The sequence below is a fragment of the Phaethon aethereus genome, assembly GCF_964289735.1.
Source record: "Phaethon aethereus genome assembly, chromosome: 5".
Classification (NCBI taxonomy): Eukaryota; Metazoa; Chordata; class Aves; order Phaethontiformes; family Phaethontidae; genus Phaethon; species Phaethon aethereus.
Window position 1 is genome coordinate 70,687,662 of NC_138579.1, and position 135,465 is coordinate 70,823,126.

Genomic DNA, 135,465 nt, shown 5'->3' on the forward strand with positions numbered 1-135,465 from the left:
CAGGTGGCTGCCGGCCTCTTCACCGGGGCCGCGGCTGGGGACCAGGCGGTGCCGGAGGCTGGCACGGTGGGTGCCAGCGGCGCGCTGCCCGGCCAGGTGGGCGCGGGAAGGCCGCGGGTCCGGCTGCTGCTGCTGGCGGCGTGGGCGGTGGCAGCCGGTGGGCCCCGGGGTGGTGGGTGCTGCCTGGTGGGGGGCACAGGGGCTGCTCCGGCACCCCTAACCCAGACCCAGTCCTGTGCCCCATGGCCCTGCCCCTCGCCCCACACCCCTTCCCTTTCCCCTCTTCCCAGACCCTCCCCCCAACCTTCCTCCCCAAACGCCCCTTCCCAGACCCCTCTCCCGGGACCCTCTCCCTGACTCCCCTCTTCCCATACCCCCTTCCCCCCCCCCAATATCCCCTCCCCAAACCTTCTCCCCATTATCCCTCTCCCCGCTCTTGCCCTCTCTCATCCGCCCGCCCACTAGGGGGCGCCGCAACGCTCCCCTCACAGCCCCGCCCCTCCCCGTCACCCCTCGCGCCACCCTTCCCGTGATGCCCCGCGCGGGCGAAGCGGGAAGGCGGGCGGCAAGATGGCGGCGGGCCTGGCGGAGCGGAGCTGCTTGGAGCTGAGTGCGGCGGCTCGGGGTCCACCGCGACGGCCTCGGGAGGTGGTTTTTAGCCCACTGGGGACGGTTCCGCTCCCCGCCGGTCGCTACGGGGACAGCGCGGGTGGCTTCTGCTACCAGGAGAGCGCACAGCTTGCCGCCGCCACCAGGAACCGCTTCGTGCGGTGGTGAGTGCGGGCCCAGGGGCCCGTTTGATTCCCCGTCCCCCCGTGCCCGCCGTCCTCACGCCTCCCCCGGTCTCTTCCCTCAGGACTACATCGGGAGACACGGTGGAGCTGGTGGAGGAATCTCTGGACGTCAACTTGCTGAACAATGCCGTACGCCTCCGCATCCAGGGCTGCCCGTTTCTACCGGGCGGTGTGCACCTCTGTGAGGTTCAGAGCCACTTGGTCGTCCTGCTGATCACCGGGCAGACAGTGCATCGCCTGCTGCTGCCGCATCCCGCCCGCATGTACCGCAGCGTGAGTACCGGGGTTGCCTGTTCCCAGCCTCTGTCAGTCACCTGCCCCACTCCTGCCCATCAAGAGCCCTCAGCAAAGCCGTTAAGTGGAAAATAGCAAAGGGGATGGCCTGCTTCTCAGCATGGGCACAAAGTGCTGCTTCCCACCTGTACTGCTTTTGGCTTTGTAACAGAATTAATTTTGGCTGTGTAACAGGGTTAACTTTTGTCATAGTAGCTTGTGTGGTGCCATGTTTTGGATTTGTGACCAAAACAGTGTTGATAACTGATAGCTTTTACTGAGCAGTCTTTGTGCAGACTCAGGGCTGCCTCTGTTTCTCACTCTGCCCCTCCACCCCGTAAATAGATTTGGGGGTGTGCACTGGTTTGGGAGAGGACGTAACCAGGTGGATGACCCAAACTAACCAAAGGGATGTTCCTTCCCATATAACATTCTGCTCGGCGTTCAGAGGGCAAAGAGGGTTTTTGGAGGCTTAGCCATCTTTTGCTTGGGAACTGGTTGGGTGTCGGTCTATCCAGCTTTTGTGTCCCTTGTTTTCTTCTCTCTTCTTCTGCTTGTCCTTCACTTACTAAATAATTATCTTATTTTTTTCTCTTGACGCACAAGTTTTCGTGCTTTTATTCTTCCTTTCCTCTTCCCCCATCCCACTTGGAGGAAGGAGTGATCAAGCAGCCTTGTGCTGCTTTGCTGCCCACTGGGATGAACTCGCAACACTGCCCTGTCGTGGGGCTTCATGCAAACCCTGTCACCACTGTCGTGCCTGTGTCATGTGGGCTTGTTGTAGAAACACTGGAGGCAAGCTGGATACAAAGCTTGGCTTTTCCTGAGCCCTTTCCAGTTGGGCTGGATTTTTTTTTTGCTGCTGAGTAGACCGTATACTGGTTTCAGCTGGGATGGAGTTGGTTTTCTTCTCAGCAGCTCGTGTGGTAGTGCAGCGGATTTGTGAGCAAAGCAGAGCTGGGGACACACCACTGCTTGAGCTGTTGCTGAGCAGTGCGTGCACAGTGCCGGGGCCTTCTCTGTTTCTGACACTGCCCCCCAAATGAGCTGCCTGCAGTGGGCAGGAGGCTGGGAGGGGACAGTTCCTGTGCTGTGACAGTGTTCAGCGACACCGAGGGGAGGGAATTGGGGCAGGTGACCATGGCTGAGCATCAGGCTGCTTGGAGGAAGTGGTGAGGGATTGCCTCAGTATCGCTTGGTTTGGTTTTATTTTCTTCTCTCTCTTTCCTTTGCTTATTGAACCATCTTTATCTTGATCTGCAACTTTTTGCTGCTCCTATTCTCCCATGCCCAGCTGAGGCCCACAGCTGGTGATAGTTACCTGCCAGCAGGGTCAGTCCACCATGACCGATCTGTTTCATAGCTCCCTGGTGGGGATTTGTACCCCAGGCTGGAACCCTGTGGTGTTTCCGGATGCACGGAGCTGGAGCCTGTCAGCCTGTCTTGAGTTTTGTGGAAAACTCTGCACTGCAGTTTCTTACTCTCCAAACATTTCTAGTTAAATTTCTTTACAGATGTTATAAACCGCTAAACTCAGTCCTCTGATTCTTGGCCAGATATAGCAGGTGTGTTCATCAGTGCAGGGTAGTTCTCTATGTGGAAGTGAAAACTGCTGGGAAAAGCACTCGGAGAGGAAAAGCAAGCTGGAAACCTCTCACTTTGTTTGGAACTGAATGTACTCAGAGCGCATGCAGGGGAGGCAGAGGCCGTGGGCATCAGACTTGCAGCGTTTGCCCCCAAGCTGAGGGAGTGATTGTGAACTGGTCTTCGATTTCCATGAAAGCTGGTGTCATAACCTGGAATGAGGCCTGGAGGTTGGAGGTGGCTCTGTTTGCAGTCCTAGGGTCCGGCCTTTTGGCAATGGGGACAAAGTACCCTTTGGAGGTAGGGACTGAGTGCTTCAGAGGTAGGCCTGGCTGTGCTTGTAACTTGCCCGCTGTGTGCAGCAAGGTATTAAATCTTTATTTCATGTGGAAGATGGATCTTACACAAAACTTACATTGCATTTACCCATTTGCTGTGACTTTCTCCTCTCGTGTCTGCTTCTGGTGTGTCTTGTCAGGTCCATTTCCTCTCTTGGAGAGCTTATTTCTTGCTTTTAGAGTTCCAGACAGCTTTCCCGAGGGATGACACAGTGCTACTGCAGAGCTGCTCTTCACGGGACTTGTTACCAGCATTTTGCTATGAGGTGGACTGCAGAACCCCTTTGGGGGTGTTACAGTATATGAGGGAGAGAGCAAGAGAGTCTTCTGCTAGAAGATTGCTGGTTTTGAAATCCCTTTCATATCGCTCATAAAGAGCAGTGGTCGTGGGTTAACAGTAAAGGAAACAGGAGTGGTAGTGATGAGAGTTCTTACTGGAAAAATCCTTTTTAACAAGTAGCAGCATCGCAGTCACCGTTCCACAGGTGTCTGGTTGTTTTTTCTGTGCCTTGCATATGTGTGCTCAGGATTTGTACTCTCTGCTGTTTCCCTCCTCCAGGAGCTGATAACAGAGAGTCAAATGCAGTCCGTGTTTACAGATATCGGCAAAATAAACTTCAGAGATCCTTCAAATTACTACGTGATTCCCACTGTACCAGGCCTGGCATCTAATTCTGTCGCCTCAGCGGCGTGGCTTAGCAGCGAGGGGGAGGCTCTGTTCGCTCTGCCCTCTGCTTCGGGAGGGATCTTCGTCCTTAAGCTGCCTCCTCATGATGCGCCTGGTAAGAAGCGGGAACAGGCTGCCTCCTCACATCCGCCTCTGCAAAACACTGCTCAGTGTGGCATCCCCTCTCCTAGCCTTGAACTTTGCTTGAATTTGATTTTTGGTGTGTTGTACAAATCCACTCCACACGCAGAAAAGCTCTTTTACACCACGCCTGTGAAGCCCCTGGCTGGTGGCAGTAAATATTTTTTTTAATGAGTACTCTATGTATTTCTTAATATTGCTTTTATTTTGAAAGGAGTGGTTTCAGTTGTGGAATTGAAACAGAGCTCAGTGATGCAGCGTTTCCTTACCGGTTGGATGCCGACTGCCATCAGGTTAGTGCTTGGTGATGAATAAGTGGAAATAATTTTGTCTTTTCGATTCCCTCGCCTAGAGTTTCTAGCTGAAGTCAAAGGCAGGCAAGTCAGCATCTATAAGTACTCTGCCAAAAAAGTTAACTGGGTCACGGGACCTGTTGCGGTGCGGAAGTTGGGACTTGAATTCTGGATTAGTTCATCTTAATGGGGTCCTGCTGATTCTGTGTGTCTACGAATACGCTGTATCTAGTAATTGGCCTCCAAGGATTTGCCCAGGATATGGCTTGCAGCCAGCGCAGATTAAGGATTACAACAGTTGTATGTTCTTGCCCTTGTTCTGAAATGTCAGGCTTGTTCCTGACTGGCAGACATTACATGTGGATGACACAGATGCTCTGTGTGCAGACTGGGCTCGGTGTTGGATTGTAATTGTATCTTAGAGTGCACAACCAAATTCTAGGCCCTGTCACTTGGAAATGGGAGCGAGCCCCTTGACTCCCTGAATGACTTTAACCATCAGCGGTGCATTGCTTGGGGCTGGCCAGATCCTTGCTTCCCTCTGCATCCTTCACCCATGTTCCACAAGCACTAGGCTGGGGCTGGGGAAGCCAGGGTGTGCTTCGGCTCTGCCAAAACGGGTGAAGAATTGGACATTACTGGTGTGGTGGGCTCCTCTGCGCCTTGGATGCTGACCCGCAGAGTCCTGAAACGCTGCTCTCTCCTCCTGGTCTCACACCACTGACTTATTTGTTTTTAAACACAGTGTGATAGAAACCCTGTGCCTTGGATCTCTGCACTAGCCTTGATTTTCTTTTAAGCCGTTGAAATAAACTCTGTATTTTCAGAGGTGACTGTGGCCCATCGGACCTGCCTATCAGCCTCTCTGTTCACTGCCTAGATCACGATGCCTTTCTCTTTGCTCTCTGCCAGGACCATAAACTTCGGATGTGGTCCTACAAGGTGAGCGAGGCCTGCGCTCGGGGGAGTAGCATCTGCCATTGCTGCTTAGGTGATAGTTTGAGGCTTAAGAAATGAAGGCTGAGTTGTTGGCATAGATTTGATCTGCCGTTAAATTGTCACTGAGTCAACTTCTGCATGCTCAGTTTCAGGGCAATTTGTGAAAATTGTGGTGTGTTTGTGGGTGATGGGTCTTCTATGCGGCAAAGCCTTGTGCGTAGGGTAAGAGGCAGTAGCAGGTTATTTACAAATGTAGTGGAGTGTTCAGGAAGGCAGGCAGGAGCACTTCAAGGGCCGAGGAGGCACACCAAATGAATTCTCTACTGCTTTCGCAGTAATAAGAGCGTCTTTGTAACATGGCTCCTTGTCAACAAGAAGTTAATAAAAGCCTCTGCTCGCTGCATGCCACTTGCTCCAAATATCAGTGCCAAAGCTAATCGACCAGCACAACTGCTTTCACGGCTCATCTGCACTGGAATGTGTGTGTGTGTTTTGGGAGGGAGGGGAAGCTTTATTGTACATGCCTGGGCTCTGACAGCCTGTGTGCTCAGTGGGAGAGGGCACAGGTGAGATGGGGAAAGCTAAACAGTGGTTTGGGCATGTATATGGATGCTTTACTTGCATCCTTTAGGGCAAGATCTGTGCAAACTTTGGCCAAAAGGGGAGGGATGAGGGAGAAGGGCAGTTTTTCCTGTGCTACTTCTTGATACCTTTATTTTGCATAGGATCAAATGTGCCTGATGGTTGCAGATCTGCTGGAGTTCATGCCGGTCAGCAGGGACCTGCGACTTGCGGCTGGGACGGGGCACAAACTACGACTGGCCTTTTCTCAGTCCCTGGGGCTTTACCTCGGCGTGTACATGCATGCGCCTAAGCGAGGACAGGTACGAAGTGATGGGCCTTCCTCGCTGTGAGTGCACCTTTCTTGGGCTGCATGGAAAATACGTCGTTCTTTCTTGGATTTGGGTCTGTAAGGCAAGAAATAGGGAAAAGTTTCACGTCTGGCCCTCTGGAGAGAGCAGTACTTCCTGAATAAACAAACATTTTTATTCTCAAAGCACTGCAAAATACATGTGCTCTTGCCTTGGGGAGTGGAACTCCCTGTGTGACTAAGCTGAGCTGTGAGTGCTAGTTCACTTGTTCACCTCCTGTTCTGGTAGGATCCTGAAAGCACATATGTGCCGTGGGAAAAGGAAAGGTCCAAAAGGAGCTAAAAGCATGGAAATACTGGTAGTATATTTATGTCAGGCTCCTGGGAGCGTGCGGATGCATCGCTGCATTGCCAAACGTTGACTTCTGTAGAACTTCTGCTTCTTGCGGTGAATAATAAATTTAGCAAGACAGGAATGACGGTACAGAGTAGTCTCATCTGTTGGACAGCTTACCCTTTCCATTCTCCAGGGGATTCACATATGGAATAGAAGCATGTGTCGTGACTTCTGCTGTCCGTCTAGTGCTCTGCTTGCTCTGGTAAGAACACGCAGAGCTTGGTTTGCAGGAAGTGGCCTGAGGATTCAGGGCTTTTCCACCTTAGTGCCTTTACTTGCCTGCATCGTTGTCGCTAGCAGTGCCCAGCGGTGGTGTTTTTACCATTTTTACCATTTTTCTCGTTTAGCCTTTCAAAAGGCAACTAGAAATCCTTCAGGTTCAGGCAGAGACAAGTGTCCTTGCTGGGATGGCTGAAGTCAGCAATGTCAGTACATGGTGCAGAGGGTCAGCTTGGCAGGGTCTGTGGCTGGCAGTGCATGGTGCGCTCAGCATGGCCCACCTGCTCTTACCCTCAGCCCTTAGTGGTCTGGTGACTGTAGCATCAGGCAAGAAGAGGGACCAGAGAGCTAGTTATTGGCTTAGCCATCCTTTAACAAATGACTTATGGGATGTGTTTGTAGTTCTGTGTCTTCCAGCTGGTGAGCACTGAGAGCAACCGCTACAGCCTTGACCACATATCCTCCCTGTTCTGCTCACAGGTGAGTGCTGCGGCCTGTCTTCCCTGGAAGACACCGAGACAAGAGGGAGGGTTGCTCACTGAGAGGCCAGAGGCCTGGACTTTTGGGGATTGAACTGTGAAAGAATTCTTTCCAAAGCATATTTAAATGATACAAGGGAATGTTTTGCTGTTAACTACACACATCTCTGCTGTATTTGAATTTATGATAAGAAGGTAAATATGTGCTCTCTCTCCTAGGAGACTCTTGTTGACTTTGCTTTAACCTCGGCAGAGATCTGGGCACTGTGGCATAATGAAGAGAACCAAACTGTTGTGAAATACATCAATTTTGAGCAGTGAGTTTCTGCACTGAATCGCTAGCATTGGTAGCCGGGGGCGGGTAAATGCAGGAGCAGCTCCTAGATGTTGCTTGTTAAAAGCACCAGTCAAGCTCCTCGACTCTTCTTCTATCCTGCTTTGCTGTCTGAAGCGTGTGGAGATGCAGCAGTGCGTAGTTCTTATTGCGGTGTTTGTGCCACGTGCACAACTGTGTCTTCCTGCAGTAATCCATCAGATTACATGGATTTTTTTTTTTTGATCTGCTTTGTAATAAAGCAACAGCTCAGCTGCAGGAATGTGAAAAATGTAAAAAGTCGGGCAGCAAGCTCGCTGCAAGTGGAGTCCGCTGTGAGCATGTCACACGGAGGGCTGTATTTCACCAACAGCTCCTTCAAAACGTAACTGCCTGGTCTCTTCCAAGAAAGATCCTGTTTTGAGGAGACCAATGATGTGAAAGAATCACCCCTACTGATAAGGTAGCACAGAGGGCAAGTGTGGTGCATAACCAGACCAAGGAATTATATAGTGGGTGGAAAAAATGCTGTGAGTATGCAAGTTTATGCAGAGGAATCTACTGGTCAGTCTTGAGAAAGAGTCACTTGGTGAGCATGTGTGATGGGCAGAACATTGATATAAATGAAAGAATCCAACCTGTTCTTTTAGCTCAGGGCTGGGGATGTCCCACTTAATCTCTCCAGGCTAAATCTGTCACTTGTCACTAGTCAAAGCTCCTCTGTTACCAGATCCAAGGGGCCGCAGCTGCTGTAAAGTCTGTGATCACTGATGAAAGTGACAGGTTTGGTTCAGGTGGCAGCTCCTGCACGTGCTGTGTTGGAGCATTGCAATGCAAAGCTGATTCTGGTTTTGTTTTTTCTTCCAGAAATGTTGCGGGCCAGTGGAACCAGGTCTTTGTGCAGCCACTGCCTGAAGAGGAAGTGACGGTTCGACATGATCAGGACCCCAGGGTGAGCCGACTGTAAAATAGCAACAAGAAGTAATGAAGCTTCTCTGCCTAGGAGAACATTAAGACAGTTCAAGTGTACAAATTATATTGATACAGCCTTAAAATTACTCCAAATTAAAGGGGAAAAGCCTTAGCCTCTATTATCACAACATTAAAGCGCTAAGCATGGTTATGAAACCAGAAGTTGAGGGATGAGGAGAATTTCAAGTCAGTCGAGAGAGATCCTTGAGACAAGACATGTGAATAAACAAGATCTGGAGTGTGCGGGAAGCAATCGCGGGAACCGCTAAGGGGTTGCAAGGGATTGGAGCAGTGTGTGCATGTGAACTGAAGCTGGAAAGAAATACAGACCCAGGGGATGAGTTTTGAGAATGGGAGGAAAGACCAGAGGCAGCATCTCAAATGCTCTTCCCCTGATACGTGCGTTTCCTTAAATTGTGATCTTTTTCTCTTTGCAGGAAACCTACCTGGAGTATCTCTTCATGCCTGGCCGGTTCACAAATGCAGCTATCCAGAAGGCTTTACAGGTTAGTGTGAGGGCATTTGGTGCGTGCTCTGTTCAGCTTCTTCCTGGCCGTGAGGCAACAGGATTCCTTGGAGCTCTTGATGGGCATCAGTTTGCATTTGATAGTTTGTAGACCTGTCAGTAGTCACTGAAGCAAGTTAGCAGCTGTTGTGCCAGACTTCAGCTGGTGTGTGCCAACATCAGGAGGCAGAACGTGGTTCCCAGAAGATTTTTTTTTTTTTTCTTTTCCCCTTAGATGTCACAGTGGGTCGCTGAGCTTACTTTTTATTGCCTGCTGCTTTAGCCAGGTGAACAGAGACTCTCAGCCCACTGTGGTGCTGTTTCTCAGAATATATCCGCTCAGTTCTGGTTCCTCTAGGACTGTTAAGGGCAGAGCAAGGCAACACATGGTGCCTTTTCAGGAAAATGGAAAAGCCAAATTTCTGCTACTCTGACTATTTTGAATCTTTGTGCTGTGACCTTATGGAGGCCTATAGCAAGGTCCAAGAGAGAGCTGCTGTGAAGGTATGCGGTACCTCTTTCCCTACATCCCAGTGCACTGTCTGCTAGGAGGCTTCCTCCGTTTCCACAGGAAGAGTGAAGCTGCCTGTACATCCGTGTACCCCACGTTTAGCAGCCAGCCATGTTTTTTAATACTTTTGTTCCATGAAGCACTGGCTGATGCTCTCATGTTTGCTTTATGTCACTCAATGCTGCTTAAACCTCAGGAGATAGCTCTCTTGGTTTAAAGTGAAAGTTTACTGTGCTGCTTTTCAGATCTTTTCGCAAGGAACTGAGACACACGTGGATCTGACGTGGGACGAGTTAAAAAAAGAGGTCACCTTAGCTGTGGAAAGTGAGGTGAGGTTTTCTCCCCCCTCCATGATGTTTTGTTCTTACATCTGTTGTATGCAATATTGTGATGGTTCGGTGAAGTTAAATGAGGTGCAAAGTGACCTCAGGCTTTGTTTTGTCCTTTGTCTCTCCAAAGGAGTTATGTGACTTTTTAAAAAGGTACAAATCTTCATCCTTCCTGCATAGCTGGCTTTTCCGTTCCCTCTTGGTTTTTTGGAGTCCTTTCTTCTTTCTTGGTGTTCTGCTGTCTCTGCTACCTGGGTGCACTTTGCATGGAGTGCACTTTGCTGATGGATATAATTTGCACTTTTTTCTTGATATAATTGGTGCTTCTCTGTCTAAGGTTGTGTAGAAATGGTGCTTGTTGGCTTTGTTCCCCTTACTGTTTGCTGTGTGATTCGCTGCTGTAGGAAAAAAACTTCCATTTTGATGGTAAGGTAGTGGGGAAGAGAACCGTAACTGGCGTTTATAAACGTTAACAGTGTAAAGCTGTGACACTGGTCATGAGAGACAAGACAGCGGTCTGAAAACTGCAATTCCTCTCTCTGGTTCACTGCCTGTATTCATCTGAAGTCTTGTTTTGGTCCTGCTAGTTCCAGGGCAGCGTGACAGAATACGAGTGCTCGCTGGAGGAGTTCTGGCAGCTGCAGGTGGAGTTCTGGTCCAAGTTCTATGCTTGCTGCCTTCAGTACCAAGAAGCCCTCTCACGGCCCCTGGCCCTGCACTTGAATCCCTACACCAACATGGTGTGCCTGCTGAAGAAGGTGAGGCTGGGCAGCGGTGGCTCTTTGGCTGCTGCAGCCAACTGAAGCAGTGAGCTCCAGGGAAGAGTTTTTCTGACTGAGATGTGGATTTGGGGAGCTCAAAGAAGGGCTTTCTTCTCACCTTTCTAGGGCTCCCTGTCTTTCCTCGTGCCCTGCTCCTTGGTGGACCATCTCTATCTCCTCTCTAACGAGCACCTCCTGACTGAGGATGATGCTGCCATCTTTGATGGTAAGTGAGGAGACATGGAGCTCTTTCCTTGTTGGAGGCTGAAAAGCTGCATATCAGGGAAGTCCTAGGCAGAGGGATGCGGGGGTTTCCGTAGAGGCCTCTTGAAGTGCTCCTGACTCCATAATTATCTACATGGAGATAGTTTTCTTATTTTAGCATTTGTAGGGAGTTTTATTTTGTGAAACCTGCAATTGTACTCACACCAGGAATTAGAAAATGGTGTTAAGGCTGCAAATCTGTCATGACTCATTTCAGCTAACTTAAAAAGGAAGAATCTTAGATTTCAGGCTGCGTGTTGCTCAGCGACAAGGATCTGCACTGGTAGATCCTTTGCCCTTGTGGCCTTACAGACTACCTGTAGTGCTCTACTGGTGGTAGAGTGTGCCCTACTTGTGCTCGCTCTCTGTGGGGCGGATCTGCCAGGTTGGAGCTCCATAGTGTGCTGGCAGGTCCCCAGTCCTGGTGGGGAGAGCAGGATGCAGCTGCTTGTGTCTCTGATCATGGGAGTGACCCCCCCCATATCAACCCTGCTTAACGTTACCTCAGCTGTGTGCTTGCTGAGCTTTGCCATACCCACTGAGAGCCGCAAGACCTACTCTGACTCGATGCAAGCGATTCTCTTTGTAAAATTCCCCAATTTGTGTGTCCTGCTCATGGAGTAAACACCTTTCAGTTATTACAGATGAGAAGGAAACTTGTGATGCTCTAAGCACCCTGGTGCGCTGGGCTTAACCGCCCACTTCTGCAAACTTAGCTTTTTAGTGCCATGTTTTTGTATAAATGTTTTTATGTAAGCTGTGGAAAGGGACTGTGCTGTTTCTTGTGTCTGGGAAGTAAATGCTGGATTGTGCAAAACCTGTCGTTAATACTGTCGCCACAGTGCCCTCTATGCTTTGCTGGTCGTGGAATGACGTTTCACAAGAAAAAAGGCAATGGAAAATGTTACCTAAGCTCTGCTTTTATGCTCGAGTGATTTTTACATTTTTATAAAGAATCATCATCATCATCCATTTGGTTGAGCTATTTCTGGCTCTGATGGAAGGAAAGCTGGAGGCCTGGGCTGGGCTTGGGAGGCTAGCAGTTCCTGCCCTGTCTGTTTCAAACTTCTCAAAAAACGTGACTTAATTTTAAAAATGCATTCATAAAGGATTCCATTGCAAAGCAATGATTTAAACCCTCAGTACTGAATTTTCAGATCACTTCTAAGAGCGTGAAAATCCTCTGTCAGCTGGGAGAGGTAGAGCTGCAAATGGATAGCTGCTGTAATGAGAGTGTGTTCTGCTTGGCAGAACTAAGCTATCTGAGCCATTTGCGCTGGGGTTTTTTTGCTCTTATGCTGCACTAATTACTTCCTTTCAACCTGTGGCTGGAGAAAATACCTTGGAGGGAATTTCATTGTTTTATTGTTGCATCAATATTTTTTTACTTTCCAAATAATAAAGCCCAGATCTCTCCCTTGTCAACTCCTAAATTTTAATTTGGCCTTGTAGTCCATTTGACATGCGGGACTGAAACCAATCTACTGCTAGTAGTTTGCTGATAGGAGCTGAACTAACTGATTTTTGAATGGTCCTCCCACCTTCACTTTTAAATCTCGTGTAAATATACAGTTAGATTCTTTCATTACAGATTTGGAGATGTCTCGTGATGTTGTCTGTCTTGTCCAGTGCCTTCAACTGATCGGAGAATCAATTTCCATGGAAATGGCATTCATAATGGAAATGGCTTGCTCCCGCCTCCAGCCTCCAGAAAAGGCTGCAGAGCAGATCCTGGAGGACTTGATAGCTAATGACACGTAAGGAGATGTTTTTGCAGAAGCTCCCCTGCAGGGAGGCAGGGGTGGCTGAGCAGGGGTTGCCTGGAGCTGTCCCTGACTGGCATCAAAGTACATTTGGGATGTGCGGGCTCTCCCTGTGCTGCAGGAGACTTTTCCAGGTCCCCTCATAGATTCCTATTAGGTGATCATTGCAGCGTGGAAAGCAGGTGCCTGCAGACGTTAGGTAGAGGTCAGAGCCTTGGTGAAGCCACGTGGTTACTGTGCTGACCTCCTGAAATCATTCCCCTGTGGAATGCCAGCTATCCGACTGTTATTTCCTGGTAGCCTGGGGGAGTGGAATAAATAGACTGGTCCCTGCAGGTGCTGTAATAAAACTCCCAGCCAGAAGAGGATTCCCATCTAGAATGTCCAGGCTGATCAGATACGCTCCCTTTCAGGGAGGATCAGTAAGGGAGGAAAGGGAGCCCTCTTGAGTTTAAACCTCATGTTGCTGATTATTATTATTATTACCTTTTTCACTTTGCAGGGAAAATGTGATGGAGGATATACACAGCAAACTGCAGGAGATCAGAAACCCCATCCATGCCATCGGAGTACTCATCCGAGAAATGGACTATGAGACGGATGCTGACATGGAAAGAGGTGAAAGCTCTACAGCCATGCGTTTGGGCTGGGAAAGCAGCGGCTCAGCAAGTGTTCTTGTTGGTCTAGTTCCTCCCCTTATCTTAGTGATTTTATCTTCCAGCTCATCATCTAAATATGCGCATGAACCTCACCCAGCTCTATGGTAGTGGTACCGCTGTCAACGTGGTTTGCTGGGGCGTGTGTAAGATTGCCACAATCCGTTTCCTGATCTGTCGGGACCTGTTGATCCTTCAACAGCTGTTGCTGCGGCTTGGAGATCCTGTGAGTACAACCCTTGAAGCTACTGCTATGCTCTTTGAACTTTTGGATCTGGGGTTCTGCTGGTGCCAGACTGTGAGCTCTGTCTCTTCCCACAAAACACTGGAGGCTGTTTGAACTAGCCCCAGGCTTGGGCAAGCCCTGTTCTCTCCTCCAGCCGTTTTTGTCATCCTAAGCAAAGCAGCGCTGTGCTCACACCCTAACTCCCTCTTTCTGTGCTGGGGATCCAGGAAGCAGGAAGCAAAACGCTCTTTGTGGGAGGAGGGCATCATTTCCAGCTTCCCATCTGAAACAGCGCTGTTTCGCTGAGCACGTACAGTTCTCCGATCTACTCCTCATCTCTCCCGTGCCACTGCGCAGCCCAGCACGCACACGATCACAGCCTTGTCCTCTGGCAACACAAAGCGCAGCACCTTTGCGTCGCAGCAGCGGTGTTTACCCAGAGGCTGTGGTTTCAGCCTCTGTGAGGCTGCTCCAGCTGGTGCAAACAGCCGCCGTGATGGCAGCTGTGTTTGTGGTCATGAGGTGGCCTGGTCTGGGTCCGTCCTGTTGGCCATGTGGCTGATGGTTTGGGTGGACACAGGGGTGTGGGGCAAGTCCCAGACAAGGGGACCATTGTTTAAACCAATATTATTTACTTGGAAATGTTAATGCAGTAGTTCATTGGTTGAAAAGAAATCACCTTCTTCCTGGATAAGGTTGCCCTGGGAGGATTTAAAGCACGTTGCAAGGTGCCCTTCTGGAGCCAGGCTCTCACAAGGCATATGACCTGCTGCTTCCTTGATAAGGAACTGCTGTTTTGCCACCTTGACAGGCTTGTGTCCTTCACAAGCGTGAGTTGCTTTTCCTCCCATGTCACCCATCTGTGCTGCTCGTGGCTGGAGCATATAGGGATGCAATTGCCTGGGCGGCAGGGCTGGGCCCCAAGATGGTCTCTGCAGCAAAGCTGTAAGCTGTGATTTTACTCTTGGTGACACTGTTGCAGCAGTGCAAAACATGTTTTTGCTGGTGTCCATGGCATCAGCAGGTGCTGGTGTTTGCAGACTAGAGAAGCACTCAGTGTGCACGTAGCTTTGCTTGTTAAATGTTCCCCATGGGGTCTGGACCACCAGAATCGTTAACTCACCCCTTGGTCCTGAGACGACACTGCAATTTGTGACTGGATTATTCTGGCAGATGCAAGAGTCCTGCTGGTCTCCCGGGTGGGTTGAGTTAACTGCTGGGCTATTTGACTGCCTTGGTGTTTGCAGGAGGGATGCGCTGGGCCTGACACGAACCTCACTGATTGCCCTTGTCCTGTTGCGCTCTGGGCTTGGCCTCTCAGTGTGCCAACCTCTGTGGTTTGCTTGCAGATGGTTTTGGGAGGGGGACAACTGTTCCAGTCTCAGCAGGACCTGCTGCACCGCACCTCTCCCCTGCTGCTGTCCTACTACCTGATCAGGTGGGCAAGCCAGTGCCTGGCGTCGGATGTCCCTGTCGACACACTGTAAGTCTCTACTGTGCCCATTCTTTCTTTGATTGTAGGTTCCTGCTAAGTCTGCCTGATATCCCCTTCCTGGTATGAAAAGCTGGTGGTTGCTGTGGGAGTATCACTCCAGGAGTCAAGTTGTGCTGGGGATGTGGTGGTTTTTTTTTCCTTCCATGTTTTGAGCTGACTCTTTGCCTTGTGCTAGTTCTGCTGTGTGAGGTCTTGCTGTTCTGTGCTCTGTTGCCTTTTTTAGCAGTGGGAGTCATTTGAGTTGAACAATGAGCACAATTAAAGCAGGAGGCATTTTGTTGTCTCTTCACTGATAGCTTTTTCTTCTTTAGGGAATCTAATCTGCAGCATCTATCTGTGTTGGAGTTAGCAGACACCACTGCTCTAACACCCCATAAACTAGGTAAGATATCCACAGTTCATCAGCTCTTGGTTTCTGGTTTTTATACCTCTTGCACTCTGTGTCCCTGCCACCCGAGGGAAATGCTTCATGCAGTGAGTGTGTGTTGAATGACCCCACTTTACATGGAGATGTTTGTCATGCTGTCCACGAAAAACCAACAAAAACGAAGTATCTTGCAGCATTGGACTCGGACCAGAAATGTGAGTCTTGTTCCCAGACTGGGGAGGATGGGAAGGCCTTGCTCAGCCAAACATTACTAATTCTGGCCCCGGCAGTATCAGCCGTGCTCGCCTCTTGCTCCTGTACGTTACAGTGGCTGTAGTGGGTCAGACCAGGTCTGTCCTGCTCCCTAACCTTTATCCCACAGCGAGCAGGAGCAGCAAGGTAGTGAGAGAATGTAGAAATACTTCTCCAAAACGTGCTTGTGCTTCCAACACTTTGCAATTCAGACATGAGTGTTGCTCACAGCCAGTACCTCAAGGGGGAAATTGCAGCTGATAATTCATTCCATTTTAAAAGTCTTGCTGCAAAGACGTACGCTTTGGGTTACTGTCTTGGAGGAGAAATCCTAATGGGGGAGAACATAAGGCAACTTAATTAGGAGGATGCATACCTTGAAGTGGTTACAGAGGGAGGGAGGTAAGCAGGGTAGGGGAGAAAATGCACAGGTGAGAGCCTGCTGTAACTAGTCTGCATGGCACTTTGAGGCTGAGACGCTTCAGAGGGAGCTGAGAAAATCAGTGACAAACAGGCAGCAGTGCCACGTGTGAAGGGCTGTGAGCTGGGGAAGAATTTCCTCTGCTTGCTGACAGGCCTGGGGCATCTGTGCTCTTTGTAAGCAGGGCTGACATCTTCAGAGCCTGAACTCTCCCTGAATGAGAGTCTCTGCTCAGGAGGCAGTTGCCTCGACGTAAATGTCAGCGCATGAAAGCAAAATTGAAAACATCCTTTGTGTGTGCCAATGTCGTGGGTTATTTCTTGGCCCACTCATGAGGAAAGTCCTGTTTGGCTGCTGTGCTTCAGGAAAAATATGTGAAACGTAGGGAGGATAGAAAGGAGGTGGCAGCTTGGGGAGAGGCGTTGAGAACAGTTAACTTGGGGTGCTGGAATGAGGAGGGAGGCATTTGAACAGAGCCAGATAGCCAAATCAGCACTCCCTCAGCCCTGCCCTGCAAGACACTCGGTCGTGCTGGAAAGCTGCAGCTGGGTTGCGAATAGCGTAACTGGAGAGAGTACAGCCCTTTTTTTTTCATGTTATAATTGAGTTGTGGTTAATAAAAGTTGCAGTATGTGGCTCTTTGATCTCCTGCTACTCCCTCTGACTTAACCAGATGGCAAGCGAAATCCAAAACCAACAAGTTTGAGTATTGAACATGCTTATTGTTTTGCTCTGACTTAATCTGTGATGTTTGAGCTGATGAGCACAGCACGGTGTAGAAAGCCTGGGATCTCTGCTGCGGGCCCTCTTCTCAGTGTTTCTTTAACTTGTATTTTTAGTATCTGGCCCTCAAACAATTGTGGAGCTGTTCTTTCAGGAAGTGGCCAGAAAGCATATCATATCTCGACTCTTCTTGCAACCCAACACCTCTTTGGCTGAAACAAATTTGAACTGGCCCCATCTCATTACCGCAATAGTGGCTGACTTTCTGCCGCTCCTGTATCCTTGGCTGTAAACCCACTGCGAGGTGCTTGCTCTCGCCGGGCTGTAACCAGGAGGAGTTTGTACGGCACGGCAGTGCCGGAGCCCCTGCGTGAGTTGTGTGAGATTGCACGGAAGCCGCGTATTGCCTCCCAGTCGGTGGGTCTGTGGGAGGAGGGCTGGGGCTAGCAGAGGGGTTGGGGCGGTGGGCTGCAGGGTGCATGGGGCCTGTAGGTTGGCCATCTTTGCCAGAGCCTCGTGCAGTTCCCAAATCACTGTTTCGCACACCCAAATTTTGAAGACAAGTCTCCTGAACAAGCAACTGTTGTTAGTGTTAATGGGATTTGTGGGTATTTTAAGATTTCACAGAATCCATCCCGTTGAGGTACACAATAAAGGATTTGAGTTTTTGACTTTAAGCCCCTCAGCTCTATCAACTTGACTTGGCGAAGTGCGATGCTGGGAGATTTGGAAGGGTAATAAGTCGGGCAGTTGTGGATTAGATGTACTAGCGGTTTTGTTCTAATATGGATAAATCTTATTACAGAATAATGACTTTTATAAAGAGCAGCTTAATCTTCTCTCCTTTTCCCCCCCAAACTGAGCGTGAGAGGCATGCCTACTTTCAGACTAGTTCTGCGTGCTCTCTGGACTGGATTGTCCTCTGTTCCTTAACCTCCGCTCAGATGGCCCAGCAATCCCGGCTTCCTCTTCCCCGAGTGCCTGATGGGGAGCTGTCAGTACACGCAGCTGCAGGTGAGTGCTTCGTGCCGGCTCTCGCAGGAGTTGAAAGGGGAAGAGCAGGAGTGAGTGTCACAGTCTTTCCACACGTAGGTTTCTTTCAGCTCTACAATGTGAGCTCTGTGCACAGCTGCCTTACCTCTGCTTAGAAGCAGCTACCCAAAACATCATCTTTCCAGTCGCTGGAATTTGTTCTGCTTTCCTCTAGTTGCTGCTTCTCTGAGCTCAGATGTGAGCTGATCTTCCCAAACGTTCTGCTCTCATGTCTCCCTTTTAGAGATGATGGGCTGGAAGTTTATCCTGCAGATGAAACGTCCTGCAAGGAATGATTCTGTTGGAGAATTGTTAGAAATCTCTCTTGTGACTGTAAGGTAGCAAATATCTTCCATCTTCCTCATGCATCTGTCTTGTTCTCTGTAGTGTCCACCTCTGCTAACAGAAGGGCTTTCTGCTAAATATCTTGTACCTAGAAAATATCGCAGAGAGCTTGCTGGGGAATAATTTAAGGTGATCGTCTTATGCGTTTCCTCTTCCATCTGTTTTCAAGCAAATGGAGGCATAAGCGCTCAGGATTATTATATACCTTTTCGTGGAGGAGTTCAGTCTCCCAGGGCTTTTCTGACAGCATGATACTGTGCGCAAGAAACATCTTTGCGGAGCTTGTTTAAGTATCACAGCAAGCCCATATAATCCAATAGCTTGTTAGTGGCCGACGTACCCAAGGCCTATCCTGTGGTACCATTGCAAACAGATTGAACCCCAGGGGCCGAGGGGTTCAGAAGGCTGTCTTCAACCCAGCAGCAGAAGTACTGTTTCAGGAGGGCTTGTCTAGTTCTTAAATGTCTTTACTAGTAAAAACTGGTGTAATGAAACATCCTTCTTTCCATCCCTGGCTGCACTCTCAACATTTTGGTGACAGGGCCAAATGATCTACCTTTTTTTCAGGTGTCTCCATAGACTGCTGTATTTCAGGCCACTGTTTCTCCACCATCTCTGCCCGTGCTCTTCAGAGGCTTGGTAGTTGTAGCTGCTTGCGCTCTAGTTCTGAACTGCACGATTTCTTGACTGCAGCACCATGTGACAGATTTCATTCCCTGACTGATGGCAGTCCTTGAGGCACACAGAGCTAGGCAGGCCATTATTAATGAGATGTTTTTCCTGTGCTTAGCAGAACCTTTTATTCTCACAGTCCCTTACACCTGGGGGCTGAATTGCTTTCTTTTGTGTTCATGTTGCTGCCGAGAAGAATGTCAAATTTGCAGAGCTTTTGGGCCAGGAAATGCCAGGAAATGGTTTGGGCAGCATCATTCTGCCTCCTGGCATATATGTACTCTCGTGGCACGAGCATGCTTTGAATTTCCCTGCATTGCTTTCGCCTCACTTGTGTCCCGCCTTGAGGAGATACAAGACTTTTATCTCCGCAGGAGTGGGCTCTTCCTCCTCCCCGCTACCTTCTGTTACACTTACTGATCGCAGTCGGTCACGTAAACTTGGATTAAGTGCATTGACCTCGGGCAGCTAACACCGATTTGCTGTGAGCGTGAGCACAGTGACCCAAATAGAGGTGGAGATACAGGAAGCACCTTGTGAGTAACACGCAGGCACAGAGTAGATCTAGTGACCAAAGCACTGGCCTGGGATGAGGGCCAAACCTCTCCTTGTTGCTTATTCTGTATGAAAAGCTATTGAGCAAGTCTGGGGTGGGATTCATCTGTTGTAGCTGGCTAATCTGAGCAGTGAATCCAGGTTCAGAGGATGCGTTGCCACGTGGCTTTTAGTGGACCTGTGGCTGGGGCAGGTGAGGCCTGTGTGATGGTTTATGCATATGCAAAGATGCAGGTCAGCTGGTGAAACCTTGGCTTTACCACTGGGTCCTGGCTTCTCCTCCTCCTTTCCTGCTGAGTCCCAGAGCCCTGCTAGTGGAACATCGCTGCTTCTCCAAGTATGAAGAGCATACGCCACTCTCCCAGGCAGAAGGGATGCCAGCTTTTGAGTTTTCATTGTGCCTCCTAGCTGCTTTTTGATAGGTGATGACACTTTGCAGCCCTTATATTATCCTGACAGAGCAGGCACAGGGCCAGGTTGAGTTGTATCGTGCTGTAGTTTTGGCCAGCGGCCATGTTGTGGCTTTATTTACGGTGTGTCCTCGGTGCCGTCAGCGTTCCACCCCATGCCTGTCAGTTTGTTGCTGTAATTCATGGTCTCCCTTGGCTGCTCTCCCTCTCCTGCCCTGCTGCACAGACACCGCTCTTCTAATGCCTGCTTTGCCTGTTGTCTCGCTGCCTTCACACATGCGTGCTCCTGTCTATGCTCTGGGCACGCCAGGGTAATATTTCCTTTGCGGTTCCCTGCAGCAGGTTTGCAGGGGTTGTAGAGTGCCTCATGTCTGATTTTTGGGGATGTTGCTTGGGTGCTGTTTCTGAGGCGCTTCATACAGACACTGGAGCTTTTCAAAGCAGGTTGTTTCCTGGGAGCAGGTAGGGGATGTCTCTCCATCTGTGCATTGAGGGGACTTCGGAGCTGGGGAAAGCAGCCCTCGAGTTGGAAGAGTGGGATTTGTGTGAGCACTGCAGCTAAAGGGGCCACTGAAATAGCGCTTTAGTGTTAGAGGCCTAACTCTTCCTTTGGTATTGGGTTGCCGCAGGTCACGAGTGAGTGCTGACCTGAATCGAAACTCCCATTCCTCCTCTCCTGTAGGAATACATTCGCCTGCTGCAGCCATGGTGCCACGTGAACATGGGCTCCTGCTGCTTCATGATGGGCAGGTGCTACCTGGTCATGGGTGAGGGGCACAAGGTAAGGCCCTCATCTCCTTCTGGCACTGCCTTCCTCTGGGGTCTGGGACCTTTTTCCTTGGGAGGGTGGAAGTGTACCAGTAGGGTCAGGCTTGTTTCTGCTCTGCGACTCAGGAAACATCCGTCTTGAGGTCCTTTGGGCAGAGAGCGGGCCTGGAGGGGGAGAGTAGGATCAGCTCTTGGGGAAGTTCTCATCAGCTCAGGGCAGCAAGTCTCTTACACTGGAGCTGGAACAGGCAACGCTGTCCTGTCGCTGGTATAGCGGGCTGTATCAGTCCCCCAAGGGGCACACGCAAGCTGCTTTCTGGCCTGCTCCTAGGCTTTGGACTGTTTCTGCCAAGCTGCGTCAGAGGTGGGAAGAGAAGAGTTCTTGGACAGGCTGATCCAAGCTGAGGAGGGTGAGATGGTCTCCACTCCACGCCTGCAGTACTACAACAAGGTACGGTGAGCCGGCCCAGCCTACACGGTCCTGACTGAGAAATTGGCACCATGTTGTTCCACGCAGACGCTGCTGGGAGAGAGAATTTCTGCTCAGTCCCCAGCTTTCAGCGGAGTGACTTGAGACTCAGAAAAGATACTTTTTTGGGAGGTGAAACCTCAATGTAGTCTGTTTACTTTCTTTGGGGGGTGATGATGAGGTGACTGCAGTGTGAAAGCTAGGTACTTTCCACCTATTAGTTTCCTAATAGCAGAGGACTTTGTTATCCAGCAGAAGAAGGCAGGGTGAGATCCAGCTGGTGGAGGCAGAAGCCAGACATGTCCAGGCTAGATGTAAGATGCTGCTTAATGGGAAGGTTATTAAGCTTTGAGGCAAATTATAATTAATGTCTTTAAATTGAGATAGGATCTTCTTCCATACCACCATAGTTCAGACAGGCTGCAAGCTTGGACCTAGGCTCATTCCCTGACTTGAAAATCCAGAAAACACAAGGGTTGTCAGGTGCCCTTGGAGGGGAACTTCTCTAATATAGCTGTGTGCATGCTCAGGGACAGAATCGTTTACCTCTCTGTTGTGGGGGTTTGCTGGAACCATCAGTGCTAAAACGTTTCAGAAAACTCGTGTGCAGAGATGAATCCTCCAGAAAAGCCATAGCCTGGGCCTGTTGTGCTGGGATTTGGTTCAGATCTCTGCTACTTACCAAAGTATCTCCTTTTTCAGTCTAAGCACTTAGAAACATTGGCAGAATCTTTTGACTGCTTTTATGGTTAATAGGAACAGGAGTAGCTCTTAAAAAAACAAAACCAAAACAAAACAAAAAAAAACACTACCAACAAAAAACAACCCTTGCCAACACTGGAGTATTGTCTTCTCCAGGTTCTGCGCTTGTTGGACATGGTGGGCTTACCAGAGCTGGTCATCCAGCTGGCTACCCTTGCTATCATGGAATCACCGGATGACTGGAGAAGCCAGGTACAGGTCGCTCCTCTTGCATCAATATGTTTCTTCAGGCAGCTTACACAGGACTTTCTTTTTAGTTGTATAACTTGAAACGTTCTGGTTTGTGCTCTTTGGTGTTTTCAGGCTACTTTGAGGACTTGCATCTTCAAACATCACTTGGATTTGGGACACAACAGTGAAGCATATGTAGCCTTAACGCAAAACCCAGATCCGAGCAGGTAGGTGACAGTTTTGTGCCTTTATGCTCACTTGTCTCGGAGGTCCATGTACCAATTTTTCCAGCAAACTGAAAGGAAGGTGATGCTTTAGGGTAGGACATGGTTGCTGTGTTTAAGAAGTATGGTTTAGCATGTGTAAAGGTGTGTTTAAAAAGGCGTTAATTTTTGTAAGAACAGCTGGGATTGGCACTATCTCAAAGGAGGAAACTGGGGCGGGGGGGGGAGCTGATTTGGGGAAAAGCCGAAAGATTGGCTAAAGGATCACTTGTGGCATTGTAGTTTGAAAAGTTTTAGGAGTCCAGTCAATTTACCTTAATAAAGAAAAGACTTGGGGTTGAATTTTCAGCTTGAGTAGCATCTGGGAAGTGAACTTGATAGAGGAAGCTTCACACTAGCATATGAGAATATGATGAGCTGGAATGGGCGTTCAGAGGAGAAGTAGGAATGCATTTTAATTGAGGCTGAAGAAAATCTTCAAATAGAGCTGAGGGAGGGAGACTGCCCTCCTGAGAGACCTTTGCAGAGGATCTCAGCTGTCCAGGATCTCTGTTTCCAGCACAGAAGTGTCTGAAGGGACCTCTTGGTTCTAAGCTGGGGCGGGTAACCCAAAAAAACAAACTATGGATCTTGTCACAAAGCACCACATTCATGGCTCAATACCTGCACCCTGGAGGTGGGTTTGTTCCTGCCCTTCCAGAACAGTTGTGCTTCTCTCTGCAGGCAGCTGGACTGTCTGCGCCAGCTAGTGGTGGTTCTTTGTGAGCGCTCCCAGCTGCAGGACCTGGTGGAGTTCCCCTACGTGAACCTCCATAACGAGGTAATCGGCCTGCACTGGGAGGAAGGGGGGGCTCAACGGCTCTCTTTAAAGGGATTGTTGACCCATTGGAGCCTCTGTGCGCTGCAGGTGGTGGGGATCATCGAATCTCATGCTCGAGCAGTGGACCTGATGACCCACAATTACTACGAGCTGCTGTATGCCTTCCACATCTACCGCCACAACTACCGCAAGGGTAAGGCTCGGGGTGGGCACATTGCAATGGCCCAGCTGCTTGGGACACCGCTTCCCCTAGCCCTGCGGGGTGGCCTGTCCTGGGTCTTGGCTGATGTATTTCCCTTCTCTCCTCAGCTGGAACAGTGATGTTTGAATACGGCATGCGCTTGGGCAGGGAGGTGCGGACGCTCCGAGGGCTCCAGAAACAGGGAAACTGTTTCCTCGCTGCTATTAACTGCTTACGGTTGATCCGCCCAGAATACGCCTGGATAGTGCAGCCAGCTTCTGGAGCTGTGGTAGGAAACACTGAGCTTGCTATGAAGCCTCTGACCTGAGCTGTGGGGACACTTATACCTGTACATTTGGGAAGAAGCTTCCAAAATCCTTTTGGATGTGATGAACAGAGGTTTTGGCCTTCGCTAATCTGCTGCTCTCATCTTTTTGTCCAGCTTGTGCAGTGCTCTCTTGCCCTGCTCAGCAGAGATATCAGTCCTATCCATCACCCTTGTGTCTTTTGCTCCTTTTTGGAGCGGGGTGGAAGCAGGACAACTTTTGGGAGGGGGCTGGAGTATACATGTGGGAATATATCACCTTTTGTTGAAGACAAAGTAAATCTTTCTGCGGAGTCTGAACAGCTGAAATACCAGTCAGAAGGAGAATTACTGGAACATGGTTTGTGTTTCAGATCTGTTTGTGGTGATCGTAGCCTGATCGGCTAATGCTGTGTCATGTTTCTGATAACCAGAGATAGATGTAACTTGAACTGCCAAGTGGTTGTGTGGCTCTTCTGATTCAAATCAAGGCTTGGAATGGAGAGTTGGTGTTGCGGCTGTATCATATCAAGGCAGTTTGTCCTTTTTAAACCCTCTTTCTGCTTTTTCCTGCAAGTACGAACGCCCTGGAGCATCCCCAAAGAGAAGCCACGATGGGGAGTGCACGGCTGTTCCGGGTAAGTTCCCAGCCCTGTGTCTCTTGTGTTCCCACAGCTTCCCCTTTGGCCTGAGAGCTCTGCTGCTCCCTTGTGAGCTGGGAGATGGCTCAGGGCAGCTCTCACCTCTGTCAGGTCAATAATTTGGGGGCTTGTAAGCTAGTTAACTTTCCCAGTGTTAGTGTCTCCCTGTTTGCAATATGCTGCCATGTAACACCAATTCTCCAAGGAGCTTCCATGCAGTTTGATGTCTTGTCAGTGCTTTTGCTTTCAGTGGAAATAACTTGTAATTTAAAAAAAAAAAAAGCGCCTTTGTGAGGCAATTTCTAGTTGTTTGAGACTTTTGTTTTTTATGCTTTTGGAAACCCTGCTGACAAAATGAGTCTCTGCTCGTGAGGTCTCCCCTCTGCCTGTGTCTGTCAAAGTGCAGGATGGTGGGTCAGGTTAGACTGGTAATCCTCAGCATTATGGTAGAAAAATTTAAGGTCAGGTATTTTAAAAACAATTCTTTCTGAACGAGCTCTTTTGTAACATGTGCCTGGCTGTCAGAGGAGCAGCTGTTACCAACCATTAGATAACATCTCTAATAGAGGAGGAATGGGAGATAGGCACAGTTCAAGGTAGCAAGGAAGGGGCAGCAAAAGCCGACCCCTCCTTTGGTGCTTTCTGTGGTACGACGACTCCTTGGATGACAGAGGTGTGTAGACATTTTGCACAATGCCCGAGGAGCCCTTTTTAAAATGCTGAGAGCCCTGTGTGTCCATCTGTTACAGCAACTCGCCAAATCGAGATCCTGGAGCTGGAGGATTTGGAGAGGGAATGTGTGTTGTCCCGGATCCGGCTGACTCTGGTGCAGCATGACCTGTCAACAGCGGCTGTGGCAGGTAAGAGGGATGCAGCGTGGCCACCTCGCACTTCCCCTGGGGTTTGTGCTATTTTTAGCATTTCCAGTTGTAGCTCAGGTGAGGAAACAGCCATTTTGTTCTGACCCAGTGACAAACCCAGGAGCTGGTAGGGCGACCGTTCGATTCACCTCACTAGTCTGAAATCTTCCCACCAAGTTTAGCAGCTTTGGGGAGGCAGATCAGAAGAACCAATTTTAAGTTTTACACCATTTCTTGGCTTTGCCAAGCTTTAGTAGTGGTCTGCAGTGTGGAGGTGGGATTGAGCTCATGGTTTGGGACCAAAAAGCATCTTTTTATCTTGCTGGAAATTGCCCCCAGATGAAGCAGAATTAGAAAGGCCTAGAAAAAACACTTGCTGCGAGATTTTAATTATTGTCCTAGACAATCCTGCTTCATGATACCGTGTTAGCTTATCAAAGTTTTTCCTTGTTGGGGAGCAGAAAGCTGCAACTCTCCCACCCTGACCCTTTAAGTATGTTCTGCCACTCTCTGATACGAGTTACACAACATGTACACATTATTCCCCTTTTAAGTATCAGGAGGAGATGACTTCCTAGTAAGGGATTGCAGAGAAAACATTGTACAGCTGGTTTGAGGGGAAACTGGAGATGCAGGGAGCCAAGTGCCACAGTTTCATCTCACCTCCTGCCACTGCACTGGCAGAGCTGAGCTGATGCCTTGTTCACCGGGATACAGGCCTGCTATGCCAGTGACAAGGCTGTCCCCTCCCTACTCGCCTGAACAGCAGCAGCATTTGACTACGGGCCGTACCTTGCTTCCTGTGTCCCTCTCCAGCTGGTGCCTGATCAGGGACAGCTCCGTGGGTCACTGCTGCTTTGTGCAGTCCCTCCAGGGACGGCTCCTGGGCTCATGAGATGCTCCTGAAGCCAAGAAAGCCTCAAGCCATGTGATGAGAAGTACTTTGCAGGATGTTTTACTTTGGGCTGTTAGCACAGTGAACTCTGCCGCTGAATTGGGTGGGGTTAGGCCCCAGTAAGCACTAGGGTGTGACTGGGGGAGGCGCTTACCTAGTCCTCCTTCCCTGCAGGCAACTCTTCGCCCGAGGAAACGGTTGCTCTCCTGGTCCGGGCTGGCCTCTTTGACACCGCCATCACTCTGTGCCAAACGTTCAAGCTGCCCTTGACGCCGATCTTTGAGGGACTCACTTTCAAGTACGTAGTGAGCTTCTCCTCCCCGCCTCGGGTGAGGTGCGGCGGGAGAGACGTGCGCTGCATGATGCTTGGCAGGGCGCAGCTTGCAGCTCCCCAGGGTCAGAGCCAGCGCTGTCCTGACCTGTCTGCTCACCGTACCTGCTAACGCTGTGCACAGCCTCAGCAGCTGCTGGCATAGTGGTTTTGGGGTGGAACTTGCTTTTCATACCTGAAGAGGAAAAATAAGGGAGCCTTGCTGAGCAGGTAGTGAAGGGAAGAGATTTCTCCCTGGTCTCAGGGGAGAGATTTCTCCCGGGTCTCAGGGAAGAGAGCTGGCATCTGACAGTTGCAGGTGACCCCAACCTAGGCACAACCATCAGCTGGAGATCTTCCCAGTGAGCTGGCTCATGCCACGCTGCTGCTGATGCCTAGTGAGCTGCTTACAGAAGATTTGTTCAAGCTGTTGAGCAGCTCTGAAATAACGGTTGGCAGAGCACTTGCTCTTCTGTCTGATCTCTGCACTAGCTGTTTGCTCTCATGCCTTGTCTCTGACCCCAGGATTCCTCTTCTCCTTTGCTTCTCCACGCTTCCAGAAGATGCGTTGTGCCTGCAGAGTTGTTCAGGAGCTCTGCTGCGACCTGTTCCTGTGGCTGGATGCACAGAGGGCATCTCTTACCCAAGCTCAGGCCCTAAAGCTTGCTAAGATCAGTCTCGTTCTTAATTCCTGTCTGGCACTTAGAGCAGCTTAGAAATCACTCTAATAGCCTCCTTTTCCTGCCAAGCCAGCTAATTTGTAGCTGTTGCTTGGGAATAGCTCTGCAAGGGGTGGCTTTGGTGATGGCGGCTGTGGCAAGGCAGGGTGACAGGGCTGGGCTCTGAAGGCACTCACCTTTGCACTGCTCTGCCTTCCAGGTGCATCAAGGTGCAGCTGGGAGGGGAGGCAGCGCAGGCAGAGGCCTGGGACTGGCTAGCAGCAAACCATCTCTCCGCGCTGGTGACCACCAAGGAGTCCAGGTAGGCCCTTGTCTGCAGGGGAGAAAAGCGGAGCTGGTCTTTGTGAGAATGAGAGTCATTTCTGGAGGCAAAAGCCGTGCAGGAATCCCAAGGGTCACAGATTTATAAAACCCCCTTAAAGCAGACCTGTAGGACTGGGATTGTGGGAGAACCCTGCTTTGCTGGGCCTCGAGCACACACCTTGAACCCGGGACAGGTCCCTCTGGAGCACACCGTGGCCTCACAGGCAGTGGCAGGGGCTGCTGGCACGGGTTCCCAGGGGAAATATTGCCTTGCAGTGCCACAGATGAAGCTTGGAGGCTGCTGTCATCTTACTTGGAGCGTTACCCATCCCAGAACGGCCTGTACCATCGTTGCGTTATCAACAAGCTCTTGGCACACGGGATACCTCTGCCCAACTGGCTCATTAACAGCTACAAGGTGAGAAGAGGGAGAGGGTCACTGCTCAGCACGTACTGTCTGCTGGCCAAAAACCCCATCTGTCCCAGAGCTGCCAGATCGCCTTTGCTTCAACAGGCACCGCCTTGTTGCAAGCTTTGCCCCACCTTCCCGTTCCCAGCGCCGGGAACCTGTGCTAGATGCTTTGTGCCTGTTACTGAGGCTCCGAACAGGCTCCCCTTGGCATCGTGGCAGCTCCTGGGCGCGTTCCCTGGCTGACACCAGCCCCCTTTGGTTGCAGAAGGTGGATGCTGCCGAGCTGCTGCGTCTCTATCTGAATTACGATCTGCTGGAGGAGGCTGTGGATCTGGTCCTGGAATATGTAGACGCTGTGCTGGGCAAAGGGCACCAGTATTTTGGAATTGAGGTGAGCTCACCTGCAGTGTGGGATGTGGCAGATTCCGCTTGGGGTTTGGGTATTGAGCCCATGATTTGGGTGATGGTGCTGCTAGGAGAAATGGGAGTGGATAACCAACCCTAGAGAAAAGGGGACCCCTTAGTGGGACAAGCAGGGGTCAGGACATGGCGATTGGGAGTTCTTCCTTGCTGTGGCTGTGGGAGGAGCGTTTCTGCCAGGAGCACAACACAGCACAAGGATTTCTCTCCCCTCCAGTTCCCGCTGTCTGCCACAGCCCCCATGGTGTGGCTGCCCTACACTGCCATTGACCAGCTGCTCCAGGCGCTGCAGGAGAGCACTGGCAACCATTACAATGTCGTGGTAGGTACAGCCGCCCGGGGAAAAGGAAGGGTGCTTGCAAGCACCAAGAAGGGAAGTGGGAAGGGGGTGCAGGACAGGGTGGGGAGCGCTCATCTCTTGATGCCTGCTGTGCAGCTCTATCAGAAGCTGCATGACAAGATGGAGGACTACCAGCAGAAGGTCAGCGTGGCCACCCGGGATCACCTGTACCGCTGCAACTAGCGGCAACCCCATCGCCCGCCAGCCTCGGCCACCGCCACCAGGCCCTGGCTCTGTGCCCCAGGACAGCGCCTGCTCGAGGGGATGGCCCCAGGAGCTGATGCCATCCCACCCTGCGCTGGCTCAGGCCCTGGTGCTATTTTTCCTCATTTTTTTTCTGTAAGGGTCCAGTTTGAGGGGGCAGAGTGCACCTGCAGCATGTCACCTTGCTGTCCCTGTCCTCTGCGGGGAGAATGGTGATTAGCAGAGCTCTGGGGTGCAGCCAAGGCCAGGGCAGCCCCCTTGTTCTCATCCTGTACCATACGTGGTGGGTTTTGGCGTTTCTTTTATTTATTGTTGTGGTTTTGGATGAACTTTAATAAAAGCGAAGTGTTATTACAAGCCTGCCTGTTATTACAGGCACCCCTGGGAGCATAGCGGCGGTTTTGGGGAGTTGGAGGGTGAAGCAAGCATATGCCTACAGCCCTTCTGTGTAGGGAACTCTCTACAGGTCTGTACTATAGGGCAGGATGGAGCTATATGGCCCAGGGAAGGCACTGTGCCATACTGCAGGATGGAGCTATATGGCTATGGGGTGGTACTCTGCTGTAGGGCAAAGGGGCAGCACTGCTCTCTAGGGCCAGACAGAGCTGTGGGGCGGTAGTGTGCTGTAGGACAGGATGGAGCTATATGCACCAGTATGCACTATAGGCTCAAGGAGCACAGAGCTATAGGGAAGGTTCCACTAGGAGGTCATATTGAGCCCTTGGGCTAAGGGGCAGCACTGTGGCAGGATGGCCAGCATATACTAAAGCCTAGGAAGGCCCTGTAGGGCTGAGGGGCAGTATAGCACTGTAGTCTGAAGGCCCAGCACTTACATGTATATGTGTTATAGGGTAAGAAGGGGCCATAGCCCCTAGAAGCACCACTATGCTATGGGATGGGGTTACAGCCCTGGAGGACAGCAACCACGCTATAGGGTGCGATGCACCTATAGCCTACCGCAGCACCACCGTGCTATAGCGCAGGACGGGGCTATAGGCTCCAGGGGAGGGCGGGAGCTCTACGCCCGAGGGGCGGGGCGTAGGGGAACCCCCACCCCCCGCGCTGTGACGCATACGCACGGGCCCCACCCTCTCCCTCGCAGCGCGCAGGCGTGGCCGCAGCCCTGAGGCGCCGCTCCCGCCGCCTCCGGCCGCCGCCGCCATGGGGAAGAAGTCCCGCGTCGCACCGGGTCGTCGACCCATCCTCCAGCTCTCCCCTCCCGGTCCCCGCCGTGACGAGGCGGCGGTACCCCCGGCTGAAGGGGTCGACTCGGGTTCGGAGCCCGGTAATGGCGGAAGGAGATGGGGGGGGGGGGCGCTTTGTTGGCGGGGCGCGGCCTTGTGAGGCCTCGGCGCGGCCTGCTCGTAGCGCTGCGGCCTAGTCGTGGTACCGGAGGCGGGGGGCGGAGCTCCGCCCCGCGCCCCCCCCCCCCCGCCCCCCGCCTCATCCCCCCCCGTCCCGGTACTTAACGGCTCTTTCCTCACAGACGAACCCGAAGCGGTGGCGGAGCCCCCCCGCAGCGCGCCCAACCCGCCGCCCCCCGCGCCCGCCGCCGCCGTCAAGCCCACAGGTACGAGGTCCCTCGGGGAGTAGATGAGATCTAACCCCTCAAAAAGAAAAAGAAATATGACGTGTCCCCCCCTCCTTTTTTAAGGGAGGAGGGGTTTTTTTTCCCCTGGGGTGATTGTTTCTCCTTAAGTGCCTTTTTTTATATATATATATATATATATATATAGCCTTTAAGTGCTTCTTTGAGGGGGTGAGGTGATCCCCCCTCTCATTTTTTTTTAATTTGGCGGGAGGAGCAGGCTTATTGCCTCCATTTTACTGGGTTTGGGGTGGTGGTATGATGAAACACCCTCCCCCCCAAGTGTATTTTGATGGGGAGTTGATTTCTCGTCTTAAAAGTTTGGGTGAGGAGAGTTTATTCCACCCAGTGTATTTTTTGGGGGTGGGAAGAGGTGATTTTTTTCTGTCTATTTTTATTTTTACTTATTATTATTTCTTAAATAAATTCAATATCTATTTAATAATTAGTATTAAAATATTGGCGTTTTGGGGGAGTGGTGACTCCCCTCTCTGTGGTTTGCAGGCAGGATATGATATTCCCCCCTCCCCATCTTTTTTTTTTAGGGGTGGGGAGCTGTCTTTTCCTTCTAGTGGTGGTGGTTGATTTCTTTCTCCTGGGGAGGGTATTTCTCACTTCCACTGTGTTTGGGGGGCTGGTGTGTTGCCTCCCCACCCCAATTTTGGGGGTCAGAAGATGTCCCCATGGATGTTTTGAAGAGGTTGGGGTGTTGTTTATCCCCTGAATGCTCCTGGGAGAGGCGTCCCTGTCCCCCTAAACCGGCCGTGCCGCTCCTCCCTCAAAGGATTAGCAGGGTGGTGGTGGGACCACCCGAGTTGGGGGGGTCGGGTCTGCCGCTGGCGGCTCCGAGGTGGGCCGTGCCACGCTCTGGCCCCCCCCCTCACTGAGTGTCTGCTGTTCCCCCCGCCCTGGCTAGGAGGCTTGTGTCTGCTCGGTGCCTACGCAGACAGCGACGACGAGGAGGGCGAAACCCTGGAGAAATCGGCCCGTTCCGCAGGCGCAAATGGCAATAATTCGGCAGACATCGACAGCACGCTGGCAGACTTCCTGGCGGTTAGTGCAGCTCTGGGGAGCGCGAGGGGAATTTCTCCTTGTAAGGGGGCGGAAAGAGGGTGGTTTCACGCCCTGAGACGTTGCCCTCTGCCGATGAGTGCTTTTGGCTCTGCTTTTGCCTCCCCTGGGATTTCAAGTCTGCGTCGTGACGTTGTTTCTACAGGAGATCGATGCCATCACGGCTCCTCCGCAGCCAGCTGAGCCCTCCACCGCCTCCTCCGCACCACCCCCGACACCTCCCCGCCCAGAGCCTAAGGAGTCGGGCTCGGGCCAGTCCTCGGGCACTGCCAACGGCGCGAGCTCTGCGCCGGCCCCGGAGTGGCAGTATGACACCCAGTGCTCGCTGGCAGGAGGTGAGTGCGTCGCCTGTCCTGGGTAGGGGGCTGCTGTCCCCCACTTTGCTCACTAAAGGGACCCCGAGGGCAGTGACAAGCCAGGGAAAGGGGGTGACAACCACCTGGGGAACTGGTCCGGCTCTGCGTGTCCCATGGGTGATGGCCTGTCCTTGTCACCCTGGCAGTGGGGGAGCTGGAGATGGGCGACTGGCAGGAGGTGTGGGATGAGAACACGGGCTGCTACTATTACTGGAACACCCAGAGCAACGAGGTGACCTGGGAGCTGCCGCAGTACCTGGCAACGCAGGTCCAGGGCCTGCAGCACTACCAGCACAGGTGGGAGAGACCCCCAGCCCTGTGAGGGAGGCACTGGGATGTTGTCCCCAAACCCACTCTTCACTCCCTCCCCTCTTCCTTAGCAGCACCGTGGCAGGCGCCAACGGCAGCTTCGTAGTGGCTGCAGAGCTGTACCCCCAGGAGAAGGGGGCTGCCCCAGGCAGCATCAGCCGTGGGGCCAGCCTTGCCAAGCGGGAAGTAAAGAAGGTCAGTCAGACGGGCCCAGCACCGGGTTCTGGTTGCCACGGGGCTTGTAGGCGCCCCTTTGGGCTTTCTTGGCAGGGGGTGGGTTGCTCTGCTGCGCTCGCAGCCCGAAGAGGGGCCCTAGGAGCATGGGGCGACCCAGGCTCCTTCCTCTGTGGGCTGCGGTCTCCTCCGCTGCTTGGGGAAGGTGTAGAGGTGGGGTGAGGGGACAGGGAGCGGCGGCTGCTGCCGGAAAGCTCACATGGGGCTCGACCTGCAGGAAGTGAATGAAGGCGTGCAGGCGCTCTCCAACAGTGAGGAGGAGAAGAAGGGGGTGGCTGCAGCCCTCCTGGCACCGCTCTTGCCTGACGTGGTGAAGGAGGAAGAGGAGCGCTGGAGGAGAAAGGTGATCTGCAAAGAGGAGGTTGAGCCGCTCCCGGAAGAGGAGACGAAAGCGGAAGAGGTGGCGGCTGCCCCTGAAGAGCTGGAGCCTGGCAGGGATCCCCTGGAAGACACGCTGCAGGAGGATCTGTGCAGCGTGGTGCAGTCGGGGGAGAGCGCTGAGGAAGAGGAGGAGCAAGACACCCTCGAGCTGGAGATGGTGCTGGAGAGAAAGAAGGTAAGGGAGAAATTTTTGTCACCTAAACAAGACCATGGGTGCAGCCAAGGAATAGCTGGAAATAAACTGGGAGCAGCAGACATTTGTGTCTTTGTCATGCGTCCTTCAGGAGAGTGACCCCATGTTTCCCATGCTGCTCCTATATGGGCTTGGGCTCCTTATGATCTGGGTACGGATCAGCTGTGGCTTCATGTGGGCATTCTGCTGGCGAGTCAACAGCTGTCAGCCAGCTCTTGCTCCATCTTCGCTGCCATTAACACAGCGCCCTGATTAGAGCAGCCGTTTGCTCTTCTTTCACGGGTGACTTGTAACTGCAGCTGCTCTTCAGGTTAGGTCAGGTCCCTGAAATGCCGTTTGCTGTCATGTCTCGGCAGGCGGAGCTGCGCGCCTTGGAGGAAGGCGATGGCAGCGTTTCAGGCTCCAGCCCTCTCTCCGATGGGAGCCAGTCGGCCTCGCAGGATGCAACCCGCAGGCTGGCCTCCAAGCGAGGGAAATGGAAACTGTTTGTCGGAGCCACCAGCCCCGAATCAGCCAGTCGAGGCTCCAGCAAAACAGGCCGGGAGAGCCCGGAAGCGGGAGAAGCAGGTAATTGGGAAGGCTCCCTTCGGAGGGAGGAGCGGGTATTTGGAAAGGCCGCAGCCCCTCTCCCACCGGGGTCTTGTTTCCCCGAAGATGCGCGGGGTGCCTGGAGCCCGCAGAGCCCCACACGGCACGTAGAGGAGCCGGGACGGGTGGTGAGGTACGTGTGCCGGGCAGGGGACAGGCCCAGAGGGGTGGCTGTCACCAGAGTTACACAGCCGAGCTTGCAGCCGGCAGCACGAGTCTCACGAGCTCAGGGCAGCGTGGGGATAAGCTGATGCTCTGCCAGATTCTCTCCTTTATTCTATAATTAAAAAAAATAAACAGGAGAGCACCTACATTCAACACTGTATCAGGAAAATTAAATAGAGTGCCTGTACTCAATGCTGTTACCAGGAGAAGGGACACAGAAGCATGATTAACGGCTGCTTCACGTCCCACTGCCTTCCGCTTTCCTCCTGACATATAAATCCCAGCCGTGGTATGTGAGGAACTGTTACCTTCCTCTTTTCAAGTTGTGTGTCTTAAGTCATCTGGTAAGAGTCGCCAAATTTCAGACAACTGAGGTGTTCCCTCAGAGCCGCTCCGGCTCCGCACTCGCTGGCGTGTAGGGAACGTAAAGCAGGACCTCGCTTAGAGGAAGACCTGGCTGACATAAGGGTGGTTTGATACCGTGTGTGCATTGGATACAACACTTGAGCAACAACCACTCCTTAGCAGAGCTTGCCTTCCTGTTAGCGCTCTGCTTCCCCATGGTACGGCTGCAGTCTTTCAGAGACTGTTGGCAAATATATATTAAGAGCAGTTTGGCAGATGTTGCAGAGCATCATTATAAATCCATTGCCTTGGGGAAGTCCAGTGATTGCAGCTGTTAGTGCTCCGCTGCAGCCTGTGCTTCGCTGCGGGTACCAACCCTCCAGTCCTCCCCAGCCCCTCCAGAGTGGCGCTCCCCGAAACGCGCTGGCCGCAGCGTTTGAGAGAACAGCCTGTGCCTGGCAGCCCAACTCCCAGATGCCAGTCCCTTCCTGGTGCGAGGCTTCGGGCCAGCTGCCTGCCTTGTGGCAAAGAGGGAGGCAGCCCCTCTGGCGCAGAAGGCTGGCTGAATGAGAGACATCTGCTTTTCCCAGGAAAAACTGGTTATGAAAGTTCCCTGAGCAGGCTGCATCCTGCTGAAGTGGGAGACAGTGCCTGCCTCAAATGAGGGTTGATGTGGCCCTGACGTGTGTGCTTCAGGCAGAGGCGTGATCTGGGTGGCAGGGCTGGCATTAAGTCGGAGACTTTGTCCAGGGTGGCTCTGAGGGATGGTTTTACTGGAGGGCTTTTCCTTGTGCCTCACAGGCTCGTGAGCAGAATGCCCCTGGAGCCAGCTCCTTCCAGCGGTGCCTGTACTTAGCTGGGGAACAGGAAGCTGTTACTCTAAAATAACCTGTTTAAAGTTGAGCACCCTGCTGCTGGAGGGTGATTGAGGGAACTGCCCTGCCCTGCCCTTGAGCACCAGGACACACCAGGAATGTGGGTTTTTTTCCCCAGGGGCTTTTGGTAGGAGTCCCTCGAAAAACATCCCTCCCTGGAATTTGTCGCTTGGACAGTGAATTAGTCACTGCTGTCCTGTGATGTGGCAGAGACAAAACCTTATGGTCTTGACAACTTTTTGGGAGCTCTTTAGTCTTTGACAATTGTCTCAACTTATTTAATACCCGATACCTTTTCTTGACAAATTATTAAACTGCCGGAGTTTAACAATTGCCTGCCTGGCAGTTAGCTCTCTTCATGCTTCCTTGAAGACCTGTGCTCCAGGCTGTTCCTCCTTCTGGCCCATGCGCTGTAGCAGCTGTAATTCTTTGCTTCCCGTGCTGTCGTCCTCCTTCTGGAAGGACCTCCACCATCAAAATGCAGAGGCAGTGACTCTTTTCTCTTTAATTCCAGGCTCTTGTCACCAGCTCCTATAGGAAAGAGGTCCTGGCTCTTTCCCTGCCGTCTCCTGCAGCAGCTTTGGCTCCCCGGCACGGTGTCTCCAGCCTGCTGTTGGCAGCGCCGTGGCAGTAGTGGGAGAAGCGCTGACCTGTTGTTTCTTCCCCTGCAGCAGTGAGCACAGAAGCAGCTGATGCAAATTCAGACAAAGAGACGGAGTCTGAGGAGCCCCAGGAGAAAGCAAAAGCCCAGGTGGCACCAAAAATAGAAGAGGAGGAGCAGGACCTAAAGGTATGGAGATGCAGAGGTGTGTGTTGGTGAGATCTGTCCCAGCTCGCATAAGGGACATGGCTGGGCGCTCGGCAGCTCCCCCAGGCCCTGGCTAGTTCACTGCTCTCCCAGGGGCTCACCGTGCTGCCGGCAGTGCGGAGGGACGTGCTGGGGACACCTGAGCTTTGGGCTGTGGGTTTGGCCCGGTTGGAGAGACCTTGCCTGCATCCTGCGCTGCCGGTGGGGCAGCACCGTACCCCTGCTGAAGCTGTAAACCTCAGATCCCAGTACAGCTGCAAGAGCAGCTTGCCCTGGCCCTGTTAAAGCACAGCCCTGCAGGCTTGGGCCGGTGTCTCTGCAGCCCGGTGTCTTGTCTCCAGCAGGAGCCAGCAGCAAAGCCTCCCAAGTGTTATAAAAATAAAAATAAAGGGGGTGTGGGGGGGATGAAGACTGAGCCCTGGGTCTGGTTGTGAGAGAGAGCAAACACTTTTGTCTTGACTTTCTTTTCACCAATAACGATATTACAGTCCTTTGGCACCTGCCCGTTTCCAGGCTGAAGACTCCTCGTCCATAACCTCTCTGTGTCTGGAGGCTGCCGGTACCTCTCGCTCAGTCCTTCGCCCGGCATTGCTTTTTGAAGTTGTTAATGGCAAATTGGGGAAACCCTGGGGATTTCTGCAGCATCATGCTGCTACTTTCTCTTCCGAGCCTTGGTTTTGCTCTTTTTGGCTGCAGCTGAACGATTCCCAGAGCCCCTTCCTGAGCTGTAGTAGTGGCACGTGGAGCTACAGGCTCTGGGTGACAGTTACGCAGAGTGGTAGGGGAGATCTTGTTTATTTTTCCTTTTGATTCCCCAGTCGCTTGTTACCGTGTGATCTCCTGCAGCATTAAATTTGGCTCCCGAATAATTTCATTTTGTTAGCAGATGTTGTCACCTCCCTGTGCCAGATGGTTTACGGATCGGGAATTGCCGGCTCCTGGTAGAAGCCCTGTGGAAACCTGCAGCGAAAGCTGACCTCCGGTCCTGCCCTCATTTCCCACCACTTAATCATTTTTCTGGTGTGCGAGGGAAGGGCTTCGTTACTGTCCTTGTGACAGATTTAGCATCTCCCGTAAAAGAACTCTAGCAGAGTTTTGAGATGTGATGTTCCCTGTCCAAAGCCACTGAGCCCTCCCTCAGTATAGCATCTACATGAGGCTTGTCTGATGCCTAAATTGAATTTAAAATTAAAAAAAAAAAAAAAAAAAAGAAAAGAAAAAAAGCCTGCAGCGGGGCCACACTCCTTGGCTGCTGCACCCCAGGGGGCTGCCCAAAGCCTTTTAAGTTGTCACATTTGCTGTCCCCTTTTCTCCTGGTCCTGGCAGTGCTCTGTGACGGATTGAGTGCTGTAGCGTGGTGCTTTCCCATGCAGGATCCCTTTAGAGCTGTTGGAGGAATGCCGTCTCCTGGGGTAATTGGTACCGTTTGCTTTATCGGTTTGGGGTAATCTCTCTTCTGCTGGCTCTCTGGTTTGCAGGAGATCCACCGAGTCCTCCGCTGCGAAGTCACCCTCTACTGTGGGATCTTCCCTGGCTTCTACGTAGCTGCGTTAAGGCGGGAACTCATTTCCCTGCCTCGGGCTTCTCTAGCACTGCTTGTCTGTCTGGCCCGCCCCCCTCTCTAGAGACAGGCGCTGCGTTCTTGGCTTTGGGGACCTTCCAAAGCCCCTTGTGAAGAGTGAAGGAAAAAAGAAATTTTTAGAGCCCTCCTTAAAGCAATCGTGATGCCGCTTGCAGGCATCTGCCCCGTTTCTGCTCTTGATGGCTTTCTGGTTCGTAGCTGCTTTCACGCAGTCCCCTCGGTCAGAGGGATTGACACGGGGGATCCCTGTGTCCCCATGCAGTGCCCAAATTGGAGGTTTCGCTCCCATGGGACACTGGGGTTGAGTAATGGTGGTCGCTGCGGACTGGCCTGAATCTTAACGTAGATGATGCTCAGGAGTAAATCCAGAGCTGTTACCCCTATCCTGCTCTTTCCAGCTAGTTTCTCTGGAAAGTGGTGATGGATGAAGTCTGAAATTGTATCCTGGCCCATTCCTTTTGGGAAATGGTTGAAGTATTATACTTATAACACTTTCTGCGTTGGCGATTGCTCTGCCATAACTCCAGAGCCAGGGTGCCAAAGCAGAACAAGCCCGTACCTTCCTTCGGCTGGTGCCGAGTGGTGACCGTGCTGAGAAGCACCAGCGGCTGTGGCTGGGAGCAGGGAAGGGCCCGCACGGAGGAGTTAGGGTTCCCTGGCACCTCCCGTGGCAGCAGAGGAGGTCTCATCCTGCCACCCCACGCCAACCCCATCCCTGGGACGCAGGAGTTAGTGGGGCTTAAAGGAGGGGGTGACAGGCACACACGTTTTGGGGTGGCACATCCCAGTCCCACCAGGCTGAGGGGCTGCAGGCGGTCCCAAGTTCTGTTTGCCGGGGAAGGCCTCGAGCCACGGGGCTGCTACCCAAGGGCAGCTCTTTACTCTTCCCTTTCTCCCTGGCAGTTTCAGATCGGAGAGCTGGCAAATACTCTGACTAGTAAATTGGAGTTCCTGGGCATCAACAGACAATCTATCTCCAACTTCCACATGTTGCTGTTGCAGACAGAGGTAACCGAGCCTTCGCCCCTCGCTCCGGCCTTCTGTTCCGAAGCGGATCAAATACTGTCCGCCGCTCGAGCGCCGAGGGCCGGGTGCTGCGTGAACCTTGTGGCCGCGGCGGCGCCGCGCGCCCACCCACCTCCTGCAGGGCCCTTCCTCCGCGGGGGGAGAGCATGGCTTTGCGCGGAGGCGGTGTCTTCCTCCTGGCCCCCCGAGTCCCGTGCTGTAAGGGAGCCTCCCGGACCTCGAGTCCTGTCCCAAGGGCTGCTTGCGGCCTCCCTCAACGGCTTCCCCCGGTTCTTGCCCTCTAGACCCGCATTGCAGACTGGCGAGAAGGTGCTCTCAATGGAAACTACCTCAAACGCAAACTCCAAGATGCAGCCGAACAGCTAAAACAATACGAAATAAACGCCACCCCTAAAGGCTGGTCCTGCCACTGGGACAGGTACGCGCTCTCCTACCTTTCTCACCTTTCATCTCTGACATCTCAGACATGATATGTGACCATCACCACCCGACGACGTGGCGCCGTCCCTCTCGGAGACTGAGAGCAGCTTCTGTTAGCAATGCTGGGCAGGCAGAGAAACGTCCGGCACTCGCAGAGTTTGGGCCAGCCACCAAACTGGAGGATCCAAACGGAGTGCTCAGTGCTTTGAGACGGAGCTGATTCCCTGATCGGACAGAGCTGGTTTTCACTCTCACGAGTGTAAAGCGCTGTGGAGGGCGGGCCTGGGGGGTCGCGCATGCGAGAGCTCTGTGAACTTTGCAGGATCTCTGGATCACCTCTTCTGACCAACAGCTCTGACAAAGGACAAACTTCAACTCATCGACGGAATGAAGAACAAGATTTCTGTCTCCTGCCAGCAGGTCAGACCCAAACATTTCTTTGTCTATTTGGCTTTCTTGATTAATTTTCCTTTGTTTGAAATCTTTGCTCTTTTGTTTTTCAGCTCCCAGATCCGCTCCCTCTCTCTAGCATTCACTGTGTGTTTGACACCAAGAGTATCATAAAAGCGACCTCCGCGCACCACGGGGTAGGGGGGCAGCCGCTTCTCTCCATTGGGCTGTTCCCCGGTGCCTCTTCTTGGAGGGCGACTTTCAGCCAGGGTGGCGGCTGAAAGTCCCGGTGCTAGCGAGACGTCGCTCTGCTGCGTGCTGGCCTGCTTTCTCAGCCCTCCCCTCCCTCGGAGCGGGGGGCTCAGGGCGACGTTCACGCAGCCAGCAATGCAAATAGCTTTGAGCGAGCCGGCTCGGGCCTCTCCTGCCTCTGTCCTCAAAGTTGTTTGTTGCGTTTGGGAGAGCGGCAGCCCTGCTGCAGAGGGTCTTCCCTGCGAGAGCGCACCGCTGTCGTGGGCAGGCCCGCCTCGGAGTGTCGGTGGCGGGGGAGGGAATCTAAAGCCTCCTTCTCTTTCTTGTGATTTAGGGAGCATAGACGCTATTTCTATGTTAACGAGCGCTCAGGAGAGTCGCAATGGGAGTTCCCCGACGGGGAGGACGAAGAGGAGGGACAGCGGACCACCGACAGAAAAGCCGACGGTCCTCCTAAACCACCTCCAAAAGACAAAGGAGAGCGCACCGAGGACTCCGCTGAGCGCTCCACAGGTACAGCTGGGGGCGTGAAGAGGGTGGTCATTGCGGTTGGGGGGGTCCTGGCCCTGAAGTGGGGTGTTTTGGGGCCCCACGAAGTGCTAGAGCAGTACGTGGTGGCGCTGGCCTCCCTCCCTGGGTACCTCATGGTTGCTTTAGCGAAGCCGGGCCAAGCACTGCTCCCGTTGTCCAAGCTGTCCCCATCGGTTTTAGGTGGCGTGGCGGTGCCGGGGAAGGCGGCATGCGGCTCGGCGGTCGAGCCCATGGCCTGAGCTCTGCCTGCCCGCTCCCAGGCAGGGCCCTGGCAAGGAGGCAGCAGGCAGGAGCAGGCAGCGCAGTCCGTAGCGTGGGTTTTCAAGCCCGTGTCAATATGTATTCTTCAGGCTCCCTTTGTAAAGAATCCTTCTCAGGCCAAGTTCCTGCTACGTCTCTCATGCCGCTCACTCCATTTTGGACTCTGCTTCAGTCCTCTGTCCCGGTCCTCCAACCTCCTTTGCCTTTGGAAATGCCTCCGCCGCCTCCGCCTCCACCAGACTCGCCCCCGCCGCCGCCCCCGCCGCCCCCGCCTCCCGGAGAAGATGGTGAGATCCAGGAAGTGGAGATGGAAGATGAGGGGGGTGAGGAGCCGCCCGCCCCGGGAACGGAGGAAGACGCTCCCCTGAAGCCTCTCCTGCGCCCAGGTGCCAGCAGCAGCCAGGTGAGCAGTGCTGCCGGCAGCTGCGCAGAGCTGGGGCTCAGCCAGTCCCACCACCTCGGGGCCACAGCCCTCCCCGCTCGGCGCTCACAGCGGCATGCTCTCTTCCAGGGTGCCGCTGAACCCAGCCCGGCCCCGCTGCTCTCCGCCAAGCCTCAGAAGCGGAAAGCCGCAGAGATGACCCCGGGGCTGATGCAGCGAACGGCCACCATTGGCAGTTGCCCCGTCATCTACAGCCAGCCCCTAATGGCTGCTGGCAAGTACCAGCCTTCGGCCGTCCCCCTTGCCTCCCTGAGGCCGCGCCAGCGGCTGCAGGGCGAGATCCAGGGCCGCCCCAACCTCCGCATCACGCCGGGCCACGCCGGCCCTCAGCCCGCCGCACTGGGCCTGCAGTCTGGCTACCTGGGCGTGACAGCGCCCACTGCGCCTTCCGTCATGAGCTATTCGGAGTGCACTGCGCCCGTCAGCCTGGCTGCTGCTGCCGTGCAGCCGGCACCAGCACGAGGAGCTCTGCCCGCTGCCAGCACTGCTGACCAGCCACCACCCCCGCCGCCCCCTCAGACGCCCCCACCTCCCACTCCCAAGGCGCCACCACCACCGGAGAAAGAGAAGCCGAGGAAGGGGCGGAAGGACAAGGTAGGAGGGTGCTCTTGCGCCGGTCCCTCGCCGGCGTGCCAGGTGCCCTCTCCTCCCTTTCCAGTCACCTTCACCATGGCCTGTTGCATTTCTGGTGCAGGGCAAGAAGGGCAAGACGAAGATGCCATCGCTGGTGAAGAAGTGGCAGAGCATCCAGCGGGAGCTGGACGAGGAGGAGAACTCCAGCTCCAGCGAGGAGGACCGGGAGACCACCGCCCAGCGGCGCATTGAGGAGTGGAAGCAGCAGCAGCTGATGAGGTATGGGCTCCAGGAGGCTGCCCCGGCGCCGGCAGTGCTTCCCTGTGGCACGCTGCCTGGCTCAGCTCCTCTGGGGGGCTTGTTCCCTTGTCCCCTGTAAAGGCAAAGAGGGGATCTGCACCTCCAGCCTGAAGGGGGTGGTGGGGAGCGTCACCTGGCACCACCCGGGCACTGACCCCCTGCTTTGTCTCCACAGTGGTATGGCAGAGAGGAACGCCAACTTCGAGGCGCTGCCGGAGGACTGGCGAGCGCGGCTGAAGCGGAGGAAAACCGCATCAAGCACATGAGGCGTGCCGCGCTCTTTTTTTTCTTTTTTTCTTTTTTTTTTTTTTTACAGATGTACAGTTCAGAGCCCTTCACCACTTGACCGTTGTCCAATAAACTGTAGCAGTTTGGGACATGCTGTCTGGTTGGAGGCTGGGCTTGTCCCTGCCCCTGTTGTGGTGGCAGAAGCCCGGGGGGGGGGGTGTGCAGTTTGGGGCCAGGATGTGCGGTGGCCCTGGTTTGGGCTGGGGCCATGTGAGCCCTTTGTGGCCCCACTTTCCTGGGTGTCTGCTGGGATAACAAAATCCCCCTGGCTCCTTTCCCAGCTCCGCTCTGGAACCGCCCTGTTCCTCCCTGCTGCTGCTGCTGCTGGTCGCTCAGCGACCGCGTCCTGGCTCCCTGGCACAGCAGGGGCCAGAGAAGGGTGTTGCCAGGCCTCTCGCAGCCATGCAACCCTCGGGGCGCGCTGCTGCCCGGGTTGGGTCGGGGGGCCTGGCAGGATTTGGTGGAGGGCTGGTCCCGGAGCCCTATGACAGCTTCATGCGCAGCCACCTGTGCTACTATGGCTACTTCCGAGGTGAGCCCCGGCCGCAGGATGCGTCCCCTCGGTCCCCATCTCTTTGGGCTGCAGCAGCGCTCTCCCCCAGGCCAGAAGACAGGTGGGCAGAAGAGCCCTGTGTCCCCGGGGGACCCCACTGAGGCTCCCAGCATGGGCAGTGCTGACCCCGGCGGCCTGTGGGGCGGTGGGCAAGAGCTGAGCTGTGAGACCCTGTTGCTGCCTGGTACTGGGGCCGATGCTGCCCCAGGGCCTTGAGCTGCCTCCTGCCAGCACGGAGAGCTTGTGGAGGCGGGGGCGGGGGGGGGGGGGGTGGGGAGGGCTCTCTCCCTGTCCCTGCTTTGGAGGGTGGGTGGTTTTGGGGCTGTCCCCACCCCAACCCTTCCAGCCTGGGCTCCCCCTTCTGCTGGAGCTGTTCCATGGAGCCGGGAGTACACTGGAGGCTGCCGGCAGCTCCTGGTACTCTTGCAGCCCCTGGTGCACTGGAGCTGGGCCCCCGCCAGGGCAGGTGGGTCCACTCGGCGTGGCAGCGTGGGTCCCCCGGGGAGCCGCGGGCTCTCTTCGCTCTTCCCTCGGCACAGGGTCCCCTGCCCGCTCCCCGCTGGCCTGTCGAGTGTGAAGTCATTGAGGAGGCTATCGAGCACATTGGTGAGGGATTACTCTGGCTGTCCTTCCCTCGCCCCTGCACCAGACCCCCACTGTGCTCATGGTGCCTGTCTCTGTCCCTGTCCCCTCCCAGAGTGGGTCCCCCCTGAACCGGAGCCCTTCTGCCAGCCCACAGGTCACAAGTGGGCCCCGGCTGTCCTCAGCAAGGAGCAGGGCACCATCGTCTACCACCTCAGCCCAGGTAGCAAGGAGCAGGCAGCACCCCCAGGTGTCCCCTTGGTCTCCCCAGGCCCCCAACTCCCTCCCTCCATGCTTCCCCCTGCAGCACCCCAAGGCTCCTGCTTCACCCGTGCTCGGGTTGGGGGGTTCCCGGGCCCCCTCTCCTCGCCAGCAGCTCCCCTGGGTGGTCCCCAGGACACCACACTGCTCTTCGAATCCCGCTTTGAGAGCGGCAACCTCCAGAAAGCTGTCAAGGTGTAAGAGAGGGACTGGGGGCAGAGGGGGGGGTGGCAGTGGGGCCAGGAGCCGGAGCGTGGCCCGTCCTGTCGTGCAGGGGCCCCTATGAGTACGTGCTGATGCTGCGGCCAGACCTGTACACCGCCAAGCACACCCAGTGGTTCTACTTCCGCGTCCAAAACACCCGTCGAGACCCTCTCTACCGCTTCACCATCGCCAACCTGGCAAAGCCCAAGAGCCTCTACAGTGAGGGCATGCGCCCACTGCTCTACTCCCAGCGGGATGCCCAGAGCCGCGGCATCGGCTGGCGCCGGGTCGGGGCTGACATCCGGTACTACCGGGGCGGTGGTGGTGGGGAGGAGCCAGCTGCCTTCCACCTCTCCTGGACGGTGCGCTTCCCCCATGATGGTGACACCTGCTTCTTTGCCCACTCCTACCCCTACACCTACTCCGACCTGCAGCGCTACCTGGGGGCGCTGGCGGGTGACCCGGTGCGCTCACAGTACTGCACGGTGCGGTCGCTATGCCGCAGCCTGGCCGGGAACACCGTCTACCTGCTAACCATTACCAGCCCTGCCAGCATGGCGGCCAAGCGGGTGGTGGTGCTGAGCGCCCGCGCACACCCTGGGGAGAGCGGCGGCTCCTGGGCCATGCGGGGCTTCCTCGACTTCCTCCTCAGCGCCCATGCCGACGCCCGGCTCCTGCGCCAGCTCTTTGTCTTCAAGGTGGTGCCCATGCTCAACCCCGATGGGGTGGTGGTGGGCAACTCCCGTTGCTCCCTGGCAGGCCGGGACCCCAACAGGGCTTACGGGACAGCACTCCGCAGCTCCTTCCCCAGCGTCTGGCACCTGCGGGCCATGGTGGAGAGGTGAGGTGGGGGCACAGGGAGCTAGTGGGATGGTGTTGCTCCCATGGAGGTGTGTCAGTGACTGTATCCTGATGTGTGCAGGGTGCTGGCGGAGCGGGAGGTGGTGCTGTACTGTGACTTCCACGGGCACAGCCAGAAGAACAATGTCTTCATGTATGGCTGTGACACGGGCAGGGCCAGCATTGGGTCACGGCTGTGCCAGCGCATCTTCCCCCTGATGCTGAGCAAAAATGCCCCTGACAAGGTGGGATGCTCCGGAGCTGTCCTTGGAGCCAGGATATGGCATCCTCACCGAGCTTCATGGTGACACCAGATGGTGTCCCTGTGGGGCTGGGGAGGGGGGACACATCCCCCTGCTGTGCTGACCCCGGGGCCGGCCCCAGTTCTCTTTCCCCAGCTGCAAGTTCAAAGTGCAGAAGAGCAAAGCGGGGACAGGTAGGGTCGTCATGTGGCGCATGGGTGTGTCCAACAGCTACACCATGGAGGTGGCCTTCGGTGGCTCCACGCTGGGTGAGGGGCCACTGTGGGCTGGGGGTGACAGTGTTGGGTGTGTTGGTGAGCAGGTGGTCCCCAGGATGGGAAGCTGCCACTTGTTTCATTGTCCCCTGTCCCCTCTAGGCGGGAGGAGCTCACACTTCACCGTGGAGGACCTCAAGTCACTGGGCTACCACCTCTGCGACACCCTGCTCGACTTCTGCGACCCTGATCCTGCGAAGGTGGGCCAGCAGTCGCGGCTCAAACCATGGCATCCAGGCTGGTCCTGGTGCTGCAGTGGGTGCCACGGTGATGCTGGCTCTGTCCTGCAGTTCCAGCAGTGCCTGTCGGAGGTGGACGCGCTGCTGCGGCAGCGGCTGGGACGGGAGCTGGGCTCTGGCAGCAGCTGGAGCGATGTCTCTGCCTCAGAGCTCGAGTCCAGGTATGTCCCAGCCGTGCCACCCCACAGAGCCCCGGGGTGCCAGTGAGGGCTGCAGGTGGTCGTCTCCCCCACACAGCACCAGCGGCTCTGACAGCTCTGTGTCCGATGGGCCCCCGGCTCACCTCCATGGCCCAGCCCAGCCAGTGAATCCTCGGGTGCCGCCACTTTCACGATGGGAGGGACAAAGCGCCAGGGAGGCACGAGGGGTCACAGGGTGCCATCCAGTGCAGCTGGAGCAACTGAGAAAGAAGCGGCTGCGGAGCCACAGAGTGAGGAATGCCCTGCGCCAGACAAACACTGTCTGCCAGAGCCATGACAGCATGCTGGTGAGCCTGGGCCCACAAGCACGGTCCACCCGGTCCCAGAAGGGACAGTCCTGCAGCGACACTTGTCCCTAGTGCTGTCCCAGCATCATGGAGCTCCAAGTGGGTCTAACCCCTGTTCTGTGACCTCCCAGGCTAGACTGGGGCCCTCCAGCTCCTGCAGGCAGCTGGGTCTCCCCAGCATCCTGAGGGGAGGCAGCACAGCAGGAGAGGAGCCTAGAGCCAGCTCTGGTGTGGCCTTTTCCAGCGCAACTGGAGCAAGGGATGGCTGCCACACCACCACGGCGGGGGCTCAGCTGAACAGTGGCACGAGTGCAATGTCATGCTGTCGGCCGCTGCTGAGCGCCCACCACCCCGGTGTCACCAGTGATACCTCAGAGGATACACACCCAGAAGTCAAAACAGGGCTGTCCCAGCAGCAGGGCAGGCAGCGGCGTGGGCAGGTGGCTGCTGCCCGCAGGCGTAGGGCATGTTCCCGCCTCGTCATCCCCAGCAGGGCCTTGCCACCCGCTGTCCCACGCTGCTGTGCTTGTGCTCGGGATTAAAGGCAGTGCCATGGCTGTGCCTCTGGGTGGTGAGGCCTGTTTTCATTGCGCCGTCTCGTCAGAGCTCCCCCTTGGCTCCCCACCCTCACGCCTGTCCAGAGGCTGCCGGCACCCAGCTCCAGGCCCTGCCACTGCGACAGTGCCTCAGGCCCTGCAGGCTCCGTTGGTGCTGCAGGCCCCATCGCCATGGCTTTACCTCAGGCCCTGTCGCCAAGATGTCACCTCAGGCCTGGAGGCCGCGGCGAAGCCTCAGGCCCCATCGATGCTTCAGGCCCCGTTGCCATGGCGGTGCCTCAGGCCTGCAGGCCGCGCTGACGCCTCAGGCGCCGTCGCCAGGGTGACACTCCCTCGTTGCCGTGGCAACACGACGGGGCCCGCCCCACTAGCCGGAAGCGGTCGTCGGGCGCGCCGGAAGCGGAAGCGGCGGCAGTGGTGTCCTTCTGGGCCGTGACGCCGGGGCGGCACCATGGCGGACGCGGCCTCGCAGGTGCTGCTGGGCTCGGGGCTGACCGTGCTCTCGCAGCCCCTCATGTACGTGAAGGTGCTGGTGCAGGTAAGGGGTAGGCTGGTAACGGAGAGCTGGGGGGAGGGGGCGGCGGGGGCACCGGGCCTAGTACCGGCGGCGGCTGCAGGCGGCCTGTCCCCGCCGCAGGTGGGGTACGAGCCGCTGCCGCCCACCCTGGGGAGGAACGTCTTCGGGCGCCAGGTCTACCAGCTGCCCGGCCTCTTTGCTTATGGTGAGTCTGTCCCAGCGGCGCGGTTCCCCCGCGTCCCTCCAGCCCCCTGCGAGGCCGGTGGTTGTATGGGGGTCTCCCGTGGGGCTGTCCTGAGTGGCGTGACGAGTCCCCGCTGTCCCCAGCCAAGCACATCGTAAAGGTCGATGGAAGAGCAGGACTCTTCAAAGGCCTCGCCCCCCGCCTCTGCTCCAGCGCCATCGGCACCGTCGTGCACGGCAAAGTGCTGCAGGTACTGGGGAGGGGGGAAAGTCGCCGCCGGCAGCTGGGGATGCAGAGACCCCCCCCGGTCTCACCGCTTCGGCGTTGGTGCATCCCTGCAGCACTGGTGGGGCCTCCCCTGTGGCTGCGCTAACCCTGTCCTTCCTTCCCCAGCGGTACCAGGAGGCCGAGCAGGCTGAGGTAGGTGCGAGGCCGCTTCCCCTGCTGAATCCTCTGTCTGTCCCTCATCTCTCTGTCTCTCCCTCCTTCCCACCGGAGGCAGCCCGACATCGAGTGCTGTCCCCAGGGAAAAAGGCACAGGGCAGAGGGCCCTGGCAGGGCTGGGGGGCTACAGAGCCCATGCTCGGGCGGGACAGATCCTTTCAGGGGTGGTGTGGAGGGAGCCATGCCTTTCAGAGGGCTGTTCCCCATGTGATGCCTCTTCCTCTCTCCAGCCTGGAGCTAGCAAGAAGGAGCCCGTGTCCTCGCTGGAGCAGGTCCTCAAGGAGGTGAGGAGGAGGAGGGTGCTGGGTCCACTCGGGTATGAGAGGGGCTCGGTCCGGCACTGCTGGGCTCTCTCTGCTTGCTGCGTCCCTGTCACCCAGCCCCCTCCTCCTGACAGCCCGTTTCTCCCTAGACCTCCCGAGAGATGGTCGCTCGCTCTGCCGCCACGCTCATCACCCACCCCTTCCATGGTAGGTGCCACCCCCGCAGCCAGCATGCAGTTCCTGGTGACCTGGGTGATGAGCACCTGTCACCCCTGTGTCACCCCGGGATGTCCCTGTGCCCCCCACTGACTCCTGCACCGCTGTCTCTGCCCGCAGTGATCACCCTGCGCTGCATGGTGCAGTTCATCGGCCGGGAGACCAAGTACAGGTACGGGATGGGGGACTGGGGCTGCCGTGGGGGGGCTGCCTGCCCGCTGGGGCCCCCTCTGACCATGGCACTCTCTTATTCTTCCCTGGCCCAGCGGGACTCTAAGTGCTTTCGCCACGATTTACCGAGAAGAGGGTATCCTGGGCTTCTTTGCGTGAGTGCTGACAACAGGGGCCTTGGGGAAGGGGGGAAGTGGGGTCCCTCCCCAAAATCCTTGGGCGTTGCTCAGGTGTTGCTCCTTGCTCTGGCTGCTGCGCTGCAGCTCTGCCCTCCCGTCTCGCTCGAGAAGCGCTCTGCCTTCTCCTTGGCTACTGCTGGGGCATATGGTTTCCTGTTCTGCCCTCCCCAGGGGGCTTCCTGGCATGGATCTGGCAAGCCCCTGCCTCACAGCTGCCAGCCCTGGGTTGCGTGGGTGACATCTGGCATCTGGGGACATTAAAACGAAGCAAAAGTGTATTAAACCTTCCCCTGGGAGCACCAGCCTCCCACTCTTGGTGCCTGGGGGGTGTTTTGGGTCCCTTCAGCAGTTCCCCTCTGTGCCCATGTCCTCTCGGAACCGCTTGTCCGAGCATCCCTGCTCCCGTGATGGGAGTTCCCTCTTCACCGGCTGTCAGGTGAACGGCTGTCCCCTCTCGTTCCCAAGGGTCTATTCCCAGCACTCCCTGTGGCCAGGTCTGGGTCTGCTCACGTTCCCACTGCCTCTTCTCTTTCAGTGGCCTCATCCCCCGGCTCCTCGGGGACATCCTTTCACTGTGGCTCTGCAACATGCTGGCCTACCTCATCAACACGTACGCGCTGGAGAATGGGGTACGGGCTCTGTGCCCTGCCTGGGGGGGTCAGGGTGGGCTGGGGGTGGCACGGCGGCATTGCTGACAGCGGTGAGGGATGGAAGGGGCTCAGGGGACAGTCTGGGGCGGGCAGAGCCCCACTTTGGGGTGGCAGTGTGGCTCTGTGGGGGCTGAAGGTGCCTTTTCTCCAGGTCTCAACCGTGGCTGAGATGAAGAGCTACTCACAGGCAGTCACTGGAGTGAGTACAGCCCGTGGGCATGTGTACACCCACATGTGTGATGCTGCCTCCCTGCGGGGAGGGTGAAGAGAATTGAATCCTCTTTCCCTCTGGAAATGGTGTGTTCCTGTAATCCTGGCTGTCCTGCAGCCACTGGGCTGGGGAGCAGAGCCGGGCGCTGCCTGGCTCTCCAGAGGGATCAGCCCACAGGGGGAAGGAATGCTCCATGGAGGAGATGTGTGACCCTGCCTGCCCGTGGGCTCACGACCTTGGCCTTGCCTCCACGGAGCCTGGCCCTGCACGCAGCCTGCGGGAGAGGGCTCCCTCCGGGGGGGGGCAGTCCCTGGGGATCCTCTGGGACGTGTTCTTGCCATGTGGAGGGAAGTGGGGGGGATCCCTGTGGGGCCTGCATGCTGCTGCCAACCAGCCCTGCTCTCTGTTGCAGTTCTTTGCCAGCATGCTGACCTACCCCTTCGTGCTGGTCTCCAACCTGATGGCTGTTAATAACTGCGGGTGAGTCTGCCAGCAGCTGCCAGCCCTCGCCTGGGTGACGTTGGTGATGGTCACATCCCTCCATGCCGAATCAGCTCCCAAATCTACTTTGCCTGGATGGCAAAGAGGTTTCAAACTAGCTGTGAGGTTGATCACTTGTCAGTAGCTCTGGGCCGGTGGGGGATGGGACGTGTAGGGCAGGAGCCTGGTCTTGAAAGGGCCATTTTGGGGTTCAGCCCAGTGTGGAGCTGCAGAGGGGATGGGTTCTACCTCACCAGCTCAGGCCTGGGTGGAAATAATTCGCTGTGGGTCTCCTTTCCCCAGGCTTGCTGGGGGCCTCCTCCCCTACGCACCCACCTACTCCTCCTGGCTGGACTGCTGGAGCCAGCTGCACAGGGAGGTACGTGGCCAGAGCCGGGCGGTGCAGGGATGCTCCTGGCCGTGGAGAAGAGCCGGGTGGGAACCCTGTGGGGTCTGGGTGGGCCGCACTGGGGCTGGGGGCAGCCCTGACTCACCCAGCGATGGCCATCTCTCCTTTCCAGGGTAACATGAGCCGAGGGAACAGCCTGTTTTTCCGCAAGGTGCCCGCGGGGAAGCGATATGTGTGGGAGGAGAGGAGGTTTCGCTGAAGCTGGAGCTGAGTTGTGAAGCCGATGTTGGGCTCTGGAGACAAAGAATTATGAGAGAGTGGTGATTTCTATACAGTTTTTTAAAATCATTTCATGCTGAGAGATGAAGGTGGAGGTATGAGAGTCTGTCATGGGGCCGGGGGCGTCCTGGAGCGGGGCTGGCAGATCTCCAGCATTCCCTCCCTGATCCAACCACTGTCCCAATGATTCCCTATTCCCTTATTGTTTATCCGACCCCTTTCCATCAGCCCAGTGCCCACGAAGGCCCTGCTAAAGCTGCAGCCAGCCCGGCTGGGTGCTGGATCGGTCCCACAAGATGTCATCACATCCATCCTGTCCCCATGGGGACTGGTGCCTGTGACTTGTCATCTTTTTAGCCTTGAAAGCATGGATGTTGCCCAGGCTCCTCGTTAAATCCGCTGGCAGAAATCCCTCTCCTGCTTCCCCCTGTTATGCCCTGGGAGCCGTTTCCTGGCCTCGGACCCAGTTAAGGCTGTTTTCGCCAGAGGGAATTCCCATGTGAGAGAGTGGTGCCCGGAACCATCACCTCCGTACAAATAATGGCTTGTTTTAAAGACCGGCTGTACGAGCGGCACAGGCGCTGGGGAAGCAACAGCCCCAGCTACCCCAGGGGTTGCCCCCAGCCCGAGCGGGAACGGAAGCCGCTTGTTAATGGCTGGGGCTAATTGGGGGGCCGCAGGGCTGATGACAGGGCCCTGGGAGGAGTGCGCTGGCCTGTTGTGTACCTCAGTTTCCCCTTCTGACCGATCAATCCCACCGTTGGCATTCCCCCCATGCAGCACCCGTGGGGGTGTTGCAGCATCCCCAGGCCCTGGTGAGGGGACACACGGATGGTGATGGGAGGTGAGGGATGGGGGCACGTCTGGGCCGGGAACAGAGGGTGGCGGGGGGGGGTTGTACACCCGCTGACAGGGTTGCGCGGCCGGAGGGGGTCTTGCACAGCTGGATGGAGAGGAGCGCACCCAGTGGGAGGGCTGCACACCTAATAGGGGCGGTTGCACAGCCGGTACAGGGGTTGCACAGCCGTGGGCGGGCTCGGGGAGGCGGTGCCGGGGGCGGTCGGTCCCGGACGTCCCGCCCGCCCTCTTGTGCCGGCGCCATGGCGGAGCCGGGGGCGGGCGGCGGCGGCGGGTTCCTGAGCAGCGGGAGCGAGCAGCGGTGCCGGGCGCGGCTGGCGGCGGCGGCGGGGCGGCGGGCGGCGGCGGCGGCGGCGGTGCTGGTGCCGCTGTGCTCGGTGCGCGGCCGCCCCGCACTGCTCTTCACGCTGCGCTCCCGCCGCCTGGGCGGCCCCCACAGCGGCGACGTCAGGTACCGGCGGCGGGGGGCGGGCACCGGGGCCGGGCCGGCCCTGACGGCGCCGTTGCCTCTTGCAGTTTCCCCGGGGGGCGGCGGGACCCGGCGGACGGCGACGCGGTGGCCACGGCGCTGCGGGAGACGCGGGAGGAGCTGGGGCTGGCGCTGGGCGCCCCGAGCGTCTGGGGGCAGCTGCGGCCGCTGCCCGACCGGGTACCGGGCACGGGGGGCGGCGGGGGACGGGGTGACCAGGACACCGGGGCAGGGGATGTGGTCGGGGAGGGGCAGGTGTTTGGGGGCACAGGGACACCGAGGAACCCCTGTCCAAGGACACGAGGGCAGGGTGACGGGGAGATGGGAGAGGGGGCACCATCTGCAGAGGGCGTTGGGTGACAGACGCACGATGGGTGTCTGCGGTTGGGCACAGGTGGTCAAGGCGAGCGGGTGGCACTTTGGGGAGGGGGGTTGTCGCCCCCATCCCCTTGCCAACACACCTTCCAGCAGGGACAGATGGTGGCTCCTGTCGTGGCTAACCTGGGGCCCCTGGAGGACTTAACACTGACCCCCAACCCTGAGGAGGTGGGTGACCCCGCGCTGGCCATGTCCCCTGCCTGGGACAATACCCCCATCCCCGCCTTCCCCCGGTGACACGATGGCAGATGGCCCTGGCCACCCCCTCACCGCCTGTTCCGGCAGGTGGAGGAGGTCTTCACCGTGCCCCTGGATCACCTCCTGCGGGAGGAGAACCAGGGCTACACCCACTTCCGCACTGCTGGCCGCTACAGCTACACCCTGCCCGTCTTCCTCAACGGACCACACAAGGTTTGGGGGCTGACGGCCATCATCACCGAGCTGACGCTGGAGCTGCTGGCGCCCGACCGTTACCGCAGGAAGACCCACATGCTGGCCCGCAGCCCCTCGGCTCGGCCCCTCAAGGGGAGCTCAGCCTGACATGGGAGGGGACGGATGCGTTTTTGTGGGGGTTGTGTACAGGCAGGGCTCTCCCCCTGCCTCAGTTGTGTGGCTGCTTTCGTCCGCCGCCTGGCTGTAGGCTGGCCTCGCCGCATGCATCCGGATAGCTGTGGGGAAACTGCACCGACCCCCATCGGTGCTGCCTGCCGGGCCCCACACGCCCACAGCTAATGGCATGCACTGTGATTTGGTATAAAAGCCATGTTTTGAACCGCTTGTGCCACAGCCTCCAAGTCATGCTGCGTGGGTGGCCCTCAGTGCCAGCACTGGTGGGGCAACAGTACAGGCAGGAGCTGCCCTGGTTCCACCGCAGCTGTGACAGGGAGCGCAGGGTCCCCAGGGAGGGACGTGTAGATGTCCCAGCTGCTTGGTGCTGCCCCAAGACCACCACCTCTGCCCCCTACCCAGGCCCAGAGAGGGGACATGGAGTCTCAGGGAAAGTCAGGATCTCTGGTCTGGGGGGATCCAGGCCTTGGCTGTGTGATCCCCTGAGCCCTGGGGAGCCCCTGCTCCAGAGGAGGCAGGACCCACAGCCCCACCTGGCTGTCTCTTCCCCCCATTTTATGCCTGCAGCTTACTCCTGCCCCCTCCAGCAGAATGAGGAACCTGCGAGCACAGCAGCATTTATTGAGGAGCCCCCAACACAGCCCCACAAACTGCTGTGAGAAGCCCCTTGCCCCCAGGAAGTTCCCCCGCAGGCAGGAAGCGGCAGGGCCACCGCTGCCAGCAGCCCTCGCTCCACCGCCGGCTCCTTATGCTGATGCCGCTCGGGCTTTGGCCTCACCATAGCGCCGCATCCTCTCTTCCAGCTCAGGTCGGAAGTGGCGGATGAGACCCTGTGCAGAGCAAAGGGGATGGAGTTAACGGGGCAGGGAGAAGGCTGCTGGCCCCCCCAGACCTGGTCCCAACCTGAAATCTCCCCCACCTGCACGGGCCAGGCTGCACCGTCACCCAGGGCACAGATGGTGTGGCCCTCGATCTGCTTGCTGATCTCCCACAGTGCATCAATCTCTGCCACCTGCGCGTTGCCCTGCACGAACCGCGCCATGACCTTGTTCATCCAGTCGACGCCTGCAGAGAGGGGAAGGGCCATGAGGGGCCTGCAGCACAGCCCCCCCCAGCCCATAGCCCTCTGCCTGCCCCAACCCCCTGCTCACCTTCCCGGCACGGGGTGCACTGCCCGCAGCTCTCATGCTTATAAAACTCGATGAGGCGAGCGATGGCTTTAATGACATCAGTCTGGGGAGGGAGGGAAGGGTGAGGGCCCTGCCGTGGCACAGGAGGCTTGGGGAGGGGGTTCCTCCCTTACCGATTTATCCATGACAATGACGGCGGCTGTGCCGAGCCCGCTCTGCGCCTGCACCAGGGAATCGAAGTCCATCAGCACGGTTTCGCACACCGATTTGGGGAGCAGCGGCGTGGAGGAGCCCCCCGGGATGATGGCCAGCAGGTTGTCCCAGCCCCCACGGACACCACCTGCCAGAGATGGGGGAGTCAGGATGGGGTGGGCCAGGCCCAGTGCTGGCCTGGTGTGGCTCGGCAGGGCGTCCCACAGTGCTGACCAGCGTGCTTCTCAATGAGCTCCTTCAGCGGCACTGACATCTCCTCCTCTACAGTGCAGGGGTTGTTGACGTGACCGGAGATATTGAAGAGTTTCGTCCCAGAGTTGCGCTCCCGCCCAAAGCCGGCGAACCAGGCACCCCCTCGTCGGCAGATGGTGGGGGCCACGGCTACTGTCTCCACGTTGGCCACCGTGGTGGGGCAGCCGAAGACACCTGGAAGCAGCAGAAGCTCTCAGCGGCTGCCTCATCCCTGCAGCAGGACAGCAGCCTGAGGACAACTACTTTTGTCCGGTCACCACCATTTTGTCCCATTCTCAAGTGGCAGCTGGAAATTAAGGCTCAAGCCGGTTGCAGCAGGAGCAAAGCGAGGAGGGCCGGGGACATACCCACATCGGCGGGGAAAGGGGGCTTCAGGCGCGGCTTGCCCTGCTTGCCCTCGATGGACTCGATCAGCGCCGTCTCCTCCCCGCAGATGTAGGCTCCGGCACCTCTCACCACAAATACGTCGAAGGCATACCCCGACCCACAGGCATCCCGCCCCAGCAGCCCGGCTTCGTAGGCCTCCCGGATGGCCACCTGCAGCGGGGAGGGGCGAGTGAGTCTGGGGGCTCCCCCTCCCTGCCAGCAGTCCCCCCCCAGCAGCCGCTCACCTGCAGGTTGGAGGCCTCGTTGTAGAACTCACCGCGGATGTAGATGTAGGCGGCACGGGCACCCATGGCGCGTCCCGCCACTAGGCAGCCCTCCACCAGCTTGTGGGGGTCATGGCGCATGATCTCCCGGTCCTTACAGGTGCCCGGCTCCCCCTCATCCGCATTCACCACCAGATATTTGGGCCTGGGGGGCAGGCACTGTCAGGGCCAGGCTTGCCGTGGGGAGGGGCCACGGCAGCAGTCGGTACCAGTCTCACCTGCCGTCCGGGGGCTTGTTCATGAAGCTCCACTTGAGGCCGGTGGGGAAACCGGCGCCGCCACGGCCCCGCAGCCCCGAGGCCTTGATCTCACCGAGGATCCAGTCCACCCCCTTGAGCAAGATCTCCTTGGTCTTGTACCAGTCGCCGCGGCGCAGAGCGCCCTGCAGTCTGCAGGCACGGCATGGCCGGTGGCACCGGGACGGGCCGCACCGGGACCCGCCCCCCCGCCGGCCCCGGTACTCACCTCCAGTCATGCCGCCCGTAGAGGTTGGTGAAGATTCGGTCCTCGTCCCGCAGCGACCCGAACTGCGTCTTCTTGGCCGCCGTCTGCGGGGACACACGGACTCAGCACTGGTACCATCGGGACCCGTCCCGGATCGGCCCGCCGCTCCCCCCGTCCCCGCTCACCGAGAACGAGGCGGCGGGCAGGTGCCGCAACGCTAGCAGCTGCCGGGCGGCCATGGCGGGGCGGGCACCGGGACCGGGACCACCGTCACCTTCAGGCGCCCCCACAGCGTCGCGCCGGCGGTGACGTCAGCGGCGAGTGCCGTCAGCACGGCGCAGCCGTGACGCTCGCGAGCGGGGCCGTAGCGAGGGGCGTGGTCACATGACAGAGGGCGTGGTCACACTGGGCTGGGGCGTGTCCGATCGGAGGGGGCGTGACCGGGGTGGCGCGGCTCCCGCGGTTGCCACGTGCCCCGTGCCCAGGCGCGGGTAGGGTTTCGGCAGCTGAAACCGGAGGCCCCCGGCCGCCCTCCGGGTGCCCCCCGGGGCGCCCCGCTCCGGCCGCCCCCGGCACCCGGGAGTGCCGCGCCGCCCCGCCCCGCGCCCCTGGGCGCCGCCCCGCGGGTTCTGCTCTACCCTGGCTGCCTCCCCCTTTTGAGGCCACGTTCCTCCCCCACCAGCAGTGGCCTCGTCCTGCCGAGGGAGCGGGACTGGAGCGAGCGCCGCGCCTCGGGGATCCGGTTTCCCTCTCGCCTGGCCCTGGGGGTGGGGAGAGGGAGCGGGGACTGGCGGTGAGCAGTGGGACAAGCGGCAGGCGGCATGTTCTTCCTCTTCCGTGGGCCCCAGCGGCGGGGCGCTGTCAGCCCCGTGCCCCCCACTTGCCGGGGTGCCCCACGGCCCCATGGCCCCGGCAAGTGGGGCAGCCGCCATGTCCGCCCAGCCCTGCAGCTCAGGGGACAGGGGGACCCCGGCCCCTCCAACACTCCAGGGAACTGGGGGCAGCCCCGCCATGGTGGTGCATCACCCACAGAGCATTGGTGGGCCACTGAGGAGCGGGGGCCCTGGCTGCACCCCACTTTTGGGCAGGTAAATGGCAGCGGGGGAGAAGGCCAGGGTATGGCAGGGCCCGGGGGCCTGAGTGCCCCCGCGGGAAGGCTGAGGGCCTGGGGAACAGCTGGGCGGCTCCCCACATCTGGAGCAGGGCGGCCGAGCAGGGAATAATCCGGCGGATTATGCGTGTGCGCGGGCGCGGCACCCCCCCCGCCTGCCCTGCATATCCCCAGATATTCCATAAAAACCTCAAATCCCTGCGCAGCCACGGCCACTGTCGCCCCCCCAGCCCTGGGCCTGCGCCAGCCGCCCCCCGGGCCAGGCATGCCCTGCGGCGCGGGGGCAGCCCCCAGCCATGGGCAACTGCACCAAGACCCCTGAGCGGAGGCTCCCCAAGGTAAGGCCGGCCCGCACCCGCCCCGGGGGGCAGGAGGAGGGATGGGGGGAGCCCCAGCTTGGCCCCCCTCCTTGCTGCTGATGCCTGCTCTGCCCGCAGGATGGGAAGCCACGCTCCGGGCCCCTGGCCCCCGGCGCTGGGGACCTCGAGGAGGTGGCAGAGGCTGCGCAGTCCCCCCCGCTGCAGAGCTACTCAGTGCTGCAGGGACTGGTGGGGCCAGCCTGCATCTTCCTGCGGCAGAGCATCGCCATCACCCAGCTGGTACATGCCTGTCCCCTCCCCGCCTGCCTGCTGCACCGGGCACCGCGCTGCCAGCTGCGCCCTGCAGCCACCCATGAGCCGGTGGGGGATTTAGGGCAGGATCCCTGGTGGGATCCGCGGGGAAAGCTCCTTCGGCTCTTCTCACTTTCTCTTTCGCAGGACCGAGAGCTGCGGCCAGAAGAGATCGAAGGTGAGAAGGTGTGGGGCTGGGGGGTTCTTCACCCTGGTTGGGAGCTCCCCTGGCTGCAGCGGGGCGATGGGTGGGTGGCAGCGGGCGGTGCTGGGGTGCCAGCGGTGACGCCGCGCTTGCCCCCAGAGCTGAAACAGGCCTTCCGGGAGTTCGACAAGGACCGCGACGGGTACATCAGCTATAAGGACCTGGGCGAGTGCATGCGGACCATGGGCTACATGCCCACCGAGATGGAGCTCATCGAGCTGTCCCAGCAGATCAGTAGGTAGCGGGGCCCAGGGCCCCCCCTGCCACCGGCAGCTGGACCTGCCCCCCTGGCGATGCCTGGTCCCCACCCCAGTGACAGCCCCCTTCTGCTACAGCTGGGGGCAAGGTGGATTTTGATGATTTCGTGGAGCTGATGGGCCCCAAGATGCTGGCGGAGACGGCGGACATGATTGGGATCAAGGAGCTGCGCGATGCCTTCCGTGAGGTGAGGGTGAGGGGGTCAGGGCGGCCAGGCTGCCGTTGCACCGAGGGTGGCTGTCGCCGACGGGTGCTTGCTGTGCAGTTCGACACCAACGGGGACGGGCAGATCAGCGTGGCAGAGCTGCGGGAGGCCATGCGCAAGCTGCTGGGGCAGCAGCTCAACTACCGAGAGGTGGATGAGATCCTCAAGGACGTGGATCTCAACGGGGATGGCTTGGTGGACTTCGAAGGTAGGGGCCAGGGAGGGGGCTGGGAACATCCCCGGGAATGTTTGGGATGTTCTGTGCATATTCTCCTGCTGGCAGAGTTTGTGCGGATGATGTCGCGCTGAGGGCGGCGCGTGCCAACACAGGACCCGAGCCCCCGCCGTGCCTTATGAAGAGGAGGGGGCCGTGGAGGAGATGCCCAGCTTCTGCTGCTGCAGCTGGGGCTGTGCCAGCACAGTGCCCCCCAACCCAGGGCAAGGCCCTCACTTCTTCAGCGCCGGAGGTGCTCAGACTCGCCCTTGGCCGCGTGCCTGCCTGGCTGCCGAGGCCCAACCATGGCATGGGGCTCCGGGGCCAACACCAGGCCCCTTTTTGGTGCAGACTTGGCCAGGCTTCGGTCGCTCTCACTGCAATCTCCTCTCTCTCCTGCTCCCTCGCCCCGCAGCGTCCCGCTTCCCACCCTGACCTCACCCCACCTGCTGTTCCCCAAAACTCGAAACGAGCCAGAACCCTGCCCTCCAGTCCTGCCAGCTCATCCCTCCAGCCTCCATTCTGACCCCCCATGTCCCCTGCTGAGCCCCTCACGTTGACCCTGCTCCCTCCACGTTGTGATCAAGGGCCGACCCTCCAGCCTAACACCCTGCCCGCCCCACGTTACCGCGGTTTAAGCTCAGACCTACCCCAGACCCTGTTTGGTCCTGCCCCGTGCGGCTGAGGCATCCCTCTGCTTTCGGGGCTGGCGCGGGCCCTTGCGGACACAGAGACTCCGCGGGGCTTCGGTGCCACGGCCGGGACACCCTTGAGGAAAGAAGGCGGGAATGAAGCGTTACCGTCCCCCGCCCGGGAGAGGCGGACGGCCTGTGCTGATGCTCTGGGTGCAGTTGGGGTGACTTTTGCACCTCCGAGGTCGGGAAACCCTCTGCTTCCTCCCCAGTTACCCTCCCCTCCTCTCCCAACCTGGGTGGGGGTCTGAACAAATTTAATACTTTTTTCAATCTTTGCCCCTTTTGAAAGTAAAAAAAAACCCCTGTCTCCCTCTGCGGACTTTTGTTTGCTGTTGAGTGTAAATACAATTCGTTTGTGGCCGTTCCCTCTGCGGTTGTCCCCTTGTACCCCCACCGGGGCCCAACAACCGCCCTCCCTCTGTCCCGCCGGGAGCCAGTACCCCCGGTACTCCCTCACCGGCGCAGTCGCCGAGCGGTGGGGCGGGGGAGGCCGCCAGGGCCCGGTGGGGCCGCCGGTACCGGGGGCTCGCAGCGGCGGGGCCCCTCCGTCGCTCCCTTCCCGCCGCTCCCCTGAGGGGGATGAGGCGGCGACGGCCGTTGGTCTCGCGCGCAGGGGACGGGGGAGGGGCTGTGTGTGTGTGAGGGAAAGGGGCGGAGCCGACGCCGCATGTATCCACGGTGACCGGAGGGGCGGGAGGCGCGCGGCGGCGCGATGACGTCGGCGCGGCGTCGCGCGCTAGCGTCATCAGGGCGAGCGGCGGGTGGTGGCGGGGGGGAGGCCGGGTCAGGTCAGGCCGCGCCGGGAGCCGGTCCGCGCTCCGTGGGTCGCGTCCGCGGGGGCTGAGCGGAGCTGAGGAGCGGCGGGCGGCGGCGGCGGCACAACCGGCGGGGCGAGCGCGGGGGCCGCCCACCGACCCCCGCCGCGCTCCAGCCATCCGGGAGCGGCGGGCGGCCGTCGGGGATGTCCTACAAGCCCATCGCTCCCGCCCCCGCTACCCCCGGAGCCGCCAGCGCCAGCCCCGCCCCGTCGGGGCCCGGGGCACCGCCCGCCGGTGAGCGCACCCCCCCCTCCGGTAACCGCGAGAGGAGGGTGGGAGGGGGTACCGGGGAATGGCGGGGGTGCGAGCAGCCGGTAACCCTCCGTTTCCTGCAGCCACGAGCGTCCCGTCGCCCTCCGGCTCCGTCCCCGGCGCCGCCGCCCCGTTCCGGCCCCTCTTCAATGACTTCGGGCCGCCGTCCATGGGCTATGTGCAGGTGAGGCGCGGGGCGGCGGTGCCGGTGGCGGCGGTGCCGGTGGCGGCGGGGGCGGCCCTCAGCCCCTCCGTGTGCCCTCCCCGCAGGCGATGAAGCCCCCCGGGGCTCAGGGATCGCAGAGCACCTACACCGACCTGCTCTCCGTCATCGAGGAGATGGGGAAGGAGATCCGGCCCACCTACGCCGGCAGCAAAAGCGCGATGGAGCGGCTGAAGCGGGGTAGGACGACGGGTGTGCGCCAGCTGGCTCCCAGTCCCGCGTGCCCGGGGGTCCCCTGCCCCACGGAGGGTGGGGGGAGCCGGGGCCGGGGCCGGGGCCGGGGCGTGTCGGGGGCTGATGTGAGGTGTCCCTTCTGCTTCTCCCCACAGGCATCATCCACGCCCGGGCGCTGGTCAGGGAGTGCCTGGCAGAGACAGAGCGAAACGCCCGCACGTAACGGCTGCTGTCACCCGGGACCCTCCGCCCCGGGACCCCCCCCCGCCCCTCCCGGTGCCCCTGCCCCGCTGGCGGCGGGGGGGCCGCCGTGCTGCCCGCACTCGCCGCTCTTTATAAATGTGTGGTGGTTTTTTGGTTTTGTTTTTTTTTTTATAAATAAAGGCCATGGTTGGGACTTTGCCTCGGGCTGCATCCCCGCGGCTGGGGGGGCGGCGGCGGGGGCCGGGGGTGTCAGGGCACCGAGGAAGGGCCGCGCTGTGTGGGGGGTGTTCTGGAGCCGTGCCCCGGGCCAAAAGGTGCGGGAATGAGCAAAACCCGTCTTTTAAAGAAAGGCTTTAAAAAAAAAAAACACAAACACAAAATACCCCACAAGAACACAACGGTTTTTTGCTCGGGGGCGGGCGGTGGGGCCGGTGCTGGCGCACGTGGGGTGCCCGTGCAGCGGGGCTCGCCGCCTTCCCGTCTCTGACGTCACAGCGCCCCCCCCCCCCCCCCCCATCCCGACGTCGCGGCCGTCGCCGTGGGAACGGGCTGTGATGTCACGAGCCGAGGGGCCGGTCGGGAGTAGCGCAGGTTCGGCGGGGCCGGGGCGCGGCGGGCGGGGGCAGCGCCCGGGGGCCAGCGCCCGGGGGCGAGCGGAACCGAAGAAGAGCCGAGAGGAGCCGAAGGCGGGCGGGGGGCGCGTTGCCATGGGAGCAGGGCGGGCCCGGGAGCGTCGCAGCGGGCGCCGGGCCGGGCTGGGCTGAGCTGGGCCGGGCTGAGCTGGGCCGGGCCGGGCCGGGCCGGGCCGGGCCGCCGGCCGCCCCCGCAGGCGCTGCCCCCCGCCGCCATGCTCATCAAGGAGTACCACATCCTGCTGCCCATGAGCCTGGAGGAGTACCAGGTGGCCCAGCTCTACATGATCCAGGTGGGGCCGGGGGCGTGAAGGGGCCTGTGGGGCTAAGTGTGGAGCCTGGTGGGGGGGTGTAGGGGCCTGTGGGGCTGGGTATGGAGCCTGGTAGCATGTAGGCGGCTGTGGGGTGTAGGGGGCTGTGGGGCTGAGCATGGAGACTGGAGGGGTGCGGGCCTGAGCTTGGGGAATGCAGGGGGCTGTGGGGCTGAGCATGGAGCCTGCTGGATGGTGGGGGGCCTGAGGATGACCCCAAGGGACTGGCAGGGTACAGAGGTGTCAGTGAGGTTTTGGTGGGTTTGGGGCCACTGAGACAAGGGGTCCTGCGTGTAGGTGTGGGACTGGGGGCTGTAAGCATGTGGGAGCTGGGGTTTGCATGAGGGTTCTGGCACCCCAGGGGCCTGTGATGTGTCAGGCCTTAGGGGTGTGCGGGTCTCAAGGTTAGGGGGTACCAGGGGGCCATGCTCACCCAGCGGCTTTCCCTGCAGAAGAAGAGCCGGGAGGAGTCGAGCGGCGAGGGCAGCGGGGTGGAGATCCTGGCCAACCGGCCCTACAGTGACGGCCCCGGCGGCAGCGGCCAGTACACCCACAAGATCTACCATGTGGGCTCCCACATCCCCAGCTGGTTTCGGGCACTGCTCCCCAAGGCCGCGCTGCAGGTGGAGGAGGAGTCCTGGAATGCCTACCCCTACACCCGCACCAGGTGGGACCCAGCGGGCATGTGGGGTGGACTGCGGGGCCGGCCGTGCCTCCGGGCTCAGCCCTGTCCCTGCGCCTCCCCCAGATACACCTGCCCCTTTGTGGAGAAGTTTTCCATTGAGATCGAAACGTACTACCGGCCGGACGCAGGCAAGCAGACCAATGTCTTCAATCTGAGCGCGGCTGAGAAGAGGCAGAGGATTTTGGGTGCGTACAGCTGCCGTAAGGCTGGCTTGGGGCACCAGGCAGGACCTGATGCCTGCTGGGGTTCCCACGCCGCGCTCCCCGGGTGGGTGTGTGGGTGTGCCATGGCGCCTGAGTGGCTCAGCTTCCCTGCCAGCTGCAGGGGCTTGGCATCTGCAATGCGCTCGGCTTTGCTCTCCTTGCTGGCCCTCATGTTTTGGGGACAACTATGGGGGGACACTGGCAGGGGAAGGCACCTGTGCCCCAAGCTCCCTGCTCTGAGCTCCCTGCCCACTCCCTTGGCAGTGCTGCTAAACTAGAGTCTGTATTAAAGATGTTTTGGGGGACAATTTTGTCCTCTGCCGCCTTCCCTGGCCTGTATATTTGTTTGCAGACCTCCCCTTCCTCGTGCCAGCCTGTTCCCTTCTTCTTCCGTGTCTCAGCCCCTATCCCACACCATTTTGCACAGCTTTGCCTTCCTGGCCCCTCTCCGAGCACATGTGGGAACGCGCACCAGGCTCCTGCAGGGTGTTTCGGATCAGCTGGAGGTTGGGAGGGGAGCTGGAAAAGCGTGTCCCCATTTTCCCACCCCCTGCCCTGCTTCCCCTGCTCCCCAGGGCTTTGCTCCAGGTGGCTTTCCAGGTCCAGGCCCCTCTGCTGCTTGCCAGGGGGACAGGCGGGCAGAGCTGGTGGGTTTGGTCGGGGTGGGATTCCCCCCTCACCGGTGGGTTTGGCCCCGGCTGCTGCGGCCTTTTCCTGGCTGTGTCGATCTGGTCGTTTTAGGTGCTGGAGTGCAGAGTGTGACGTGCTGCCTCTTAAAATGGAGGCCTAAAATAGGCACTTGGAGGAAATGATTCATCTGACCTATTTCTCTCATTGGCTCCTGCAACACTGGGGACGTCCGGCCGGGATGCCGGCAGCTTGGGCTGGAGGGGATAAATTCTGGCCCTGCTATCACGGGGGGGCAACCAGGGCCAAGCGGACAGCAGACAGGGCACGGCCCTGTGCCTGCTGCCCTGCCTGATTTTCCTCTCTGGTGTCCGTCCTGCGGGCTTTCCACCGGACACGCTGCATCTCAGGTGGCTGCTGCCTCACGTGGGGAGCAGGGCCAATGTGGACCCTGCTGGGATTTTCTTTGCCAGCTCTTGCTCTCACCCTGGTGTCCCACAGCACTGACAGATTTAAACGCCGTCTCACGTTTCAAAGGGCAGCGGAGCAAATGCCACGACCTGGGCTGTCGGGGCAAACCGCAGGGATAACTGCCTCCTCGCCAATTTTCTTGCAGCAGTAAAAGTAAATAGACCCGCCGGTCATCGCATGAGTGACGCTGCTGGGAGCTGCTCAGGGCTGGCAGGTCCTGTCCCGGCTCCTTGCCGCTCACCATGGCGTGCCACCATCTGAGCCACTCGGCCAGCCTGTCGGGCGCTGATTTAAGGGCTTGTGTTTGCCTCGCCACTGCGGCCGGGCCGTATACCCTGCATCAGCCTGGGGCTGGGCAGCAGCGGTTTTGTGGGCTTGGGGCATCTCTGGTTTCTGTGGTGTGGCTGCAGGGGTGCTTTACCCTTTGCCCAGGGATAGCTGGGGGGGACACAGGGTGGGAAGAGCCCAGCTTCAGCATGCCCGCCCTGCAACTGTCCCTTGCTTTCTGAGTCCTAAAAGACCTTTTTTCGCCTTTTATTTTTTTGTTTTTTTCCCCCCGACTTGGAGGGGGGGAGGAAGAGGCCAGCGGGTGCCTCAGGGGCATCAACAGGGGCAAATAAATGTGAGGCTGACGGAGCCTGGGACAGGCTGGGAGGACTGACTGGGGACAGCTCTGTGGGAAGGTTTTGGGGGCTGGTGGGGTGCACTGGGTCCCCCCCAGGATCCCTCAAGACCTGGCTGGAGGGAGCTGGCCTGGAGATGGGGCTGGAGCAGCCAAACTGCAAGAGACTTTGTGTAGGGTTGGGCCTGAACGGCCCCCCAAAGTCTGTTGCATCGTGTGTTCTTGGGTGCCATCCCTGAGCCCCCCTCCAGTTTTGGGGAGGCCATCCCTGTTTGGAGAGAGGTAGATGTTGCCATTGCACCCCCCAGCTCAATGGGGGCTCCTCCTGGGTTGCTCTGTGGGGCTTTTGCTGTGCTCTGTGCTCCATTACTGGGGCACCCTTGGGTCTGGCAGGGGCAGCTAGCAGAGCTCACTGCTGCACCGAGCTGCCCCATCTGACTGTCCTCAGCACCAGCCCCCGCATCCCCTGGGGTCGCCGGGGCCGCTCTCCCAGCTGCCAAATCTCCTTGCTAATGCGCGTATGTGTGTCAGCCCTGGCTCTTCACGCGCCCCGCCGCCTCCGTGCCTCCCCCCGCGGCCCCCGGCACCTCTTGCAGTCACGCTGTGCCGCTCTGCGGGATGCTGGATCAGGCCCTCATGCAGGGATGGAACGCCTTCGGGTGCACCCAAGGGTGCCTTTGATGTTACAGCCATGGGGGTAGAGAGCATTTGCTATGGGCTGTCAGGCGTGTGGCTTGTGCCAGTTGTTTTTTTTTTTTTATAATTTAATGATTTTTTTCTATTTTTTTTTTTAATAATTTGCCAGGTTTATAATTTGCCCCCTCCGATTTTTGTGCATTTTTCCCTGCTTTTCTGCCCGAGGGGCTTGCTGAACACTGCAGGGTGACGAGCACTGTTTCCCCTCCAGACACCATCGACATCGTGCGTGACCCCATCTCCCCAGGGGAATACAAGCCCGAGGAGGACCCCAAACTCTACCACTCAGCCAAGACGGGCCGGGGCCCGCTGGGGGATGACTGGCTGGAGACGGCTGCTGGCGGGCCCCTGATGTGCGCCTACAAGCTCTGCAAGGTGGAGTTTCGCTACTGGGGGATGCAGTCCAAAATTGAGCAGTTCATCCATGACGTGGGTGAGTGCACGGCAGCAGTGGTGAGCCCTCGATCGCCGGCACCTTGGCACTGCTGGGGGGGCAGGTTTGGGGAGCCCCGGGGCCATGCCAGGCTCGCTCCCCGTCCCCGTCGCAGGTTTGCGGAAGGTGATGCTGCGCGCCCACCGTCAGGCTTGGTGCTGGCAGGACGAATGGACGGACCTGACGATGGAGGACATCCGGCAGCTGGAGGAGGAGACGGCACGGATGCTGGCGCAGAAGATGGCCAAGTGCGGCGAGGCCGAGGAGCCCCCCACCGCTGGGCCCAGTCCTGAGGGGCGGCCAGAGCCGGGGAGTGCCAGCGGGCAGGAGGGGGCTGAGGTGCAGGAGGTGGCTGATGCCTCTCCTGACGATACCTTTGCCAAGCAGTGGTCCACCTCTTCCCGGTCCTCCTACTCCTCCCAGCATGGAGGTGAGATAACAGGTCCTGCATGAGTGGGATGGGGACACCCAACACCCCCCGGCTGCCGCTGTTCTCTGTAGGAGACGTGTCAGGGGACCCTCTCTTCCCTGGACTGGGTCTTCAGGGAGGGCTCTGGGTGCAGGAGCCAGGGGAGGGGGGTGCAGCTCTGCGTCCTGATCCCATGCTGGTGGCAGGGGGGGTGTCTCCTCAGAGCCTGTCCGAGTGGCGGATGCAGAACATCGCCCGTGACTCCGAGAACAGCTCTGAAGAGGAGTTTTTCGATGCCCATGGTATGGTGGGGCAGCCCCATGGCTCAGCATTTTGGTAGCAGGGACCAGGCACCGGCTCGGGGTGGGCTGGGTTCACTCAGAGGGGCTGGGGGGGGGCCCTTGAGGGCTCCCCACCCATGGCCTCCTCCACACTGCTGTAGAGGACCTGTCTGACAGTGATGACGTCTTTGCGAAGGAGATGACGAAGTGGAGCTCCAACGACTTCTTGGACTCGCTGGAGCGGCCGGCGGAGCTGGATGAGGCGCTGGGTGAGTGGCTGGGGGTCCCCAGCCCCAAACCCCCATGTGGGAGTACTGGGAGGGGGCAAACACCCACCTGGACACCCGAGCCAGGCTCACCGGGGCCATGTGCTTGCAGGAGATGGAGCCAGTGCAGCCAAGGTGGATGGTGAAGGATTGGGGGCATCCGGCTTCCCCGAGGTGCGTGCCCCACTCGTCCCCTCCTTCGGGCTGTGCCCCTCAGTATGGGTGCTGATGGCAGCGCTCTCCTTCCCGCAGGGTGGTTCTGTGGAGAGCACGGCGCAGGCATGCCGGATCCACGCCCTCTTCCTCATCCTCCACAGCGGCAACATCCTGGATCAGGGAGTGGGCGAGCCAGGCTCCAAGCAGGCAGATGTGCAGACGCTGGTGGCCACCTTTGATGCCGTCACCCGTGTCCACTTCCCTGAGGCACTGGGGCACGTGGCGCTGCGCCTGGTCCCCTGCCCGCCCATCTGCGCTGCTGCTTATGCCCTCGTCTCCAAGTATGGATGGCAGCGCAGTTTACCGGGGGCATGTACTGTGCCGCGGGGCGAGGAGGTGGCTGTCCCCCTTGGAAAACCACCCCAGAGCTGTGGGAGGGGACCGGGGAGGTGGTGACCTCAGAGAAGGGTCTTTCCTTCTTCCAGTGTGACATCCAGGACAAGCGATAGGATGGGATGGGAATAAGTCCTGGTGCAGCATCCCGGGGCAAGCAAGCGTCGTGTGGTGGGATGGGGACATCGAGGCAGTCCCGTTCACCGTCCCCACCATGTCCCTCTCAGGCTCAGCCCCTACAGCCACGATGGGGACAGCCTGTCCAGCAGCCAGGACCACATCCCGCTGGCAGCCCTCCCGCTGCTGGCCACCTCCTCGGGGAGCTACCAGCATGCCGTGGGCACCGTCATTGCCCGCGCTAACCAGGCGTACAGCGCCTTCCTGCACTCTGGGGAGGGGACCGGCTTCTGCGGCCAGGTGAGGGGGTTTGGGGGAAGCTTTACTCTGGGTGCCAGCTGGGGCTCAGCTCTGCTGGGAACTGCTTTGCCTCTGTGTGGAGGGCTTGGGGGCTCTGTCCTTCATCGCCCTTGATGCTGGTGCGTGCCATCTGCAGGTTGTGCTGCTGGGGGACTGCGTGGGCGGCATCCTGGGCTTCGATGCGCTCTGCCAGAGCCGGCTGGGCTCGGGGGGTAGCCGCAACAGCAGCCGTCGCGGCAGCCTGGTGAGTGCCAGCAGCCGGCTACCGGCTGGGCTTGAGAAGGGTGGAAAGGGGGTTTGCACCCCTGGGAGGGTTGGCAGGGGTGCTGGTGGTGGCTGAGGGCGGACTGGGTGCTCACTGCCTCTCCCCCTGCAGAGCACGGAGCCCATCTCCCCAGAGCTGTGTGGCAGCAGGGACCCGCTGGCCGATGGGACGGACGGAGCAGCGGGATCGGGCCAGACCAGCCCTGAGCCAGGGGCACAGCTGCCCTGCCGAGAGCAAGGGGACAGATACCATCACAGCTCCTTGTGCAGGTGAGAGCAAGGGGGACAGTTGGCAGGGCCATGGCCCGTCCCCGTGGGAACGGTGGTGATATCACCACTAATTTTGTGGTTTATGGAAAGGGTGAATTTCCCATCTACACCAGCTTGGGAAGCAGCATTGCATGGGGGCAGCCTGCCCTGGGGGTGTCTTGCTAGAGCTCCCTGGCTTCCAACAGCTCCTCTGGGCTAACGGGGCTGAGCCAGGCACAGCTTTGCCCCTGGGCTGGTGGGAATGGGATGGTGCCATCCATCCCCATGCCCACTCGCCCCTACTGTCCTAGCCCACAGGCCAGCGAGGCCCTGCTGGAGGCAGAGGCGGTGCTGGATGGGGCGGAGGGCGCTGGCACTCGCCTTGACTTTAAGGTATCCGGCTTCTTCCTCTTTGGCTCCCCGCTGGGGCTGGTGCTCGCACTGCGCAAGACCGTCATGCCTGCTCTGGATGGTGAGGACCCCGTGGTGCCAGCCCCCGACCCTCCTTCTCGTCCCCAAGTCTGAGCCCTGCAAGCCGGAGCCCCCTGAGACCTCGCTAGAGAGGTCTGCTTGGGTTTGAGCCCCTTGCACACTCAGCCCTGGCTGTGTGGATGTCGGTGTTGGTGTGTTCCCAAGCATCCTCTTCCCTGCTCTGTGCCAGCCCCAGTCTGTCCCCTGGCTGTCACTGGTGTCCTGGGTTTGCCTCCCCAGCCTTTCCTCTCGCTGTGTCCTGCTTTCTCCTCCCTGGGTGTTGAGCTCCTGGCTGTGCTGCCCTGTGCCCGCCAGTCCTTGTGTCCTGTCCCTGTCCCCCCCGGGCTCCTCGCCACGCAGGCTGGGCAGCCCCGATTCTCTCTCTGCCCCAGTGGCCCAGCTGCGTCCTGCCTGCGAGCAGATCTACAACCTCTTCCACGCGGCTGACCCCTGTGCCTCTCGCCTGGAGCCCCTCTTGGCCAAGGCCTTCCACGCCGTCCCACCGCTCAGTGTGCCCCGCTACCAGAAGTACCCCCTGGGCGATGGCACCTCCTCCCTGCTGGGTGAGCAGCCCCTACCCCAGGCAGGTCCTGGGCACCCCAGGGTGTGTTGTGGGCTCCAGCATCATGCCAGGCTACCCAGAGCACCCACAGCTCTGCAGGAGCCCAGCTGGGATGGGGGGGGAAGTGGTGTGTGAGCCTTGCCCACCCTTTTGGAGCTCTGCTGGAGGGGAGGTCCTAGGGTGGTTGGTGTCCCCAGGGGGCTCTGGGTGTCCTCACTCATCTCTCTCCGCAGTGGAGGCCCTGCAGATGCACTCTGCCCTGTTCCTGCCCGAGGTGGAGGTGGCTGCCCCCCCTACCCCCACTGGCAGCTGCGGGGGCTTCTGGAGGGGCAGCGAGCTGGGAGAGCCCCCCACTCCCGCCAGCACCAGTGAAGTTGTCAAGAGTAAGTGCCATCCCGTCCCATGCTGGCACCTCGGGATGCATGACAGGGGCTAAGGTCCGGAAATAGATTCATTGTAGCTCTCCCTGCAGTCTTGGAGCGCTGGTGGGGCCTGAAACGCATCGACTACTCGCTGTACTGCCCTGATGCCCTGACCGCCTTCCCCACCATCACCCTGCCCCACCTCTTCCACGCCAGCTACTGGGAGTCCTCCGACGTGGTGGCCTTCATCCTGCGCCAGGTACGGCGGGCATGGCGGGGCGGGTGGCACGGCTCGCCGGGACTGGTGGGGGCTGAGCTGGGGCCATGCTGCTTGGCAGGTGATGGAGAAGGAGGGGCCGCAGCCTGCAGAGAGCGAGGAGAGCTCCATCTACAGCCCCGCTATCCCCCGGGAGAAGTGGCAGCGCAAGCGCACCCAAGTGAAGATCCGGGTACATGCCCCGCCGCCATCGGGACCCCGACCTTTTGCTGGGGCAAGCGCCGGGCTCTGGCCATCCCTGGGTGCTCGGGCAGGCCCTGGCTGTGGGGCAATGCAGCTGGGAGGGGTTGCTCCTGCATGCCAGCAGGATGCTGGGATGGTCCTGCAGCCCAGTGGGGCCCTGTGCTGCCTCAGGGGCTCCCTTGGGTGCCACCCACGGCACCGCAGGTTGCTGAGCCCCCCATGTCCCTGCAGAATGTGACAGCCAACCACCGGGCCTGTGATGTGATCGTGTGCGAGGGCAAAGCGCAGGTCCTCAGTGGACGCTTCATGTACGGACCCCTGGACGTGGTGACACTGACCGGGGAGAAGGTACCGCTGGGCTCACGGGTGCCACCAGGACCCCATCAAACGGGGCGAGGATCTCCAGGAGTGGGCACAGGGCTGGTGTCACCCACGGCAGAAGAAGGGATATGGTGAACAGGACCCTACGTGGAGTTGTGGGAGAGGGTTATAAGGACTTGTAGGTTGGGGATGCAGCAGGATCTGGAGGTTCAGTCCATGCTCAGCCCTTTTCCCTCTCCCAGGTGGACATCTACATTATGACGCAGCCGCTGTCAGGGAAGTGGCTGTACTACGGCACCGAGGTGACGAGCGGCAGTGGGCGCCTGACCTTCACCATTCCTCCAGACAAAGCTCTGGCCATTGGCGTCTACCCTGTGCGCATGGTGGTCAGGTGAGATGCGGGTGCACGGTGCCATCTCTGTTCCTCCTCCGGCCCTTTCGGTCCACCTGCCCCCTCGGTGGCAGAGCCGGTGCTGAGCCTCCCCACTCTTCTGTCCCAGGGGGGACCACAGCTACGCTGAGGCGTACCTGACGGTGGTGGCCCGGGGCACCGAGTCAGTTGTGTTCAGCATCGACGGCTCTTTCACTGCCAGCGTCTCCATCATGGGCAGCGACCCCAAAGTGCGGGCGGGGGCTGTTGACGTCGTACGGTAGGTGCTCTTCAAATAAGGGGGACCATCTCCCTTTCCTTTCATGGTGTGGTGGCAACCCATTTGGGGTAGCAGGGGCATTGGAGCAGGCTGTCTTCCCAGGGATGAGCTGGGGGATCTCCCGTCGCCCCCTCGCCCAGAGACTTTTCACAGCATCTCTGCACTGCTGCCTTCTCGTGGGAAAAGAGTCCGCTCCTGGTTTTGGTCCTGAAGCCTGCTGTGATACGCTGCAGCTCTGCTGTGCCTTCAGGCTTGATAAAATCCCTGGGAGGAGGAAGGTTTTGGAGGCAACACCCACACATGGATGTGTTGGGAGATGCTTGGTGGTTTCCCACCAGCAGGACCGTCCCCACACGGGCTCCTGGCAGCAACGCATGTCCCCTCCTAGGCACTGGCAGGACTCGGGCTACATGATCATCTACGTGACGGGACGCCCCGACATGCAGAAGCATCGCGTGGTGGCCTGGCTCTCCCAGCACAACTTCCCCCATGGTGCTGTCTCCTTCTGCGACGGGCTCACCCATGACCCTCTGCGCCAGAAAGCTGCCTTCCTCCAGAGCCTGCGCACCGAGGTGGGGAGGGGGATGCCGGCAGGATGGGGACATGGGGCTGATGGTGGTGGAGGGGTAGAGTGGACTATGCTGCAGCCTGTGCCCCTCTCTGTCCTGGGGGTTGGTGGAGCTGCGTGCAGAGATGCTCGGAGCTGGACCGTGCTGCGATGGCGGAGCTGGCACCCTCTCCCAGGACTGTGCTTAGGGCACAGAGGGGCAGCTCCTGGCCTGTGGGCTCATAAAATGGGGGTGTATCCGTCCCCCGGGGATGGCTGTCCCTGCGGGAAGGATCACTGCCTGAGCTAACGCTCCTGTCTGTGGGCAGGCGGAGATCACCATCATTGCTGGCTACGGCTCCACCAAGGACATCTCCGTCTACAGCTCACTGGGGCTCGCACCGGCACATATCTACATTGTAGGTCGCGCCGTCAAGAAATTCCACAACCAGTGCCAGGTATGGTAGCAGTGCTGGGGACGGACTGGGGCTGCAGGGGACAATTGCTGACCCCACCAGGGTGGAGGGAGCATTCAATGGCTGAGGCCACTGGCTCAGGCTGTCCCTGCATCCTGCAGTTCCTGTCTGAGGGCTACGTAGCGCACCTGGCCCAGCTGGAGGCGGTGGCCCTGGCCCACTCCCCCAAAGGACCCCCACGACCCGTGCTGGGCAAAGGCACCTACGGCTGCCCGGCGCCCGTCGACTTCCTACGCAAACAGAGCCAGCTCCTGCGGTCACGGGGCTCCAGCCAGGCAGAGCGGGACGGGGGGCCCCCACCAGCACCCCCCGGGCTGCCCCGGGCCAAGCCCCGCAGCGTCAGCCTCAAGCTGGAGGGTGAGGAGTGAGGGTGGTGCGGCCACCATTCCTCCTCTGCCCCAGCCTTCATTTTCCAGCCCAGAGCATCTGGGGCCAGAGCCTGCCATGGGCCCTGAGCTGACAGAAAGGAGATGAGGGTGCTGGGTCCCCTGAGCCTGAGGGGCCCTGGGAGATGGCACTCTGAGCCCCTCCGAGGGCCAGAGCGATCCCCTCGGGGCTGAGCCACCCCAGGTCCCCCCTGCTGCCCCCCAGCTCTGCCTCCACCCTGCTGCCCCATCACCCCATGTCCTTTGGGGCTGCAGAGCTGTTTCTGGGCAGTGCCCAGTGGGGTTTGCCCCCAGGGAGCCGGTGTGCTGCCTCTCGGGGTCATCCATCCCTGGGCAGGGTTGGGGGGGGCCATGGCTACCTCCCAGGGCAAGCGGCATCTCCCTGCCGCCCACCTATTTATTTTGTTTTGGTGTCGCCAGCCACGGGGCGGCAGAAGGTCCGTTCTCTTCGTTTCATTGCGGTGTGAAATAAAAGCGATGTAAAGATGAGGCGCCGGGGCCCGTGTGTCTGCTCTGTACCTGCTGGCCACGGAACATGGCATCGGGGCTTCCACCCACCAGCCCAGCCCTGGCCCCGGGGAGCTGTGGATGCAGGGACACGGCATCATATAGGGAGGTGGTCTTGGGGAACAGCAGTTGGGTCATGAGCAATTTAGGACATGTAGTGGTGGGGAAAAGAGCCTGGGCTGTCTCTGGGCTGAACTGCTGCTCTCAGGTACACGTTGATGCCAACATCAGCCCCTATATTGCGTGAGTGGTTAAACCTTTTGCAGAAGAGGACAGCTGTGGTGTTAGGGCAGGGATGGAGGGGGCATGGGGGCAGGAGGGGGAAAGCCACAGGCTTCAGAGAGCAGAGCATGGCCAGGGCAGCTCGGCCACCCTGCTGTCACCTTCGGGCTGGGCATGGGGTGAGGGCCATAGGTTTGGGGTGCTGAGCAGTGTGGGCTCAGCTTTGAGCTCCTGCAGCGCGGGGTGTGCGTGGATGGGAGAGCTGCTGTGTACACCGTGAGCCTGCTAGAGAGTTTTTTTGGCTCTACACCTCAGAAGTGATTTAGCAGCTGTAACACATCCATGATGGGAGAGTGCTTACCAGAGCAAGTGAGGGCTCTGTTTTGAAGCGAGTTTGCAAGGCCTCAGGGCCAGGGCTTGCCAGGCTTCCTACCCCTGACCTGTTCCTGGCCTGCATGCAACTTGGTTTTAGCTCACGTGTCTGTAACAGTAATTAGTTTCTAAGTGATCAGGTGCCTGTAACTAGTTTTACTTTTGTTATCTTGGCATAGCACAACCAGAGTTTTATAGAGATAGCAGTAACAAGCAGTTATTCTATATAAAATATTTACGACACTGACATGACAATGTAGTATAGAGGAAACATGGTCTTGGGATGATAGCAGCAGCCTTGAGAAGTGACAATGCAGGACGCAGTGCAGAGTACAGGCATGAAGGGGTAAGAGAGGGGGCTGAGGCTTGGCACCGGCGTCCCTGCAGCTATAAACAGCTTGGCCAGCCCCCGGTGCAGCGGCTCAGCCCAACATAAAATTATAAAAACATCAAACAACAAATAAAAACTTGGCAGAGAGCAGCGGGCTTGAGCTCACGTCACCCCACGCATCCCTTCCCAGCATGATGATGAGCACAGGCTAGAGCCCAGCAAGGAGCTACACCTTTAGATTGCGCTTCACCCACGTGCTGTGATTGCTATACACTGCTTAATACTGCAACATAAGTGCACTGCCGTGTCACCGGGCTGTGGCGAGCTCCCGGGCCACTTCAAATAACTTCAAATAAGTAAAACTTGTATTAAACATTAATAAACATCCATGAACATTCCACATGTGGAATATCTAAAAGAACCTGTTCAGAGAGCATTGGGCTCTCCGCTGCGGCCGCAGGCCCTACTGCGAGAAGATGCCCTTGAAGCGGACCTTGTCCTCGGCGTCCTTCTCGCGCAGGCGGGCTTCCAGGCTCCGCAGCTCCTTGGAGACGACGGGGCGCAACGAGGGGTCGAGGGCCAGCACTTTGGCAAAGTCAGCCTGCGCCTCCGTCACGTTCCACACCGCCGCGTGGGCTTTCCCTCGCTTGAAGTAGGCCTTTACATTGTCTGCAGGGAAAGAGCTGCTGGGCCAGCGGTGTGCGGGGGAGCCTCCCCGGTACCCACTTGCCCCATTGGCACCTGCTGTAGCCAGCCGGGCTGGCCCGCGGCTCCTTACCCTCGTATTTGTTGAGAATGGAGGAGCAGTGGTCCAGCACCTCGTAGTATTCCTCGCACTGCAGCTTGCACTGGCAGTAATTTAAGAGCAGGGGTGTGATCTTCTGGTCGAGCTCGATCCAGTCCGGAGAGCCAGGCTGCTCCTGCAGGACGAGATGGAAGGTAGAGACTGAGGGGAAGCTCCTGAGCCCTGCACTCCAGGAGGCATGTGGGGAGACCCGTGTGTACCCCAGAGAGGGGCTGGGGAGCCCCACCTTCATCTGCAGGTTCTTGAGACAGGCGATGGCATCGTAATATTTGGCAGCTGCCTCCTGCACCTTGCCCTGCCGGTACAGCTCGTTGCCCTCCTTGTGGATCAGGGGTACGGCCTGGAGCTTCTCCTCATCCGTCATGGCCCACGGGTCCTGCTGGTAGGAGCCGGGTGCCTCCACCTGCCGGCACCCCGTCATGAGGTCACAACTTCCCCCAACAACGCTATGGGCTTGGGGAAGAGTGGTTGGAATGCCGCCCGGTGCAGAAAGGGCCTGGGGGCGTAGGTCGAGAGCTGGCTGAAGATGAGCTGGCAGCGTGCCCACATGGCCAAGGCAGCCAATAGCCTCCTGGCTTATATCAGCACTAGTGTGGCCAGCAGGAGCAGGGCAGTGATCGTGCCCCTGTACTCGGCACTGGTGAGGCTGCACCTCGAATCCTGTGTTCAGTGTTGGGCCCCTCACTACAAGAAGGACATTGAGTTGCTGGAGTGTGTCCAGAGAAGGGCAACAAAGCTGCTGAGGGGTCTGGAGAACAAGTCTTACGAGGAGCGGCTGAGGGAACTGGGGGTGTTCAGTCTGGAGAAGAGGAGGCTGAGGGGAGACCTTATTGCTCCCTACAACTACCTGAAAGGGCATTGTGGTGAGGTGGGTGTCAGTCTCTTCTCCCAAGTAACAGGTCTTCCTCTTGACAGGACAAGAGGAAACGGCCTCAAGTTGCGCCAGGAGAGGTTTAGATTGGATGTTAGGAAAAATTTCTTCACTGAAAGGGTTGTCAAGCATTGGAACAAGCTGCGCAGGGAAGTGGTGGAGTCACCATCCCTGGAGGGATTTAAAAGACGTGTAGATGTGGCGCTGGGCTTGGCAGTGCTAGGTTAATGGTTGGACTTGATGATAATAAAAGTCTTTGCCAACCTAAATGATTCTGTGATTCTATTCTATGAGGGCAGAGCCTGTCTCCAGGCAGGGGAAGAGCCCCAGCGCCCTCCTGCCTGCAGCCACCACCTGGGGTTGGGTCCTTACGGCCATCCCCGAGCTCCTGCTGGCCAGGGACTGGGAGCAGGAGAGCCTCGGCTGCCCTGCCCCACGCTGGCACGAGCAGGTGCCTCACCTTGAGCACTTCGATGTCGAAGATGAGGGGCTGGGGGTTCTTCTGGAGCTCGTCGAGGTCGGGGTAGCCCAGGGAGTAGTGCTCGTGCAGCTGGGCGATGCTGCAGCAGTGCCGCTGCCCCTCCAGCGGGTCCTTCCCCGCCGCGATGTTGCGCAGGCTCTTGGACACCAGTGGGTAGAGCACCACGTGCTGTGGGGCAGGGGGGAGGCAGCGCTGGGCCGGGGTCGCACCGGGGTTTGGGGACGGGACCGGGACGCTCCCGGCCTCGCACCCCGGGAGCAATGAGGCGGCTGCGCCACCTGTGGGCGGGGCCCTCAACCCGCACGCCACGCCCCCAACCCGCACGCCACGCCCCCGTGTAGCAAATCACGCCTCCACTCCAGCTCCGCTCCTCCCGCCGGTCCCGCCCCCAACGCCCGGCCCCGCCCCACCTTGGCGTCGCAGCGGAAGCGGGCGCGCTCCCCCGGCCGCATGGTGCGCAGCGCCGCCTCCCACACCGGCAGCTTGAACTTCTTGCCGGCGATCAGCTCCATGGGCTTCCCCCGCGCCCGGCTGTCGTCCAGCGGCGTCTCCTCATCCCCGCACCGCAGGGTCCGGTAGTGGAAGGTGGCCTGAAAGGGAGAAATGGGGGGGGGCCCGCAGCGTCACCATGGCGACGGGGGGGCGCATGCGCGCCTCGTCCGCCCACCCCCTCCCCCCCAGCCCCGGGGCCGGCGGTGCGGCTCTGACCTTGGTGCCGTCGCGGAAGTCGGGCAGCGGCCCGGTGCCCTCCCGCAGCACCTCCTTGTGCACGCCGTCCGCCCGCAGCTGCTCGGCCTGCTGCGCCATCGTTCCCCCGCCGCACCCCGCCTCGCCTCGGCCGCCTCCGCCGCCGCTCGGCTCTTTCCGGAGCGACGCGGCCTCCCGGCGGCGCCCCCTGCCGGCGGAGAGTGCGCCCTGCGGGGGGCGGTGGCTCCGGGCAGCGGGCGGGGCCAGCCCCGGGCGGCGGCGGCGGCGGCAAGCGGCGGCGGGCCCGGTTCCCGCCCCCAGCGCCCCTTGAGGAGGCAAGGGAGGGATTCCAGAATAAAAACCTCCCGTGTCCCTCGGCCGCGACCCAGGAAGGGCCGCGGGGTGGGGCGGGGGGCGCTCCCGGTGTCCCCGGGGCCCGCGGCGAGGGTCACGTCCCGCCCCGGGGGCACCAAAGCCGCGTCGTCCCTGTCCTGGCAGCCCTGGCAGGGTCTCCAGCCCCGACGGCTCCCCGGGCGGACAGGCAGCCGTGGGAGGTCCGTGCCGCGCCATCGGGGACATCCCGGGTGGGACCAGCCCCACAAGCCGTCCCGGGGTGATGCGGGGACGTTTGCAGGTGGCGGGTCCCCAGCCCCTCACGGAGGCCGGTGGCACGTGGCAGTGCCGCCCGCGCTGCCTGCAGGTGTGTCCTCGCAGCCCCCGCAGGGTCTCGCCGCCGCTGCCGGCTGCCACCGCAGGTCGCTGGGCCCTTCCACCGCCGTCACGGTTTGGGGCCCTTATTGTGCTTTTGGTGGCTTTGCCTGGGCTTGCACACCTGCAGCCGTTCAATGCCAGCCCACATCGCCTGCTCCTCGCCCTGCTCCCTGTCCTCGCGGCCAGGCCGTGGCCACCGGCGCCGCTCAGCACCGACAGAGCCCACCAGGACCCATGGCCGTGGCTGGCTCAGCCCCATCCTCATCCTCGCACGCAACCGAGACCTCAAGGTTGCTCCTAATCCCTTCCACCTCCTGTGCTCATCGGTTTTTGCTGGTGCTCAGCCCCAGCTTAGCCAGGCGGGTGCCCCCGCGTGCCAAGTCGGCTCCGTGCCTGCCTCGGCGGCATCACCACGGGCAGATGCCAGTGCGCAAAAGCACGGCGTTATCGGTAGCACTGCAGGTGGCCGGGGAGCCGCGTGCGGTTGATGCCGACGCCGAGTCCCCGCCTGGGGGGAAACTGCCTCCTTCCTGCCTGCGCTGCGAGGCGAGCACGGGGGCACACCTGCAGGCAGCGCGGGCAGCAGTGCCATGTGCTGCCAGCCCCCGCGAGGGACCGAGGATGTGCCACCTGCAAACACCGTGGTGAGCCTGGGGGCTGCTTTCACCTTGGCATCCTCCCTGGGGTCTCCACGCACCCCTGGGGAGGGGAGGACCCCAAAGATGGGTGCCAGGGTCTTTGGGCTTCGCCCCGTGCCCATGCTGAGGGTGGTCCTATGGAGGCTTGGGGGTGAACCCTGTGACCATCAGGACTGGGTTCTTGCCAGGCTCCAGCAGTAGGGTCAGCCCCATGGGGGGACACGGGTGGGAAGGGAACATGCGCCCTGTGCCGGCGGCAGGTGCCCTGGGGAGGGCTGGGTCCCTCGAGTGACATCCGGGCGCCGACCCACCATGGTGAGGTGTGTGACGCCAGAAGCGGAGCCGAGCCTCATATTTGGGCACGGAGCAGGTTATTGGAGGCCGGGGCCCCGCCAGCCGGGAGATAACCCGCCTGATAACGGCTCAAACGGTGCTGCCGCCTCCATTGGCCCCCGGCTGCGGCGCTGCCTATATATCACCCACCTCGCGCCGGGGGGTCCGGGACGGCAGGATGGTGCCCGTCAGGGTGCTGGGGCTGCTCCTGTGCGTGCAGCTCTGCAGGGGTGAGCGCTGGGGCAGGGGGCAGCTGTGGGGCAGGGGGCAGGGACCCTCCCCAGCCCCAAGCCGGGCTCAGCACCCTCCTTGCCGCAGGCGCCGGGGAGGTGCGGCTGGTGGGCAGCGGCGAACGCTGCGCCGGTCGGGTGGAGGTGAAGCACAATGGCGAGTGGGGCTCCGTCTGCATCTATGACTTCGACTGGGATGCCAACTGGGCCATCGTGGTGTGCCGGCAGCTGGGCTGTGGCCCAGTGGCCAAGGCGTCATCCTACGCCCCGTTCGGGCAGGGCACCGGCCGGATCTGGCTCCAGCCCTTCTTCTGTCGGGGCAACGAGGCATTGCTGGAGGACTGTCCCCATTTCGGCTGGGGAGAGCACTTCTGTGGCCACGAGTGGGACGTGGGGGTGACCTGCGCAGGTGAGGTGTTGTGGGATGGCCGTGCCGGGACACCCGCCACGTGCCGGGGCATCCCCTGGCAGGGCTGAGGCCGTGCCGATGCCCCGGTGCAGAGGCGGTGGAGCTGAGGCTGGTGGCCGGCGGGGGTCCCTGTGCCGGGAGGGTGGAAGCGAAGCTGCGGGGACGCTGGGGCTCGGTGGCAGATGACAACTGGGACATGCAGGATGCTGAGGTGGTGTGCCAGCACCTGGGCTGCGGCTCGGCCGCTGGTGCCTACATTGGCAGCACCCACTTCGGCAAAGGGGACGGGCCCATCAACCTGGCTCTGGTCGACTGCCATGGAGATGAAGCCGCCCTCTGGGACTGCGAGATCCGCGGCTGGGGACCCTACAACGGCATTCACGACTTCGACACCGCCGTCGTCTGCCAGGGTAGGAGCTGGGCGGTGCGGAGGATGTGCCAGTCCTGGCACATCCCTCGCCACGACCCCTGCGCCTCTCCCGGCAGGGTTTGCCCGGCTGGTCGGTGGTGACGGTGCCTGCGCCGGGCGGCTGGAGGTGCGGAGGGGCCAAGTCTGGACCAGCGTCTGCGAGGACCACGTGGACATCAAGGCTGCCCAGGTGGTCTGCCGGGAGCTGGGCTGCGGTGCAGCGCTGGCCGTCCCGGGCACCGGCCGGTTTGAGGCAGGAACGGGGCCGTTCTGGGAGGGGGGGTTCGAGTGCACCGGCACCGAGCCGCTCCTCACCGCCTGCGCCCGGCAGCTGCCCCGCGGCCAGGGCTGCGCCGCCCACGCCAGCATCATCTGCTCCCGTAAGCGCTGGGGACGCTGGGGGGGTGTTGGTGGGGTTCCCGCACCATCGTCCCCCCAACGCCCTTTCTGCCGCAGCCTACACGGGTTTCCGTCTGGCACAGAACAGCTCGGGCTGCGCCGGGCGGGTGGAGGTGGAGGCGGGGGGGACATGGGGGTCCCTCTGCGCCACCGGCTGGGACCTGCCCGACGCCCACGTCCTCTGCCATCACCTCGGCTGTGGCCCCGCTGCCGCCGTGCCCCCGGGAGGCTCCTTCGGTGAGGGGAATGGGCCGCTGCGGCGGGATGCCTTTGGCTGCAGCGGGAGCGAGCAGCACCCGGGCGAGTGCCCCACGGCGGTGCTGGGAGAGCCCGCCTGCCCCCCCGGCCACGCCGCCGCCGTCAACTGCTCAGGTCTGTATGGCACCTGCCGGGAAAAGCCTCAAGGGGCTTTTGGGAAACCCCCAAAATTGTGAGCAGAGGCTGCAACGCCATTTCGGGGCGAGGGGAGGGCTGAGCCGGGACCCCGCCATCCCCTCAGGGCCTCTACGCCACTGGTGCTGTGGCCCCATGGCCCCGCTGGCGATTTTGCAGGCATTGCCGAGCCCCTGCGGCTGGTGGAGGGGGAGAGCCGGTGCGACGGGCGGCTGGAGGTTGCCACAAGCCCCGGGGCCTGGGCCCGTGTGCCGGCGGGGCCGTGGGACACCTGGGGTGCCAGGGTGGTGTGCCGGCAGCTGGGCTGTGGTGTGCCGGAGAAGGTCTACGCCGTGCCGGGCTCGGGCACCGCGGGGCTGCAGCGGCTGCGGTGTGCCGGCACCGAGGAGAACCTGGCCCAGTGCAACGTCTCGGGGACGGCCGCCGAGCCGACCGGCAGCCCCGAGGAGGTAGCCATTGTCTGCTCGGGTGAGTGTGCGGGAAGGGCCGGGGGTGCCGGCACCCCAAGCGGCCGTGCCAGCCCGGTCCCCTCCGTGCCCTGCAGGCAGCCGGCGGGTGAGGCTGGCGGGCAGCGCCGGGCGCTGTGCTGGGCGGGTGGAGGTCTACGTCAATGGCACCTGGGCCACCGTCTGCCAGGAAACCTGGGACCTCCCAGACGCCACCGTCATCTGCCGGCAGCTGGGCTGCGGAACGGCGCTGGCGGCACCCGGATCGACTCGCTTCGGTCCCGGCGCAGGGCCGCTGTGGCCGGATGCTGGTGGCTGTGCCGGGACCGAGGCGTCACTCTGGGACTGCCCGGCCTCGGCACCGGGCGGCTGCCAGCGCGGTGGCGGGGCGGGAGCCATCTGCTCAGGTCAGTGAGCCCCCAGATCGGGGACCGGGGGGACCATCCCCCCGGGGGGGTGCCTGGCCCAGTCGTGCTGTGACCCCCCCCCCCCCCCGCACCCCTTGCAGAGCAGCTCTCCCTGCGGCTGGTGGGCAGCGGCGGCCGCTGCAGAGGGCACCTGGAGGTGCTCTACAATGGCACCTGGGGCCGCGTGTGCGCCAACGGCACCAGCCCCGCCACAGCCACCGCCGTCTGCCGGCAGCTGGGCTGCGGGGACGGGGGGAGGCTGGCAGCCGCCCCCGCCTGGGACCCAGCCCCTGCCTGGCTGGCCTGGGTGGGCTGCGAGGAGGGGGCCCGCTCGCTCTGGGGCTGCCCCTCGGCGCCCTGGCACCTGCAGGCCTGCAGCCCCGACGGTGATGCCCACGTCGCTTGTGACGGGGACAGTGACGGCACGAGCGGGACGCCCACCCCGTCCCCGGGCAGCCACTGCCCGGAGGGTGCCACTTGCACAGGTAGCTCTGCCCGTGCCGGCAGCCCCCTGCGCCGGGCTGGCCGGAGTCCCCCTCCTCACGCCGCCCGGCGATGTCCCCGCAGGCGTCCCCGGCAGCGCCGCACCAGCGGCAGCGGTGGGGGCTGTGCCGGCGCTCACGGTCCTGTGCGTGGTCCTGGGGATGCTGCTGTGCCTGGCCCTGGGCGCCCTGGCCGTGCAGGCGTGCCGCGCCCGGGCTCGGCGCCGAGGTGGGTCCCGGCGGGTCGGTGCCGGCGCAGAGCCGGTTTGGGGGTCCTGGGCCTCCCTGCTGCGCGGTGGCTCAGTGGGTGGGTGGCGGGTGACCCTGGTGCCACCCACGGTCCCCATGGCCCCAGGTGAGTGCTGCCTGTCATTGCAGGCCCTGGCAGAGCCGCGGACGCCATCTCTGATGCCATCTATGAGGAGCTGGACTACACCGTGATGCCGGAGCACCAGGAGGTGCCCAGTCGCTCAGGTCAGTGCAGCCCCTCCCTGTGCCCGGCAGCTCTCCCCAAGGTGGGGGGCTCTGCCCCATCACCCCACCACAGCACCGGGTCCTGGTGGTGCGTCACCAGCTCGTCCCCGCGGCGTGGGGGTGTCCCCCAGTCCCACTGTGGCCACACTCTGCGGTTGGGGGCCGTGCTGCCCGCAGTGCCGGCTCCGGCCACCCCGAATGCCCCGTCCTCCCCCTGCCAGGCTCCCCGTCAGAGAGCGTGGGGACAAAGCTGCCATACTACCCCGGGGACAGCATGGAGGAGAGGGACCCCAAGGCAGCCCCAGGTAGGGGCACGGGGGCAGGAACCTGGCGGGGAGCCCTGGGGAGAGGGGACACGGCCCGGTGCTGGGCAGCCAAAGGGCCGTGGCCACCCCTCGCCCGGGTGAGCCCGCGTGTGGCGAAGCATCGTCTTTCCCTGCTGATTAATCCCTGCTGCAGCTCTGGCTGAGAGCCTGCAGCCCCAGTGCCACCAGGACATCCCTGGTGGCATGGCCGGAGGGGGGTGGCACAGCCAGACCCCTGCCACGGCCTCCAGTTCATTCTGGTCCACCCCCCTGCCTGTCCCAGACTCCCCTGCCCTGCCCAAGCACGGCCCCCCGGATGGCTACGACGATGCCGCAGCCGTGCCGGAAGAGCCCCTTGCTCCCAGTGCTGGGGCATCTCTGAGGGGGTGGCACGGAGCAGCTGTGTCCCACCCACAGGTAAGAGGGGCCACGGCCACCCTGTCACCTGGAGAGCCACGTGCAGGGGGCTTGGCGGCTGTGGCGGGCAGGGAGCAGGCAGCAAATCCACGGGGGCTGCGGCGAGACTCTGGCCAGGGTCTGGCAGGAGGGACACGAAGTGGTCCCCTAAGGCACCGGCCTTTGCTGTCCCTAAGCTGGGAGCTGCCCCCCGCAAGTCCCCCAGGAGCCACAAGGAACCCCCCAGCACAGCCCCCGGGTGACACAGACTATGATGATGTCGGCATCGACACCCTGCAGACATTGCTGTGAGGACGCCCGGGCCACGCTGCGGGAGTCCCTGGGGTACGCGGGCAGGGTGGTGGGGCTCCGTCCCCAAGAAGGGGTGGCCTCGGCCACAGAGGAGGTCACCTCTCCCTGCCCAGGACCGCAGCAAAACAGCTCCCGCGTCCCTCCTGCCGCTGGGGCGAGCAGTGCTGCGGGGTTTTTTTATTCTTTCACTGTGATTTTATCTTTTTTTTTTAATATTAAAACCCAAAACTGGCTGGACACTCGCTTCCAAGGCTGGCACCTCGCTCCCGGGTACGTCAGCCAGCCTTCGGGGATGTGGGGCAGGAGCTGGACCCACGGACGTGTCCCTGGGCATGGCGGAACAGGGGAAGGACGGGAAGGGGCACAGGGGGATTCCTGGGCCTGGACACAGGGCCTTTATTTGGCATCAGGAAACACCCACAACTCTTCGCACTGACACACGAAGGGAAACGGGAGAGGGAAGGACCCGACCAGCTCTGCCCCGACCCCCAGCGGACGCAGGCAGGGCCTCCTCCCGTGTGCCCCCATGCGTGGGGCAGGCTCAAACCCACAGAAGCTTCTCCTCCGCTTCAGCAGCACCAAGAATTGGGCTAGAACTGGCTCCGGTTCTCGCAAGGACCTCTCCTAAAGGAGGGGAGTGCCTTCCTGCCCGCCGGCCCCCCCGTGCCCGGCAGGATGCCGCGGTGGAAGAGCAGCCAGGCCATGGCCCCCGCCTGTGGCACGTCCTGCTCCAGGAGGTACCCGATCTTCAGGTCGGGCTTCAGTGCCCGCAGGGCAGCCAGCTCCTGCAGCGCTTCCTTGTTTAACCCGGCCGTGCTCAGTCTTTAAATAGAGGAAGAAAAGGAGAAAAGCTGTTAAAACCACCCTCTGCTCTCCTGGGCGCCAGGATGCTGGTATCCCTCTCCCCATCCGGCAGCGTCCGACCCCAAGGTGCCAGCACGGGGATGCCGGGATGGAAGGGGGATGTGCCAGGCACCTTACCCCAGCGCCCGCAGCGAGCAGGCGGGATGCCGGAGCTGCCGGCAGAGCTGCAGGACGCCGCCAGCTCCCAGCTCGTTGTCGCTCAGGTCCAGGCAGGTGAGGCTGGGGGTCTCCGCCAGCCCGGCGGCCAGGGCTGGGCAGCAGGCGCCCGTCAGCCGGCAGCTCCCCAGCCTGCGGGACCAAGACAAATGGGGATTTGACCGGCCGGTTGGCAAGCTGCGCCGGGTGGGAAGGAGGGAGCGCCAGCCCGCCCCACGGCCCCTTACCGCAGCGTCCGTAGCTGGCAGGCGCGGCGCTGGAGCCCCTCGCACAGCAGCTGCACGCCGGCGTCGCGCAGGCCCTCGCTGAAGGCCAAGTCCAGCTCCTCCAGGTGCGGGCTGGTGCCCAGCACGGCGGCGAGGTCCTCGCAGCAGGCGCTGGTGAGGCGGGAGTACCACAGCCTGCCGGGGACCCGCAAGGAAGACCCTCAGAGCCGGCCCGAGGGCCCCCCGGCGCCACCCCACCACGGCGATGGTCCCCACCCTGGTGCCACTGCTTTCGAGCTCCTCACCCTGGGAGAGTGAGACAGAGGGACGATGCCACCCCAGAGGGGCTCTTTTGGGGGTACCTCCCCAGCGTTCCGCTCCACCCCGTGGGTTTGGCCGCCTGGGAGGTGCCCGCGGGGTGCCGGGAGGACGCCCGGGGGTGTTGTGTCGCTCACCGCAGGACGCGCAGGCGGCAGCCCGGCTGCTGCAGCCCCTCGCAGAGCAGGCGCACGCCGCCGTCGCCCAGCTCCAGCCGGGCCAGGCTGGGGTGTCCGGCCAGCAACGCCGCCAGGTCCGCGCAGCAGCTCACTGACAGCCCGCACCACTGCAGGCTGCGGGGAGAGACGCAGAGAACGGACCAGCTTGTCACACCTGCCCCAGCTGCCCACCCCCTTGCCAGCTGGCCAATCAGTGTGGAGGGACCACACCCACCCACTGTATGGCCAATCAGTGTTGAGGGACCACACCCACCCCACAGCCTATCAGCATGGAGGAACCACACCTACCCACCATATGGCCAATCAGCTTGGAGGGGCTTCACCCACCTGCCCATACCATGGCCAATCAGCTTGGAGGGACCACACCCACCCATGAACCAATCAGAACGGAGGGACCACACCCCACCCACCATATGGCCAATCAGAACGGAGGGACCACACCCACCCGCAGCCAATGGGGGCCCGGCCCCACCCCTCAGCCAGGTGCCCATAGTCCCAGGGAGCAGCTGGGTGCTGTGGGGACCTGGCGGCAGCACCGCGGCTGCGGTTTTGGCCCAGCGCTGAGCGCAGGCCTCTTACCGGAGCGCCTGCAGGTCGCTGCCCGGGTGCCGCAGTGCCCGGCAGAGCGCGTGGATGGGGGAGTGCAGCTCCTGCCGCTCAGCGACGGGATGGGGACGGGGATGGGGATGGGGATGTCCTCCGGCTCCCGAAGCACCGGAGCTGCAGGAAGATGAAGCCCTGATGGGCACGGGCAGCCCTCACCGGCACCGGGAGCTCCCGGCTTCGATGCCGGCTCACGAACTCCCTCAAGCAGAGCTGGCCACCAGCTCACGGGAGTTTCCTCTGGAGTTTCCTCCGTGGCTTTGGAGATGCAAAGGATCGCAGGCATTACTGATGGAGTCACCTGCTCTCAAGCAAAGCTCGGGGCACACTTAAAATTTCAGTACCGGGGATCTCCCTTCGGATGCGAGAAGCGGGGCGTGAAGCCAAACCGAGACCCGGGCGCAGAGGGGCCTGTTCAGGCTGGGGAAGCTGAGCTGAGGTGCTCCATCTCCATCAATCCCACCGCATGCCCGTGTGATCCTTATCCTCCCACAATTCTCCCCAAGAAAAAGTAAAATCCTCTGCTGAGGAATGAAACGCCCAGTGAAAGGACAAGCAGGTCCTCAGGTGGAAGGAGCTGAAATGCTCATCCTTTGGGGTAGAGAAGGAGGATTCTTTGCGATTTTGGGTTGCTAGAGTAGAGGGGGGCAGTACTTACCGAGGCACCGATGTGGCCGGGTCCTCCCTGGGATCTTGCTGGTCAAAGGAGCATCCTCGGAGGGTGACGCAACCCAGCCCTGCCCACTGCCTGATGCAGAAGGAAAGAGCCACTTGGTCGTACAGGGTCAACTTGATATCCTGCAAGTCTATGCCGGTGAAATGACTCAATGCGCTTTGTGCAAAGCTTTTCTCGTTCAACTCGAACAAAAAATGGAAAGTGTCCAACTCGGTAACCTTCAGTGCTTGGCTGGGATGGGAGATGCCTCTGTGCCTCCACTGAAGCCACCTCAGCATATCTTCCCTGGCTTGAGGTGAAATTCTGCACCCAATGGTTTTGTCTGCGTATTCTATGGATTTTTGGCTTAGCAGACCAAACAGGAAGCACACTGTTAAGTTCAAATCCTTCCTGGACTTGCTATAGCTTTCTAATAACATATTTACATCCTTCACAGGAGTCCCTGAGTCGCCGACCATTTCTTCATCATCCTCCAGAACGTAAAACATTGCTGCAAAAAACTCCTGGAGGTGCAGGTGGGTGAAGCTATAGACGTTCCCATGGTCTACACCTTTCTTTGAGATTTTCTCATTAAGGAAGAGAGGGAGAAGGTCTGGCTGGTCCAAGCCACGGTCCTTGATTTCCTTCTCCTCAAAGAGGACCTTGTGCTTCCAGATGCCGTCAGCAGCCAAGGAGCAAAGCTTGTGCAGGAACTGCTGGAGGTCCTGCGGGTCGTCCCTGTCTCTACACTTCATTAACCAGGAGAGGTAAAACACGCTCATCCACGTGGTAGCTTTAGAGCACTCAATGAGGTTTTTCTTCTTGCAAAGCTCTTGTTCAAGGATGGTGCAGACAGTCCAGCTCATGACAGGGATGGCACACAAGCTGTAGAGGATCTTATTGCCTCTGGCAAACCTGAAGGCCATGTCGGCTTTATTGTCGTTCTCAAAATACCTGTGGAAATACTCCTCCCTCATGGCTGCCGAAAATCCCAGTATTTCTGCATAATACTCCCCCTCCAGGCACCGCCCCAGGCTTTGAAGAGATGTTGGCCTCGTGGTAATGAGCAAGGAGGACTCAGGGAGAACAGTCTTCTTCAACAAGCTCATCAGGGTGGTTTCCAGTGGCTTCACTTCCCTGGGATCGGAGCTCAGCTCATCTTCAGGCTGAACCAAGGAAAATCCCAGGGCCTCGAAGCCATCAAAAATGAACAGGATCTTCTTCTGGTCATCCAGGATCTTCCCAGCTGGCATCTGCCTGTGAGGGCAGCACTTTGCAACCAGGTCTGCCACGCTCGCTTCCTTGGTATAGGCAATGTCTTTACAGTCTATGCAGAAGACTTAGTCAAACTGCGCGTAGGGGGTCCCTTCCACCCACTCCACCATCGCCTTCCTGACCGTCATCGTCTTCCCCATCCCTGGGGCCCCCACCAGCACCACGACCTGCGGCGTTTGCCCATCTTTGTCGGGTTTAAACAGCGTCTGCGTGGTGATTGTGGTCGTGGCTGGTCCATTGCCAGCGTTGGCACATCCACAGCTGGCACCCACAGCTTCATGCTCACCTCCGCGCTTGCTCCAAGGCCTCCTGGCGATGGTCAGGTCAGCGTAGCGGCTGCTGACGGACAGGTTCTCCCCAAGACAGGAGTTCACTTCTTTGTACCGGAGGAACTCCCGGACCACGTGCTCTCTGTATTTCCGCTTGTACTCTACACCGGTGAGAAGCAGAGTCAGTCCCAAGCACAGCCAGATTCCCGAGGAGCTCCTAACCAGCCCGACCGTGCTCCCAACACTCCAACGGGACACTTGTTTCAATGCTCAGGGCTTTCCTAAGCCTGGCAGAAGCAATAAAGACATCGTCTGTGAGAATTTAGGGCCTCTGGTCAGTTAAGGAGGTCCTTCTCTCCTGGGTTCCCCCCATCATCCTGATCCATCATCCCCTGTTTTAACCAGCCTGCGATCCTCATCCACCCTGGGCCACCTGCAGCCTCCAGCCCCCTCTGCTCACGCCCCTGGGGCCAGAGGCACCATCCCCGGGCTCCTGGGGCTGCCTCCGGCTCCAAAGCGTTACCAAATGTGAGCTCTGCGGAGATGTTCCTAATCCCCATCCCAGGAGGAAAGGACCTGCCCAGCTGCCTGCCAGGCAGTGCTGAGAGCTGCAGACTCTTCTCCGGGGACAGAGGAGCCCGGCAGTAAGTGGGGACAGCAAGAGGAGAGGTCACTACAGCCCCCGCACTAACAGGATCACAGCGGGACATCTCAGTGTTTCCAGGCTCCCCGGAGAAGCCGAAACCCGCTCTTACCAACTTCTACCCATCTCCAGGATCACCCAAGGGAAAAAGAGACACAGAAAAGCAAAACGTACGTTGGCTCCCTACCGTTCACCTTCTCATCCAGGAGTTTCTCAGCAAGGTCTCTCTGGTTCATCTCTTTGAACAACCCGATCGCTATGTCCATCGCGGTGTCTTCGCTGTAGTTCTTGCCCATGCAGCTGGCAAGCGCGCAAGGGTGGGTGGCTTTCGCCAGCGAATCCTTGGGGATGTTCCATCCTCCTTCCACGTGAACCTCCGATAACTTCACCTTAAACTCCTGAAAGTCTTTAGGTGCAAGACCCTGCAGCACTCGTAAGAGACCAGCTAACGCACGCTCTTCCCCTGCCATCGCAGATGTCTCCTGAAAATACCAAAGGTTAGAAATCACGGCTACGCCGTGGCAAGAGGTTTTAGAGCTGGGCACCGGGTTTGTCCCATACAGCCTGGTCCCAGTCACCCCAGCGTTGCAAGGTCACAAGGGTTGTGGGCGCTGCAGGATCTGGCACCGTGGAGTCGTCCCCCCCTGGGATGGGGCACAGGAGAGAGGAAAAACACCCGAAAAAGCATCCTGGGAGCTTCTAACCAGACTGGGAGCTGCGGCCCCTCGGGGCAGAGTCCCCCCAGCCCCGGGGACAGCCCAGTGCCCACGGTCCCGCCTGCGCCATCCCTCGGCACGGCATGGCCGGCCGTGCCACGATGCACTCACCGTGCCGCCCGGGCGGCGGGATGGCGGGATGCTGCCGGAAGGGCTCAGGCGCTGCCCGAAATCCCCGTCCCACGTACAGGCAGGGTTTCACTTTTGAACGGCAGTCCGGCATCCGGCACACCCTTCTTCCTTCCCCGCCACGGGGCAGCTCGCCGCCCGGCCCCCACGAAACCACCTTGGGTGTATGATTTAATGCCCGAAGGACTCCTGGCATTAAGCCCCCAAGGAAGATGCTGATTTGGGGGAGAAAAGGCGGCTTTAGGAAAGCCGATGCTCGCAGATGCCGCAGCCCCTCTCCTGCCTCTCGCCCCGCCGGTGCTGGCAGCTCACCCTCCTCCTAACAACAGGTCGTGGGTTTGGCTGAAAAACCACCGAGCTCCTGAATTTCTGACCCTTCCGGAGTAACGGCGCTTTGCTCGGGGTTCCCAAGCCTTTTACTAGGCTTGTCTTGGTAAGAAAAGTCACGGAGCCTTCTCCTCCTTCCTCTTTGGGACTCCTTATTTCTGGCATCACTCTTCTCCTCCCCATTTCCAGTCTCCCGTGTCTTTAGGAGGCAAGTACCATCCCGCAGCTCTCCGGGAGCAGATCCGGATGGGATTAGTTTTCTGTAAATTCAGGAAATCGGAGGGAAGCTGCAGTTTCCCGCAAGAGATTACTGTCTGCTGCAGCTTTCACCCTGCATGCTCCTGGATGCAGGGCGGGGGACCTCCAAGGGGACCCCATCACAGGCAACGTGAAGCTAAATTTAGATGCTTGCAAAAGCAGAGTAGGGTAGAGAAATTAAAAATAGCTGCAGGAAATGGAGAGTTAGACCGGGAGCTGTCAGAGGAAGAGGATTATCAGGGTGATATGTATGAAAGGGAAAGGAAAAAGGAGCTGGGAACAACTGTTGCTGTCCCAGTGTAAGAGCTATCCCGGGGCCTGTGAGACTGCAAAAATACGGCAGAGCTGTGGATTGGAGCGTAGCACTTCTAGAAACGTCTTCAAGCCTTGGATCAAATGGAAATGAAATAGCTCAACGCTTAGGGCTTGTGCTACACCAGCCTCTACTCCGACGTGCGCTAAGGGACCTTACGCCCTGCTTGCGTTAAGCCAGATTGCCCAGCAGGTCGGTAAGAAACCAGCAGCACAAAGATGGATCCAGAAACGGGGAGAAGATGGAGGAGATTTTTCTGAAGCAATGCAGAATTGCTAAGGTGCCAGCGCGATGCCATGTCCTATCCCCCCAGCCCTTTGCTGGCGAAGCACAGGCGGCTCTGGAACTCGCTGCCCAAACGCAGGGAAGCCTCCCTGGGCTTGGCTGGTAGAGATCGAACGGAGGGGTGCTAGTAGTTATGGCCTGGGTTCAGGAGAAAAGGGGAAAATTTAACACGGGCCAAGCAGGACCCGTGGCTTCCAGTAATGAGGGGGGCAGACACCAGCGCAGAGGCGTAGGGGATGCTTGGGAAGTGGCGATGGCAGGGGTAGAACATCAGGGAAAACACAGATGAAGATGTTAAGGGCTCTGGAGAGGGTTAGAGGATTTAGGAGAAGATGTGACAAAATAGGATGGGAAGGAAAGATGGGATTTGCTGGAAGGAGTGATGCCTCAGCCAAGAGCAGCAGTAGCAGGACACCGTGATGCTCCTGCATCTCTGCCACCTCCCAGCTGGCCACAGTCAGCCATAAAGAGGTTGGCTTCGACCCGGCACTGCCCACACAAATGGGTGCCTGGGTGCCAAACACAGCAGGACCCTGGGGGGCCGCCCCGAGGTTATGCCCAGGAGATACGAGGGCACCGGTGGGCTTTTGATGCAGCAGTGAAGATCCCCTTATTCTAGGAAGCCATTGGAGGACGGAGCGTTGTTAGAATTTTGTGGTGAGACTTTTGTGTCAGTAATGCAGAAACCAGGTCATTATAAAGGGTGAAAGGACAGATACAAGCTTTGACGGAGACAGATAAAGAATAATGGAAAGAGCCACTCCAGGAGGATGGCAGAAAACCCCACTCCGTGGAAAACCCATACAAATACTCATATCCTAAAGAAGCTGAGACTGCTCCGAGTGAAATCATTAAGGATTATTTTAAACAAAGTGTTTCTTCCGAAATTACAAGCCGATACAATTTCCCACTGCGGCCCATTAGAAAGGCTGATGGAAAACCCTGGCAAAAGCCGGTGGAGTACTGCCAAAGAAATGCATTCCCCATGAGAACAGCTCCCAGTCTAGCGAACGTGCCAGTGATTATTGCTAAGCTACCAGAAAACAAGAAGCGGGTTTCCATTTTAGATCCAACAGTTTCTTCGCCATCCCTCTTACTGAAGAATCAATTTTCAGATTTGCTTTTGCATTTGGAGAGAGGGAACAGACTCTTGCACAGGTACCACCGGGGCTTCACAACGCGCCCGCGGGCACAGGCTCACGTCAGAAACCAGTTCGAACTATCGTCTCCAGGGGATAAAGAAAAAACATCTTATGTGGATGGTATTCCAACGACTGGAGTTACTGAAGAGGTGAGAGGTATCCGAGTTTTAAAATCATTAGACCAAACAGGATCTGAAGTCAGTTCGAAGGAGGCACCATGACTGCAAGCTGAGGTTAACTGCTGGGAATTACAACTGGCAAGTCAGGAAGACCAAGAGGTGCAAGAGTGGTTAAAGCTTTGCAGGAAATACAGGCTTTTCCTGATCAAGCCCAACTGAGAACACCATCGGGAGGATTTAATTTCTGACGGCAGCTCATCCATAACTTTGCTGGTATCTGCAGACCATTGTGGGAATCACTGATTAAGTCTCTGGAGTGGAAGCGGAGCTCAGGATATGATGATGCCTTAACTCAGGTGGAGAGAAGCTGCTCTAAAAGCCCCTGCACTAAAGTGCCCAGCACCGGGAAAGCGCCTTTCAACAGGAATTTCCCCTTCCGCTGGCTCTAAGGGAGCAGAAAAGCACACCAGGTACCAGCAGCACATGAACTGTGTCTGCTTCAGGGTTTGGACTCAAAACTCCCCAGCAGCCTGGGCTGGGATGGTCTTTGAGGCTTCTACCCTTGCAGTCCCATCTACTCGTACCCCTCCAGACCTTACAAGGACTAGGTCCTGCTCTCGCCCTAACTGAACAAAGTGCAGACTGCACTGTTGAGAACAAATCCCATTGCAATTACTGGGTATGGATGCAGGTGTCCTTTTTAAAGAACCCAGCAATAAACCAAATGTATGCTTCACCAACGAGAGCCAGATACGAGCAACCTAAAAATAGTCCTCTATGCTGCTATTAATAGAGCAGGAGAGCAAATAGTGGGGAAACAATTTAAAAAAAAATAGGGTACAGGCTATTTCAGACATTATTAAGAGACAAAATCTCCAAGCAGAACCCATTGCATGTCTTTGTGGACAGGGATTATGTTAATAAAGAAATAAAACACTGGAGGCACGGCCGGAGAAGGGGATAGAGAGCATGACGGGAGATGAAGAAAAGGAGGTTTCTCTTACGAGCTCAGAATGACAGTGGGAAGCAAATCTCTAACGCACGGTAAAGTACACGGGAAGCCTGAAAGCAATACTGAGAAACAGTCTAATAAGCCAGGAGATAACTGACTCAGTTTAACTGCTGCAGTCTCAAGCCACGGGAAGGGACTCGTGAAGATGACCTGCTGTTTGTCGATGACCAGCGGCGATGGGGAACAGCTATCTGTAGGGCAGAAACTGTGTGTTAAGGCAGCTCCCCAGGCCCCAGCTGTCAGATTTTGCCCATCTGGAGCTTTATTTTCTTTCCATTTAAACAGAGTAGCCAGTAATTCCTGCAATAGGATTTTTCATGATTAAATATCTAACCTATGCCCTGTTGTGGTCTTGCTTATCTTGGTCTACCGATAAATAAATCTAAAGCAATTATAACGACTTGGGATCCAAGAATAAAAACTGGTACAGCTCTCAAGGGAGCCTGGAGAGTTGCAGCGCTTGAGATCTGGATCCACCCAGGCGGGGGACTCACAATTAAAGCATTGCAAAAATGCCCTAAAATTATAATAACCTAATGACCTTGGTGGGTTTATTCGCTTACAGGATCAGCCTTGTGGGACGATTCGCGGAGAAGCAGCTAGACCTAGTGAGAAACGCTGAATCCTGCAACAGTCCCTTAAGCGAGCAAGTAAGTGTAGGAGGAATTTGCAAAGGGGGCAAGGGGAGGAAATCAAACAAGAAAGGAAAGAAGCGTTTGAAACAGATGGAAAAATAAGCCCTAGCAGTATTCTGTTAGTTAAAGGCTGAAAGAATAAAGGGTATACATAAAAATATATAAATATACCAAGTATAATCTCGCTGACGCTCAAGGCAAACGTTTTAGCCAACTGGAAATTATCTGGGGAGGTCAAAATATGCCATCACTATCAGGTTATGGGGAGGTATATGCAAAAAGCTGTTAAAAGATAAAGTCTTATAGAAATACTGCTTTGTACCTCTTAATGCACCCTGCTGTACAGTTAATTGCATTTACATTTTTTGCAAGATTTTATTAACGATGATTGCAATATCCTATAGAGCTAGAATGCTTATCAGTAAATATTACTGTTAACTGAGCTAGCTAATTATGTGAACTATGAGTGAAAGCTAACAACACTATAAATAAGTTTGGCATTGCCAGGAGGAGAGTATCAGAAAAGCCCCTGGTGGGTGAGGCTGTGGGATCAGGGCTGGCACGGGGTGGGCAGTGCTGGAACGGGGCGGGGGGATGGACCGGACCCAGGGTGCACCCCGGGAGCTGAGTCAGGAGATGGGGCTGGGGCGAGAGCCCAGGGCTGAGCTCAAAGAGAGCCCAGGGGCCCATGGCAGTGGGTGGGGTGGCTCCAGGTGAGGCTGGTCAGGGCTTTGAGGCTTTTAATAGGGGTAGGTGGGCTTGTGCTGTCCCTGTGAGGGCTCTCTGTGCAGGGTGCTAAGCCAGGCAGTGCTGCAGCAAGCCACTCCAAGAGAAACGTCCTTCATCCTGCTTCCCTGGAAAGGCAGAGGTAGGGAAGGAGAAATGGCTGCTGCCCAAGTGCTCAGAGGTGCTTGATGCTCTGCAGACCCTTCCTCCCTCTCCAGCCATGCTGGGTTGCAACTGGGGCTCTGGGAGAGCACAGAGGCTCCCTCGGGGTTTCTGATGCCCAGGGATGAAATGAGTGTAAGCCCATTCTGCGACCTGCTCTTCTGCTTTCCACGCTCTGGTTTATGAACAGGGTGCCCGTGGGTTCGGAGGGGTGAAACCCATGCTGAGGAGGGGATGGGCACTGGGATTGAGGCACGTGGGGGTTTTGCAGCGGGGGCTGCTGGCTGCCTGCAGCGTGCACGGGGCTGGCCTTCCACCCAGCCGCGATGGAAAAGAAACCGCTTCAGGCGAAGATGTTTAGCAAAGCTGCCTTTGAGGGATGCTGGGGAGGGGGGAAAGCATGTTTTAAGGCACATTGGGAGTTTAAGGAGGGGGGAAAAATAGACTTTTTATTGACAACACCCTGGCAACAGCCAGTTGCAAACGGTGCAGCTACTGTGGCAAGGCTGGGTGGCTCCCACCGCAAGGGAGCGGGCCACTGAGGCCAGCAGGCTTTGCCAGGCGCAGGGCAGAGCTAACGGGGAGACGGTCCAGCCCAAACAGTCTCCGTTCAGGGTTTCACAGGCCCCCAAGTGAGCCTGGCACCATGGGCTGAGCTGTATCCATCCAGCTCGGTTTCCCTGCTCCGAGCCGTCGCCCTGTCGCTCCTGCTTGCGGGATATAGAGTAAGCCTGGGAACAACCGCCGCCCCCCGAAAGCGCAGGGCGCAGCGCGTTCCTTCCCAAGGGTGCTGCTGCCACCAAGCTCCCCCAGCAGAGCTTGCAGCAGGCTCCCGGGAGCCAGGGCTGCGCTTGTCCCTGCGAGCTCCTCCTGGGGTACGCCTGTGAGCCGAGAGGGAGGAGGAGGAAACCAGCAGCGCGGTTTCCAAAGGTTTCCCTCTCCGTCTGACCTTGAGGGAGCTGTTTTCACCTTGCCGGGTCTTCCTCTGGTTTGCTGCTTGCTGTGCCGGCGCCCGCGCTCGGCTCTCCCCCGCGCCGCGTGAGGGGCGATGTGACCCGCTTGCCGCAGGGGACCCTTCCCGCGCTTGGTGCCCGGGGATTGCCGAGTGCTGCCCAGCTCTGGGGCTGCCCTCCTGGCTTCTCCCTCTCTGCAATGGGAGGCTGGGGGGTTTTACAGCTCCTTTCCTTTGCTTCCCTTTTTTTCCTATGTCGGTAAAAGTATATATATTTTTTTTTTTTAAATTCAAAATCTGAGGCATACAATGGAGATTCAAAAAGTCTAAGGCGTGTGAACGTGTCGTGTGGGGCTGTTTGCCTCCCAAGGCGGAGGCAGTATGCGTGAATGCAAGGAAATCGCAGCCGGAACCCCCGGCCTCAGCTCATCCGGGCTCTGGGGACCAGAGCTGGCAATTTCCGCTTGCAGGAGCCTCCCTCCTTCCTCCTGCCGCGCCGAGGGGAGGCACAGAGGCCGAGGGTATTTCTGCCTGATGTGGAAATAGCAAAAAAGGTTTTATGAGCCCTGGCAGCAGCGGTTTGGTTGTTTCTCCTGCATTAAATCACACGTTTTCGCGAGCTTTGCAGAAACTTAGCCCCTCTCGGCTGCTATCGATAGGTCAGCAGACCCGGGAGGTGTTAGAAAGGGGAAGCAGCTGTGTGCAGCCACTGAACCTTCACAGTCTTGGCCGGGCCTGGCACAAGTCCCTGAAAGAGAGCGGGGAGGGCTGGCACTGCTGGATTTGAGACCAGACAGGCAGCAGAGGGGACAACAGCATCAGCCACAGCTCATCCTGTCTGTGCCAGCTTGCCCGAGCCAAGCAAGCTCCTGAAGCCAAGGACTACACCCGGATAACCTTGCTCATCCCCGCTCTGGGGGAGCGTTGGCAGCTGCATCCACAACCAGCCCCGTGAAGCACAGCCTTTCCCGTGAGGTTTGGGTTCCCACATCCAGCCCCTTTGTTTTTCTGTAGTTCCCTTCAAACATGGGCAGAGTTTTTCTTTACAGTGGGATTTAAGCAGCCTGAGTATTTTTAAGCATGTTGGCATAGGTGAGATGCACATTAGCTTGGCTCTTGTGGGCAGTTTGGCAGAGCTAGAGAGGGTCAAGGAAGAAAATACTGGTTTTTCTCTGGAGTTTCTGCCCTACTGCACCAACTAAATTTGTGGCCGAGCTGTCACTTGGGAGGGAAGAAAACACTTTACAGAAGTGAAGTGAGTTATTCTGCGAGTGGCTAAGCTGACGAAGTTGGTTTCTCGTGGATTTCTGAGTATAATCTCCTTAAGATGTCTACGCTTCCTACAAAACCGCATTAAGCTGGTCAGTGGGTCCCAAGTAACTGTACGGAGGAAGGTGGGCAAGCCTCACATAGCCCCTACTTCTGAGAAAATCTGGCTAAAAGAGCTCTAGACAGTCCCAGGACCTGGCCGCAGTTTGGGGTACGAGCAATATTTGACCGGAGTGGTGTGAACTGGAGACGGGTGCCTGGCTGGAGGAGGTGAGGCTGTGATGGAGAGGGCTGTTGGCTTTTAACCGGCGTGCTGCGAAGCGCCGGTGCGGCTGGGGAGGAGGCCGGGTGTCTGACAGCCCTCCGCAGCAGGACCTGGGCTGCGTGCCCAGCTCTGAGCCGGCCTTGGGCTGCCCGCAGTCCCTCACAGACCTTGCAGGACTTTTGGGAGGGGAGTCAGACCCCGGCTCGCTGGGACAAGGGAGGGTCTGGGGAGAAGGAAAGCAGAGCTGGCACAAAACTACCTGAAGGCGCAGCTTTTTAGCTTCCTCCCTCAACGGTGCAGAGCTTCTCCTTGGCAGGACAGACTGCAGCCCCCTAACCCACTGCTGGGGGATGGTCAGTCGGAAATCCCTTATCCTGGTGGGGGGAGCTCCGTACTCCTTTTTTTTTCTCTTGTCTACAGAGAAGCACCCCAATTTATCAGGTTGACCCCATCTCCAGTATGTTCCCCCTCCCACCTTTGTGGCTATATTCGCTGTCATCGCTGCACACCCAGGCGGGATTTGGAGAAGCACGTGAGCGAAGCAGGCAGGGGGTTTAGTGCTGCAGGGACTCAAATCGCCGAGCCAGCAAGCCACGGCTCAGCCCCAAGTGTCAGGGGATGTGGAGATGCAGCTGGCCCGCCTTAACCGCCCTGCTGGCCCCCTCCTTGGGCAGCCTGTCCGTCCCCCCCCCCCCCAAGTCCCAGCCCTTCCCTCCGGATTGGAGCACCATCTCCCCCCCCCCCCATCTTCATGCAGTCTGCAGAGGTGCATTGTGGGAAACTCCCAAGTTTCGCTCACACACCCCCCCCCGGCCTCCCTCCCTCCCTCCCTCCTCTCTGCGCAAGAGCCGGCTCCCAAGGTGTGACTCGACGCCAGTGCAGCCGGCCGCAGGACAGAAGGTAAGGGCGGCCGCTTCCCGCCGCGCACGCCGGCCGCCGGGGGGCGAGGGGGCAGCGCTGCCGGGGGCGTCCCGAGCTCCCGGCGGAGAGACGCGCCGCGCTCGTCGCTCGGGGTGACATCACGAAATAGAGACGCAGATCTACCTGGTCAAGGTGAGTGTCCGCCTCGTCGCAGCTGCCTGGGATGGAGGCCGGGGGCTGCCATGCCGGCCGGCTCAGGCCTGCGTACCCACGCAGTTCTCGCTCTCAATAGGCGACGGCGCTTTTTTTAGCCCCCCGAAATGAGCGTAGTGAGGATGGCTGGCCCCGAGCAGCTCCCTTCCCACCCCAGCTCTTCTGCTCCCTGAAGGTCAGGCAGCCAGAGAAGGCATTTCCGCAAACGCAAGCGCGTGGGAGCCTGCCTGCTGCCTGCCTGCAGCCTGCCTGCACGTACCTGCCATCGCCGCGGTGGCGGGATGCGCTGTGCTCGCCTGATCCGAGCTGGGCTGGCCACTGCCAAGCGCCAGCGGGCTTCAGCGAGCGGGGAGGCAGCGGCCCTGGGATGGGGACCGGGGTTTGGTGCGGCAGAAGGGCTCTGGAGGCAGGCTCTGGAGAAGCGGAGCCGGCCATGTGCCGGGAACGGGGCGGCTGGGAGGGAGGAGGGGAAGCAGCATCCCCAGCTACAACCTTGGCAGGAAAGCCTCCGTGCCTCCCCGAAAGGTTTTGATCAGGTTTCCAGCTGCCTTTCCTCTCCCATCTGCGGGGGCGGTGGTATTTGTTTGCCCTGGGCTCTGCCTGGCTGGGTTTAAAGCCTCTGTTTAATTGCCGTGGATCCCACGGCGGGAGGTGAAGCGGCGCAGGGACAGGCAGCAGCCCTGGCTATTAGTCCTCAACTTTCCCGAGGAAGGAGCCGGGGGTTGTTTGGTTAGGCAGGGGGGCTTTGAGATCAAAGAGGTATCCTTTGACATGACCCCTGCCTTTGTGCTGGAAAGGAGCTCACACAGGGAAATCTGCTAAAAAATGACCAAAACGGAGAGAGATGGCAGAGGCGATCGTGCCTCTTTTAAGCTATGGGGAGAAGATAGCACCAAATGCATGGGAGGAGGGAGGACATCAGACCAGGGCTCCTCTTTCAAGGTGTGTGCTTTCAGGGATGAAATGCACGGGGGATGTCTTGGGCTTTTCGGTCTGATGTCCCTGCCTCTCCACGCATCTGTGTGCGTCCGTGCCCTGTATGTTTGCAGAGACCTGTTGATTTGGTCCCTGCTCCTGCTTAGTTCTCTGTGACCATTTGGTAGCTTCTAATGGGGTCGAAGGGGGGAAAGGAAGAGGATTTTTATTCTTGAATCGAGGTCAGCATGGCAAAACTTTGGTGCTGGGGCAATAGGAGGAAGCCCTCCCCATCACAGCCCTGTTTTCCTGGGTGGGACTTGGGCAGGATGCTGTCAGGAGAAGGAGGATGGACTACGCTGGATTGAGCTCCCTGCTCCATCTCGGGACTGACCTCCAAAAGTCTGACCTTCACAGGTTTGACCTTCAGCTTTTTCCATCTTTCCTTTCTATAGCCCCCAGCACCCAACACCAGTCTCTAACCCCGTGATATTGGGGCAGGACGGGGGAAGAAAAATCCAGAATTCCCTTAAACGGGGATATTCATCCCTCTGCATCCGTCCCCTCAGCTGGCAGGCTGCCAGGACCGGGGGCCGGCGAGCGCCCCGGCACGCTCTCCCCATCCTCGGCTGCGCGTGGGGGCGGGCGGAGGGGAGGGATGGAGCTCTCTGAGCAAGAGTTTCTGCCCTGGAGGAGCTTTGGTCATCCTTCCCCGGGTCCTCTCCAGCCTTCTGCAGGGAGGGAGAGAGAGCACTCTGCAGATGCAGAATTGCCTCCATAATCTTTTTGGCGGCCACAGCTGAGCCAGGGAGGGGGCTGATGCTGCGAGAGCCTGGCGCAGTCCCGCGTTGGTCAGAAGGGATGGGTTAGGATGCCCATAAGCTGCAGAGAGGTGTTACATTTGCTGCCGCTTGCTGCAGTGGTTGGGGCTGTTTTACTGTGTCATCTTTTTTCTTGTGGCTGTTGCATTTGAGAGATACAGGACCCACCGGCTGTCTGGGAGGGGCCTTAAAAGCATTGGTTTGTTAGAAAGGAAATCAGCCTTCTGCATCTGGGTAGCAGCTCCTGGCTTCTTGGGGAGCAGCACCCCAAGGTGGAAACATCTGCCCTCTTGGCTAAGGCAGTTTCCCAAGTGCTGGCAGGCTCGGTGTAAAGAGCAGGGCTTTGTGGTGGAAAGGAACGCGTTGTTCACCCTTCTCCAAGGGGCGGAAAGGCGGCCCGGAGCGCTTGCTGACCCTGCCGCAGCGTTATCCCTGAGGCGGCGTTGCAGACCCAGTGCTGAGCAGAGAACTGAGACCTGCCCCATGGCCCCAGGCCGGGTGTTAGGATGGATGTTAACGGGGAATTGCTTGTCTGTTCCCTGGGGAGACCTGGGCATTTGGGGAGGGGCAGTAACCTGCCCCCGGAGCACGGAGCTCCCTGGGAGGATGGCTGGGCAGAGTGGTGCAGACCTCCAGGTGATGGAGGAGGGGGTGTCACTGATGCTGAGCTATGAAGCTGTGCTTGGAAGGGTGATCATTACTTTTTCAATAGCAGGGCTGCAATGGGAGGCTGCTGGGCCAGCTTCTGCCAAGGCTTTTGGGCTCTGGTGGCCTCCCTTCTGATATTACAGGGGGTGGCAGCCCGTCCCCAGGAAGGGATGTGCCACCTTTTGGTGCAGCAACTTGTCCCCAGTGCCACAGAGCTGCTGGCATTGAAGCGCTGCCGCTGGGAGGGCTGGAAAAGCGTTATAAGAGAAACCAAATGAGTGCGTTGGCAAAACGCTGAGCGTGGCAAAAGTCAAGACACGAGGAGCTGCCCGGTGTGGGATGCCGGGGTGGCACGGCAGTCTGGGACGCAGGATGCGCCCAGACGCGTGCCCGTGCCTGCCTGTGAGCCATCCCGCTCGTGGGTTAAAGCTCTGCGCTTCATCTCCGCGCATCTTCGCTGCATCTCCTGAATCGCTCCCCGCTGAAACTACTCCAGTGTTCCGATCCAGTGTCCTGCCAAATAGCTGCCGTGGAAAAAAGTCATCCTGGCTGAAAACCCTTTCCTTTGCTCCCCTAAATTTCTGTCTTGGGGTGAGTGATGCTCAGTCCTGTCAGGGAGAGGCTTAAGATCTAACACTTCAGGATTTTTGAAGGGTAAAAGCTACAATCTTGTTCCACTACAAAAAAAAAAGGGGGAACTATAAAGTGGAAAAACAGTATTTGATTCTGTGTCTGAGCACAGAAAGTGAGGTGCTCTGAAATTCTTTTCGTTATGACGGTCCCCCTTTGGGGCCCGTGCACAGCGTTATGACCCTGAGAAGCCAGGCGTTGCAGCAGAAGGCTGTTTCCAACCTAATCTCAGCAAAATATTTTCAGATTCTCTCCAATTCTAGAAACGGTTTTGCTGTAAACTGTGGCTGAGAACGCAGCTGGCCCAGCTGCATCGTGAAGGCTGGTGGCACCCGCGCGGTTGTACAGCCTCGCCAGCGGTGACTGCTGCTGACAGCAGGTCAGGTCCAGTCAGAGCACGCGATGGGCACCGCTGGAGAGTTTGAGACAAAAATCTTCCATTTCCCAAGGCTGTTTTGGTAAGGCTTTCCTGATTTCGGCCACGTTTCGGGAGGACAGCTGTGAGCCGAGGCACGAGAAAGGGGTTTGTATTGGTCTCGTGTCTCTGCCAGGCAGCGTGGAGTTTGGGTGATGAGTTGCCCCTCTGGGACCGTGCGTGGTGAACGCTCTGATGGAGGAGGGAAGAAGTGGGCTTGGCTGGTTTTGGGGGCTTTTTTTTTTTTTCTTTCAGCAGCCTGTATATTTTTAATAGAGCTGTGGGCAGGAAGCTGAACTGAGCTGCAAGTGCTTTTCAGCCCGTGTTACCGCAGAGAAATGGCTGGGCTTGTGCCTGCGAGGTGCCCTGGAAGGAGCTTTTGTGGATGATGCAGCAGGAAACGTGCAACGGGAGCTGGCTGTGGGCTTGCTGGAGGGCAGGGTGAGAGCGCAGTGAGCCGTCCTTCCCTCCCTGATGCTGCAGGCTTAAGGGCAGAGTTGGGTTTATAGCTTTTTTTCTCATGGTTCTCGTCGCTTTATTTTCACACAGGATGAAGGAAGATAATAGAACAAAAACGTGGAGTATGTTTTTGCTACGTACACGGCTGCGTACGGGCAGAGCGCCTGAACGGTGTCGTTGGAGAGCTGTGTTTTGGGGTTTAAAATCAAGAAAAGAACAAAAGTAAAACCCCTGGTGGGAATATGTGTCTCTGCAATGTCGCCTCTGTCTTTCAGAATAAAATGTCTGCCACGTCCATCCCAGCAAGGTCTTTGGGGTCAGGACAAGCGTGGCTCACAGATGCGGTGCTGAGCTCAGACGTCACCTCCTGCAGAAGCCACGGCGTAGAAAAAGGCTGTTTAACCTTTTTCTGGGCTCATGCCGGTGGGGAGCGTATCGGGGCTGGCTGCGGGGCTCTGAAATGCCGCGTCACCCGTGTGGGGAGCGCGGCCAGGCTGTGGCAGGGCAACCTCTGGAGAGGACATGGGCACCTGTGTTGCAAGGTGGGACTTTGCCCCATCTCTGCGCAGTTGGCGGCCCGTCGGGCTGCCCAGGGCCCGCGTCCCACAGCTGCTCCCCTTGCAGGTGTACGACAAAGCCCGTTCGCCGGGCTACAGCAGCCCGTCCTGTTCCCACACCTTGCCTTGGTGCCAGGTCCAGCCCAACCTCTGAACGCTGATGCATCACCAGGCTAGGAGAGAGGTGACATGTCTTGGTGGCACAGGGAGCGAGGGGTGGGGTCCTGCAAGGCTGGCCATGCTCTGCGGGGCCGTGTGGGTGATCGGTGTGGTTTTGGTCACCGCCGGCACCAGCGGGACAGGTGACGAGTGTGCTGGGTCTCAGAGCAGCCGCAGGACTGACGCAGCCATGGAACGGCGGCTTTGCTGGCAAATCTCCCCCTCTGGCAGCGATTTGAAGGTGCTGCCTGTTAAAATACTTCCAGCACCTGACGCTCTCCACGTCAAGATTCAAAGGGCTTGTTTGAGAGGGAAATGTTTAATCCAGGGCTGGGGGGAGGGATGTGGGGAGTAGCAAACAACAACTTGGAAAGAGGATTCATGAATAACTCATCACGGTGAAGTGGGTCAACAGCATTTGCTGTAACTTGGTGCTGCTGTCTCCAAGGCTGGGCTTTGGGAGGGCTGGCAAACACAGCCGTCTCCCTGCACAGCCTGGTCCTGGCGCACCGAGGCTGTTCGAAAGCATCTATGACAAGCGACTCCCGCTGTCGTCGCGCTTGCGTTGTGTTTTATCACGTTTGCTGTGTGTTGCGTCAGGAGCAAGGGGCCAAAATAAGACGGTAAGGGAGCTAAAAGCCTCCTTGGGGAGCTGCCCACGGCAGCTGAGCGAAGACAAGCTCCTTATGTAAAGCTGTTTTAATATTTATGGTAATATTGAGAGGCACTGCATTACCTCATCTGTCTTCACAGCACTTCTTGGGGACAGGGCAAAAGGCTTAGTCACACTGCTCTGCTGTCACTTATCTCAGGTGCTCGCCTGGCATCTCACTGTCTTTAATGCGTTTATTCCCCCAGCAGTTCAGAAAGGGGGAGAAGTGCTGTTTGTCCCCCTTGGAAATGGGGAGTTGAAGCAACTGGGAAAGAAAATGTGCTGCCCAGTTGCAGCAGGAGGCTGGGATGGGGCAGGGGACTGAACACAAATCCTTTCAGCCCTGATGGATCACTCCCCTCTGCGGCAGACGAAACGGGTGCAGACCCCGGAGGACAATTTCCGAAGGATAACGGCTGGTCCTCCAAGCTGCATTCCTTCAGGGGTTAGACAAGAAGGTCAAGAGCCCAAGCGTGACCACCTGGGAGCCACCAGCAGCTCCCCACTTCAGTGGGGAAAAAAATGAGGCTTTGCCTATCTTTGGTCTCTTTTCACTAAGGCCACACACAAGCCCTCCGGACTCGCTGATCCGGCGTGAGTAGCCTGACCGCTGTCGGCTGTTACCCGCGGGCTGGGCAGAGCGCGGCCACCTTTGGTGGTGCAGACGGGTATTTCTTTATGGAGAGCAAAGGTCCATTTGCGCGCACAAGTAATGAGCAAGATGGGAAACGAGGTCTCCTCGTTTCCCACAGAGCACAGCTGCCGCACAAGCGCAGCCTCCCACAAATCAGCCGCTGTTTATTCCTTCCCTGTGCCGCACCGGCTGCCTGGCTGGGTTGCAGGCTAAGGATGAGCCGTCTCGGTGGAAGAGGTGAATGGGACCTTGGGATGCCTTAGGCAAGGCATTTCCAAAAGAGATAGGGGCATGTTCAATCTAAAATGTTGGGTTTGAGTCTGGCCAGGCACTCCGAGGAGTTCAGCCTGGGGCAGGGGCAGGGCTGCAGGAGTAACTGGAAAAATGGAAGAGTGCATCTCGGGAGAAGAAAATTGGTGAAACTGGGCTTCTGCGGACAAATGAAAGGAGGGCAGGGACATAAGCTGGTGAACAGCTTGGGTGAACAGACACTAAAATGAAGCAGAGATACATAAACGAAAAGACATCACTGACGATTCTCCTTGGGTTTCCAGAAGCGGTGGGATACCCTGGTGACTGATACAAACTCTCTGATGGGCAGATGTCCTCAAAGGACAGTGGAGGTGCTACATTTGAGCCAGTGAGTTTAAAGTGAAATCCCATGGGGGGAAAAGTAGGGCTAGCCTGGCTGTGAGTCAGCAAGTTGATTCTAATTTCTACCCTAAAATAACTCAGAAGTGTGATTCCAGCTCTGCCTTCAGCTAGCAGCTGTGGAGGGACAAATCCTGATATTTTTTTTTTTATAACTTTTTTTTTTTAGATGGGGTTTGATGGTTTATTACATAATGTTCTGTTGAGCTAGCCAGGACTTGCGCTCCCTCTTGCAGTCTGCTCATTTCAACCCATGCTTACAGTCCCTCCTTAACTCTCTTCCAAGCCACTTTGACGCATGGGGAGGTTTGTTAATCTTTGGGAGAAGAAAGGGAGGTGAGAATGGTCTTGAGCCTCAGGATCTTAGGAGGGACATCCCAAACCTTATGCCCGTGGCTCTCGGAAATAATGCCTTCTCCAGGGCAACGTGCTTGACTGCAGCCTTTTTCTTCTTTTGCCATAAGATGACAAGTGACAATGAACCGGCATTGCCCAGTAACCTCAGAGCTCTCTGAAGAAGCTTTAATCTGTCAGAACAGGCTACCTTTTACTTGGCACTTTTCATCAGCACGTCATGAACTCACCTTAGCCATGTGTTCCAGCTGACTTGCCTGCGACCACATCAGTCAAGACCTCTTTGGTGACGGTGACAGTCCGTACGAGCATGCCGTCTTCCATCTGAGGGTGTCTCACGGGCGAGTTCAGCGCCCTGCACCGCGTTGACTGGCACTGAAGGAGAGAGTTTGACGTGCAGTGGGCACAGGGGAAGTGGCAGCACTTGATCCCCCTGCTAACACCCCCAGTTTCTAACAGCCTGGTCCCGGTCACTTCGGCTCTGACCTGCCTTACCTTTTGTAGTCGGCACACTGCTTCTTTTTTGTTTTTCCTTTGTCCCTTTTCAGGAAGTTATGTATTTTCAGGTGCCTCTTTGAAGTGGCCAAATTCTAATTTTCCTGTTTATGCGTTCAGCCCGCCACAGGAACAAAATCTGCAGACTTCAGTCTAAAACTACCTGCTCTTCACCTTCCAGATGGTGCCGGCGCCTGAATCTGTGATGGTAATTCAATCCTGTGAGCCAGTTTTGGCAGGTGCAAATTGCACTCGCCAAAGGGAAGCTGTCTGACAAGAGGGCCATTTTCTGTCCCTTAGAAAGCCTGTTTGGTCTTAAATGACCAAATGCAAGCATGCCAGCTGAGACTTACAGAACCTTCTGAAGGGACCTGAAATTAATGGGTATGCAGCGTACGTTCTTCCTCCACGACACCGAAAACCTTTCACTGTGTTGCTATAAGAGCAATTGAAGAATACGATGAGGACTGCGTTGGGTGTTGTGTTCTCGGGTTCGCAGTCCTCCCTTAGCTTCGGGAAGGAGAGGCCCAAGCCATCTCCTCCAGCACTGTTGAGTGCTTTCAACTCTCAGCCTTCCAGCTACGTCATTTCAAAGGGAATGGAGAGCAGGCTTGGCTGCATACCTTCTCTCCTTGCAGAGGACCTCTGTCCCCAACCCGTGCGAGTTAAGCATGCTACCATGCCTGCTCAAGCAATGTGGAGTGGCGGAATGGTCTTTACCATGGTTCAGCTGCTTCAGGCGAAGGGGTTTGGGGACAGTGGAGATGAGGCAGAAAGAAGCGTTAATGCTTGCTTAGTAATAGGGACCCATTTAATTCTTTGCCCAAAAGCCAGCACAGGCCATGCTACTGAAGAGAATGGGGCTTTGGTACGTATAACTCTTCTCTTCACCCCAAAAATGCCTTTTTTTCCAGACAGGTAGGAAAGACAAAGAAGTGAAGGGGAGATTAGGGAGTAAGGAAGAAGATTTGAGGATATATAAGGTCTTTTCTGCGGTCTCTGGCTCTTTCTGCACAGCATTGCTACGGGTCAGACGTGGTCAGTAGCTGTTTCCGAGACTGATGTTTTCAACTGGAGGACGCTTGGAGTGTGTGGATGGACCTTTGCTGCAGGTATAAATTCAGATACATAACTCCACTGTGTTGGTTGAATTCCTTTTCGCTGGCAGTCTGGCAGTTGAGGACCCAATGGCAATGGTCTGCTGCTCATGAAGGAGGGAAGAGCCCTGTGTATGAGCCCCTTGCTCAGCACTGCTGTGACGCTACACACATCTGCGGGGTGCAGCTTCCCACTGCACCCCAGACCCCGTACTCCGTCTTGCGAAGTTGCTGGCTTTTCCTTCCAGCTTGAAACAGCGAGGGGAAGATTATAGGGCTTGGGGATGGGGCTGGTCGCAGCAGAGGGGAGAGGAGCTTCTGGTGGTGATACGGTACGATAAAGCTAGCAATGACTCATCTCCATTCGGCGCAGGATTGATGCGGCTTTCATCTGCGCACGCAGGAGACAGATGAATAGATGTATTTGCTAATTTGCTGGGGTGGGTAAGGCAGAAAAGGTGCCCTTCAGGGAGCCCAGGAAGGCTGGTCCTTACGCCGGCCCTGTTGCTTTGGCTGGGGCCAGCTTGTTGCACTGGTGAGTCTGACCGCACTGACCTTGAGAGCTGCGTCAACCAGCAGCATCCCAGGAGGCTGTGGCGTTCGTGTGCCGCTTCCCGCAGCGGCAAGAATTTCTCCTTTTTCTCCTCGATCACCGGTTTCGTGATCTCTGCTCCCTCCTCCCAGCCTGGGAAGGAGCTGGTTTTCACTGGCAAGTGAAAAACCTCCCTGAAAAGGCACGGATTGTTAAACAAAGAAATAGCATGGGAGGGGAAAGGGAGGGAATGAAGCCTTTCTCACAAAAGCTTATTCTCAAGGGCTGCTGTCTGTGGGAGGCAGAGAGGGAGCTGGAAGGGGGAGGAATGGGTAGGCAGCCAGAGACGGTAACTGAGGAGGAGAAAGAAGGGAGGTATAAATAGATGTGAGGAGCTATAAAGAAGAAAGCAAAGGTGGAGAAACAGGCCAGCAGAGAAAAACTTTGTGTGATGGGATGAGGGAAGAGGAGGAGACAAAGGGCTGGGGGGAAAAACCCCCTCACACCTGTATGTGCAGGCTTATTTTTTGAAGATGAGGGAAGCACCTTTTCTTTTCAGTCTGTGGGACACAGAGGTGCTTAAAGACAAGCACATGCTCATGCCCTTGAAAGCACAGGACTGGGAAAGGAAAGGAGAAGGAAAGGAAAGAGGGGATGATAACCCCTGATGATACCCTTCCGGATGATAACATACGGAAGAGGGTTGAGTACTACGATGGAAGAGGATGTGCTGCTAAGAGTACCCTGGGTGAGGAGGAGGGCAGCACACATGGCTGCAAGCCAGCATGATGCCAACCCAGCCGGTGGCTCTGGTAGCTGTGCTGCAGCCTTTGGGGTCAGAAAGGGTCCTCGAGCTTCTCAGCTGCAGCGTTTGCCAGCATCAGCTCAACCAAGCCGAAGGGTCTGGAGAGATGCTGGGCAATTCCGTGGCTAGTTCCAGTGATGGAAAACTACTGACAGAAAGCCCTTTCACGTGGACACTTAAGAACTGCTGATACTGATTTTTGGCTCAGTTTGGTTTCTACATCTTTTAAAACCTTTTCTGATCTGCATGAAAGGCTCGCATTGCTTTTAGTAGAAACACACTTACTTAGAAATCAAGAAATCCTTTAATAAGCTGTTCGTAGCAGTGCAGGGCATGGGTGTGGGACGAGGCTCCACGGCACAGCGTAGGCTCTGAGCGAAAACAGCTTTCCTGCTTCCAGGAATCTGGAAACCAGGTCTGTTCAATGAGGGGTGTGGATAAACTGGGAGGTACTCGGGCTGTGCGGAGTCCCCATTTCTCAGCGAAGAGGCCAATTTGCCCCCTCCGTGAATTACCCCTGCCATCTCCGTACGCTGCACATAGCTTTTCTAGGGAAAGCAGCAGAGGTTTAATGCTTGGATCATATAGTATAGTGCAAATACTAGAGAGCGTGTGAGTAGCCCAGCTAATTGATATCAAAGTGACTAAGCAGGTAATTTAATATTGATGACATGATGAGTCTGCCTTTCCCTGCTTTAACCTCTAACCCTGCTTTGGTCGTGGGTTTCACTTACTATTTCTTTGTGTCATCGTTGTACCAGATGTAAAAGGAGGATAAATTGCTCCCAAACAGAAGAGCAGAGTCCTGCGAGTGAGTGTGTGCAGCCTCAGCCCTGGATCTATATAGGATTTCTACTGAGCGGCGCAGTATGAATGATCTTTGGAGGCAGTAGGAAGGAAAAGGCGAGGCAGGTGGTATCTACAGAAATATTACAAAATGAGCAAGGAGAGGAAAATATTCTTGCACTTGGCCAGGACTATATGTTTATCTACCAAGTCCCAAGCCGCAGAGAAAGTCTTAAGCTTGGTGGGCATCTGGGACTGTGTGCGTGTGGTACAAAATGCCCAAGTGTATAAATCTTCAGTGAAGCATGGGGGGAGAATAGCGGTGCTTTGGGTTTCCAAAACTGTTTGAAATCGCAAACTCAGAAATGTAACTATTGCTCAGCTGCAGTCAAAGACCATGCTTTTTTACACCCAAAGTAGATCTGACCCAGGTAGAGCTGTTAGGGAAATTTGCTGGTTTTTAAACAAGTGAAGGGCTGGCTTGGTATTTTTTCCCTTGAAGGAGCTTGGAGCTAGACTGAATAGAAAAATTTAAGGGAAGAGGAGCAACTATCCTGCTCGATGCTGGATATGAAACCCTGGGGACAGATTATCTGCCTCTCGCTTTTCAATGGTTTATTTCAAAACTGGCCAGCTGGGATCACCTAATGTCTTTCGGAGACTTCAGGCTCCATATCCAAATTCTACCCAGCTAAAATTCATCCTCTCTAAGGAAGGTGTGTAAGTTAGGTCTGCGAAAAGCCTTCTGGAAATGCCTGTCCCATCTCCATGCTGCAGGAAGAGCTCAGACTACTCTCCTAGGCGAACTGCCAACCCTTCAGGCAGCCTTTTCAGCATGCAGCGTACTCGTATCACGGTCACTGTGCCTGTGCAGCATGAGAGCTATGGACTTAGATGATTTCGGTGCTGCAGTGCCCTCAGCCAACTGAGTTGGCTGGCATTGGAGAAGATGGCGGCCATCAAACAATGGCTTACAAAGGAGAGAAGGAGAGGGGGAAGTTTCTATCTTATACCAAGCCGTAAGATCTTGCCTGCTTTGCTCTGGACCCAAACCTGGCGTTTCTGTGAGTCGGTTTCCTCCAGGCCAGTGTTTCTGCCTAGATGGAGATTAAAACACCACATTTATTAGCCTGTTTCCCAGAAGAGGCAGCAGCAGAGACCATTGCTGCAACCCTGGGTCCTTCTTCCTGTCTGTCATTAAAGGAGTGATCTGCACTCTGAGCCACTTTGGAAGAAGCATCTATCTGTAGAGGTTTTTGAGGAGCCTCTCTATTTCTAAATCCAGACAGCTAATAAGCTCATATTTCACTTAGCAGGCAGAAAGGTCTCGGCAGGCTCCTGGCAGCGCCGAAGGTCCGCAGGGAGGTAATGAAGCAGGCGACGCGGGTCTGACCGCTGTCTCCAGTTTACTCGTTCTTTCCCAAGCTCAGAGTTGAGACGGTGCTGCACCGTCGGAGGCCTGAGGGCAAGCTGCCCGGTGGCTGCCGCCCCTCTTCCCGCTGCGCAGAGGTGTAGCCATGGGAGCTCCATCCCCCAGCTCACCCTGCCTAGACTGCTGCCTACCGCAGCTTGCTCGGATCATGGTTCTGTTGTGGTTTTATAACCCTTTGAAGCCCGCTTTGTCCGTTTGCTGAATTCTCTGGACGCAGCTGTGCTCTTTGCTGCTTTTTTCAGTTCCCTGAGGAAAATGGCTCCAGCTAATCACCTGCGGCACATCTGACACCCTGCTCAGCTCTGTAGGCAAGCCCAGCTAACCGCTGCAAGGAGGAGACGGCAGTGAGATCTCAATCACTGTGAGATCCAGCTTTACAGTAAATTCATGCAGTTGCACTGGAGTCCCGGAGGATCTGGCGCTTGCCTTATTTTGCTGTAGCTCCACCAGAAATGCTGACAGCAATAATCCTTGTAGTCTGATACCTATAACTGAGGAACTTATCCTGTTTTGTTTTGTTTTTTTAATCCAGTACCCATCTGGATGGAGGGTATCACACAAGATGACGTATTAACCACTTCCTAAACTTAATGTGGGATAATGCTGCGGAAAGAAGGGTAGAGGGTGAGATACAAGCAGGGAGGAGCTATTGATCTGCTTTCCCATGGAACACAATGTTCTCTCCTTACTCAAGAGGAAGGTAGCTGTGATGAACAGATGAAAAGTAAGATTTATTTGGTTGGACGTGAGTATATCTCGTCACTGACTAATAGCATCACATACATGGCCAGGATGGACTTGTCTTGGGTACACATAGAGCCTAGCTGTAGCAGCCATAGATGATAGTCAGTCTGATTTGTTTGATGTTCTTGCAGGTACAGGCACTGTAGTAGATGCTTTGAATACAGCTCACAGTTACTAAAGAAAGAGCCAAAAGTTCTCCAGTTTTGCTTTCCGTCCTCCTTCGTTGCCAGGGTGGCTTGCTTTTACTCACCTCTCGTTGCTCTGCTTCCTCTTCCAGGTATCATGTCCAGATAGGACACTGCCAGTGTGAGAATCATCCCGAGACAACCACTCCAAGGGGCTGAGCTCAGGTGGCTCCTCTGCTTTCTCCAGCAGCCAGGCAAAGGAGAAGAGCTGGGACTGCCCCGTGTGCGTGGCATCCAGTCGCTACCCACAGCACTCGTAGGGATGGATTCCAAAGGCAACGTCCGAAGCGGAAACAAACCCGATGTCAAGCCTCCCAGCTCCGGAAAGCCGGAAAAGCCCAGCCCTGGGCCTGCCACAAATGCAGACAAGAAGGAGATTCCCAAAGAGCAGCCTGCTCCTGCCACTGCCACCTCTGCCACCAAGAAGGTGGGTGGCGACGCTGCCGTCGTGAACAACCACAGCAACCTGAAACCCAGCCCTGCCGCCACGGAGACACAAGAGGCCACCGGCCAGTCCCCTGACTCTGACCACAAGGGAAACAGCTCCGAGGAGTCGCCAGGCAGCATCTTCGACAACATGAAACCCTTGATCATCGTCGGAGGAGTGGCGGTGGCTGCGCTCGCTGTGATTGTGGGAGTGGCATTCCTAGCCCGGAAAAAATGAAGACCGAGGCAGGGTGGGGATGAGAAACCCAACCCAGCTGTACAGCTCCTTTTGAGACAAATGCATGCAGAAAAATTCTATACATATCTATATATATATATAGAGCGAGCTAGATAGGTCAACAAACACCAACTGCAACTCCAAGAGTCTTGTTCAAGACAACTGTGCCAGTTTGACCCCGTGTGGGTAACTCCATGCACTCAGTGTGTTCTTTCATGTAATATATCTTGGCTTATACCACTGTGTATAGATTACAGCTTCTCCTGACCGGTGTAAATGATGGTGTCCCCTCCCCTCCCACGCTGTCCTCCCTGGGAGACACCCCCACCTCTCCTGCAGTCCCCTGTTTTCAAGACCAAAGTGTTCTACGTCCCATCCAGAGTCCCTGCTTTGTGTTTTGGTTTCTGTTTGGTTGGTTTTAAGTTGGGTTGTAGTAAAGAAGTTGTAAGGGCAGACGGAGCCTAGTGCTAAGACCTAGTTTGCCTGTCATTGTGTGTTGGGCTGGTGTTTATCCAGGGGCAGGGAAAGCACTGGGCAAACGCAGGCAAAAGGCAGCTCCCTGACCAAACAGCGAAGTGTGATCTCTAATAGGTGTCTTGTGTACCTGCTGCTCATCAACCCACCCTTAAAAACCCAACCTGAAAGCACCCCAGAGAAAACAGGCTGGCTGGAGGCTGAGACTGCAGCATGGTAGAGCTGAGTATGCAACTTGGGACATCACATCAAGTCATGTCTCTGGCTGAGCTGCCAGCGGGGGAGTGAGCAGAGGGGCCGTACCGTGACCGACAGTGCAGTTAGCAGTGCATGGAGATACCTGGTGAAGTCCCACGCCGACTTCAGGCAGACAGCAGCTGCCATCTGCTTGGTTTCTTACATGTTGGCAGGCAGCCTTCAGGATCCCGTGGCTTGCCAAGGTCATATGGACAGCATCTGGGGCTAGAAGAGACTTTGTTTTGGATCTAGTATTTCCTAAAGTTAGGCTGGGCTTTGCTGGATGCTGTGGCCGTAGCCCAAATTCCCTCGAGGTCAGCTGGACTCTTTCTGTTCATTTCTTTGGGCTTTGGATCAGGCCTTCCACCTGCTTTTTTCCCCACCGAAGGCTATGGTCTCTTGGTACATGAGAAAGTAGAAAAAAGGGTGAGCTGGTTTTAGGGGCAGAGAGGACCTGGGATCCCCTGAGAATAAGACTGACCTGCTTTATACCAGGGAAATGCTGTTCAAGGGCACTGGAAGTCTGTCCTGGGGGGCGGATTTCTTGCCTCCCTCCTATTAGAGCAAGCAGGGATTTGTGACTCCTCCAAGCTTTGGAAATGGAAACAAATTCCCAGCCCTTGGGAATAGCCTGGTTTCATCGGTGAGAACCTTGGCTCTAAAGCCAGACCTTGTGAAGGGAAGAAGGCAGGCATGTGATGAGAGAGGGTGTTTAGTGCATTGGCTGATGCCCTTCCCCTAACACCAAGAGGTGGGCAGATCATCTTATTCTGAAAGTTTTCATTAGACTACTCTTGGCTGCTGTGCTACAGCAAAAAAAGACTTACAAAAAAGAACTTACGCTTTATTTTTAAATTAGGTCAGAGATTAGTTGAGGTCAGAACCGCAGAGTCTCCGGAGCTCAGCAGCAGTTGCAGCCAATGGGCAGGGGTTTGGAGTGATGATGATTAGCAAGTGGAGTGAGTTCAGTTAGAGAACCTTAGTTGTACATCTTTAACTGAGCCTGGATGTATAAATTCCATGGGTACAGAGCCAGAGAAAGATGTATGTTCCTCAGGTACTGCCTTCTCAGTATCTGCTTCTGGCAAGATTACTGGGTAGGATGGTGGGTGTCTATAACCTGATCTGGCAATTCTCTTGGCTCATGTCTGTCTTATTTACCTCCAACTTTGGTCTGCTGGATGCATATGGCTTCCCCAAGCAAAAGGTCTTTTGATGAAGCCTGGCCAATTGCTATGGTGAGATTCGTCATCCTCTTTTCTCCAGGGCTCATAAAATACACCCAAAAGTACACAGCCTCTGGGACTATCAGATGCTGTCCTCTGATGAACAACAGCCTGCATGCAGCTGAAGATTAATGTCTGCCTTTACCCTTAAGAGTGCAGAGACAGGGGGTGGGCATGCTGGGCTCACAGTGGTTTTTGGAATGAGTGTTACAGCCCCAGGTGAAATCCTGGCAGTTTAAAGCACTCTGTGTGTGTATTGTGGATGTGTCTCCTAGTAACAGTATGTCACAGCTTGGAGAATTTTTTCGATCTGAAGCAGAGGGATCCATGGTGGGGTGTTTCTATAATGCCACTTTTGTCTAAAGAACTGATTTCCCCTCATCCTGTTTTGCAAATGTTCAGAGGTTATTTTTTGGAGGGAGAGGGGAGGGCAAACAATAGCAAAGGTGTATGAAAGGTATGTGGAAAGCGGAGATGTGAGGGAGAAGCAGCCCCAGCACGGCTCCCTTGCAGGACTCCCGGCTGCGGCAGGGCTTTGCAAGAGGACACGGTGAGGCTGCTGCATCGACACCAAGAGTCTGGGAGATCTGCAGACCCCCCAGACCCTGACGGTGCCCTGGCCCCATCCTCTCGCCATACTGGGGAGAGACCCCATTGCATACCACCTCCCCCTGCTCCTGCTGGCACCCTGAACCCTGCATTCTGTTTCTCCACAAGGGACATCTGGGTGCACAAGCCAGAAGCAAACCGCAGTGCGATCCTGCCAGGAACCTGACCTCCGTGACTGGGAGGTGTGCGCCCACTGGGTACGGGGTGATGGATCCAAACTACCGGGGTTTGGATGTGGGGATGGCTATTTCTGGGCTCCCCGTCCCTCAAATCTCTGAAGCACAAAGCTCGTGGCTGTAGGGAAATTTTGCTTATGCTGCCGTGAGGAAGGGAAATCGGCCACCCCTGCTCCGATTCTTGTTTTGCCGAAGTAGGGTGGTGATTTTCAGACGGTGACTTCTGTTTTCAAGTGGGAGGCTTGTCTGCAAGAAATGCTTCTACCTGCCCTGTCTTGCTCCCTCCCTCTCAGCCCCAGCATATGATTATTTTTTTTTTTTTAGCAGTGTGTGACAATGTTACAGATATAGCATCTATCTATTCTGCCCTGACCGGCATAGATCGATACAGGGGGAGGAAAAAGAAACACCCTGTGTATATACACCACCCTGCCTTGAAGAATATTCTGCATATGTATGTATACATACATATATGTTTATATTACCGCAGTCTGAGGCGGGGGGGGAAAGCAATCAACCTGGAGATGACCCTTCATTTGTTCCCCTGCATTCACACAAAGTGTCCGTGGTGTCTTTTTTTGTGCCATTCACATCACGCCGTGCAGCACCCGAATTCCTTTTCGACCTGGTTTCTTCTCAGTGCAAAGAATGTATGGCTGGTGAACTGCTGAATGTACCATGTGCCCGTTGTGCTAGAAGCTCAAAATTACTGTTCCCCTCCCTGGATAGTTGTGTGGGCTACTCGCTTTAAAATAAGACACTTTTAGACAATACTGAACTATACTGGACTGTGTTGTAGCGCTTTTTGAAGTGTGGGTCTAGTGTTGATTTGAGTCAGGTAGATCAAGCGTAGATGCCGTACAAGCTCCTAAGCACGCAGCTGGGGCAATGCACTTCAGTTCTGACTTGCAAATGACATCCTCTTAGCAAACACCTCCTGTGCTGCCTTAATGTGCCAGGCTGTGCAGTGGTTTCATTTTGAGGGGGAAAAAAAAAAAAAAAGAAAAAGAAATGTCCAGCGAGAACTAGGCTGAGAAGAGCAAATTCACCTCTCTCAGAATCGAAGCGAGATTGAAACCAAATTTGTCGAAGCAGAAAGCTTAAATGACTGAACTCGCTGTGCTAAATAAATAGTTGTCTTTTCTCGTACTGAGCACATGCCGTTATTTGCTTGATGTTATTCTTTGTGTGGTGTTTGTGATATGAAGTCCTTCTAGTGATATCTCCGTGGGGAGAATGAACTAACGCTTAAAACTAATCAGATTCTGTGCTTGGGATTTGAAGAGATCTAGATTGCTAGTTTACTCTTTTGATACAGTCTATAAATTACAAATTTGCAAAACTGACTTCAGACATTGTAGTTTATCACTAAAACTATAGATCCAATTACTACATCTGATCTCAATCTATTTTTAAGGAGCCATAAGATTTAGTCAAATATAAAGATGTCATTACGCTCTCTTGGACAACTTAGTAGAAGGTTTTTGATGCTTCTAGCTTTAAGAAAGATGAAATGGATTACATTTCTGGTTCTTTCTTCTACCAATTTCATACGCTATGGCTAAGTCCCATTATTCCTAACAGTTCTGCAGCAGGAGGCAAACATATCTGGAAGCCAAAGGATACCGTAGCAGCATTTTCAGGAGGGTAAGAATGCATTCTTGCAGGTGCTGTTCACCTGTCGGGCTCACACTTAAAGCACTGAGCAGTCGCTTGTCCTGAAGCACTTGTTAGCTCCATTAGGTTGAGTGATAAATTAAAAGTGGGTTTGTGTCTCTGCTAAATCGAAGTTTAGGGGTTGATCCATAGGCTACTGAGAACAAGGGGAATTTTTCCATTGGCTTCATAATGCTCTGATCAGGCCTTTGAGATCTCACTGGCACCAGGGATATGATCGTAGGTCATCAAAAAGTCATCTCAATGGCATGTTTTTTTAAAACTGACAAAAACATTCCTTAGTCCTTCTGCAGAGCGTAAGCGAAGTCTTCTCTGGTATTAACTGAGGCAGCCATTGTCACAACCATGCTTATACCTACATTTGTATTTGTGTATAAACAACAACAGTGTAAGTAAAAAAAAACCCTGGAGTTGGTGGGAGACAATTTCTGCATTAAAAATTTCCCTTCCTTTTCTGGAAATGCCACTGGGGTTTAGAAATCAGCATCCTTCTAGCTATTTTTAGAATCGGTTGAAAATAACAGTCCTGAAGATTTGAGAGAAAAATTATTCTTCAAGAAACAAACCTAAAAAGGAAGGAATGAAAAAATGTATTTGAAAGGTGAAGTTCTGGGAATTTCAATCAGCTTTACAGAAAGCTTCAAGTCAGTGCTTCTGAGAGGGTACAAGAAACAGTACAGAGAAGTGCAGAGAAAAAAAGCACGATTTCATTATCTTAACAGTTTTGGTAAGGACACATTAACTTTTATACCCTATCCACTTCCTTTTTTTTCCACTTGGATAAAAGCAAAAATGACCAACTTTGCCATGCAAATTATCCTTTGCTAACCGCCTTTTACAAATGGATTTTTGCTGTCTCTGTTCAATGTTAAAGGGTTAGTGTAGCAAGAAAAAGACCTGATGTTTTCCACAACCAACTTTGTATGATTAAGGGAAATTGCAAGTCAATGATTTGGGCATTTGAAAGGGCTGCGTTCTCTTTTCCCATGCTTTGCTATGAAAAAGATTGAAAATCCAACCTACTCGCACTTCAATCCTCTTCGTCTGTGACTTCGTGCCATAGCAGGGATGCTGGTTCCTTTCCCAAGCCACGTAGCGTCTTACTGCAGTCTCATTCCCTTCGTTATGAAGCTGGTAGAAATCTCCCAAGCCAGAAAGAGCCGTCTTCTGCAGGGTTAGGCAACCGCATCACGTCATAATCTTCTTCATAAACTGACTGCAGTTCTGCTTTACAGGTTGGGCACCTCCCTTCATGAGGAGAATTGGCTTTGATCAGGATAATAAAAATTTGGTATACAAGTTAGTTAAATTCTCAGCACGGGGGGCTGGAATCGGGATATTTCCCGTTATTTACACCAGAGGTGTTTGGCCCTTTACTCTCTCGGGGAGAAATCCACTGATGCTGCAGATCTGACCTGGGCTGGCTGTACGTTTTCAGTTCTTATGAGTGGCACTCGATTGACAACTCCGCGGCAGAAAGCGATGAAGCCTGTGCAGCAATCTTCTGGGCCAGGGGATGAGGTACCACCCACGTGCTTCAGGATTTACGCTCTGCAGTTCCGAAGAAGCTAGGAGAGGGCGGTGTGAGCGGTGTCTGCCTAGTACTGTGGATGAAATATTGCTGCTCTCTTTTCAGCCCATCATCGGTCCCTAAATGCTTGTCCTGCAGGGACTGGTTTTGGCCTATAGTTTTTTTTAAAACCTTTCCTGTCTTCATTCAGCTGGAGGTTAGTTCTCTCCTGAAGTTTGCCTGTCTGAAGTGTTAATCATTAATGTGAAGTTATTCTTTTTAAGTGGCATTAAGGGCAAAGAGCACAGAATAAGATGTCTTAGCTGTCATGAATATATGGCAAAAATGAGAGGGTACTTAATCTACGTTCATCAGGCTGGAGGTAGCTATATAGAAAGTTGTCCTCCTTGAGCTAGATTGTCTTGAATTCAGCAGCCCAGATGATGACACAAGGTGCTGTTAAGGGTACTGGGATGTAACTGAGACATTGGCTTGGAACACGCCCCATGTGCCATTCAGTTGGACTTGGCTGGGTCTGTTCAATGTCATTTTTCTTAGTCTTTTACTGCATCTTGCTGTGGTTAGCTCAGATCATGTTACCCTGACTGACTGGCCCTGGGGAGTTTAATCTGTTGAGCAAAGTGGTTTTATGGTGACTTTTTCCTCTTCATTTTCTAGATCATCAGTCCAGCCCTGTGAGCTGCTTTCCTTTTTAATGCCCAGATTCCTAGGTTGTCTGCTCATGCCAACTGCTATGAACTACATGGCTCCATTGGTTTCGGAAGATCTGATGCATTGCTTGCACTTTGTTGCTGCTTTGGCTACTGCACTGTGTTCCCTTTCCCTATTTTCTTCCCAGGCCACTTGCAGATGTAGCCTCTCCACAGCTAGGCAGAAACCCTACCTTAAGGCAGAGGCAGATTTTGGGTAGCTCCACTCAAAAGATACAGGTAATGTTCAGCCACCGAGCACCTACGGGGAACACAGAGTCTGTGTGGCACAGCAGGGAATGCATGAAGTTGTCGTCTGCCCTAATGACTAAGGCTTGAGGGTCTGAGATGCTGAGTGCTCTTGTCTGCCAGAGAAGCTCAGCAGATGAGAAAACCACAGCTGGAAGGTGCCTTTCCTCTCCTAGCTCTTCCACGTCAGTAAGTCGCTGCATGGCCACAAGTTCTGCTCAGGATTGAAGCCTGCCTGCCAGTCAGGCGTGAGGTATTCTAGATGCTCAGAAGGTGCCGACACAGCACGAGCATACGCTACACTTGGCTGAAGCTAGGGCTTCTTCATTTATTGGAGCACCAAAAATATAGGCAGAGAAGAAAGGTTCTCAAGCACTGAAGAGCTGGTTCTCAGCTGAAATAAATGACCTGCATTTCTGCTGGCCTTGAAGAATCAGCTGGTGTGCCAGGGGCATGCTGCAGCTCGCACTCTCATCTTCCATTAGCCGCAGGGTTGAGGACACAGAAGACTGCAAAGATTCTTCCATTTGAACGGGTTGCTCAGGTGTTACCGTTTGATACAGTAATGCAAGACTGCTGGGCCTTGAAAATTCACATCTCATTCCCCTAGCCATGCTAATAAGCTGATACCACAGCCTGCAAATAGTGTGACGGATCATAGCCATTGGCTTTCCGAAGGCGTGGGTTTGGCTCTACCCTGTGCTACAGTCCTGCTTGCTGCTTTGGACCCCTTGGGCTCCGTTCGGATGCTCTGACATGCAGTACTTGGGATTCATGCTCTCTCCTCTTTGATGCTATGCTGTTCAAATTAAATAGATTTTTTTTTTTCCCCCCCTGAAAAATATAACTTGGGTTAAATAGGATTCGGACCAACAAGTTACTCTTCCTCCTGTTGCTGTTTCAGTTGCTCCCAGCTTGAAATTCACAGGCGAGTCCATTATTTTTTCATTTCTCATAATGCAAAGCCCCAGTGCAGCATACTAAGAATAAAGTTACGAGTTCTTTCTGTCTGTGTGTAATGGTGCTACAGTACCAACACTCCCAGTAGGAAGAGAGGAATCTTTAACAATCTTTGCAATAGTAAAGACCTGCATTGTATCCCTGGTTTTGCCACAGCAGCTTCAAGCAGTCAAGTTTCTGGGGCCATTTGATAAGAACAAGGGTGCCATATAATTTTGTCATGTTAAAAAAAAAAAAAAAAAGGCAAACAAACCAACAAGCAAATAATTTGGCTTTACGAAGTTTTGAGCAGCCCTTCTTAAGCCTGGTGCCTTTTCCTGAGTCACTGGTTAGGACCCTTTCAGTTGAAACCTTTAAAAGGTGCAATCTCAATTCCTCAGTGAAAACCAACTCTCTTCTAGTGGTAGGTGCAGGTTTACAAATTTGTGGAGAAAAAAAAACTTGTAGAAAGGGAACTAGAAAGTCAGATTACAGGGGATTTTTTTTTTTCTTTTGGTTTGCTTGGATTCTGTTCCTCTTCCAGGGACTGAACCAAAGCCCTTGGAAGTCAGATGGAAAGCTCAAACACTGGTAGCGGGGAAATGCCTGCTGCTACCTTTCTTTCCACAGGCCACAGGCATCTTTCCAAAGACATGGGTGGGCTTTGAGTCAGCCCCTGAATGTGTTTTCCAAATGATAGTGATTTTCAGAGTGACACCTTGATTTCTTCCCTGTACAAATAGACCTGCTTGTCACTTACACATATTTACCTGTGTTCAACATACAGGTTTGGTTTTTTGCTTTCAAAAACAATATGCTGCTAGACACATTTCCCGGAGGGAAATGGACACCTACCTACACACAAAGCTATACAGCTAATTTATACCTTGTTGAATTTATAATCTTGTCTATGCTTCTACGGACACTTTGTATGGGCTGCAGCTCAAATCCTAAAATAGTCAAGAATTTTTCCTTTCCCATATAGTATTCTATTTACTTTGACTTAAAAAAAAAAGCGTATAAATGCAATAATGCAGGTAGACTAGAAATACTAGATTGAAAATTAAAGTAGTTTAGCTTGTCCCATTGTGACTGACAGTGTTGTACAACACCCAACGCTGTACCCTAACATTTTCCAGGCTTTCTACGTAGCTGAATCTAGTATTAGCTTTGAAAACCCATTGTATGAGTGGTGGGTGGATGGGTTGGAAACGTGTGCTCTCTACACACTGTATGTTACTCACATCAGAAGCTGTATGGCCACTCCATATGCTGTGAAACTGTAAATGATTCCCAATACACCTGTAACTCTTACCAGGATTGTAAGAAATAAACTATATATAGAGATATATATACACACATAGATATATTGTATAATTCCTCATGTGAGCATCTTTGTGTATGTGGGGGTGTGAGTGAAAATGGCTGTTGTCCCCCTCACTTCTTACTCATGACTCTGTTTCCCGCAGGCTCAATATTTGCCAGGATTAGCGATCCCAGTGACAACTGTAAGAAAAGGCAGTTCCTGCCCCAAAAAACCGCCAGCCTGCCCAAGGAAAGCAGGCAAAGGGAGATTATTATTATTCCCACGTAGGAACTAAGGTGTAGAACAATTAAAGACTTGTCCAGAGCCCCAAAGGAAACCTCTTCTCACCCCCCTGATCCCCTGTCCCGCAGGCCGGTCTCCAGCCTTTGCTGCACAGTTGGTTGCGGTGGCTCCGATTTGCTCATTTTTAAGTTGGCCCAGGAGCATCCGTCCTCACAAGGAAACCATCCCCTGCACACCTGGCTGGTGTCTGTGGGGGTCCCTGCACACCAGCGCGAGCCAGGGACTCCCTCCGACGTGTCAGGGTTTCAGCAGTACTCGTCACTGCGAATAGTTGCTGTCATGTTACACCAGTCCCAAATGGGGTCTCTGCAGAAGTCTGCAAGCTTTTGGAATGGAATCTATTAAGAACTGGGAAGACAAATACTGTAAACTCCTTGGGGTCAGGAAAAAGGGGCAGCCTTCAGTTGCAAAAGCATTAATTCTCTGAGATTTTTACTGCAGAAACACAGCTGAGGGCTCAAGTTTTACCTTGTCTTAATATTCATAAGAGGAGGAGAGCAAATAAATTCCTCTTTTCTGAGTCTGAATTCTGAATCTGAGAATCTGGGGTGGGTGGGTGCCTCACCCTCCCCACTGCCCCCAGTTAGGGTGTGTGAAATAGCACATACATTGGGCCAGTGAAGTATGGATGAGCTGCCTGGGCAGAGATGGCCATCTCCCCTGCCCTTCCCGGGCTGCCAGAGAGCACCGCTTCGAAGGAGCTGAGGCTCCTCTTCAGTTCCTAGGCTGGGGCAATGCACCCTCTTCCAGTGAGAGCCTGGCTCATCTCTTCTTAACAGAAGAGGGTGTGCAGCCAGGCTGGCGTGGTGCAGCTTGGAAGGCTCCCCTGGAATTTGGCATCAGTGGAGGCACCTGCACAAACTGTCCTCCTCAGCCTGAGATTGAAACAGTGCTGCTTGCTCCGTAGAGATGAGAGAGAATGGGCTGGAGAACCTTCCTCTTATATCTCCTTCAAACAAAAACCATTAATCTTTTTCCACTGCCAAGGAAGGCAGCAGCACAGATACATCGGTGCAGTTGCAGTGCCAACGGAGAGAGCAAAGGTAGCATCAGCGCAGTGCTTTCAAACACTGGTTTGGAAATCTTCCACCCATCCTTTCTGTCTTTCATCTACTTCTTTCCCTCCGTATATTTATAGAAATTTTAAAAGTATGAAAGTCAGAGGCTATGTTTACAATTATCTTAAACTATGCGTTGCTTGTCCCGGCTCTCTTCTACTCTAGCCATTGTTTAGCCACAGAAAATGACACGGTGCCAAATCGCTGCACTTTAAATGAGAAATGCAGTGGTTACGTTCTACCAGACTGGATTTGAAGAGGAAGCGCTCAGCTGGCTTAACGTAAGTGTAACGGCCAGGCTCTATCCAAACCAACCGTCTGCGTGAAGTAACAAATAATTTATATTGTCCTCATGATCCTGTCACAGTGCTAGTTACTACTTGCGCTTGCTAACCTCCCAAATTAAGCAGAGAGGAGCTGCAAAGCATTATCTAGTGCTTGCTGGAAGAGAATTCAACAGAAGACCATTTGCAAAATGGTGCTCTGGTAACACTGGGCATTGGCACCTACTGAGCAGTGGAAGATCAGGTATTAAGACATCACTGTATAATTTAATCTCCCAGCAACTAGGATGCTCGCACATGCATTTTTTTCTATGTCTTCACCTTAAATCATTGTCAAGTCCTCTGTTGCTTTGTATTTTGGGCAGTCTAGGGAGGACGGGAAGAGCTGACGCAGCAGGATTTGAGACAGCAGTTTTCCTTCTGCTCTTGGATATAGAAAAAAGCACTGGCTTCACAAGCAAGGAGTAAGGAGCATAAATGCGACGCTCTGTGCCATAAAGGCTTAAGGCTGCTGGAGTGGCACTAAGTCTCCCACAAAGCAGCTAAACTGAATAGTGAAAGATATGCTTTGGGTTTGTTTTTGTGGTCTTTTTTATCATTTTCTGGTAGCTAAGCTAGAGCAGAGAGGGAGGAACATCCAGGTATCTCTGCAGTTAACCAGCCTATGATTTCAGAACACACTTTTGGAGAGAAAAGGAGACCGATGGACAGATGATTGAAGAAACAGGCAAGCAGACAGCCTGATGGCATGAGCTACATTTCCTTTAGGAGGCCAGGCTAGAAATTAGGTACTCTCAAATAAATAAACAGAAAGAATGGCAGAATTGTACTGTCTTCATTTTCTATCTTTCATTTTATAATGGCATTGTCTCTTTGTAATACATTAGCAACCATCAAGAGATAAACCTATTACCACAGAGATGAAAAATGCAAATCCAGAAACTGAACAAGGTCTACAAAAATTACTTCTCCTCCAGTGAGGCACAGAGCCAAAAGCAACGACACCTGCAATAAATGAACATTTTTCTTGAAGAATAATGACTCATTGAAAGGTTAAGAATGTGTGCAAAGGCGGCAGTCGGGACCAGATGTGAGGGGTGGGAAGGACAGCTTCAGGAAGGTTTGGATGGCTTTATTTATTTTGCAATTCTGATGCTCATTCCAGTGTCTCCAGGAAGTCACCCAGTTCTCCATCCACGTATTTCACCTGTCTTTTTTTTTTTCAGCAAACCACTCTGACACATCCCTGTGCATCTTGTACCATCCCATATAACATAATTAGTTGTAGCTTCTTCAGGGATTCGAAAGAGCACAACGTACGTCTGTCCCTCCACAGCGTCCCTGAGGTTATTCAACCTGAGGGTGAGAGTTTATCAAGAATAAAACCCAAGAGATTAATTTAAAATAACTTAAAACAGCTTAAGCCAGTAACAGCTTAAGCCAGCAACAGCTTAAGCCAGCAACTTAAAAACAGCTTGGGCTTCATAAAGTTTTGTTCCTACTTATGTGTCAGAAAGACATCACTAGCACAATAAACCACGATCCATGGTGGCTTGGGCTTTGTGGGAAGGCTTCTGGCATTTGGTCGGCCGAGGGACTTTGTGTAGTTACAACAGGGAGTTGTGAAACCCAACGCTGCAGCTGGATGTGTCCCCTCAGCTGGGCATTGAAAACGAGCTGCCATTTTGACATAAATGCCTGCTTTTTCATCTCCAATCCACAACTTTTTTCAAGCCAATCCATTTCCAAGACACAACATGGTATCACTGACTTCCCCTTCTCTGAGGTGGGGTGGTCCCTGCAAGTCTTCAGTGTTTCTGAACATGGGTATCAATATCGATTTGGTGAGGAAACAGCTATAAAATGTAAAAATAAAAAAAAACCAAACCACAAAACTTGATGAGGGAAGCAGCTGTACTACTAGACCAGAGCTTGAGGAGAGCTGCTAAGGCCACCACCACGCTATGAAGGGGAACTAAAGCTCGGCGGCCGCTGCACGGTCGCGGGGGGCAGGCGGGTGGGACATGCCCCCAGCTGATCCGCATGATCCGCCGAGGGGGTAAAAGGCGGCCCCCACAGCCGCCCATCGCCGTCCCGCCGCTCCCCTCAGCCTTCCCGCCGGGCCGCCGCCGCGCGCTTCGCCTCAACGGCCGCTGGCAGCGCGCGCGCCCGTCCTCCCGCACTGCGCATGCGCAGCGGAGCCGCATGAGGAGACGGCCCTCCCCGCCACCGCCCGGCTTCGCCGCGCCCCGCGCCATGTCGGACCGGCTGGGCAAGCCCAGCTGCCTCATCGTCGCCAGCGCCGCTGCCGCGGGTGAGACGCTCTCGGGGGCAGAAGCCCCCGGCCGGCCGGGCCCCGCTCCTCCCTTCGGCGCGCCGGCCGCCCCTAGCCGTGCGCGCTCCACCGGCGTGCGGGTCCCCTGCGGCCCACCCTGGGGTGCGGCGGCAGTGCAGTCGGTCCCCTGCGTGCGGGCCCCTTTGCACGCCCGTGGGTGGTGTGCCCCGCGCTGTGCACGCCCGGCCGTGCAGTGTTCGTGTCGCGCTGCGCCGTCACGGGTGTCCCCATCTTCAGCCACCGTCCTGTCACGCGTGTGGCTGCCCCGCAGCTTGTACAGCTGGGCCGCAGGCGTGCAGCTCGGCTTGTGCGTGTGTAAGTCACTGCAGCTAAGCTGTGCAGACACGCATGCATGCTCTCCGCTCAGCCTGGCGCTGCAGGGGTATGTACACACGCTGCTCCTGCTCGTGCACCTGTGTTGTGCACAGATGTGCTTGCTTTCCAGCGGTGCTCATCTGCGATGCGCACGTGCCTGTGTGTCCCTCTGTGCACAGCTGTGCTCTTGAATACCGGCCGGTTTCCCCTCTGCATATACCTGGTTCAGAGCACACGTGCAGCTGAGCAGCGCTTGCATGTATACCTGGAAGAAGCTGAATTCCCTTCACTTCTGCCTGCCTTCCCTCTGCCCTCCCTGTAACCCCCCAATCCGGATGAACAGAATACCTTCATCATGTATTTCTCTATACCTAGCTCACCCATAATGAAGGCTGTGCATTTCTTACATCTTAAAAGACCTCTCTGACATTATTGAGAGCTAAAGATGAGCAAAAAAACCCAAGCTCCTGTACTTTGCTAGATAAAATGAGTTGCTAGATAAAATGAGTTAGTGTGGCTGGGATTAAAATACAACTGTTGTTTCTTTAAGTTTTTGGACTCTTGTTTTTCAGGTGTGTCAGCCCAGTCCTTCCTTCACTGCTTCACACTGACTAGCTCTGCTTTTAATCTGCAAGTTGCGACTCCTGGGGTAAGTAAAAATGGGCAGTTACTGTGATGTCACTCTGAAACTAATTGATATCTCAATTGACAAAAGAGAAGTATACTAAACTTTTACTGAGAGGTGTTTTATTTGCCTTACAGATTAAGGGACTTTTTTTTAATTCTGTTTTCTTAATATTGAACTGAATGCATTCTTCCTATAGTATGGTTCTGAACTTCTCCATCCAGTATTTGTTACTCACAAAGAGTGGAGGGTGAACTATTCTAAGAACTACTTTAGTGGGAGAAATGCAAAACTTCAGGTTTTTGAGAGCTAAAGCCTCTCAAAATAACACATGGTTATCCTTCAAGAAACATCTGTGCAGTGATCCTAACCACAGCCTTTGAACCATGCTTTCCTTAGGGGAAGCCAATTGATTTTGTGGATGTGAACGAGAGCAACATGCGCTGGATACAGGACTTTCGTATGAAATCGTATGCGAACCCGGCCAAGTTGGAGTCGATTGATGGTAATGGCTTTACTTTTGGCCTGTGTGTGTTATCTCCATTTATCAGGGAAACAGATCCTTCTTAGTGCTAAGTCTTTAGGAAGAACAACACAGAGAAGGCATAAAACTTGTGTTGTAAGAGGAAGCACTGGTAATTGCAGTTGTTATTTTCATATTTATCTTGGATTGGTAATTCTCTTTTTTTATATATATGTATATAGAAGAAAAAAAAAATCACAGAATCATTGAGGCTGGAAAAGACCTTTAAGATCAGCAAGTCCAACCGATACACTATATATTGTTATTTTTAAAAAATAAATATTTTGCTAAAGTAGAAGCTAGCAGACATAGTGGTTTTAGGCTCTGCCAGGGTAAGAATGTTGCATTACAAATGTATGTTCTTTGTCCTAAAACTTTTTGTCTACTCCACATAGATCTGTTAGTTTCTTTAGTTCATTCAGTTTGTACAGTTTTTGACTGACTTACATGTTATTGTCATAATTATATCAAATCTGAAAAAGATTTATGATTGGGCTTTTTTATGTTACTTGTATGACAATTAGTTTATCCTTTCTTCCTTGCTAGGCGCTAGATACCATGCGTTGCTGATTCCAAACTGTCCCGGGGCTATGACCGACCTTGCAAACAGTGGGTACCTGGCTAAGATACTGCAGCACTTCAGCACTGAGAACAGTAGGTGAACATCATTAGATATTTTCTTAAATAAGATAGCGCTACTGTACTGTTCATGTAAGGCTATTATCTTCCAATGACTTTAAAATGCTTACATCGTTGAAGAGCATTCAGAACTGGAAAAAGCTGCTTTAGAGAAATCTAAAGTATCTTCTCTTTAAAAGCATCCTCTTCATGTAAATGTGTATAAAAATATATTGTTAGCTTTTCAATGCCTATATCAGAAGAGGGTTCTCTGCCTTAATGATAGAGAAATGACTCCAAGTCAGTAGGATTCAAGGTTCAGAGCTGAATGTGGACTGGACCAGGATCATGGTTAATCAAGCTGTAGTTAAGCAAGATTTGTGTCTGTGCTTGTCACTTACCATTTTTGTCGTTGGTGCTGTCTCTGGACTTGGAGTCAACAGCTAGTAACTCTTTGCAAGACTGGGACAATTCTTATGTAGGGTACAGGAAAAAACCTTACAGCATAAGAGAGTATAAACAATACAGTATTAATTTTATTGCAGGAAGGCAACATGCTGTAACATGAAGAGTCTCATTAACACTTCCCTCTGTTTTGGCTGCTTGAAGATGTTCACAACTGCTCAAGTATGCTTTGATTTTTCTCTAGAACCTATCTGTGCGGTTGGACACGGAGTTGCAGCTTTGTGTTGTGCCACCAATGAGGATAAATCCTGGGTGTTTCAGGGATACAGCCTGACAGGGGTAGGTTGAGTTTCACCTGACTTTTTCTCTCTGGGGGCTCTTTTGCTCTGTGTGGGCCTGTGATTTCAGGTGATAGTAGTGGTGTTTCTGGTCTTTTTCCTAGAACTGCCAACACACATAAATCATGAGCTTGGTACCCTTGGTTTATGTGCAGGGTGTGAAGAGTTGTCATTGGCAAGGGGGCCCAACACTGAGTGCATGAAGGGATTGTCTCTCTTGGCTGTCATGTGGAGAGTGTTTTCCTTACAATTGTTTAGTAAACTTTACACTGAATCAATAAAATGCTGGAAAGGACTGCTGCAGCTCTTTGAGGGTGTTTTAGAATTACTTTTTTTGTTTTCATGAATGCCGGAGGTAAGTTATTTCTCAGGGTGCTCTTTCATTTTAAAATTAAAGTAGAGGAAGTTCTAGGGAAAAAGGCTGTTTGTGCAGACTGGCTTGTGGTTCAGAAAGTAGCCAGATACTATTAATATTTTATTTAATATACAGTCATATCTCTGACCTCACAGACTGTTTATATGGCAGTTGTACCTGTTATTGTTATTTTTAAAAAATAAATATTTTGCCATGATGATGCAGACCTCTATAGTACAACTTCTAGGGTTGAAAATTTACATGCAAAGTTAAGAAATTAAGTTTATGGGACTCACAAGCACACCAGGACATTGATAGCTTTTGAATTTGGCATTACAATCCATGATAAAACATTTTAAATAAGGCATGATGTGGCCTAGCTATAGTTGCTATGGAAACCATAAAATTCAATTTCCTCCTGTGCCTATAAAAACTAAGTACTCTTTAATTTTTCTCTCTTCATTTAAGCTGTTTCCCATATTAATTCCAAAGCATGGTCCTGTTATTTGGACTCTGCAAGTGGCACAGCATTTGTGTCCAACAGCTGCGTAGGTCTGTGCTATCATGAAGTTACTTGCATGCACACTGTTTGGCGTCCAGCTGAGGTGCAGAAATTGCTTGGTGTCATTCTTTCTCTATATTTTTCTCACATAAGAATTTTCAGTTTGTTCCCTACAGAAAATCCATAGAAGCTGCTTGTGGTCATTTGGTTTTATGCTTCATTTCTGTTTCATTTCCTGTGTACAATTGGGAGAATTGTAGGGGGAACAGAAGAATAAGTTGCGGGTGGAAGTATGTGTTGGTTTTGCTTGGCTTTTTTAATTAAAAGCAAGGCAGACTTACTTCCTTTTGATCTTTTTCAGCCATCTGTGTATGAACTAGTAAGGCAGCCTAATTTTGCCAGTTTGTCCATTATTGTGGAAGATTTCGTGAAAGATTCTGGAGCTACGTTTAGTGGTATGTCACCTTCATTCTTCAGCATTTCATGTTTTGTGGCTCCATGTTGGAAATGAATGTTTGTGTGCCAGTTTTACACAGCTGAACAGGACTATGACAGGATATCTTGTATTGCATTCCCATTTTGTGGATATGAGCAAATGCCCTAGTGGATTAGAAATGACGAGTGTTTTAAGAATAAATACCATGAAATACGGCGTGTGGGTAAGTAGGACAGTACAGTACAGCACACCGATCTCCATGGTTGCCCACGCATAGTCTTTTACCCCGTGGTAAACATGAGGTGGCTTGTCCTGCTGTGAAGGAAGAACGTGTACTGTGGGGAAGGGTGCGTGCAGGACAGCCGTCATCAACCTGGAGATGCGCAGTCCATGCCTGCAGGGAAATTATGTAGGTAGCGTGCTGCAGCTTCTACGAAGCATCTGCTCTGCCCAGAGAGGTCAAGTTCTGGATTTTGAGGTTGTCTTTTATTCAGGCAAATGGTTCACTATTTAAAGCTGGAGGTACTACACTGAATGTTTTTGGTTGCTCTGTTTAGTTGTCTTTTACCATCAAGTATTTTACTTGTAGCTAGATCTGGCGGTGTTGTATTTTCTTGTTTTGTTACTAGTAATTTCATTACTTATTAGTCAAAATGTAGGAGTTTGACTTTGAAGTGCAAAATCTGAAGCTTTGTCCTGTGAGAGAAATTAAATCCATTAAAGCACAGAAATGTCACTTGTTTCCTAGATTATTTCTGGATGTGCAGGAAAAAGCATTGTTTTCCTTTACGTGCTGCATTCTTGCAATACTGAAGAGCTACAGGGAGAATTAAATAATGAGCTGTAAATGTTCCTGTTCTTCAGTTGCAGCTGTTGTTCAATCTCTTGTTTTGTTAAGTAATTTTTTAGAGTCTGTCCTTAAAGAGAATAATGAGATGCCTGTGGTATTTAAGTCATCCTTTATTTAACAGAATAGTGCCACCCATTGAATTGGTACAATTTGAAGTGGCTAGATTAGAGACTATGCACGTGGCATGGACAGGAAACAGAACCAGGCTCCTAATGCCATGCATCTATTTTTCACTAAGAAGAAATGCCACTGTCTTATCAAATTGCTGTATTAATTGCTGCTTTACTTAATCCTCTTCCATCCAGCCTGTTAGTGTATTTTAAATGGCATCTTTATGCTTTTCAAATGAGCTGCTGCTGCCACCTTCTGCATAATGAGTTCAGTACTGACAGTTTAAAAGCTGGTGCCTCAGTGGTACCTGTTAGGTCACACACGCTTGGTTGCAGTGGTACTGACAAATTAAACAAGAGGAGGAAAACCATGTGTGGTTTGAAGGCACTTAGCCTGTATTTAGGCAGTCAGTGTCTGGGAGAGGGAGAAGAAAATGAATTGTTCACTACTGACAAAATAATGGTTCTATCTGGAATGCAGTTATTAAATTAAATTAATTAAAATGTAATAAAATTAAATAAATTAATTAAAATACTAGTTGGAGTACTGAGCAATTGCTGGTAGGTATTAACACGTTGGGATATTATAATTGGCCAGAAAATAAGTATCTTCCTGCAGGCTGTCTGTAGCATGGTGATTATAACTTTGTTTTTTTTTTACATAAGAAGAGTTTGTATTGTGTTGCAGGGTAATATGTACTTTGAGGGTTTTATTGTGAAAATCTCTTGATATATGCACTCTACCCATCTGGCATTAATTGAATCAAGGAACAAGTCCTGCTGTCCTTTCAGAGAAGGACTTTCTTGTGAAATGATTTCGGGATTAGGGGTTTGAGATTGTCGCTGTCTGTTGGGGTTATAGATCAGCATGCCAGTCACTCAGCAAATCTGTCTGGTCAAAATAGTTATCTTTTATGTTAGTGTCAATACCATATCTCTGCTAGTGGACACTACTTCAGTTACTAACACAATGCTTGCTGCTTTTTCTCCTGTATTTAGCCAGCAGTCCGGATGCTGTACATGTCGTGCTGGACAGGCACCTCGTGACAGGACAGAATGAGAATTCCACTCTTCCCGCGGTCCAGAATCTTCTTATTCTTTGCAACGTCAGGTGAGGCACTATGGGAGGTAAGAACTAGGAACAGATGGTGGTGAGCATCTTTTAGTTTCAGGAATATTGTCCCCCAAAAGAACGTTTTTGCCTAGGTTAACTGCTGAAGTGCGTGTCATCTTTGATGTAGCTATTCAGTCAGTTATGTCTTTTGGTAAAAAGCATTTGTGATTATTAAAAAAAAAAAGTAAAATGGGTTGGGAAGTGCACAACTTGTCTATCAGGACTGGTAAAGTAAAATGCAAAATAGGCTTCATCAACAATTTTTGTTAAGAGAAACATCTCTTTTGTGTTGTCTTTGTGCCTTGGCAAGTTGGCATTTAGTCAGCTGTGTTTCAGGATTCCGGAAGTGAACAGATATAATTTCTTTGGTAATGGCCTGGCTATTTGACTGTCTTTCATCTTGTCAGATAGAAGAACACTTACAAATAACCACAAAAATCTTCTTTTGTTCAGGTGAATGTGTGTTAAGTCCTTTTCTGGCTGTGGACTAACAGATTGTGTCATGTTTGGATGTGTTTCAGCAGGAAATGAAGGAGCAGGTCTCTTTGCAAATAGGATGGATGAAGAGTCAGCAGGCTAAGGATTTTCTTGTCTGCTAACTGGATAAAACATCCCTCTAAATCTCTGTCCTGGACTATGAAGTGACTGTGACAGTGAAGTGGCAATGTCAGGTTTTGCATATAAGGAATGGATGAAGGTTGTGAATAAGAAAACTTTGAAGTGCATCACACTTCAGAAGCAATTATGAAACCACCTTGCTTTTTTGTTGCTGCATCTTTTTTCACTGCTGCTCTCTAGACCCTTAATTTACACATGTGGGGAACTGTCCTTTTAGGAAAAAAAAGTCTGTGCTATGAATGCAAATTGCTCTAGGTTGACATTACACTGATTTTTAGTAACTCTGCCCCAAAGAGACCTTGGAAGTCTGAACCATCTGGTGTTTGTTTCAAATATCAAAATCTACACCTACAGCTTCATTGAAATGCAATTTCAGATGCGTTCTCACCTTTTTTGGTAGACCGCAAAGGTACTGTCAACTCTGAATGTGTCTGGGACACTTGGATATACTTGGAATAGGATGGAAAATGCTTAGCTAAACTCTGAATAAAGTAGAGCTGGTTGGTTGAAGGCAGCTCACTGGTGATACTGTTAGCATAATGTGCCCTTGTTCTCTTCCTTGCCTGTTCACATTTTTGGACTTCTGTTTGAAAAGTTTGCTCAGCTGTTTTTAAATGGTCTTCTAACTGGTTATCTGTTCTCATTTGTGGTACTTGTGTTATGATTTGTTCTCTGAAATGTTTGAAATATTTCTCTCTGGCAAGTACGTTGCGGTTGTCTCTTGGAATTTTATGGACAAAGGAAGAAAAAATGTAGGCACCTAATGTGGATCACATCTCCTGAGGAACCAACTGTAAGATGAAATCTGACCTTCTCTTTCCTTTTGAGCAGCAGATGTGGTTTGAAGTTGAGCATGGAAAGGAATAACCAGACAGAATATTTTTCACTTTTGCAGGCTCAAACATACTAAATCTATGGGAAAGTAGACAGATTAACATTTCTCTTTCACTCTTGGAATTGAGGGCAACATTTCTGCAGTGCTCTGTGAGGGAAAGGACCTTTGTGGCTCTATGTTTTTTTTAATAACAGGATAATACGATATAGTGGTTAATAACCAGTATGAAGCAGAGTAATTTTATGCCTTTTCTATAGAAATTCAATTTTTTAATTTCTGTCTCAAGAATTCAGTGTGATTTTTAAAAGATAATTTGCTATGGGATTTGTTGGGTCTTCTATGGTTATATTCTGGAGCTCAGCTTACAGATTTTTGTCTCTGGTAGAAATTAAAGTTAGAATTTTAAATAAAAAATTGGGCTTTGATTGAAGTTAAACTATCAAATAGCTTTAGCTTAAATCCTCGTTCCTGACAAGTCCTCTTGGGGATTTGTTGACTTCTGTCACCATCAGGGCATACTTTCTATCGGCATTTCTAGTGGGCTGTCTACTGAAATGATGTGGAAAGGTTTTGAGTTTGTACTGCAGTGGTATTTGGAATTGGGGTCATTTTGTGTTGAACACTGCATCTACAGCAAGGAGACGCTCTCTGCCACTGAAACCTTTATTTAAATGGAGAAGGTGAAGCTTTATGCCCTAGACTCCACTGGCTGCCTGAGCAGGGAGCTTTGGGTAGCTGGAGTCAGGTATTTGGGGTCCTGGAGGAGATGGGTGCAATTTATGTGTCTTCTGAGGTGAAGGAGCTTTGCCACCCCTGATCTAGCTGCTGACTGCAGCTGCAAAGCAAAGGCTCATTTCTGAAGTTGGAAGTCTGAGAGGCTGCAAGTCTGTATTACGTTTGAGATCATGCTTCCATGTGATTTTTGTCAAAATCGTTAGACCTTTTATTGCCTGCCTCTAAACATAGAATATTGCTCTCTGCCCTGTGTCCTGTTTCCTTTCCTTAATTGTGAAGTTCTGTCCAGGCTCATTGATAAGCTGTCAGGTGAACAAACAGTATTCAGACCACTACAGGCTTTTATCAGTTCTCTATTGTACTATTTTTCTGTATTTTACAGTAGCCAGGGCCTGTTGGAACTGCTTTGTGCAGTATTGTATTGGGAAGTACACTGATGTACGAAGTACACTTCCTTGTTCTTTCCATATGGGAGCAGGTAATGAGGAGTTACTGGGTGTATCTGCATTCTTTCACATCACATGTCTGTTTCTATCTCCTCAGTAATCTAAACTGTCCCCAGTGTTGAAGCTGCTCTTGCAAAATAGAGGGAGAATTGCATGATCCAACAAAGTGGCTGGAGGGGTGATGTGAGCAAGCATGTGCCTACAGCTTTCTGATGAGGTTGAGAAGGATGCTGGCTGAGTGGATGTGGCCTAACTTCTAGCAACAATGAAAAAGGACTTTGGTAAAACAACCCTTTCTCCCATGTGGATGGTGAGCTAGCATTTTGTCATCTTTAGAAATGATGCTGACAAATTGTGAGCAATTAGTGATGATAGCTCTTCTAAGTTCTCATACGCTATGACCAATTTTAGCCAAGGATTGGAAAAAATTATTCTAAAACTGTGGGGAAGGAAGATCAAATTAAAGTAGAAAACATGTGAAGCTGTTTAATGTCATGCCAGATACATTCAGGAAAGTTCTATTGTGTTTATTTTGCAGGGGTGTTATGTCAGTGGATTAAAATGTGAAGGCATTATCCATAATTTTTGCTCATTATTGTTTGACTTTACCATACACATACAGAATTAATTGCACTCTTAGTCAGGAATGATATATAAAGCTGATGACCTTTCATAAATTTTCATTTAGTTCCTGGGAAAGCTTTCCATGCAGCAGTAAACCTCTTGACTACACAAAAATTAACAACACATCAGGCTGTTTCTGTAACTCCTACTTATTTTGAAACTAAAAGCAGCAGGGTTGAAGCACAGGCTTCAAAGGCAACAGCATGTCTATAGCTTAGGGTATTGTAGCATACTTCCCTGCCTTAGTTCCATGTTCATTTTGTTATACAAATATAACACTTTGTAATTTCTGTTATGTTTTATCTTTTGCTTAAAAGGTATTCACATCAACTAAAATAATGAAGTGACATTCTTGGAAGAGTGCTGATTTTTGGATAAGGCTTGCGTTTTAAACTTTCTGTGTGAAGGATTTGAATACCTCAGTTTGTATCTTCTGCACCTTGTGTGCTGTGCTTCCCCTTCCTGGTCAAACTGAGAAGCAGGCCAGGGAAGTATCACATCCCAGACACCTGAGCAGCGAGGTTTATCCTGAGTTTGTTTTCCAGCAGTTGACTTTGAAATTTCATGTCTTAAAATGGCCTGTATTCTCTCCTTTGTTGTAAGAATACAGCATGCTCAAACTGCTCAGCAGCCCAATTTTGAATACTTTTCTTACCTAATTATGCATAACAAGACTGACAAATAACAGCAGCTGGGTTTTGGGGAGGGCATTAGCATAGATGAGAAATGTTGCTGCTTATTGCCTTGTGCCTGTTGACCTTTATCAGTGTCTTAGAATTTGGTATAATTAGTGCTGTCTCTGCTTCACCTCCATGCATGCTAATCTTTAGCGTAAAGTTAATTTGAATGTAAAGATACATTTATGATCCATCTAGTGATGTGCATTAGAAATCATGTCTAACTGACTTGAACTGGTGAGAAATCAGCTAGAGGCACTATTCATGAGTCCTCAATATGTGCCAGCTCTCGACATACTCATTTAGCATGTGTTCTACAGTGCAATGGTTTTCCCTTCTACCTGGCTTGGGTGCAGCAATTCAAACACTGTGGGGAGGATGAGCTTTTGGCAATGCTTGCAAATGCTTGGTGATTCGCTGTCTTTGATCAGTTGTTTATAGAGGATTCTGGCATTTAAACCACATGACAGGCCCTTTTGTCCCAAAGCCAGCAACTGCTTCTCAAACAAATGGAAAGCTTCAAATTCTGGAGATTTTCAACCCACACAAATCCTGATTGTTTTGGTGCTTTGGTCCTATGTCCTGATGTTATCTGCCAGGCTTACATCATTAGAAATCTGACTGTTCCTGGTAACATCCAGGTGCTGATTTTTTGTTTATTTAGGGAACCACAGGCACAAAGAGCCTTATCATGTCTGCTTAATGCATAGGAGCATATTCTATAATTTTCTCTGTTTTTATGGGCAGACATTGAAGTATCTGCTAGAAGCATCAGAGTGTCTAGGCAATACGTGGAGCAGAAACATTTGTGGGATGAATCCAAAGGGATGAGGGGCTTTCTCAGATGATTTATCCCTAGGATGATCTTTATAGCAGTTGGCTCACAGCTGTAAAACATTCTTGTATTGCACTCCCACACAGGATTTCTTCACCAGCAAGAAGCCAACACACAGCACCAGGCATCCCAGCACCACACTTGCCACTAAAGCTGTGTAGTTGATACCTACAGGGAAGAAAGGAAAGGTAGAGAGCATCTTTAAGGTAATAGGAGCCTTTACTAGCAGTTTTACAGTAAGTTGTGAAGAGGGATGCTCAAAACACTGAAACACAGAATACTTGCAAACTGATGCAGCAGTAGGAGTGAGCCCCATGACCTGCTTATGGGCATGATCTCAATTTTGGTACTTTTTACATTTTAATCCAGTTTTAAGTTTTGGCTGTAACAATAATGAAAAGACCTCTTTCCTAGTTTGACTAACCTAATGTTTACAGGGCAAAAGAGATTGAGTAACGTGAAAGTTGATGAGAAACAGACAAACCCCCAACAGCTTGGGCTTTGATCATGACTTATGTGCTACCATACCTCTCCCATAGCTTGATAATGTAGCTGCAGTCAGTGGAGGGAGCTTAGATCCTCTGAATACAGAGAAGGTGTCAGAGGCAGCTTGGGCAGACTCAGCTTCTCTGATGAGAGGAAGTGTTGTCTCTTCAGAATGCTTAATAAAGCATTCTTGTAAGGGATCCCTTACAGGATGCTTGAACTCTGTTCTTGTTACTGTCTGTGGCTAATGGTTGTTAGTTATACTGGCATTCCATTAGTGTATTAAAAGGTTTAAATAGGATTCTTTTTCTGCAGCTTCCACAGTATAATCTTTTAAAAATAAAGAAATGGAGCCTTCTGCTTTATTCATCTTAGGTGCTGTGTGATAAGCTCTGCCATTTGATTCTGGGTATTGGAGTGTCTTTCTGTTTAAACTGACTTCTGTTGCTGACAGAGCAGCCCTTTGGGCTTTGTACAGCATTGTCCGCTTTCCACAGTGTGGACTGTTGTCAGCTCTGAGCTCCCTTGTAGGCTGTTGGAGTCACAGCAGTGACAATTGACTTGGAATCACTGGGCTTTGCTTGCGTGCTTGCCCTAGACAACAGCAGTGAGCCAAAAGGGGTAATCCCAGTAGGACTGAGCCCTACAACTAAGAAGTTACCTGACTGCTGCACCCATCACACCACTGTCCCAGAAGGCTGCACCCAGTGTATTGTGTCCTCTGTAGTGCTAAAGTGTTCTCTACAGGAAAATGTTTAATACTAGCAAGAGATAAAAGGAGGCTTTTGTCAAATGCATACTTCTAGGTCTGTAGGGCATTTCATTTCAGCTTGAGGGTCAGCGTGTTCCCTCAGTTCCCCTGTCTGGGATCTCCATGGTGTCCCCTAGGATGCAGAAGACTGTCAAAAGCTGATCTGTCATTCTGCTGGGACTGGGCAGCTGGGAACACTAGGGCACTGATTTCTTTGCTATAATGCCAATACATCAAAACAAGTATCAGAATAAATGGAAATGACTCTTTGATCCTGATTTGCTTTGAAATTTAAATGGTACCTATCAGATACTGTCTGGCTTGTTTAATGTAGTCTTTAATAGCCTATGACGGCTGTATTTGATAGTCTCTATAAATGAATCCCTAAGGACTAATTTTAAAGTGTAGTTCTATGTTGAGAGGCTGAAAATAAATGAATGTGTTTAACTGTGTCAGTCTTGAGGGCCCTAGTGGCTGTTTTCCCAACAGCCCTGCTGTCCTGTGTCTCTGCTCCTCTTCCACCCTTGTTTTGGGAATACGGGAAGTACTGAGAGCAACTGTTGGGAGCAGCAAATGTGTCTCCCTCAGTGCCTT

At 55.4% G+C, this 135,465-nt stretch overlaps 14 protein-coding genes across 14 annotated transcripts; 11 read left to right on the top strand and 3 right to left on the bottom strand.

Moving 5' to 3' along the window:
- Positions 1–570: 570 nt before the first annotated feature.
- Positions 571–28,591, top strand: NUP160 (nucleoporin 160; the record flags this gene model as incomplete). The annotated part of the gene is made up of 35 exons (XM_082001118.1): positions 571–773; positions 857–1,067; positions 3,549–3,771; positions 4,012–4,090; positions 4,918–5,032; positions 5,755–5,913; positions 6,919–6,996; positions 7,215–7,312; positions 8,176–8,260; positions 8,718–8,786; positions 9,542–9,625; positions 10,213–10,383; positions 10,513–10,612; positions 12,242–12,407; positions 12,916–13,031; positions 13,135–13,295; positions 14,645–14,778; positions 15,102–15,172; positions 16,670–16,829; positions 17,498–17,567; positions 20,250–20,348; positions 20,667–20,786; positions 21,663–21,758; positions 21,870–21,964; positions 22,685–22,781; positions 22,869–22,974; positions 23,091–23,251; positions 23,844–23,904; positions 24,657–24,767; positions 25,837–25,960; positions 26,852–26,953; positions 27,232–27,373; positions 27,633–27,758; positions 28,005–28,109; positions 28,224–28,591. The coding sequence occupies 35 exons, from the start codon at positions 571–573 to the stop codon at positions 28,308–28,310; spliced, it is 4,185 nt and encodes a 1,394-aa protein (XP_081857244.1). The 3' UTR covers positions 28,311–28,591.
- Positions 28,592–29,492: 901 nt separating this feature from the next.
- FNBP4 (formin binding protein 4) lies at positions 29,493–41,738 on the top strand (the record flags this gene model as incomplete). Its single annotated transcript, XM_082000415.1, has 17 exons — positions 29,493–29,616; positions 29,818–29,901; positions 30,836–30,972; positions 31,136–31,325; positions 31,493–31,643; positions 31,727–31,850; positions 32,107–32,445; positions 32,820–33,030; positions 35,108–35,226; positions 37,730–37,834; positions 38,137–38,270; positions 38,595–38,692; positions 39,249–39,427; positions 39,879–40,109; positions 40,218–40,742; positions 40,843–41,000; positions 41,197–41,738. 17 exons carry the CDS (start codon positions 29,493–29,495, stop codon positions 41,285–41,287), a joined length of 3,000 nt encoding a protein of 999 aa, XP_081856541.1. The 3' UTR covers positions 41,288–41,738.
- On the top strand, positions 41,712–45,849 carry AGBL2 (AGBL carboxypeptidase 2; the record flags this gene model as incomplete). Its single annotated transcript, XM_082000226.1, has 11 exons — positions 41,712–41,841; positions 42,292–42,468; positions 42,560–42,667; positions 42,752–42,902; positions 42,980–43,750; positions 43,832–43,994; positions 44,134–44,260; positions 44,369–44,466; positions 44,557–44,666; positions 44,743–44,992; positions 45,634–45,849. The coding sequence occupies 11 exons, from the start codon at positions 41,712–41,714 to the stop codon at positions 45,847–45,849; spliced, it is 2,301 nt and encodes a 766-aa protein (XP_081856352.1).
- Positions 45,850–45,919: 70 nt separating this feature from the next.
- Positions 45,920–49,498, top strand: MTCH2 (mitochondrial carrier 2). The gene is made up of 13 exons (XM_082000402.1): positions 45,920–46,087; positions 46,187–46,271; positions 46,394–46,500; positions 46,644–46,670; positions 46,925–46,978; positions 47,107–47,164; positions 47,294–47,345; positions 47,440–47,499; positions 48,059–48,152; positions 48,325–48,372; positions 48,797–48,864; positions 49,168–49,243; positions 49,386–49,498. Exons 1-13 carry the CDS (start codon positions 46,001–46,003, stop codon positions 49,470–49,472), a joined length of 903 nt encoding a protein of 300 aa, XP_081856528.1. The 5' UTR covers positions 45,920–46,000; the 3' UTR covers positions 49,473–49,498.
- Positions 49,499–50,592: 1,094 nt separating this feature from the next.
- NUDT8 (nudix hydrolase 8) lies at positions 50,593–52,028 on the top strand (the record flags this gene model as incomplete). Its single annotated transcript, XM_082000227.1, has 4 exons — positions 50,593–50,801; positions 50,867–50,999; positions 51,288–51,365; positions 51,483–52,028. The coding sequence occupies 4 exons, from the start codon at positions 50,593–50,595 to the stop codon at positions 51,735–51,737; spliced, it is 675 nt and encodes a 224-aa protein (XP_081856353.1). The 3' UTR covers positions 51,738–52,028.
- Positions 52,029–52,489: 461 nt separating this feature from the next.
- On the bottom strand, positions 52,490–54,692 carry NDUFV1 (NADH:ubiquinone oxidoreductase core subunit V1; the record flags this gene model as incomplete). The annotated part of the gene is made up of 10 exons (XM_082000766.1): positions 52,490–52,594; positions 52,684–52,829; positions 52,916–52,997; positions 53,068–53,234; positions 53,321–53,533; positions 53,707–53,896; positions 53,971–54,154; positions 54,228–54,398; positions 54,475–54,557; positions 54,639–54,692. 10 exons carry the CDS (start codon positions 54,690–54,692, stop codon positions 52,511–52,513), a joined length of 1,374 nt encoding a protein of 457 aa, XP_081856892.1. The 3' UTR covers positions 52,490–52,510.
- Positions 54,693–55,274: 582 nt separating this feature from the next.
- Positions 55,275–57,152, top strand: CABP2 (calcium binding protein 2; the record flags this gene model as incomplete). Its single annotated transcript, XM_082000935.1, has 7 exons — positions 55,275–55,541; positions 56,002–56,163; positions 56,323–56,353; positions 56,480–56,614; positions 56,716–56,825; positions 56,904–57,051; positions 57,127–57,152. The coding sequence occupies 7 exons, from the start codon at positions 55,275–55,277 to the stop codon at positions 57,150–57,152; spliced, it is 879 nt and encodes a 292-aa protein (XP_081857061.1).
- Positions 57,153–58,713: 1,561 nt separating this feature from the next.
- CDK2AP2 (cyclin dependent kinase 2 associated protein 2) lies at positions 58,714–60,251 on the top strand (the record flags this gene model as incomplete). The annotated part of the gene is made up of 4 exons (XM_082001038.1): positions 58,714–58,804; positions 58,906–59,006; positions 59,093–59,225; positions 59,375–60,251. 4 exons carry the CDS (start codon positions 58,714–58,716, stop codon positions 59,440–59,442), a joined length of 393 nt encoding a protein of 130 aa, XP_081857164.1. The 3' UTR covers positions 59,443–60,251.
- Positions 60,252–60,270: 19 nt separating this feature from the next.
- On the top strand, positions 60,271–70,755 carry PITPNM1 (phosphatidylinositol transfer protein membrane associated 1; the record flags this gene model as incomplete). Its single annotated transcript, XM_082001039.1, has 23 exons — positions 60,271–60,348; positions 60,819–61,033; positions 61,115–61,236; positions 63,882–64,103; positions 64,219–64,533; positions 64,719–64,814; positions 64,955–65,062; positions 65,172–65,233; positions 65,312–65,556; positions 65,836–66,025; positions 66,162–66,269; positions 66,402–66,559; positions 66,850–67,010; positions 67,402–67,572; positions 67,805–67,954; positions 68,044–68,192; positions 68,272–68,382; positions 68,625–68,741; positions 68,957–69,105; positions 69,215–69,364; positions 69,753–69,936; positions 70,241–70,369; positions 70,489–70,755. 23 exons carry the CDS (start codon positions 60,271–60,273, stop codon positions 70,753–70,755), a joined length of 3,657 nt encoding a protein of 1,218 aa, XP_081857165.1.
- Positions 70,756–72,644: 1,889 nt separating this feature from the next.
- Positions 72,645–75,169, bottom strand: AIP (AHR interacting HSP90 co-chaperone; the record flags this gene model as incomplete). The annotated part of the gene is made up of 6 exons (XM_081999885.1): positions 72,645–72,874; positions 72,984–73,125; positions 73,237–73,413; positions 74,342–74,530; positions 74,773–74,952; positions 75,026–75,169. The coding sequence occupies 6 exons, from the start codon at positions 75,167–75,169 to the stop codon at positions 72,669–72,671; spliced, it is 1,038 nt and encodes a 345-aa protein (XP_081856011.1). The 3' UTR covers positions 72,645–72,668.
- A 1,740-nt stretch (positions 75,170–76,909) lies between these two features.
- LOC309405460 (antigen WC1.1-like) lies at positions 76,910–82,010 on the top strand (the record flags this gene model as incomplete). Its single annotated transcript, XM_082000229.1, has 12 exons — positions 76,910–76,961; positions 77,050–77,370; positions 77,463–77,780; positions 77,857–78,159; positions 78,236–78,550; positions 78,731–79,043; positions 79,120–79,424; positions 79,526–79,909; positions 79,992–80,135; positions 80,285–80,380; positions 80,602–80,685; positions 80,840–82,010. 12 exons carry the CDS (start codon positions 76,910–76,912, stop codon positions 81,391–81,393), a joined length of 3,189 nt encoding a protein of 1,062 aa, XP_081856355.1. The 3' UTR covers positions 81,394–82,010.
- RNH1 (ribonuclease/angiogenin inhibitor 1) lies at positions 81,984–87,031 on the bottom strand (the record flags this gene model as incomplete). The annotated part of the gene is given in 8 exon segments (XM_082000230.1): positions 81,984–82,215; positions 82,375–82,545; positions 82,641–82,814; positions 83,075–83,230; positions 83,696–83,836; positions 84,378–85,714; positions 85,718–86,079; positions 86,749–87,031. Coding segments are annotated over 8 exon segments (2,856 nt in total).
- Positions 87,032–109,170: 22,139 nt separating this feature from the next.
- On the top strand, positions 109,171–109,580 carry CEND1 (cell cycle exit and neuronal differentiation 1; the record flags this gene model as incomplete). Its single annotated transcript, XM_082000132.1, has 1 exon — positions 109,171–109,580. The coding sequence occupies exon 1, from the start codon at positions 109,179–109,181 to the stop codon at positions 109,578–109,580; it is 402 nt and encodes a 133-aa protein (XP_081856258.1). The 5' UTR covers positions 109,171–109,178.
- A 12,463-nt stretch (positions 109,581–122,043) lies between these two features.
- On the top strand, positions 122,044–129,219 carry GATD1 (glutamine amidotransferase class 1 domain containing 1). Its single transcript, XM_082001119.1, has 7 exons — positions 122,044–122,652; positions 123,561–123,637; positions 124,013–124,118; positions 124,683–124,790; positions 125,404–125,498; positions 126,716–126,809; positions 128,750–129,219. Exons 1-7 carry the CDS (start codon positions 122,382–122,384, stop codon positions 128,863–128,865), a joined length of 867 nt encoding a protein of 288 aa, XP_081857245.1. The 5' UTR covers positions 122,044–122,381; the 3' UTR covers positions 128,866–129,219.
- Positions 129,220–135,465: the final 6,246 nt, after the last annotated feature.

What these genes read in the sequence shown, in the direction of transcription:
- MTCH2 (XM_082000402.1), top strand. Translation starts at nt 46,001, where the DNA reads ATGGCGGACGCGGCCTCGCAGGTGCTGCTGGGCTCGGGGCTGACCGTG. An exon ending in AGGAGGCCGAGCAGGCTGAG is followed by an intron (nt 46,671 to 46,924) that starts GTAGGTGCGAGG and finishes TCCTCTCTCCAG; the next exon opens with CCTGGAGCTAGCAAGAAGGA. An exon ending in CGTACGCGCTGGAGAATGGG is followed by an intron (nt 48,153 to 48,324) that starts GTACGGGCTCTG and finishes CCTTTTCTCCAG; the next exon opens with GTCTCAACCGTGGCTGAGAT.
- GATD1 (XM_082001119.1), top strand. Translation starts at nt 122,382, where the DNA reads ATGATCCGCCGAGGGGGTAAAAGGCGGCCCCCACAGCCGCCCATCGCC. An exon ending in CGCCAGCGCCGCTGCCGCGG is followed by an intron (nt 122,653 to 123,560) that starts GTGAGACGCTCT and finishes CTTGTTTTTCAG; the next exon opens with GTGTGTCAGCCCAGTCCTTC. An exon ending in AGGGATACAGCCTGACAGGG is followed by an intron (nt 125,499 to 126,715) that starts GTAGGTTGAGTT and finishes GATCTTTTTCAG; the next exon opens with CCATCTGTGTATGAACTAGT.